Below are 144,179 nucleotides of genomic sequence, written 5' to 3'. Positions count from 1 at the left end.
ATAGTTTCTGAGGACGCTTCCTTGAAATTGACTTTTTTACAACTAATATCGGTTTCGAAAAGTACGAATCGAAACCTTATATTTAATACCGCAGATGACTATCATCATCATTAACGGCGCAACAACCGTTATCCGGACTAGGCCTATCTTAAAAAAGAACCGCAAACATCCCGGTTTTGCGCCGGGTCCATCTCAGGCAGGGTCTGCCTCGTCTTCTTTTTCTACCATAGATATTGCCCTTATAGACTTTCCGGGTGGGATCATCCTCATCTATACGGATTAAGTGACCCGCCCACCGTAACCTATTGAGCCGGATTTTATCCACAACTTGACAGTCATGGTATCGCTCATAGATTTCGTCGTTATGTAGGCTACGGAATCGTCCATCCTCATATAGAGGGCCGAAAATTCTTCGGAGGATTCTTCTGTCGAACACGGCCAAGAGTTCGCAATTTATCTTGCTAAGAACCCAAGTTTCCAAGGAATACATGAGGACTGTCTTGTCATTGTCTTGTACAGTAAGAGCTTTAACCCTACAGTGAGACGTTTCGAGCGGAACAGTTTTTGTAAGTTGAAATTGGCTCGGTTGGCTGACAACAACCGTGCACGGATTTCATCATCGTAGCTGTTATCGGTTGTGATTTCCGACCCTAGATAGGAGAAGTTATCAACGGTCTCAAAGTTGTATTCTCCTATCGTTATTCTTCCCGTTTAACCAGTGCAGTTTGATGTTGTTGGTTGGTTGATTTTCGGTGCTGACGTTGCCCGATCTGGATGAAGGCAGTTTGTATGTCTCGGGTCGTTCTTCCCATAATGTTGATATCGTCAGCTTAGGCCAGTAGTTGGGTGGACTTAAAGAGGATCGTACCTCTTGCATTTACCTCAGCATCACGGATCACCTTCTCGAGGGCCAGGTTAAAGAGGACGCATGATAGGGCATCTCCTTGTCGTAGACCGTTGTTGATGTCGAATGGTCTTGGGGGTGATCCTGCTGCTTTTATCTGGCCTCGCACATTGGTCAGGGTCAGCCTAGTCAGTCTTATCACTTTCGTCGGGATACCGAATTCTCTCATGGCCGTGGACTGTTTTACCCTTGGCTATGCTATCATAGACGGCTTTGAATTCGATGAAGAGATGGTGCATAGACTGATACGCATTCTTCTGGTCCATTTCAACTTTCTCTCCGTTTCAAGATAATATCATATGTTCTACCAAACAAATGTATGGGGATCTGATAGTGGGATGGCATTGCGAAAACTAGATTCAGTTCCCCCAATGACTCTTTCAATGCTCTGTGGCTCCACGTCCCTTGTTTCCCCATAGATATAATCGAATTAGTCTATGAGCTGCTCTCATTGCAGTGCTATGAATAAACAAATCCAAGGTAGTAAGTTGAGTAATGCGTGCAGAGCTGCGGCGAATTTGGTGCTCATGGCATTGGTGATACAACGACAGACAGTTCTTTGCAGTATGGCTAGTTTCCAGCGAAAACTCTTTTGTTTCACCTTAACCCACCACACTAGGGATGCATAAGCGAATATCGGCCTAACGATAATAATGTATATCCACATTACTACCTTAGACCTAAGCCCCCATGTCGAGGCTAACGTCCGCTTATACAGCCCATAAACTGTGAGAGCTCGTTTTATCTTTACCTCTACATGTTTGTTCCAAACAAGTTTCTTGTTTAGAATAACTCCCAAATATTTCACTACTTCCGAGAGCTGAAGGGTTGTACCCCTCATTTCCTCAGTTTCCTCCTTTTGTACATAATATCATTTTGGTTTTATTTGGATTTGCTGAAAGTCCGTTCCTGAGACACCAACTGTCAATCAAATCAACGACGCGTTGTCTATTTCTATACCATTCTGAGATCTCGACCATCAGCTAGCACAGCCACGTCATCCGCATAAGGTTGAACGTGTTTTTGCAGATATTGCAATTTGCATAATAGTGAGTTGACCAACATACGACACAGAAGTGGCGATAGCACACCTCCCTGAGGGCAGCCTTTAATCGCTTGCGTTGTTAGGTAGCGATCAGCACGCACTTCAGCACACAAAAATCTCTGCGTTAACATAGCATTGTTCCACTTTATTAGAGTTTCGTCAACACCATGCTCTCTGGCGGCATCACAGAGCTTCTAGAAGGGCGCATAGTCAAAAGCCGCTTAAATGTCCACGAACACTCCCATCGCGTACTCCCTCTTCAGAGGTGCATCCTCTATCTTTCAAACCAAAGAATGAAGAGCAGACTTACAGGACTGTCCACAATGGTAAGCATGTTGGTATTCATTTAGGGCTGTGACCTTAGCGCCTTCTCGCGAATGTGTCCCCAACCAATCTCTCCAGACATTTCAATGAAAATGATGTTATTCTGATTTTCCTGAAATTCTTTGGATTTGAATAGTCATCTTTCCCAGGTTTTGGTAAGAAGACTACCTTCACCTTCTAGCAAGAGGAAGGCGCGTAACCCAGAGCAAGACATCCTCGAAAAATATTTCTTAGAAGTTGCTCTAAGTGCTCTTTACACTCCTTTAGCATCGCTGGGGAGACGCCATCCATGCCAGGTGCTTTGAAGTGTTCAGAGGTAGTACAGCAGCTCTCGCCTTTTCATTCATTAAGGGGCTTTTCAGCCGAATTCCGAAATTTGGTGATATACTATTAGTAGGTTTATTTGAGCAGATATCCAAATGGGATATATTTTGGGGCCTAGATTTAATCTAAGCGCACCTTTCTGTTTTTAACGGATTTGAGGAAGTTTCCGAAAATGAGTCTTGCCTCACTTTAAGTGTGTACTTTTCGACTCCTTATTCGCGCATTTTACAATTCACGTCAAAACTAATATCAGTTTCGGAAAGTACTAACTGCCACCTTTCATTTAATACCCCACTTGATATTCGATGAAAAAAAATTTCACATCCCTCCACGTAAATTTATGTCACTCACTGTATGCGTGAGATTTCATAGTTCCCATATGTCCACCAAATTTCGTTCGGATCGGTTTAGCCGTTTTGGAGAAAAGTTCGTGTGACAGACAGTGAATCGATTCTAATAAGTTTTAATATTAGGTTGGGGAAAAAATAATGTCATATTTTGTCAATAGATGGCGACACTTAAACATATATTGTGTTGTACTTATCACATCGGGTTATACTATACGGCGATTTGAAGACGATAATCTGGGCTACAGGTGTCTCTCTGACAGTTTTATGATCGTACTTTTCAGTCTCAAGTTATAGCGCGTCAAAAATGGAGTCCACCAAGGAAGAAATTCCTCATATTTTACATTTTTACTACCTGAGAGGAAAAAATGCAAAGAAGGCGGCTGAAAAAAATTGTGAAGTTTATGAATCCGATACTGCAACGATTCGGACAGTACAGCGTTGGTTCGATCGATCTCGTTCTGGTGTAGTGGATGTCGAAGATACACCCCGTACTGGTAGGCCAATCGTCGTAGAAACCGATAAAATCGTCGAAATCATCCAAGTAGACCGGCATGTGAATATTCGCTCGATTGGCCAGAAATTGGGTAAGGATCATAAAACCGTTTGGAACCATTTGCAGAAAATTGGATTCCAAAAAAAGCTGGATCTTTGGATGCCACACGGGTTGACGCAAAAAAATCTCTTGGCCCAAATCAACGCCTGTGATACACTGCTGAAACGGAACTAATTTGACCCATTTTTGAAGCGGATGGCGACTGGAGATGAAAGGTGGACCACGTACGAAAATCTCAAGCGAAAGAGATCGTGGTCGAAGCGCGGCGAGCCGGCCCAAACCATCGCCAAGCCCGGATTCACGGCCAGGAAGGTTTTGCTGTGTGTTTGGTGGGATTGGAAGGGAGTCATCCACTATGAGCTGCTCAACTATGGCCAGACCCTCAATTCGGTCCTCTACTGCGAGCAACTCGACAGTTTGAAGCAGGCGATTGACCAGAAGCGGCCAGGATTGATCAATAGGAATGGTGTTCTATTCGACCAGGACAACGCTCGGCCTCATACAACTTTGATGATCCGCCAGAAGCTACGGGAGCTCAGATGGGATGTCCTATCGCACCTACCGTATAGTCCAAGCCTGGCACCAAGTGATTACCATCTCTTCCGGTTCATGCAAAACGCTCTTAGTGCTACTGAGTTCGCCTCAAAAGAGGCTTGCGAAAACTGGCTGTTTGAGTTTTTTGCAAATAAGGAGGGGGGGGGATTTAAGGGGGGGATAATGCAGTTGCCTTCTAGATGGCAACAAGTAGTATATTCTGACTAGGTCATGAAAATTTCAAAGAATTCCGTTGGATAGATTTTTTGCTATGGTGGCAGCAGATTTTCAATATGAAGTTTCGAGAAGAATGTATTTAAAAAGTAGCACCAGTAAAAAGTGTGATTTATAGCCATAAAACCTTAACTGACCATTAATCTGCTATACCTAGTTCATAAACCTTTGGTTTCTTGAAGAAACACATGTACAGCCTTGGCTTCAATTCTTGTCCTTTTAGCGAAGTCATTCGAAAACTATTCGCACCGATATATACGCACTTTATTACCGCGATCGACATAAATCTGGCATGTGACTTATCACGTGCTTAACACTATAATTTCCGAATGACTCTGAAAATAAAAAAATTACTTTGCCCGTATATTCTACACTATATCTAAATACAATTGATGCCAAAAAAAATCGATCCCGCGGATCGGACACACGCGATGACCCCCTTAAAGGGGAGCCCCCTTTAAAATACATGTAAAGGGGTAATTTAAAAAAAAAATTGTAGTATTAAATGAAAGGCCTCGGTTAGTACTTTCCGCATCTGACATTAGGTTTGACGCGAAGTGCAAAGTGGGCGAGCAGGGAACCAAATGTACACACTGAGACAGGACTCATTTTCGGAAACTATCTAGCCGAAATTAACGAGAATAATTAACATTCACAAACATCCACTGAATTATCAAAATATCATTTATGAAGAATGCACTTCTTCACAGACGTTTTTGTTCCGTTCTTCGCATCGTCCTTGTGCGCATACTTTTCCAAGTAGCGCAGGTTCCAATCTTATTGTTGCAATAAGGCTAATAAATCGTAGACGTATTGTGAGCAAGTAATCGTTCTTGTGTCTTCTGATGCTATACCGTCTGCTTTTGAGCGATAAAGTATGTAATCCCCTCACTGAGCAATTGTGGAAATTCTCCCGCCGACTAATAACCTGATTTATACCATGTTTCAACACTAGTGCCAATCCAGTTCTTCGATGTATTTATGGCTCGTCGAACCTCTTCTTGGCTAACATCCACAAAATTCCGGTATAGCAGCGTATGCCTTTGAGGTAAACCAATCAGCTTGCTTAACATGCTAGGCGGGGAACCCCCAAAGTCCATCCCAATATTGTTCTGTTTTGTGTACTGAAAATTGCTCTGACTGGACGGTCAATATTGATTGGTTCAGTGACCTAAAAAAATTCCGCTGGTTTCAAGTGTAAGTTCCATTCTGAATACATCTAAAGTTAAATTTGCCAGATCACAACCGACTGCATACCGTGGAAAGTTTGTGCTTTCATGTGTCCCGAATTTGAACTACGTGAGCTTCACGGGGATAACATATTTTTCGATAAACCCCTTTTCACTTTATTTTCCACTCGTCAGCGTCCAATGTCCATAATTAATGGGAACTTTTTGACCACTCAAACCAGTAACTCCAACGCGAATCTTCTGACCAGGTGATTGATTTGAGAGATTCTTGGTAATGCTTGAGATATATAGAGCCTGGAAATACCTAATCTATGCAAAGAATTCATTTACGAAAATTCTATACACGCTCTTTGGAATTGGTCCCGAACATCAGCGGACGCTGATCATCAGCTTCGGCGATGACTTCAAATCAAACACGCTCCGTAATGAGGGGGGATTTTGTCCCCGCGAGTAATAAAACGTTACTTGTCTGCAACTCACCACACATTGCAGGAAACACTCGACGGATCTTTTGTGTAACAGCGGGCGGCAATATATTCGACCTGAGAGCGATAAGGCGTTCCTGATTTGCAAGCCGCTGCACATTACGTGGGCATATTGCGGGAAACCCTAGACGACTTTTTCGTGTAGCAACGGCCGGTAAGATTTTGAACTTGCCCAGCGCTTGGTAGTGCTCTGTCGTTTTATTTGTCTAGTCCATTTCAGGAGTTGGGTTCGCAAACCTACTGAAGTGGTCGCAACGGATTGTGGCAAAATATCTGCAACAAGCTGGTCGAAACAACGGTGTCTTGATGCGTTTGGTAGTGATTTGAAAGCCTCACGACTGCAGCCAGATCACGTAAATGGCACAGCAAAATGGAAGAACTGATCACGTCGAGCAAACCCTAGTTGTGAACGGGACGAAGGCTAGAGAAAAAGAAGAAGTACGGCAGACTATTCCCTATAGTGCGATGCCTATAAATTTCCAAGTTTTGAATTGCAGTGAATTTATTCGTAACGGACAAATTTGACCTTGACGAAATGGTTCATTATAATAGCTGGCCTTTTCTAACTTGCCACTTCGCTTTTCCATTTTGATAACTGATACAAAAACTATGGAATATTTTGGAAAGTGCTAGTCGATACCTTTACTGTGATACTCCACTTCACAACATTTGTAAAAGAATATTTTGCACCCCCAATTTATGTGTATTAGGATTGGGATTGCTTAGTGGTAGGGACAATGCACCCAAATCAGTAAAAGATCCAATCATTCTTGCCCAGTTTATCGTTGTTGTCTAGTGCTCCCGGCCGCATAGGCGCCGGGTATAGCAACCTGGATCCCAACATGCCTGTAATAAGCAGCCCTAGTTTTTGCTGCCTGCTCTCGCAAATAGTCCTAATAAGGCTCAGCTTGGACCATTACCCCCAGACATCTACAGATCCCTTTTGAAACAACCGTCTGAGTGACGGTCAAATACACCATCATATATTATGTTCAACATGAAGGGTCTCATCACTAAGCCTTAAGTAACACTCGGTGTCACAGTAAATTCTCTGGATTCGTTATTCCTTACGTGTTAAATAAGTCTCACCAAGAAGCTACTCTCGTAACTGGGGACTCCGAGTTTTGCGAATATATCCTTAATTCAACTGCAATTGCCAGAATTAAATTAATTCCTGAGATCGAGCATCACCACAGCATAGCATTTATGAACTACCGACGCCTGCCGAGTTATATACATGACCACCGCTATCGTATCGAACGAAAGACAGATTCACCAAAACCTAGACTCAGACCGACCACCAACAAATAGGGATATATAGAGGAATCGCCGTAGTGACCTCTGAGGCTTCGATAACAGAACCAAACTCCACCTCCTCCTCGGTCCTCGGAATCGAGAAGATATCCAGTTGCACCGTGGGCTGAGGTCCGTTTTGCGGGAAGGTGTGATCATTTTGAACACCCTACGTTTGTATTTACCTCAAGATACCTTTGGTTTACTTGCCCTTTGCACCGTCACTTAAGATTTGGTATCTATATAAGGAACGCAATCAAGATCTTTATGTTCCCCTCCTATTGGGACAGTTTCAAATGAGCAGGACTGGAACATTTTTGGAATTCCAACTTTTAGATTCATGTCAGTGAACGATGCAACCGCTAAAGAAAAGGAAACCGAATTTTAATGGGCAAATTTGTGACTTTCTTCATCACCGTTCTAAAATGACAATTAAAACAACTATATTAAATCATATACTTGGACAACAATACCGAACTACTAACTGCGGAATAGTTGAATATATCCAGGAAATAACGTTTATTAGTCTGTATCAACATAGTAACGCATTTGAAGAAGACCTTAAAACTTTGAAATCAAATTTTGATAATTTTCAAATGCAGTCGGTCGACAGACGCCAAAATTCCACCACGTGGTAAAAGCTTTTTTGGAATTGGTGTTTTTTCCGATGGTTCAAATCGATAGTTTTTCAACAGCATAGCAAGGCCCACCCGTGATTGCAGCCTACCAAACCTCAAACCGATGCAATTTCTGGGACCATCTCCAAAGCTCAAGAATGTCATTGGATGCCGGGACTTACACACTTCGGGCAGGAAACGATCAGGATCAAACTTCTCGGGGTTTGGATAGTAGCGTTCATCGTGCTGAATCTGATAGGTGGGGACCATTACAGTTGTTCCTTTTTCAATCACCAATTTCGTGTTTGCAACTTTGTAGTCGTCTTGTGCTACACGCTGCAATACAACAACAGGTGGGTGTTTTCGCAAAGTTTCTGGAATAAAGCAGAGAGAGGAATTTGGTGTTTATTAGTTGGCACGAATTTGCTAAAACAAGACAGAAGCAAATGATGGTATTCCAATTGACGAAGTTGTACATAACAACCAATTTGCCAGTGTCTTCAGTAATGACTGATACAGAGTCTCTCATTCGCACTTGATTAAGTTTAAACTTACCATTGACAACTTGACCCAGATACACCATATCATTCATGGCCTCATACGTTAAACGGCCTCCATGCTTCGCACAGACAGTATTTATTTCAGTTCGTAGCTTGTCCTGGATCTCTTGATTCAACGCTAATTCGTACAAGGCAAACATCATCGTCGTAGAAGAAGTTTCGAATCCAGCGACAAAGAAGACGAATGCCTGGGCCGCCACTTGCTCCAAAGTAAGCTTCTCTAATTTGATTTTTTTGTCTTCATCCAAAGTATCGTTGTTTTTCAAGTCAATTAGTAGGTCCATGAAGTCATTACGTTTGACATTATTTTTCTCACGGTGTTCGATGGTTTGACGAACAATACCGATGAAGAAATTAGTGATGTCCTTACCGAAAACCGATAAACGTAATGTGGCGGCCAGTTTTGATGTTCGGGCGAGGACCAATGCTATTGAGCGTAGTTTCGATGGTTTAAGAACCTTGCGACCATATTCGCGGAACACTGCGTTGGGATCTTTTAAACTGTTACACTCTACTCCAAAGGCGCATGTTCCGATAACGTCAGTTGTAAAACAAGAAAGAATTTCCTTCACATCAATGTCACTCTGATCGTGCAATATTTCACCCAAAGTTTGATTGAACTGCTCAGAAACACCAACTATGGAAGGAAACATATATTTCATTTTTCCAGAAGTGAAAGTAGGTGAAAGTTTCATCCGAAGCGATCTCCATTTTGGTCCATCCAAGGCAAACAAATGTGCGGAGAGGGGACTATCTTTCTCATTTATGTGAATACCACGTCCATGAAAATTGTTGAAGTCTTTCACTAACACGTCTTTTATGAAATCCAGGTCAGTTGCTATTGCCACGGGTTTAACAACGAAGTACGCTCCAACAAAGGGACATTTTTCTCTCATATTGTACACTTTCTCGAACACCTCTCTCAAGTTACCGATGTTTTTCCGGGACAGATTCCCCAATGGAAATGTTGGTTCTATGTACGGTACTCCACGGTTTTTCCAATAAGAATACTTTCGCCGGAAATAAAAGTAAACTACACCAAGTAGGATCACTGTCAGCCAAATTACAGAGGTAAAGAACTCCATGTTTTCTACGAAATAAAGCAACCACTTTCAATGCACTGTTGCACGGGTAATAATAGACTGAATCGCATTCCCTTATACTATATATAAAATCTTTGAAACGATGATAAGTGTTATCTGGTACATGTGTTTCGCATGGTCAGCATGAATTCCGAAATTTCTTCTCTTTAGTAACCACCTGAATACTACTTATCGTGTGAGAATATTTCGTTCAAAGGGCATTCAGCTTGAATGTTAATATATTTGATTATACCTTCAATACAATATTGGGTATCCTTGCCATAGTAATTTGTAATTTGTTAACAATAGTACGAATTCCTCCGAAGATTCCAATAATATGCTTTTCGGTATAATTCGTGGACGAAATTTCCGGGGAAATTTTCCAGTAAAATTCCAAAATATGATAATCCGGTTTCACACAGGTACATCTCCACGCATCTTTTTAAGGCTTTGTGTCAAATTAAATCTTATTAAAATCAGTTTTTTGTCTCCCTGTGTGTCTGTTCGTCTGTTTCTCTGCCACACGCGTTTTCCTCGCAAACGGTTATAGCGGTTGGCACGAAATTTGCTGGGAATGTAGGAACTGTTCATTCAGCGTGGCGTAAGATACATCGTTTAGAAGGAAATTAGAGAGGATCCGCATACGTAGCATACGAAAGGGGTGTGTAAAACTCTTTTCACCTAATGTAGTCATTTCGGGTATCGAAAGAAAGCCATCGATTAGTGCTTTTCAAAATTGGTTTTAGTTTTGACATTTAATTTACAAAGCGACAGGGCAGGGAGGAAAAGTTATAATTTCTTTCACGTTCCCGTTTCCCTTAAAAAAAAAATCTGAAAATTCAGTAAGCTGCCTAGGCTTCGAAATACCTTCTATACCGATATCTGTTCAAATTTGTATTAATTGACTGGAAATCCCAATCTATATTCATCCAAGAATCGTTAAATTTTGCAGCAATGTGGAACCAGGGTTGGTGGAAATCGCACTATTGCTAACAAAGTCATAATAGGGCAAAATTGTCGCCTCAGAACAAATTCTAAGACTGGGAATATCGGTAACACACAAAAATGGATATTCTGACATGATATATATATGTGTACATTACGCGCTAGGTACTAATGAATCAAATGTCCTCTCAAATGTTTGTATAAAAGAAATATATAAAATCTTTCATACCTTAAGCGTTCAATTTCCTGTTTCCCGACTTGTTAATGTTTTGTGTAAAACAAAACCTCATTAAAATCGGTTTACTGTCTGTCTGTCTGTTTGTTTCTTTTTGCCAATGGAACGTTGAAAGCTTCAAAAGCTACCGCATGCTCCTCGCCACACGGTTATGTAGGACTCTTACCCACTAAAATCTCCCCGCGGGACCCCTATTTGGTATTATGCCGCGGGGATGGATCAGAATTTATTCTGCGCTCGTGTTAATATTCGTGTTTCTCTCGCGTCATTTTTTCGGCTAACTTCTTCATTCCTAAGCTTCTTACCGATGACTGCAATTATCTTTTCGACTTTTGTCCCTTGGCTTTCATGATATGTTGCATTATATTTTCGGGTGTAAAGTGCTCCCCGGTTGTAGCTTCAAATGCAGCCCTTTGGGCTACGAATCTCGGGCAACGAAAAACAAGTCGGGGAAACCGGAAGCTTTCAGGTATGAAAGGTTTTGTTTGCTTCTTCTGTGAGTATATTTGAGTGGAAAACTAACCCATTTGCACGTAGCTAATTATGTATATGCATTTAGCATGTCAGACTACTCACTTTAGTGTGATATTGATATCTAGTTGCAGTAAATTTACACGATAAGGTAAATTTTGAACTGCTGTAACTTTCTTACTAATAGTATGATCTTGACCAAACTTGGGGATAATATGCTTCATATTCCATTCTATACTTCCACACCTATGACCCTAGGATAGACTTAAGGTGGGCTTTTACTCAATTTTCCCAAAAATATGTTAATGTACTATTATTAACTCAATTTGAGCAGATATCGATATGGAGAGTATTTTGAAGCCTGGAGGCCATATATGGGCAGCTTTTGTTTTGCAAACAAAACCTTAAAACGTGTTCTTTGCCCATTGCAATATTTGGGCATTTTGGGAAATATGGTGAATCATCACGCCCAAATCGATTCAGATATGCTTGATAGCCTCCGTGTCCGCTCAAGAATTGAGTTAGGTCGCAATCTACCTCGCCGTGGGGTTGCTCGATCCATTTCCGGATAAGCCGTATGATTCTGTGAGCCCAGCGGCCTTTTCCTGACTAGTCCCACTTCCCCTGCCATTCCACGACAGTTTCAGTTCATGCGAACTGTCACCGATGAGCAGGAGATTCTCCGGTAAGATCACAAACCTTTATCTTTCTTTCGCCAGAATCTCAATAGGGACCATTCCTGCTATCACGCGAGCTGCTTCATTGGATATTGTTCTGTAAGCCCAACATGTTCGCAGTACACTTATGCGACACGCAGTTCCAACTTTTTTTCTTATTTACTGTATTTTTCAGTGTATGTGCTCATACTGGGGTGCATACAGTTGAATCGAACTGACCACCTTCGAAATAAGGAGTCGACGGGTCGGCCTTGCGCCATCTATATTTGGCTCCGATGTTACATGTCTTGATTACTGCACCCTCCACACGCAAGCTGAAGTTTAACCTCTGCTCAGTCATTACCCCTAAGTACTTAAGCGGAGGCTTGAATTGAATTGTTTGTGTTTCAACTTTGATCTTCATGGAAGTGCACTTTCGCCGCTTGGTAATAATTTCGTCTTATGTTCTGCGAGCTGTAGACCAGCATTCTCCAACCAGGATTTAATCTTATAGACTGCTTCATTTGCATAAAACTCGACTTCTTCGAGAAGGCGTACTACAATCGCCACACCAATATCGTCCGCGAAACCAACAGAGGCCACACCAGTAGGGATGTCTAGCATCAATACCCCGTTATACATAATAATCTACAAGAGTGGTCCTAGCACGGACCCTTGTGGAACTACGGGTGTCGTTCGATATAATTTCATTCCTTCCTCTGATTCGCAGTACAGAACCCTATTGATTAGAAAGTCGACAATGATACGCAGCAGGTACTTCGCCACGCCTTAGTTGATTAGGGATTCAAGTGTCTTGCTCCGTCTAGCGGAATTGAAGGCGTTCCTCACATCGAGTGTGATCACTGCATAACATTTGTCCTTGTCAAGTGCCGCCTTAGCTATGTTAGCTACTAGGACAACTGCATCCGTTATTGACCTCCCCTTTCCATCCTTTTCTGTCTGTACGTCTGTCTATTTGTCACACGCTTGTTCCCCATTTGCGATGGGTAGCATTACATCTACTAACGGAAATCCTGCCATACGAATCAGGGATATTCCGTTAGATGGGGCTGTCGAGTACCATGGGCGCTACGACCTGAGTGGTCAGAAGCTATAGTTGCCCACATACACACAGGCTTATAAAACGAAGGATTAAGTCAAACGTTACCATAGATTCATTGTTTCCTACTTTGATGGCAATAAAACAAATTTGGATCAAAATAAATTTAGAGCGTTTTATTTACAAATTCGGAATGCATACTTCTTTGACAGGATGAGAACACCCAATCGATAACTTCTCAAATAATTTCAATAACAGCACATTACCAAATTTCAAAGATCCTTTTTGGAAAACAGAAAGCATAAATCCTTAATTAATCTTCTCCACCTTCAAATACATTCCGCCTTCTGGTGACAAGACAAAAACCGGGGTGAAACGGTGATTTCTCAGTAACGTGACAAGTCCAATTCTCGCCTGCATTTGGCCGTGCTCCGATACAATTTCTAGGACCGTCACCAAAACCAAGGAAGGACATGGGGTGGCGTCTTTTTAACCTCTTCTGCTTCAAATCTGCTCGGGTCAAAAACTTCCGGGTTAGGATGAATATCCGGATCGTGATTAATGCTGAATACGGGAATGAAAATCTTCTGGCCTTTTTTCAAAATTTTTTCTGTGTCCAGAACATGATAATCTTCGGCAGACTTCCATTAGGGCAATTACTGGTGGACGTTTTCTGAGAGTCTCTGGAAATAAGAGGCGAAATTATATGGCTTATTCCATATAATGGAGCAAAAATAAATTGCAGTGCCACTAAGTCAATCGCAATTAATTACTAAATTGGTCAATATTACAGGAAATTTCAGTTGAAGTGAACCATAGATTGCTGAATATGAATGATATGGGCATAATATATCCTTCAGCGATACAAAAACCTGATTAAAGGCACGTACTAATAGCAACTTAATTCCCAAGTTTAATTACCATTAAGAGGTGGGCAATTTGTTGCATTCAGTAAATTAGATTTCACAGGGAAGTTAATTTAAATACAAACATCCCTTCATTGGGATCGATATATGCATATGTATTGTGACGTGGATACGTAGGGCCCTACGATTTCGAACTCCTCTTTTAAGGATAACCCCGGGATTTCCTTTGGTGGAATTCCTACACTTGCATTCGCATCACTGAATAATGGAGCACACCAATGAAAAGCCACTGCATAACTTCTACATCATCATTTATTCACAGTTAAGTGATTCATGTTTACAATAACTTGAAGTCGATAACTCATATTATGATACTTCGTTGTTCAAACCGGATACCCTTTGAAGCTAGTTCTTCCACTCTTTTATATCTTGTCGAATGCTTCGGTTTAATTTGAGAATTTTTTATTGGTATTTGGGCCAAGTATCCTCGAACCGCATATCGACCGCGCATGTCCTAATTTCAGATGTAATCATGACGTACTACGTGCTAGTCTAACGCACCAACTTCCCCTCTATTACCGGCTGGTTCCGTTCATTGTCTTTTATAGTCAGGCATAGATATTTAATTCGCTCAGTTCTTGGTAAATCGTTGCCACTGACAGTGATACCACCAGTTAAATTGAAGTCGGTCTATTCTATTCAGATTCATGAAGCGATAATTCCAATTCTGGAAAAGTTGCTCGAAATTAGATTTGTTGTGAGACGCCAGGGGAACAGAATCTGAATAGAGAAGTGTGTAGAGCGATGAACGTTGGATGTCTCGTACCAAATTAACAAGGGGACTGTAAATACAAACAAGTCGGGAAACCGGAAACTGGATGCTTAGGTTTTCTATATTTCTTTTATAAAGTCAATTGAGTGTGCATTTGTCCCATTAGAACCTACCACGTAATACATGCATGTTCTATGTGAGAATATCCACTTTCGCGTGATATCGATATTTAAAGACTTAAACTTGCACAGAAGCGGCAACTTTGACCTATTATAATTTTTTTAGTAATACTGCGATTTCTACCAACCAAGACCTTTCATTTAATACACCACATGATTATATTTGGTGAAAAAAAATGTATATGTATGGGGGCTCCCCTTAAATTCTACGTAGAAGGATGTAACTCACTGTATGCGTGAGCGGTTACAGTGCCCACCTTTCCACCAAATGTGGGGTCTAACCGTTTCCGAGAAAAATGTGTGCGACAGGCAGACATACAAACAGACCTGTGAGGAGTGGCCAGATCTCCCATCAGACGCGACCCCAGTTGGCGGATTGGGGCATACCTATTGATGTGCAAATATGTGTTCATACACGTTTCTTTTCTGACTGTGTATGGGCTAGTGTTTGCTCATCTCTGGTGCGTGGACCGAGATGGCTATGGGAAGGATACCCAGATCATAAAACCACTATGAAATACGTGAGAAGAAGAAAACTTACGGTGCAGGGGCTCGGAATCCCAGTACCATCTGGTTTTGGGAGTGAGCAAGCGGGCCCCCGGTCGTCGATATCCCTCGACCGCAGTGCCTCGGTGGTGGACAACGTGGCCGCCATGGCATATATGTAATGCCGCAAGTGTTTTAGATTTGGAAAAGGAAGTGTTTAAGCGAGGTACCACTCTACCAAGAGCACCAGTAAGAAAATCGAAGAAGGATGCATTGAAAGCGGGTCGCTGGACGACAAAAACAACAACAACACCAACCGCAAATATTCAAGAGGACCAAGAGCAGGAGGTACCCCAGGGCCAGAAAAAGGACCCATTCAGAAGAAGTTCGTCAACTTTGAGATCTCCGCCAAAGTCAAACATAAAAAAAAGAAAGCGGAGGGAACTCATGGAGAGCAGAGCCCTGAAGCAGAGAAATTACCCTTTACACAGCTTGGTGCAAAAATAGTTGAGCTGCCTGAGTTCACCAAGGACAAGCACAACGTGGTGAGAGCTATTATAGTGCTCTACAACAAATCGCAGCAGGAGGAATGAAATTCCAAGGGCAAGTCAAAATCTGTTGCCCCAACGGTGTCACAGGCGACCCAAGTGGCACCTAATCGTATTGAAATCAACCTGCCACCAAACAAAAGAGTGCGGGAAAAAGAAGTGGATCCTCTGGGAAATCAACAGGCGCCTGAGGGGAAAAACGCCACACAAATAGTTCCGAAAAAAGGAACTAAAAGCACCGAAGAGAGAAAGCAGGTCTCCAAGTGCGAGCTTCGAGCAATCGAATCGGCAATATCCAAGGGGAATGAAAACGGTGGATGGACCAAGGTAGTTAATAAAAAGTTGAAGAAAAAGGCGAAAGTGCGAAATCGCCCAGAAATAATTGTGATCCCCAGCATTGGAAGTTTATCCTACGCGGAGATAGCGAAAAAGGTCAAAGCTGACCCCGACCTAAAAGATCTAGGCGGAAATATCTGGAAGATTCGGAGGACCCAGAAGGGTGACCTCATATTTGAGCTGAAAAAAACCAGTTTGGGAAAAACTGATGGCTTCCAAACTCAGGTTAAGAACTCACTTAGGGAGAATGTTACAGTACGGACCCAAAACAAGAGGTCTATGTACAGTGCAAGGATCTCGATGAAGTGACATCCAAAGGAGGAATTTGCATTGCCTTGATGGAACAGTTCAAGTTGGGGGAAGTTGCCGAGGAGTGCAGTGCAAGTATCTCGATGAAGTGACATCCAAAGGAGAAATTTGCATTGCCTTGATGAAACAGTTCAAGTTGGGGGAAGTTGCCGAGGAGTCCTTTGTGAGTTTGCGGAAAGCCTGTAGCAATACTGAATTACAGTGGACGCAGCGCAGAAGTTATTGGCGGCCGGGAAGGTTTGAATCGGATGTGTTGTTTGCTGTCTGGGAGAGCAAATTTGCTTCAAGTGCCTCACGCTTGGTTATTTCACGAAGGCATGCACCAGCGGCATTGATTGTCCCGATCGATGTTGAAGGTATGATGAGAAAGGTCATATTGTCAAAGCGTGGAATAACGACCGGAAATGAGTATTGTGCAAAGGAAGTGAGTGCCCGTGCCCGAAATCAGGAACGCGCTGATTTCAATGAAAAAATGAGGTTTATTCAAAGAGAAGCCTCAATCATTGCAGGGTCGCTCAAATGTAGAGAGACAAATGCAAGGGGCCGCAGTTTATTAGACGCTTTTGCACAGTTGGATATAATTCCCGCCAACGAAAGTTATGTAAACACATTTCAGAAAGAAGGGTCTGCCTCAATGTCCTGTTGCGTCAGCAAGGATTACACCCACAGCGATCACCAGGCAATCTTTGGGCTGTGGGTGGAGCCACCGGGCAGAAGACCATCATGCCCAAAACCGAGAAAGATATCAGGCTAGTCTGCTGGAGCTCTGGATGAGCAGACCTTCATAGAGGTGTGGTTAGACCAAGCTAATAAAGCAGGCGCCCCTAGAAGCGGTAGGTCTATTAGACGATAGCTGGAAAATTTTTTAGATTTAAAACAAAAAATAACGATTAGAAGTATAAATCGCCGACAAATGGCCTAGTAATGGGATCAGTTTCTGTAGAGCGTTTGACTCATCAACTGCAAGCGAGGATAAGACCCCTAATATTATCAACGCGATTATCAACATATGCTTTCACGATTTCATTTAAGGTGAAATTTGACGTGCCATTATTACACAAATCGATTCTATTGCTCGACTACTATGACTAGTTAGGTTTTCGGAGGAAGCACATAGCATCGAAGCAGTTTGGGTGTGGGGCTTCATTTGTATCTTAGTTATTCTCACGCTTACCGCGGTTCAATTTACCTCTGAACATTACTTGTACAAAATTATGGGCGCCGATATCTACGTTGAAAGATACGTCGGTCGATGCTCTCGCTCCTCGCAGACGAATAGGACGCTGGTCCGATTCAGGCCGATGCTAATATCTCCAATGATCATCGTTTCCTATAAAGAACTCCGCCGTGTTATTTAATTAATTAATATCTATTGCAACAATTCTTACCGAGTACTAGCAAAATCCAGCAACAATTGCCCAAGAAACAGGTCATCAAACATTTTTTGCTCCACAGCAAAATGTTCATGATAGACACACGACACCCGCACAATGCCCATACTCAAGTCAGCGACCTTCACCTTGCACCACAAAGCGTGCTAACCAGGTAATCGACCCATATCAACTGTGCCTGCAATAATATAGGGAAGAAAACGCTGACGGAAGTTCATCACGGTCAAGGCGACCGAATTTTTGATGAATATGCAATTTAGCTTTTATGAAGAATTATAATTTGTCAATAAAGCATTTTAAACTAAGCAATAATTATGTATATAAATCAGAAAGAAATTAATAAACCAGGCTAGTCATAATCAATCTGTGGTTTTTGATAGTCTCATTACCCATCCCAAGGATCGGTAATCTTTGTTGTGGCCTAAGAGCCTTAAGCAATGATCCTAAGGATTTTTGCTATAGTTCGACCCAACATATAGGGTCCCTGCGGAAAACGCGCATTGATATTTGTGCTCTACAGTAAACTCGACGGTATGGTGACAAAGGCTGCGACATAAAACACTGTTTACTGTTTTACTACGTATGCTCCACAAATAGGTCGACTTGATGCCGAAAAGATGTCTTCTGGAAAATTCTCGATGCAAAGACCTGTAATATGACTGATGATCGCTGTATCGTCATTACAGGCGACGTTAATGGTAATGCGGGCATGTGGGGAGCGAATAGTCAACCACTTAATTATTAATATATGGCTCATCAAACGATCATCTCATCTTCCTATATTTTATAGTGGGAACAGTAAAACCCAAATCAACTAAATTTCCATAAGATGCCGAGGTTTTATCACCATCGCTGCCTGCAAAGCCGTTCCCTATGAGATCATCGCACTTCAATTTGTCGTTGAATCAAGCCACCGAAGGAAAAGCATGGGTAACGCACTGGCCCGGCGCGTATTAAATAGTGGCAATTTCGTGATGAAAAGAAAGAAATGATCTTGCTTACGCAATTACCACCAATTTCGAATATACAAGAATCGTGGAACCAAGTTAAAAAATATTCATGAAGTGGCCTAAGCAACCCCTGATGGTTGCTTACGTTTGCTTCCATATTGCGTCCGTCACTTCTCGTAGGGTTGTGAGCTGCGACCCCCTAAGTTAAACATCGACCGTTTGAACGAGCCAGCTGTTGCTTCATAGTGGGAGAACTATCTTGCTGATCAAACGGTGAGTAACGCGCCTGAGAATATTGATGAGCATTGGGTTGCCATCAAAAATGCGCTTTCCTCAGCTACGTCTCGAAGGGGCCTCATAAGTTCTGGTTGATTGCAGAGTTGTGGAAGTGGGCCAATTGATGGAAGGAGTTAAAGGCTCTACAGATATCGAACGAAATCGCGAGAAGTTCAGCGTAATGTACGCCATAACAAAAGAGAATTTGTTATTGCGCAGATCGCAATGACTTCAGAAGTGTACACCGCTTGCATGTGGTCGCCAATCTTTCGATAGTTATGTGAAAAACGCTGATGCTCTACTTCGCATTAACGATGATGAACAACTAAAGGAGAGAACACTTCCCCATGGATCCTAACCGTGTTACAGACGGTGGGGTTCCTCCTCTTCTGAATAAAATGGCTAGTCACCGTAACATGCGGATGCGGACTGTTCGCCCAAGCAGAGGAGAAACCATTTCGGCCATTAATGTAGAGCTATTTACCTGCACCTACAGTTACTGCAGATCTGCTACTTTCATCACCATCAACGGCGCAACAACCGGTATCCGGTCTAGGCCTGACCTTAATAAGGAACTCCAGACATCCCGGTTTTGCGCCGAGGTCCACCAATTCGGTATCCCTAAAAGCTGTCTGGCGTCCTGACCTACGCCATCGCTCCATCTTAGGGAGGGTCTGCCTCGTCTTCTTATTGCCCTTATAGACTTTCCGGGTGGGATTATCCTCATCCATACGGATTAAGTGACCCGCCCACCGTAACCTATTGAACCGGATTTTATTCACAACCGGACGATCATGGTATCGCTCATAGATTTCGTCATTGTGGAGGCTACGGAATCGTCCGTCCTCATGTAGGTGGCCAACAATTCGTCTGAGGATTCTTCTCTTGAACGCGGCCAAGAGTTCGCAATTTTTCTTGCTAAGAACCCAAGTTTCCGAGGAATACATGAGGACTGGCAAGATCATAGTCTTGTACAGTAAGAGCTTTGACTCTATAGTGAGACGTTTCGAGTGGAACAGTCTTTGTAAGCTGAAATAGGCTCTGTTGGCTGACAACAACCGTGCGGGGATTTCATCATCGTAGCTGTTATCGGTTATGATTTTCGACCCTAGTTAGGAGAAATTGTCAACGGTCTCAAAGTTGTATTCTCCTCTCCTTTTTCTTCCGGTTTGACCAGTGCGGTTTGATGTTGTTGGTTGATTCGTTTTCGGTGCTGACGTTGCCACCAGATATTTTGTCTTGGCTTCATTGATGTGCAGCCCAAGATCTCGCGCCACCTGCTGGATCTGAATGAAGGCAGTTTATACGTCTCGGATAGTTCTTCCCATGATGTCGATATCGTCAGCATAGGCCAGTAGTTGGGCGAACTTAAAGAGGATCGTACCTCTTGCATTTACCTCAGCATCACGGATCATTTTCTTGAGGGCCAGGTTAAAGACGACGCATGACAGGCCATCCCCTTCTCGTAGACCGTTGTTGATGTCGAATGGTCTTGAGAGTGATCCTGCTGCTTTTATCTGGCCTCGCACATTGGTCAGGGTCAGCCTAGTCAGTCTTATAAGTTTCGTCGGGATACCGAATTCTCTCATGGCCGTGTACAGTTTTACCCTGGCTATGCTATCGTAGGCGGCTTTAAAGTCGATGAATAGATGGTGCAACTGTTGTCCATATTCCAAAAGTTTTTCCATCGCTTGCCGCACAGACAAAATCTGATCTGTTGCTGATTTGCCTGGAGTGCAGCCTCTTTGGTATGGGCCAATTATGTTGCGGGCGTATGGGGCTATCCGGCCTAGTAAATTAGCGGAGAATATCTTTTAGATGGTACTCAGCAACGTGATACCTCTATAATTGCTGCACTGTGTGATATCTCCCTTTTTATGTATGAGACAGATAATGCCTCGTTGCCAATCGTCCGGCATTGAGTCGCTCTCCCATACCTTGAGCACAAGTTGATGAACCACTTGGTTTAACTGGTCGCCTTCACATTAACCGATGAATTTCACGGACTGTTTCTCCTAAGCTTGAAGGTGGCAGTATTTGTCCATCGTCTTGAGTTGGCCGGGCCTCCAACTCGCCGATGTTCTGGTTGTTCAGTAGCTCATCAAAGTACTCAACCCATCGCTCCAATATGCCCATTCTGTCGGAAATCGGTTTTCCATCTTTGTCTCGGCAGGATGAGCATCGAGGTGCATAAGGATTCATCCTGTTGACTTATTGTTAAAACCTCCGCGCCTGGTGCGGTTGCTCCCTGTACTTTTCTAGTTCACAGAGTCGTTGGTTTTCCCAGGCTTCCTTTTTCCGTTTGTGAAGTTGCTTCTCCGCTCGACGGAGTTCGTGATAAGTCTCTGCCCGTGCCCGCGTTCTTTGAGAATGCAGCACTACTCGGTATGCGGCATTCTTCCGTTCCGTTCCTAGCTTACATTCATCGCCAACCAGCCGTTCCGATTCCGTTTGCGGCTGGGGCCAAGTATATTTGTGGCCGTATCCATGATAACGTTCTTCAGGTGATTGTGAAGATCATTTGTTGATGCTTCATCCTCAGGTCTTCTGTTGATTGCGATTATTGCGGCATCCATTTCCCTCTTATAGGTGTCGCGAAGGACTGTGTTGTGAATGGCTTCAGTGTTCACTCTCACCTGATTTTCAGAGGGGATTTTAGGCGTTATTGTTATTGGAGCTCGGAGCACCATGCCAACGAGATAGTGATCCGAGTCTATATTGGCCCCCCTATATGTTCTGACATTCATCAATGCTAAGAGGTGGCCGCGTTCGATCAACACGTGGTCAATTTGGTTGAAAGTGGTCCCGTCTGGAGAGGCCCACATATGTTTGTGGACCGCTTTCCGCGCAAACCAGGTACTTCCAACAACCATTTCGTGTGACCCTGCTAATTGAATAATCCGCAGTCCGTTATCATTTGTTTTTTCGTGTAAGCTATGGGAGCCAACGTATCGCCTGAACACGGGCTCCTTCCCTGCTTGGCGGTTAAAATCCCCAAATATGATTTTAATATCATATCTGGGACAGGCTTCGAGGGTTCGTTCTACTGCCTCGTAGAAGGTATCCTTCTCCGACTCTGCAGTCTCTTCTGTAGATGTGTGAACGTTAATGAGGCTTATATTTCTAAACATGCCTCGCAAGCGCAGAGTGCATAGCCGTTTTGCTTATATTTTCAAAGCCGATAACAGCAGGTTTCATTTTTCGGCTGACTAAGAAACCTACTCCGAGCACATGGTTTACTGGATGGCCGCTATACATAATATATGGTGTAGCGGCTCTTCTCCAGGAGACCGGTCCCTGTCCATCGCATCTCTTGTAACGCTGTTATATCAGCCCTATATTGGGGCAGGGTATCGGCTAGCTGCTCAGCAGCATTCGGTCTGTACAGGGAGCCCACGTTCCACGAGAAAACACGCAAACCGTCTGATCCGGTCACTTTCCCAAACAATGAAGATTTTTGAACGTATTCTTGACAACTTTATTCGCACTGACGAAATACACGCTGTGCGGTTAAACATGCAAACACACTTTGGGAAGCATTACCCTCTTTACTTTACATTTTTGTATCTGGAGTAACCGTCTCAGATTGAATCTACATAAAACATGAATTTTTGACGACCGACCCCCATGAAGCAGACACAATCACTGTCAGCAGCAGTGACCTGTCCAGAACTGCGCGATTTAAATATTTTAAAATTGGTGGTCAAAGGGTTGTATAGGTAACAGGGCGAAACGTTGATTGGTACCCACGATGGAGCATAAGACCTGGGAAATACCTGCTGAACCAACACCAACAGCTCTACTACCAAACCCTATCTCCACCTCTACGTGGTGACCGCTGGGAGCTCTTTCTTAACGAAAAGCTGCAGACGAAGAAGGATGAAGGCCAGTCTCCCGCGCCTAAAAACGGGATAAATTGTACCAACTGCTCCTCCAGCTTGGGGATTGGGTAGGGCTGACAACCCTACACGGAAAACAACTTGTTACAAAGCCACAACAGGAGCCTCGGATTGGACGGATTACACAACGAACCCGGCAACGACAAAGGAAGAACGATTTGCGCATTTTCTCATGGAACGTGACCCCCTGCACAGAGATGAAGCTGATGAGCAGCTAGCCGACACCCTGTCCCAATATAGGGCTGATGTAACAGCCTTGCAGGAGATGCGTTGGACAGGGACCGGTTTCCTGGAAAAGAGCCGCTATACAATATATTATAGTGGCCACCCAGTAAACCATGTGCTCGGAGAAGGTTTCTTAGTCAGCTAAAAAATGAAACCTGCTGTTACCGGCTTTGAAAACATAAGCGAAGGGCTGTGCACTCTGCGCTTGCGAGGCAAATTTAGAAATATAAGCCTCATTAACGTTACGCCACTACAGAGGAGACTGCAGTGTCGGAAAAGGATACCTTCTACGAAGCAGTTGAACGAACCCTCGAAGCCTGACCCAATATAGACTCGGATCACTATCTCGTTGGCATGGTGTTTCGAGCTCGAATAACAACACCACCCAGAATTGCCTCTGACAATCAGGTGAGAGTTAACACTGAAGCCATCCACAACATAGCCCTCCGCGACAAGAAGAAAATGGATGCGCCATAACCGCAGTGAACAGAGGACGCGGAGATGAAGCATCAACAAATGATCTTCACAACCACCTGAAGAACGTTATTATTGATACGGCCACAAACATACTTGGCTCCAGCCGCGAAAAGAGTCGGAACGGCTGCTTTGACGATGAATGTAAGCTAGCAACGGAACGGAAGAATGCCGCATACCGAGTAATGTTGCATTCTCAAAGAACGCGGGCACGCGCAGAGACTTATCACGAACTCCGTCGAGCAGAGTAGCGACTTTACAAACGGAAAAGGAAGCCTGAGAGGACCAACAGGCCTGTAAACTCGAAAAGTACAGGGAGCGATCGCACCAGGCGCGCAAGTTTTACCAACAAGTCAACAGGATGAAGCCTTATACACCTCGATGCTCATCCTGTCGAGACAAAGATGGAAATCTGATTTCCGACAGAATGGGCATATTGGAGCGATGGGTTGAGTACTTTCATTAGCTATTGAAAAACCAGAACATCGCCGAGTTGGAAGTCCCGCCAATTCGTCGATTAAAAAATCATAAGTCGCCAGGAGTCGATGGAATTACAGCCGAATTGATCAAATCTGGAGGCGACCAATTACACGAAGTGGATCATCAACTAATGCTCAAGGTATGGGACAGCGAACCAATGCCTGTCGATTGGCAACGAGGCATTATCTGTCTCATACATAGAGGTATCACGTTGCTGAGTACCATCTATAAGATATTCTCCACTATCTGCCTAGGCCGGATAGCCTTATACGCCCACAACATCATTGGCCCATACCAAAGAGGCTTCACTCCAGGCAAATCAGTAACAGATCAGATTTTCTCTCTGCGGCAAGTGATGGAAAAACTGTTGGAATATGGACAACAATTGCACCATCTATTCATCGACTTTAAAGCCGCCTACGATAGCATAGCCAGGATAAAACTGTACACGGCCATGAGAGAATTCGGTATCCCGACGAAACTTATAAGACTGACTAGGCTGACCCTGACCAATGTGCGAGGCCAGATAAAAGCAGCAGGATCACTCTCAAGACCATTCGACATCAACAACGGTCTACGAGAAGGGGATGGCCTGTCATGCGTCGTCGTTAACCTGGCCCTCGAGAAAATGATCCGTGATGCTGAGGTAAATGCAAGAGGTACGATCCTCTTTAAGTCCGCCCAACTACTGGCCTATGCTGACGATATCGACATCATGGGAAGAACTATCCGAGACGTATAAACTGCCTTCATTCAGATCCAGCAGGCGGCGCGAGATCTTGGGCTGCACAGCAATGAAGGCAAGACAAAATATATGGTGACAACGTCAGTACCGAAAACTAACCAATCAACAACATCGAACCGCACTGGTCAAACGGGAACAATAAGGATAGGAGAATACAACTTTGAGACCGTTGATAATTTCTCTTATCTAGGGTCGAAAATCGCAACCGATAACAGCTACGATGGTGAAATCCGCGCACGGTTGTTGTCAGCCAACGGAGCCTATTTCAGCTTACCAAAACTGTTCCACTCGAAACGTCTCATCATAGAGTCAAAGCTCTTACTGTACAAGACAAAGGTCTTGCCAGTCTTCATGTATTCCTCGGAAACTTGGGTTTCTTAGCAAGAAGAATTGCAAACTCTTAGCCGCGTTCGAGAGAAGAATCCTCCGAAGAATTGTTGGCCCCCTACATGAGGGTGGACGATTCCGTAGCCCACATAACGACGAAGTCTATGAGCGATACAATGACCGTGCGGTTGTGGATAAAATCCGGCTCAATAGGTTACGGTGGGCGGGTCACTTAATCCGTATGGATAACGATGATCCCACCCGGAAAGTCTATAAGGACAATATCTATGGTAGAAAAAAATACGAGCCAGACCCTGCCTAAGATGAAGCGATGGCGTAGGTCAGGACGCCAGAGAGCCTTTTAGGGATATTGAATTGGTGGACCTTGGCGCAAAACCGAGATGTCTGGAGTTCCTTATTAAGGTCAGGCCTAGACCGGATACCGGTTGTTGCGCCGTTGATGATGATGACTGCTATCAGCCAATGGATAACTGCGTTAAGAAATTGCTTCACGCTTTAGCGCAGCTTGGATGAACTAGCGCTCCACAACTGATGCTCTTTGTAATTGACGTATCAATGACCGTTTTAAGTCTAAAATTTACCGGAATCTCGGCCGTCCTGTCACCCTCTTTGGTTTTGTACGTTGACCGACTACAAAAGACAATGAACGGCGTCTTGCAGTAGTGCAGACGAAGATGTTTGGTTGGATTTGGCTCTGTCCATTCCAAGCCATCCTCCTGTTGCGCATATGTACACCTTGATAATGCATCTATTGATTGCTTACTTATACGAGTATACATAGAGGGGCTGGAGGTTACAGCGCACATGAAGGAAAAGTCTTTCTGCCGATAATGGAACCGAATTTAATGCCACTCGCCATATCAACAGCATCAAGTCCCGCTATTCCGGGTGAAGTCTACAATTCTAGAACTATTCCGCGGTGATATTTCGTATAGGAGCTTTACATGGAAAGTGACCACCACTCTTACTTGAGAGTTCGAAGCTTTGATTATCACTTGTCTGCGTTCTGGCATTTAGGTACTTTGAGCTGGGACAAAATCACATCAAAAACTTCGTGTGCATGCGGGCTAGATATAGGTGGATGTGTTGATTAGTGAAAGCGGCAAGTCACAAATTGTAAATGGTCAACAATTCCATTTTGGATACGCTACAATAGACCCCACTATCTCAGGACAACTGATGAACTGATTTTCCAAGTGCTACAAGGAATGCATGAAGCACACTGCTAGAAACTCAAATGAGGGCACATACGAGTTAGGGCAACCATACATGAGGGTCTGCTTCATCTTGTTTAAAATGATGTCGGTCGTCATATTTTTGAACGCTTATGTTTCCCAAGCTTTACCGAATTTCATGTCAATGGATACAACCATTTTCGGTTTTCGTATACGGATAAACAGAGAGGTCGATAGTGAACCCATTATGATAAGGTTTTGGCTTATAGGAACCAAGAAAACTAGATGGCGATGAACAAGTGATACAGCATCATACTACTAATTTCTTGTTTTCAGCAATAGTCCACACCAATCTTCTTCCACTTAATCCACAACCTAGCAGTCGGAGCACTCTTAGCGGCCAAGAGTTCGCAATTTTTCTTGCTAAGAACTAAGGTCTCCAAGCAATAAATAGGGACTGGCAAGATAATTATCTTGTGCAGTAAGAGCTTTTACTCTATGATGTGCGTTTTTGTAAGATGAAATAGGCCCTGTTGACAGGCATCAACCGCAGATTTCATCGTCATAGCTATTATCGGCTGCGATTTTTGACGCTAGATAGGAGAAAGTTTCAATGGTCCCAAGGTTGTCATTTAATATTTTTGTTCCTTCTTTGGTTTTTTGGTTTTTGACGCTGACGTTCCCACCAAGTAAATTTCGCCCCGCTTACTCGATCTGAAGGTAGATTGTACTTCTCATTCTCTTCAGGGTCAGGTTGAAGAGGACGCATAATAGGCATCCCCTTCTATTAGACTGTTGTTGATCTTGAAAGGTCTTGAGAGTGATATAATAATAATAATAATTCCAAATATATAAATATTCCAAAAGCTTTTCCATCGCTTGCCGCAGAGAGAAAATCTGATCTGTCTAAAAACGAAAAAGAAGCATAAGATAAGGCAGTCTACACTTTATTTTGATATTCCCGTTTAGCTGAACCCTCATTGCTTTTAACTGCATCATACTTCATTTTTGGGAAACTTTTATGTAATTCCTTTTATTAATCAATCTATATTGCATCCCAACATCTGACAATTCCAGTTTTCTGCAGATTTCCAGACTGGAAATGCTTCACAGAAAAAAGTTCAGTCTACTGATTGTAACTTGTGTTGCGTATCTTTTATTATATTCTTTACCATGTTGAAAGAGTGGCGTTCGATCCAGGATTATCATTAGCCCTTAAGATTTCTGGCTTTCTAATAGCAGATACATTTTAGTGTTTATCTTCTAGTGAGGTATACTAATTCGGACTATCTACTGAATCCAAAATACATCCATAGAACCTAACATCACTGGTTCTAATTATTTGAGGCATCTGATCGGCAATTCTAATCAATAGTTTCTGTTTGATATTTCAAATCAATAGATTTTTATCCTACCGAACCTCAATCGTATACAAGTTCCGGGGCCATTACCGAAGCCTAAAAATCTCGTTGGCTGCTGGGCTTTCCAAACTTCTGGAAGAAAACAATCAGGATCGAACTTCTCTGGGTCTGGATAATTGCGTCCATCATGATGAATCTCATAAGCAGGAATTATTATATTCATCCATTTCTTTATCACAACTTTCGTAATTCCAACTTTGTAGTCGTTTCGAGTTTGACGCTGGATGGCAACCACTGGCAGATATTTTCCTAAGTTTCTAATATGAAAGTGAAAATTGATGTTAATCAATTGCCTCCAGATAATTGACGTAATGTATAAATTCATTCAGAAGAAGAAAGCAACGAGGTATTGATAACATTCCGATCAATAAGTTTAATGTAACTGTGAGTGACTTTCGCCCATACAAAGCTAGCTCCGGGGAATGCCATTGTTTCTTGAATGGCTTGCCGTCCACGTGCCCCTATCGTTGCGTTTCCCGATGAGTCTTTCATCCACGTAGCACTAACGTAATTTCGGTATGGTTCGCATATTACCGTCACGTCCACATGCGACTCATGGTTTGCGAGAGCAAGTCTTGAGCTGCCTCGAATTGTTGAGGTTCATTTGTATCAACCTCATTTAGTCTTACGATTCAACTCCCTCCTATATGCAGATCTCCAATGCAATCTTGGATAAGGTGGCCCTCTTTACCACACTTTCTGCACCTTCTCGACCGGTTGCATTCGCTAGTACATGCTGCTGCAAAGCGACCGAAATCGAGGCATCCGAAGCATTTCTTCAGAGATATTTCCTCCTTAAGTCGACACATGACCCAACCTATTCTTACCTTGCACGCGGTAATCAGTATAATCCCTGATTCCACCGGCAAGCTAATAATAGCGGTCTGTGTACCTCCATATGCCTTCTTCAACCTTTGGATGGTACTGTCTTCTAGGTTGCTAAGGTTGAAATGCCCCCTTAACGCAGCACAGATATCCTCTGGTGATGTGACCTCGTTTAGGTCTTTGTACTCGATCACTGTTTGTTGCTTCCGAGCTTTCACGACTGCTTGCTCAGCTAGCAACCCCTCCACCTGATCGCGAAAGCTATCCATTATCTTCTTGCTAGATTTGTTTAGTTCCAGCAACAGATCCTCTTTTTGCGTACCCCTGATACGGCTCGCAAATGCCACTCAGATCTATCAGTTTCACATCGGCTTTGACTTTCCGAACGATGTCGGCGTAGGACACATCTCCTTTCTTGGAAATGATAACTTCGGGATGAGTCTTCTTTTTCTCACTCACACGCGTTGTCCAAATGAAACAAACGCTGTTCTAGTTTTCTGCCTTCTACGATCACCTTTTGCAGTACCGATAGTTATGTCAATCCGGGGACTCTCCAAGTTTCTTTCTCCCTCGACGAATCTCAACTGCCTAGGGGCAAAGTTGCCTTTAGTGGTGAATTCCCAAGTTTTGAGCTTTTTGGTTTGGTTTCTGGATGTCCTTCATATAGAAAATCGTATCTCAATTTGAGGCTTATGCCCTAATCCTACCGTCAAGCAATTTTTTGATGGGCATTGACTCACTTACTAGCACTTTCGTCTAAGTAAAATTTACTGACATTCTGGAAACACAACGAACAAGGAGCCCGTAGCTATGGCATCTCCGAGGTGTCCGGGCCCACAATTTTGACCCATTAGTTATCATTCTATTTGAGTCCTAGGTAGTAGCCTTTGAAAGGAGGAAATTAGTTGTCATTTTATTTGAGTCCTGGGTAGTAGCCTTGAACAAATTTTTCATTGAAAACTTCTTTGCCGACATCCATGGGGTGATGTGCCAAGGAAGCAATTGTGGTGTATTGCCCCGTGCGAGCGATGATACATCTGTAAGTTGCCGGATTATTGCTGAGGGTGCACCCGTTCCAGGCCATTTTGGTCCATTCTTCCACACACAATACAGTCGTACCATTTTTATGGAGAATTTTAATAGTAAAACAAAGCAGATTGAAGGAAAGGAGAAAGAGTTGGCTGAGAATGAGTTCAGTACGAAATTGCTTCAATCTCCGAAGTGCCTAGTGGAAGATATATTAAGTATACTCACAGCCAAATACAGAGGAAATCGGAGGAAATCGCTGAAACTCTGCAGAACGCCTTGAAAGTAATCGAAGTGGGATCCTAGTTAGCTGGCCTTGTGAGAGCTGATGAAGGAAGTTGATAGAAGTTGCAAAGCGCATGCGAAAAAGAGAAGAGCGGCAGTTCAAGCTAAGAGCACCGTAAGCGCCAAAAAAACGTAGATAGTCAGTTACAGAGTGACCTGGGCAAAAGGAGAACATATTTGAAGGAGACTTCACAAACCCTTCAGAGCTCGAAAGAAAAAGGTGAAAGGAGGCCAAGAGGGCGCAGCATGCCGTACCGTTAGGAAACAGTCTGCTTAAAGCCAAGATGGATACGAGCGGTTGAGCACCTATGGAAAAGACGAGGGAATGAAAGAGGGTTAGGTCATCAGCTCTGCTCATTAAACCAAAGGAGTTCTCGTTGAATTAGGTCCGAAAATAACGAAATTTGGCTTTATGTAGGCGAACACGACAATATTGGTTATGAGTACTAATGAAATAACGTTGATTTTATTATTGGAAAGAGCATACAGAACCATTACAAAAGTAAGTATAGACGCTTCAATGCTACATAGATACAGACGAGGTCAGCCCTACGAAGCTAAACTTTTACAATCTTCAAATGCATATCGTCAACGGATAATACCCGTGAATTACGTGAAAATATTATTGGAATTGGTGTCTTCTCGGATACTTCGAACCGATAATTTTTCAGGAGCATCACAAGACCCATCCGCGACTGCATTCTACCAAATCTCATCCCGATACAATTTCTGGGACCGTCGCCAAAACTTAGGAATGCCATTGGATGCCGGGCTCTCCACACTTCTGGAAGGAAACGATCAGGATCGAACTTTTCAGGGTTTGGATAATAACGTTTATCGTGGTGAATCTCATAAACGGGAACGATTACAGGCGTTCCTTTCTCTATTACCAGTTTGGTATTTGGAACTTGGTAATTCTCTTGGGCTACACGCCGCAACGCAACAGCAGGTGGATATTTTCGTAATGATTCTGAAAGTAGAATTTGATAATTTGCTTTAGAAATCTGTGTCTGTATCTGAAAAAGGCAGGCTGTGAACTGTTTGCTATTGATATCTTTCCAATAAGGATAGAAAAAAATACCGCAAACTGTCACAACACTGCAGCCTGTTTTAGCTTGTTTTATATTTCACCATTGATGACTTCAAACATACCATTGATCACTTGTTCTAAATAGACCATATCCATAATAGCTTCATAGGTCAAACGGCCTTCATGTTTCGCATACACAGTCTGTATTTCGTTCCGTAGCCTTTCTTGTATCTCAGGATTCAGCGCTAGTTCATACAAAGCGTACATCATCACCGTAGACGAGGTTTCGAATCCGGCGATAAAGAAAACGAACGCTTGGGCGGTCACTTGTTCCAAAGTAAGTTTTTCCAATTTCATTTTCTTTTCTTCATCCAGAGTGTCGTTATTTTTCAAATCGATTAACAAATCCATGAAGTCATTGCGTTTAATATTATTTTTCTCACGGTGTTCGATGGTTTGACGAACAATTCCCAAGTAAAAATCGTTCATTTCCTTGGTGAAAACTGTCAGACGTAGTAAGGCAGCTAGTTTTGGAAGTTGCGATATCGTTCGTTTAATTGAGCTGATTCCCGATGTGTCCAATGCTTTACGACCATATTTTCGAAATTCCGTATTAGGGTTTTTTAGGCTGTTGCATTCTAGTCCAAAAGCACATGCCCCGATAACGTCAGTTGTAAAGCGAGCAAGCATTTCCCTGACATCAAACTCGCTTTCTCCTTTCAACATTTCACCCAAAGCTTGATTGAACCGCTCCGAAACATCGAGCATAGTCGGGAACATGTACTTCATCTTTCCAGAAGTGAATGTCGGTGAAAGTTTCATCCGAAGTGATTTCCACTTTGGTCCATCCAAAAACGCTAAATTTGCAGAAATGGGATCATGTTCTTCATTTGAGTATTCACCGCGTGCGTGGAAAATATTAAACTCTTTCACTAACACATCTTTTACAAAATCCAGGTCGGTCGCTATTGCTACCGGTTTGGCAAAGAAATACCCCCCAATAAAAGGGTCTTCATTTTTCCGTTTGTATATTTTTTCGAAAACCTCTTTGAAATTACCACTTCGATTCCAGTCAATATTACCCAACGGAAACGTTGGTTTTACATACGGAACACCACGATCTTTCCAGTAGGAATATTTTCTTTTATAATATAGGTAAACTATAGCAAGGATGCCAACAACCAACCAAATTACAGAAGAAAACGGCTCCATGGCCGCCACACAGCACTGCGTTCAATTGAGTCACTACTAACATTAAAGATAATTATCCATTTTCAATTTCCTTATATAAAAAAGGCTTGCGTTATCTCTGAGAAAGTCACCTTGTCAGCATTGTAAATATTTAGGATGAGTTTCGATATTTTTGGTCTTTATCGCTTCCAAATAGTCTGAGTGATACTAAGCTCATCTTTTCGAGTCATCATATAGATGTAGGTGTTTTTCACGCAAGGCACGATGATTAGAGCACATTTAATAATTACTACTTGTCCGAGACCCAGCGGTAATTACCAGACAAAAAATATAAGGTAAATTCTTTCGATTTCTTAAGCATTTCAAATCGACGCCTTTACACTACTAAAATCATAATAAATAAATAATTAAACTGCGTTAGGCAGAGCATAAGACTAGCCATCAAATCGCAGCTTTAGAAAGTGAAAATGCAGTGTGGGAATAAAAGCTTCCCAAACGGAAAAATTGTGTTTTTCTTCTCGAAATTTTGGTGTTTAGCCAATTTTTCTCCAATTTTAACATACACAATGTGCTGTGGAGCCGCGAACTTATTAACGAAAATTTGTCTAAGTTCCACGCAAGAATTACATAATTTAGCACAAAGTGAAACTCACCCGCTTGAGTGGCACGCCTACCTATTGGTAGCGGTTTGACAGCCACGAGACCGGCAGAGCAATCGTGGAAGATAAATCGAATTGGTTCTGAGCGAAAAAAATTGAATTAATTTTTGAGTTGTAAATAATTAGACAATTGTTTTTGTAGTTGAGAAAGTTGATAAATATACGTATACATTCATCATCATCAACGGCGCAACAACCGGTATCCGGTCTAGGCCTGCCTAAATAAGCAACCCCAGACATCCCGGTTTTGCGCCGAGGTCCACCAATTCGATATCCCTAAAAGCTGTCTGCAGTCCTGACCTATGCCATCGCTCCATCTTAGGCAGGGTCTGCCTCGTCTTCTTTTTCTACCATAGATATTGACTTATAGACTTATAGACTTTCCGGGTGGTAGCATCCTCATGCATATGGATTAAGCGACCCGCGCACCGTAACCTATCCAGCCGGATTTTATCCACAACCGGACGGTCATGGTATCGCTCATTGATTTCGTCATTGTGTAGGCTACGGAATCTTCCATCCTCATGTAATAATAATAATCGTTGCCGCAACAATCCATGTTGGATCAGGGTCTTGAAGTGTGTTAGAGCACTTCATTGAAGACCGTAAGGGTATACTAGGAGGCACTGTAGTCAGCATTGCGCTCGCCCGAGATTATTACCGTGATTTGACTCAGGTACTCATTCACAGCTAAGTCGACTGGTATCCGACGTCAAATCACGATACAAATTCCACCGCCACCAGCGAGATTTGAACCGCGACCTTCCCTAAGACAGCCTTGTGCTCTAATCACTCGGCTATCCTCATGTAGGGGGCCAAAAACTCTTCGGAGGATCCTTCTCTCAAACGGGGCGAAGAGTTCGCAATTTTTCTTGCTAAGAACCCAAGTTTTCGAGGAATACATGAAGACTGGCCAGATCATAATCTTGTACAGTAAGAGCTTTGACCCTATGGTAAGACGTTTCGAGTGGAACAGTTTTTGTAAGCTGAAATAGACTCTGTTGGCTGACAACAACCGTGCGCGGATTTAATCATCGTAGCTGTTATCGGTTGTGATTTTCGACCCTAGATAGAAGAAAATGTCAACGGTCTCGAAGTTCTATTTCCATATCTTTATTCTTCCCATCTGACCAGTGCGGTTTGATGCTGTTGGTTGGTTCGTCTTCGGTGCTGACGTTGCACCATATATTTTGTCTTGCCTTCATTGATGTGCAGCCCAAGATCTCGCGCCACCTGCCCGATCTGGATGAAGGCAGTTTGTACGTCTCGGGTGGTTCTTCCCATGATGTTGATATCTTCAGCATAGGCCAGTAGATGGGTGGACTTAAAGAGGCTCGTACCTCTTGCATTTACCTCAGCATCACGGATCACTTTCTCGAGGGCCAGGTTAACGACGACGCATGATAGGGCGACTTTGGTCAGGGTCAGCCTAGTCAGTCTTATTAATTTCGTCGGGATACCGAATTCTCTCATGGCCGTGTACAGTTTTACCCTGGCTATGCTATCATAGGCGGCTTTAAAGTCGATGCATAGATGGTGCAACTGTTGTCCATATTCCTACAGTTTTTCCATCGCTTGCCGCAGAGCGAAAATCCGATCTGTTGCTGACTTGCTTGGAGTGAAGCCTCTTTGACATGGGCCAATGATGTTCCGGGCGCATGGGGCTATCCGGTCTAGCAAGATAGAAGAGAGTATCTTATAGATGGTACTCAGCAACGTGATACCTCTATAATTGCTGCACTGTGTGATACCTCCCTTTTTATGTATGAGACAGATAATGCCTCGTTGCTAATCGTCAGGCATTGATTCGCTGTCCCACAACTTCAGCATCAGTTGACGAATGCCTTGTTGTAGTTGGTCGCCTTCAGATTTGATCAATTCGGCTGTAATTTTAGCGGCTCCCCATTGCCATTGAATTTCACGGACTGTTTTTTTCTATGCTCGGTGGTGGCAGTATTTGTCCGTCGTTTTCACTTGTCGGGACCTTCAACGCGACAATATTTTCGTTGTTGAGCAGTTCATCAAAATATTCAACCCATCGTTCCAATATACCTATTCTGTTGGAAACCAGATTTCCCCTTTGTACCGGCAGGATGAGCATCGAAGTGTGTAAGGCTTCATCCTGCTGACGTATTGGTAAAACTTGCGCGCCTGGTACGGTTGCTCCCTGTAATTTTGTAGTTCACAGACTTGTTGGTTCTCCCAGGCTTCCTTTTTCCGTCTGTGAAGTCGCTTCTCCGCTCGACGGAGTTCGTGATAAGTCTCTGCGCGTGCCCGCGTTCTTTGAGAATACAACATTGCTCGGTATGCGGCATTCTTCCGTTCCGTTGCTAGCTTACATTCATTGTCAAACCAGCCGTTCCGACTCCTTTTGCGGCTGGGGCCAAGTATGTTTGTGGCCATATCCATGATAACGCTCTTCTGATGGTTGTGAAGATGATTTGTTGATGCCTCGTCTCCAGGTCCTCTGTTCACTGCGGTTATGGTGCATCCATTTCCCTCTTATAGGTGTCGCGGGGGACTGTGTTGTGGATGGCTTCAGTGTTCACTCTCACCTGATTGTCAGCCTTCGCTTATTTTTTCAAAGCCGATAACAGCAGGTTTCATTTTTTGGCTGACTAGGAAACCTATTCCGAGCACATGGTTTACTGGATGGCCACTATAATATATGGTGTAGCGGCTCTTCTCCAGAAAATCGGTCCCTGTCCAACGCGTCTCCTGTAACGCTGTTACATCAGCCCTATATTGGGACAGAGTATCGGCTAGCTGCTTATCAGCTTCATCTCTGTACAGGGAGCGCACGTTATATGAGAAAGTGCGCAAATCGTTATTCCGTTGTCGATGCTGGGTTCGTGGTTGTATAATCCGTCCAGTCCGAGGCCCCTGTTCTGGCTTTGTAACAAGTTGTTTTCCATGTAGGGCTGTCAGCCCTACCTAACCCCCAACCTGGAGGACCAGTCGGTACAATTTGTCCCGTTTCGTCTTCATCCTTCTCCGTCTGCAGCTTGTCGTTAAGTAAGAGCTCCCAGCGGTCACCACGTGGAAATGGAGATAGGGTTTAGCAGTAGAGCTGTTGGTGTTGTTTCACTATATATTATTGTAAATAGCTTGTGCATTAGGTGAGCTTAGTTTTGGAGAATGGGTCCGTTACGATCCCCCGAACCCCCTCCTTTCTAACAAATGTCAAAACTAAGACCGGCTTTGAAAGTACTAACCGGGACCTTTCATTTGATAGCCCACATGACTACATTTGGTGGAAAAAAAGTTTGCACCCTCTTTTTGCAATTCGATGTAAAAGGATGTAACTCATTGAATGCGCGAGCGTTTCCAGTTCCCACCTTCCCACCAAATTTGGTGTCAATTGCTATCACCGTCTCCGAGAAAAATGCGTGTCACGGACAGACAGAAAGGCAGACCGACAGATGGACAGATAGACTGTAAACCGATTTAATAAAGATTTTGCTTTACACAAAACCTTAAAAACGGACATATGTTTGTGATCAGTGTGGCTCGGCATTAGGTAGACATTTCAGTAATGTACATACCGATATTTCGGAGTGTAAGTGCACGTTGTGCGGCAAAACATCTCAGTAGGAAGAATAGCATTTACCAGATGGATTCTGTAAGAACTGACAGGGAAGGTGTAGCGCTATTAACTACTTTATTCATTACGGAATAGATTACTTTTCTATGGGCAAATCCTAGGCTGGTAAGTGCCTACTTTCTTCATGATGAAAGCGTTATCGCTGAAAACAGTATGTACATTATACATACATACATATATCCTATGGTTCAGGTTTCCTATGATTTATAGAAAAGAACTTGTTTTCTAGAAGTATATGAATGATTTATGAATCTCATGTAATCTTTTTATTTCCTAACATAAGAAAAATTCGTTATACAAATAAACAAGTCAAGCTGGACGCTTCAGGTGTCACAGGTTTTGTATCTTCTTCTTTTTCTTCAGCCTTTGTCCCGTTCACAAGCGGGGTCGGCTCGTCGTGATCGCTTCGCCATTTGGCTCTATCGAATGCCTGATCTGGGTGCAATCTCGAGGCTTTCAAATCCCCATCCAGCGTATCAAGCCACCGTTGCTTAGGTCTGCCTTTTGGTCGTTTACCATCGACTTCGATGTTCAGACCAATCTTTGCAAGTGAATTCTCGTTTGCACGAATTGCGTGACCATACCATCGAAGACGCCTCTCTCGTAACTTTTCCACGATCGGTGCAACCGCATAACGATCGCGGATATCCTCATTTCGGATGTGATCTAAACGTGTGACGCCACTAGTCCAACGTAGCATCTTCGTCTCCATTACCGCAAGACGCCGTTCATTGTCTTTTATGGTTGGCCAACACTCCGAACCATAGAGACCGACTGGACGGACGACATTGCGGTAAATTTTAGATTTGAGACGTTCGTTGATACGTCGATCACAAAGGACACCAGTTGTGGAACGCCACTTCATCCAGGTTGCGTTAATGCGTGAAGCAATTTCATAATGCAGCTCTCCATTGGCTGATAGCGTTGACCCGAGGTATTTAAATCGCTCAGTTCTGGGCAGATCATTGCCGCTGACAGTGATTGTGCCTGTTTCATGGGGATCAGTCGTCAAAAATTCAGTTTTGTTTAAATTCAGTCTGAGACCGTGTTGCATGAGGCGATCATTCCATTTTTGAACAAGTTGCTCGAGATCATTTTTGCTACCAGATGCTAGGAAAACATCATCTGCATAAAGCAGTGTGTAGGGCGGTGGACGTTGGATATCCCGTGTGACGGTGTCCATAACAAGGACAAAGAGGAGTGGTGAGAGGGCACTTCCTTGATGAACTCTAACAGAGACACGAAGCGGTTTTGATACACCCGCCATACTTCGAATTTTACTTTTCGAATCGTGGTAGAGCAATTGAATCCAGCGCATGAGTTCTTCTGGCACGAAGTGTTGTCGTAAAGCATACCAGATGAGTTCGTGTGGTACACGGTCAAACGCTCTCTCTAGATCCAGAAAGGCAATGTAAAGAGGGCGATGCTTCTCACGGTGTTTCTCCATGAGTAACCGCGCAGCGTGTATTGCGTCAGTAGTTCCGCAGTTCTTGACAAATCCGGCTTGATTCACGGTTATTTCATCGATTTCGCGAATACGGTTGTCAAGAATGCGTTCAAAGATCTTCATGGGAAAGTAACCGGATCGGACGGTAATTTGAACATTCTGCTGGGCTACCTTTCTTTTTCCATATTGGAACAGTGGTACTTTCTTGCCAGTCAGATGGTGTTCTTCCTTCCTGAATAACCCGGTTAAAGAATTCACTGAGCCACGGTGTTGGGTCCCAGCTCTTCGCTTTCCAGAGCTCAGATGCGATGTCGTCAGGTCCTGTTGCTTTCCCCGATTTCATTTGTTTTATTGCCTCCTCGACTTCAGTTGCGCTGTCTGGTGAAACTGGTCCAAATGTCGGCAATGATTGTGGAAGTGGAGGATGAGCAAATTCTTCAGTTGAAATCTGCTCGAGGTATTCTCGCCATCTATCCGTTGCGGTTCGGCGGTTGGTAAGCAAAGTACCGTTCTTGTCATTAACACAACAGAAGTGTTCGATATCCTGTGTGCGTTCATCACGGCTTTTAGCAAGTCGATACAGATCTCTCTCGCCATCCCGAGTGTCCAGTTTATCGTAAAGATTTTTAAAATGGTTCGCTCGGGTGACAGCGACCGCTTTCTTTGCTTCCCGGTTGGCATTCTTATAAATTTGGCAATTAGCAGGCCTTTTATCGTCGAGAAATTTGTGGTAGAGGCGTTTCTTTTCACGGACCTTCATTTCAACATCATCATTCCAAAGCCAAGTATCTCGGTTGATGTACCGCTTACCCGGCTTGGTGACCCCGAGGGTTGCAGAGGCCGCTTTGTGGATCGTGTCTTTCATTTGGTTCCACAATTCTTCCACATTCGTAATGGTTGGCAATCGTATGAGTGACACCGTTTCTTCTTTCTCCTCACCAAACCACCATCATTTAATGCGGGGCGGGCCAGTGCGTTCCTCACGCTGTTTTATCGGTGGCTTAATTCGCAGGACGGCAATCAACGGCCGATGTTGGGGTGCGATGGTCTCATAAGGAACGACTTTGCAATCAGTGACAGTGGTAAAATGTTGGCGTCTTATGAGAATATAGTCGATTTCCGTTTTATTGTTCCCACTATAAAATGTGGGAAGGTGAGACAATCGTTTGATGAACCATGTATTCATAAGTACAAGGTCATGGGTGTCCGCAAAATCGATTATACGTTCGCCACCTTCATTGCGCGCTCCGAACCCCTTTCCCCCATGGCACCTGTTACCGTCTGCCTTTTCACCCACATGACCATTAAGGTCGCCGGCAATGATTATGTAATCGTCAGCAGGCACGTGACAAGTCTTTTCATCGAGAAGTTGCCAGAAGGCATCTTTCTCGGCATCAGGTCGACCTGTTTGTGGTGCATACGCGGTGAAGAAGTGCATAGTGCGATCAGCTGATATAATGGTGAGCTTCATCAGCCGATCATCAAATCGTTCGACTTCTTTAATGGCATCACGGAAACCCTCTGAGATGGCAATGCCAACACCATATTGAGTGTGTGGGTTACCAAAATAGAGAAGTTTGTAGCCATTTTTACCGCGTTCGCGTTCAATGTCGCAGCTTTTGGAACCAGACCATCGGGTTTCTTGCAGAGCGCAGATGTCAATGCACCTTTTCCGAAGGGCTCTTGCGAGTTCCTCCATCTTTCCAGTTAGGGTACCAATATTTAGCGTGCAGACACGTATTTGTTTTGTTCGTTGTGTGCGGACTAACTTGCTTACGTCCTGACGCCGTCCATGCGTCAAGAACCCTTGCCCATTTCTCGACAGGACCGGGGCCCGTCCTGCCGCGTCGACTGAGGTGGACGCCCTAACATTTCTCCGAGGCTTGTGACTCAATCCGATCATCATGTTTGTAACGACATTCTATGCATTTTCTTGGTCGACCTGTCGCGGGGCCCGTCACCAAGAGAGATCAGGTAGGATTTAGCATAGTAGAATAACTCCAACTATACTCTATTTATCTCTTTCCCTGATCTCAGCATTTTATTTTTGTTTTATATCATTTAAAGTCAAATTTCACTCTAACATAATTACTTCGACGAGCAGAGACGCAAATTCACACACAGAAAAATGAAGCCTGGGAGAAACAACAGGTCAGGTGCAGAACTTTTACTAATAAGCCGACAAGATGAAGGCTTATACACCTCGATGCTCATCCCGCCGAGCCAAAAAGAGCGAAGAACGTACAAACTGCCTTCATCCAGACTGATCTGGCCACGGACGGTGCAGGATCTTGGGCTGAACATCACTGGTCAAATGAGGAGAATAAAGATAGGAGACTACAACTTTGAAACTGTTGATAATTTCTCCTATCTAAGATGGAAAATCACAACCGATAACAGCTACGAGGATTGAATCACACACTGTTTTGGCAGCCAGCAGAGCCTATTTTAGCTTACAGAAACTGTTTCGCTCGAAACGTCTCGCCAAAATTCTTACTGTTCAAGACAATGATTTGCCAGTCTTCATCTATTCTCGGAGACTATTTTTTTGCTTAGAATTCCCTGGTATACAATTTGTCCGGTAATTTTGAAACACCCTGTATACGTGAATGATATAAATGCTAGTTGTCAGGTACTTTTTGATATGCAAATTTCACGTGCTTTTGCAACTTTAAGCCTCTTGACAGCCCTTTCTCTTTCACCTAGCCTTTGTGGGTTCTTGCTGGAAATGTATACAAAGATTCAGCGGTGTAAAAGTCAGTTCTTTTTACGAAAATTGAAAATTGAAATCCAAAAATTTCCGGGTAGAATTTTTCGTGCAACGAGTTATGTAGATTTCATGAAGCCTTTTTTTCGTTTACATGCAAATTAATTATATTAACATAAATAAGCACCTGAAAGTTTGACTTTTTAGTGTGAAGGAATTCCTCCCTGCCATTGGCTTATTGATTAGTAAATTGTTTTTTCGGCGGAAAGTAATTCCAAGGCTTGAATTAATCGAAAATGGAAAGTTCGACGCTTTAAGTATAAAAGGCTTTAAGTATTTCTTGGCTAAGATTTTTGAGTACAGAACCCCTCAGTTTGCAGGTAGTTCATACTGTACACTGGATTTCACTAGGATAGCACACTCTGGTTTCTCATCGTTAATTGCTTATAGACCAATATTCTTATGATTATGTTGAATTTGATGTTCCGGTTTCTTGTTTGCCATCTAATGTGACCCCCAAGGGCAAAATTGTACTCAAGAAATTTACCGTTACCTCTTTTCGCCAATTTCTTTCTAATTTAATTCAAAAGCGAGAACATTTTTAAGGTTCTCTTTGTAAAACAATAAAATTAAATAAACAAATATCAATAAACGAAAATATTTCGAGTAATTGCGGCCCCCAAAATTTATTTTACGGCTACCCCAATCTTCGGCCCAAGCGTTAAAATCCCCAGCTATCTTATATATAACCCTATCTTTCCACCATTAATACGAAGCCACTGAATATGTGAATCCTGCCTAAATTAGCTGGTGTGACGGATCTTCTGGATTATTGCTCGTGTTCTCGATTGCTCGGTTTTCGTAGGTTCAGATTGCTGCTTTGCCGCTTCTATCAGATATAAAAACACCACCATGGAGGTCTTTGTAATATTCAGATATGATGGTCACGTCAATTTTGTTTTCTTGGGACAGCGGGTCCTGCCTGGCAATGGTTTCAATTCAGCTGAAGGAACTTCATTCACGAGAAGCTGAAACCGCCTTCTTAAACGTCAGACATTTGTAACTACCTGTGATATGGCTGATGCTACTTTTCTGTGTTTCTCTGCATAGCAGGCATTTAGGATTTCCATTGTACTCTTGACAAATTGACAAAGCAAATTACCGCGAACAAAGGAAGTGAATTGTTATTAAATATGTGGCTAATTTGTGCGAAGTCACTTAACCGATTTACACCGCCACTGGTCACTGGCACTAAATCACCAATTCGCATGGTTGTTTATAATTTCTTCCCCGTTGTTTTCTTTTATTATATTTATGACATCTGTTAATCCGCGAATCGATACGAAAACCCACCGACCACTATTGATGGTTGACGTCTGTCTGTTTTTTTTTTTTGAGGAGTGTGGAAATCTTCAAAAGATACTGCCCTAGGCAAGCCAGCGTTTCATTTCTACGAAGCGTACGTAACCGCTCTCCTCTGCTTTACGCACTTTGCTCTCGATAGATGGGACACCTCACATGCTAACGTTCTTCGCACCAGATTTTCTGGTACCAGCACCTCTCCCAGAGCCTCTTCCTTTTTTCCACAAATCTTGGACAGTAGAAGAATACGTACTCCGGGTCCTCTGGAACTCAACCGCAGTTTAAACAATTGGAGAAGGTACCCAGTTTAAACCTCTACAGGTGCTGGCGATATCCTCCTTTCCCCGTGAGAAAAGGGGTAAGATTATAATTAATTTCACCGTACCGTCTCCTCAATCAGCGCTTCATGGCAGGGGTGAGCTTGTGTGTCCACCGACCCTTTCCCGAGCGTTCTTCATGCTCTATTTAGAGGTCACTCGCTTTCGGCGTTTTTCGTCTGGAATAAAAGAGAGATAGACTTCACATTATATATGTTCAGCTTATCTGCCAAGATGCCAATGGGCATCATTTCAGACATGAAGAATGGTGCATCATCTGAGGCAGTCCTGAAGGAAGAGCACACCCTTAGAGCAGTTCTTCTGTAGACTGCACTCCATTTGTTAGCATTATAAGTGACCTGAAACGCCTTTCCCCAAACTGGAGCTGCATAGTGCAGGATCCAACTCACTACCCTAGCTAGAAGCAACCTGAAAGCATACTGTGGCTCTCCAACGTTCGCATTATCCTTGCCAGGATGCATTGCATGCTTTATCATTAGCATATTGCACATGCTGCTTATAATTGAGATCCGCGTCTATCATCACGCGAAAGCATTTGATGGCAATTTGAATACGAGCATAATTTCTTTACGGCGCTTAGTGATCAAGATCGCTTCTATTTTTTCCTCCGTCAGTTTTAGACAAGAACTCTCTTGGCAATTCTTAACAGCGCTTACCGCTTCGCATGAGTATAACTCAGCATCATCGAGACCCTTTGCGACTAGAACCAGCGCTAGTGTCGGCGTTACCCACCACCGTGGGGGATTCGTCATCGGTGTCATACCAAAGCCTCCATTCTTGTAAACTGCTGTTGACAATAGCTGCGTGATAGACGGAGATGCAAACCTTCGCCAGAGATTTCCGTATAAGACTCTAATTGTTCGACCTGAATGCATTTATCACTTCTAGGGTCATCCCCACGCAATATTTGCTAGTACTACCCTTTCCGTGCATTGCATCCTCGGCTAAACCAGTAACCATTTTGCTGGCATCAATGGCTTTACGAAACCCATACTGTCATTCTGAAAGGCTTCCCTGGCTTTTTAGAACCGGGAGGAATCTGTTGTAGATTACTCGCTCTAGCATTTTCCTCACAGTGTCTAAAAGACTTACAGGTCCGTAGGTGGTCGGCTAACTGGAGGTTTAGCTGCCTTAGACAGTAGTACTAACTTCTACTGTTTCCATGATGGCGGAAATATCCCTTCGAACGACCCTGCAAACATGTTCGGTCTGAACTTCACGGCAAGCTTAAGCTTTAGCTTCCTCGGTACCCCATCCAGACCCGGAACTTCGTTATCTCGTATTCTACTGCAGGCATCCAGCAGCTCGACTCTAGTGCATGGCGGTAGTTCCGTCATATTCCAAGGTCGCTGGAAACTGTCAGGGCCCTCCTCTTGCCAGGAGAATAACCCCTGAATGATTTTTAACTAGAAAGTAGGGCACGTGATCTGATGAACGGCCTCTGAATCGTCCCATCACAATTCAATCCCCCCATGGGTTTAGTTCCGCTTCCGAACAGACCTCCGTAAAGCATTCAGTTTTGCCGGCTTCCTTATAGGTGCGCTCTTTTTGCCGATTTTGCCTGCAATCCTCTGAGCCCCTCTTCTGGCTAAGTGACAGACTGACCGAAGGCTGCCTAGATAAGTATTCCAACAGTAGTTTGGCCTTCTATTGAAGAATGAGTATCTCTTAGGCATGGACGCGTCACATGCTTTGGCGATGCATTCGGCCAAATGGGCAGCTTATTCTGTAGAAGCCCCTACCTTAGTAGGCTGGTCTAGCCACACCTCTATGAAAGTCTGCTAATCCAAAACTTTTGCAGACCAGCCTAATATCTTTCTCGGTCTCGGGCATGATGGTTATTTTTCCTGTCGTTCCACACATACCTCAAAGAAGATTCCCTGGTGATCGCTGTGGGTGTCCCGTTCGCTAGCTAACCAGAACATACCACGTGCCAGTGCAGGGCTGGCAAAGATCATCTCTACAAAAGAGCCTGACCCTCTTTTCTGAAAAGTGTTTACATAACCTCCGTTGGTGAGAATTATATCTAACTGCCTCTAATAGACTGCGCCTCTTTACATTTGTTACTCTGCCACCTCAATTGGCCAAGCACTACGATCCCTTGCGTTGAGAACAAGACTGACAAGTATTTCCCCGAATTCGGACAGCGTCAGACTTGGTGAGGCGTCACAACTGTACGCTGTATGTCTGACTCCCCGCATGCCCATATCGCCGCTCCATCAGTCGAATCTGTAACCCATATGCCACCATGACGGTTTCCATAGGGTTCGCTAATGATGGCAATTTCCACCTCGGATTCGTAGGTGGTCTCGTCGAGTAAATGTTGAACGACCCTGCAATGATTGATTTTTATTTTAATAAACCTAATTTCCTCATTAAAGTCTCTAGCGCGACGCCTTCCTAAATTCCGGGCATTTGGCACTTAGCAATATGGAGGTTATCCTGTCCCTCCTCTCTTTCGCAAGCTAAGCATTTAGGGTCGCTATTGCACTATTTGAAAATATGATCTTTTTCCCCACATCTTCTGCATCGATCGGACTGACCAATGCTGCTGCATGCCTTTGAGAAATCGCTAAACCTGAGGCGCTTGAAGCACTTGTCTATAGAAATTTGCTCTCTCAGACGGTAGACAACCCATCCGAATCGAGCTTTCCCGGCCGTCAATAACTATAGCGCTGCATTCACTGGTAATCGCAAGGTAGCCGCTTGAGCAAGTTTTTCCAACTTAAACTGTTCCTTCATGGCAGTGTAAATTCCTCCTTTGAATGTCACTTCATCGAGATCCTTACACTGTATATAGGCCTCATGTTTTGGGTCCGTATTGTACTATAGCTCCCCAAGTGAATTCTTAACTTGAGTTCGAAAGCCATCTGTTTTTCCCAAGCTGGGTTTTTTCGGCTCCAACATGAGGTTACCCTTCTGGGTCTTTCAAATCTCACGGACAAGTCTGCCTAGGATGGGGCCGTCTTTGACCTTTTGCAATATCTTCGCGTCGAACAAATTGTTCTTCCCGGAGATCACAAGTATTTTTGCACTGAGCTGTGTGAAGGGTGATGTCTCCGAATCAGGCAGAATTTGGGTGATGCATTCAGAATTTGAACAAAGTAGCTCAAGGCCGCCGCTAGACGTTTTCCAGAGCGGTCTTCATCCATGACAATATTCCGAAGCATATGCCAGTAAAGGGATAACGAATATATTCAGTGCGCTTATTTGATCTTTCCACGAGAGATACGATTTCAGCGTCAACTTCACACGTCGCACCCGAAGAGCACTGGCTTAAATAAAAACGCAAACATTCCGCCTTATTTTTTTCTTTATATAAAAAGTTTGGAATATTTCATTGGGATTGGTGTGTCACTGCATTTGGTAAAACGGTAACTTTTCAGCAAGGTGACAAGACCAATTCTCGTTTGCATTTGCCCAAATCGCGCACCAATACAATTTCTAGGTCCATCACCGAAACCCAAGAAGGACATGGGGTGCCGCTTTTTAACTTCCTCTGCTTCAAATCTGCGTGGATCAAAAACTTCTGGCTCATGATAAATATCCGGGTCGTGATGAATACTATATGCGGGTATGAAAATCCTTTGGCCCTTCTCCACAACTTTGTCTGTTCCCGGAACAGAATAATCTTCGGCGGCAACTCGCATTAACACAGTAACTGGTGGATGTTTTCTGAGAGTTTCTGAAAAAAAAGAAAAGAAAATATTTTTAGATTTAAGCGGTTTGTAGGGAATGCAACACAAAGTTAATTCCTTTGAAAAAGTCGTGTTGACTTCCTGTAAATATTTTCCTGCAAGAGTGATTATCCTATACAATGATTGTATATGGATATTGTATATGCCATTCTACATTATCTTAACCCAGAGCAGAAGCAACTTATTAGCTGCCGCCTCACCTGGATGAGACCAGGCGCGTGTTATGGGTTCCGGATGGTGACATGACCCACCAGGAAATAAGTAGCCGCAGATTAGTAGGACATTTCCATTTGTGTTTGTTTTTTTAAGCTATCTTCCTTCTTTTCTGGAGGGAAACACCTCCACCAAAAATTTGTAATCCGGGGTGGAGCAATAGTGGCGCCGATCGGATCATTTGCAGCGACGTTACACTATATTTCAGCAGCTCCTCGCCAAATACGTTCCCTACCTTTGGAGAAAGTCACTCCCTCGACGATTACCTACCTTGTCGTGGGGGGGGGGGAGCTGAGTAGGGAGGATCCACCGGGAAACCAGAGGTGACACCTGAAACTAAGCGGTGACAAAAACCCCAAACCAAGGTGTGACTATCATCCCTTGAACGACGAAGCAGGGTTCCAAGCGAGCTCCAGTTTCAACTAACCTTACCTCGACAAAAAGGAACTCTGTCGAGATCAACTCATTTTCCCCCTGTAAAACAAAGACCATGGCAGTCAAGTATGAGGTAACTAAAAATCTAAAACACAAAAGAAAAGAAAACAGAAGAAATCAACAGCGCTTTGATCATGACGATCCAAACCTGAGTGAAGGGGGAACCATTGTCTGGGATATCTGCCGCTGAGGGCAAACCAAACCGACAGAGGCTTTCTGACGATCTGGCAACGGCTAAATCTTTATTTGCAACCAAGGCTATCGAAGCCGATGGATGGATCTTGTATGACGACAGCAATCCTGCCAGTTAGGATACAAAGCAGTGCGCCTAGCTTAGGAGGAAACTGCATCCTTGCAAGGGATTATACTACGCTTTGAGTTGGAAGGTGTATAACGCACAATGTTAGGGCAATACCTCCTTCAACGATGTGTGGGAGGATGCGCGACTGATCCTGAAGGGGGTTTCCGAGCTATCATCGTTTAGAAAGTGCTTTTCCTGGCTTCTAGAAAAGGAGCGTAAGGGTGCTAAGGCCGTGGAACAGCAGTTCAAAATAATCCCAGTACCTCTACTGGGATTCTAGTGGATAGCAGAGCAAGGGAAATAGCCGGCAGGCCGGAGAACTCTCCACACTATCGGCTTTCCTGAAGCGGATATTAAGAGGGTTCGGGAACAAGGGAGCTATTGGCTTTGCTACGGGCTTGGAACGGTCACATTAAAAGTGTCGGCTCCTAAAACCATCAAAGGGGACGTGCAGCTCCCGGCATCTTCATCTGAACCATAGATGAGGATGCGTGCCCTTATCAGTCGTCGGATCAATGACTGCAAGACATGTATATACCTTATATACGAACCATAGGTTGTTGGTGGGAAAATTAGGGGTATAGACATCCAACATGCTGATTTGTTGCATGTCAATGGAAGTTATAGACCCCGCTCCTGCATAGTGGTTTCAAAAGACCTCCAACTTATCTTGGTAAACGACCTATGTGCTAGCGATACCACAACGATCAAATTGACCATAATAGACCAATAGGGAGATATGGAGATTTGCAACATGCCAGAAATACAGGCATGGAAATAATACAATGGTGCGACGTTAACGCCCACCATATATGCTGGAAAAGTTCCAACTTCAACGCGAGAGGATTGAGACTACTAGAGTATCTGGTGGGAACCGAATCGCAGGTCCTCAATTCGGGTAATGAACCCACTTCCTGCAACGTGGTCAGGCAACAGGTCATCGACATCACGGCGGCATCGCCTGATATTGTGACTCTTGTCGGAGAGTATCAAACGATATCACGCTCTTGGAACACAGGTGCATTAATTTCGTAATGCGCGTGGATCCACCGCCACCCACTCCATTTCGGAATCCGCATAGGACAGATTGGGCAATTATATTTCAAACAACTGGCATGATGTGAAGGTAATATATATATTCTCAAACCAGGAAAATCCACCTACTTAGAAGCAACAAGCTTCCAATCCATCAGTATAACTTCCTTTCTTTTAAATAGACTGGAACGACTAGTAGATCGGTTCATAAGGGATACACATATCTCTAAGTGGCCAGTCCACTGTATGCAACATGCTTACCGGAAAGGCAAATTCACGTAGCCAGCGCTCCATGAGCTAACGGTAAAAATTGAGAAGCCACATGCAAGAGTGGAGAAAGATTATTGGGCGGACAAAAGTCTATTGAGGCAGAGTGCCTTGGGAGTTGCCCACAGGGCCCCTTCCTCCCTCTCCTCTTTTCTGTTATGGCTCCTGACAATGGAGACCTCGCCATGTCTCCTGGAGGTCATAAAGGTCTTCGTACAAGCATTTACGGACGATTAAGCCGTAATAATTATCGGCAAATTTGCGGGCACAGCATGTTACCGCTTGAATGCAGTTGGTACCTTAATAATCGATTCACGGTGAACGCTAGGAAGACTGGGCCAATTATGTTCATCCAGTTGGTACAAATAGTCAAATATTTAGCAGTACATCTCGACTCCAAGTTAACGTGGAAGCACCATATCCAGGAACAATACCAAAAATCCTGCTTGCTCTGGGGATGCTTACATGCATAATAAGACCCATTTTAACGAATGCATGCATCGTCTGAACTTTTTCAGAGAGTATTTGACCGTGCTACTCGAATCAACTCTCAATGTACCCCCAATGCATTTGAAGGTACAACGGAAAGCAGCTAACGATGCATATCGGCTTGAAACTTGTGGCGCGTGGAAAGACGGTCAATCATACGGTCATGCGTCCATCTGAAAATTTCTTGGCGAACATCAGGTGGCTCTGATGCCCGTCAATCATATGATTTCCAGATTGGCCTTCGAAAAGACATACTCCGTTGTGATCACCAAAAGAGAAGAATAGTTTATAAATGACCACGGATCTTTTGGGATTACAGACTTAATCTTCACCCACGGGTTAGTGGTGGAAAACCGATCGTACGCAGGGGTGTTGTCAAGAAACCCGATTATGAAACTGGCTCTCTCTCTCAGAAAAATGAGGACTGTATTCCAGGCGAAGATGTATGCCCTGTTATTAGCAGTAGAAGAATATTTGCGCCAAAAATGGAGGGATCGCATCGTTCGACTCTGTTCTGACAGTTGGGCGGCATTATTAGCATCAAACAAGCCATATCAAGCCAGTCGGTGTGGAGATGTCATCACGTGCTGGTGAAATTCGGCCGATTAAACGAAACATTCCTGATGTGGGTGCCAGGGCACTCAAACATTGCGTGCAATGAGGAACTTGACAGACTGATTCGCCAAGGCTCTGAATCCATAACGTGGGGCCAGAACCTTTTGGCATCCGGCCATATACTGTCAAGCCTTCTCTAAAGGGGGAAATGGCAAGGATTCGCGCAGCCAAATGGAGAAATTTGAACTTCTGCCGGCAGACGAAAATTTTTGTGGAGGGTCTCGGGGCCACTGGGGTAGCATTTTTGTTGTCTCTTAAGAAGTGGGACATGAACACCCTAGTAGGCCTGGATGGCATAGGGCATTGCAACATTGGGGTTCTGTTTCGAGGTTGATTGCTTCCTCAGCACTCTTGGTAAAAAATGGAGAATACGTTAAGTGCGATTAATACTAACGAAGACAGTACCCAACATGGTTGAGTGTCGTTTATCCTCCTTGCCTCGCACGGTTTGGTAGTTTTGAGGCAAACCATAAGGAATTTATTTATTTATTTAGGCCTAGGCCTCGCAAATTTGAATAAATCAACTAAGCGAATGTATGGGCCACGCCTATAACTATCTCACAAATTTTGAACGGAATCCAACGAGGTGCAGACATTGACTCAATAATACATTCATAACCCGCTTTCCGGCACTAAGCCGCATCTTCCCATATGACATATTCTCGAAATGTACATTGAGTCATTTAACATATACTGACTACATAAAATTGTGTGCCAAAAACGAAAAGCAGCCTGGCTCCTTGCTGGACATCACGATCTAGTTCAGTAGGATTATTGGTATGTCGTTGGGTTTGGAGAAATGGCGCATGAAAATAATTGTCTGTGAAAAACACACCGATAATGAAGGATACAACTAAAGTAGCATCCAAACTGATTATAAACTCGAAGTTGCTGAGGGAATATGAATGGCGTCTGGATATTATGCTCAAAATGGCACTGTTCAAGACTAATAAAATCATGGCAATCAGAACCTGCCATTCCCGTCCGTCTATATACATTCGGTGTGATAGAGTGGAGTAACACATCTGTCAATTGACGGGTGAGGGTGCAAATAACAACATGGACAATAGAGGTGCTGAAAAATTGAGGATCACTATTCCACTTCATCAGCGGGTACTCCATTTAAAAACTTCGCATTACAACCAACTGCAGTCTCTTTGTGAGTTTTCCTTTGAAAAATAATTCTCTAGTCAATTGCATCACTCTACCGTCATGGCAATAATAAATTGTCTCTTTTGAACTTGAGAAGAAGAGAATGGGATTCCATGTCGAATGTCATTTCAGTCCAACAGAAGATTGACACATGGAAAGCAAGCAAAACTCATTCACGGAAGACACTTAAAGAATACGATTCTTATTAAAAGTAAAATAATAATTATGATATAATCGTTAGCGCGGCAATCCAACTGGATGAAGGTCTTGAAATGTGTTAGAGCACGGTACACTACAGTACAATGTAGGAGGCAATGTGGCCAGCATTGCGGTCGCCCGAGATTAATATCTAATTTGATTCAGGTGCTCATTCCCAGCTGAGTCGGCTGGTATCCGACTTTCAGTCCTCTGCCACCAGAGAGATTTGAACCGCGATTTTTCACTACGACAGTCCACTCCGTGCTCCACAGAAAATATTGGAAACTAAACTACTGTGGAATTACGCTATTGCCAGCGGCCGCAGTGCTGATCACAATAGGCCCAATCTAGCACTTCTACTCAAAAAAGAACGAGCGTGCTTCAAAATCGATGTAGCCGTACCGTTGGATGGGAACATTGTTGAAAACTAACAAGAAAAAATTGACGACTACGGCCTTTTCGCGGAAGCTCGACCTAAGGGACGGACTATACATAGAGATGCAAAACGCTGTCATCTTTGCAACCTGTGCTTTAGTCCAAAGAGCCCTGGCCAGCAATAGTTTAGCCTAGTGGATTCTACTCTAGATTTACACTATGTTCTACTTAGCATCGATATATCTCCGCGGTTGAGAACTACCGCATCACTGCGCCTTTAAACAGATCATCGCTGTGATGCAGCCTCTTGATCAGATGCCCGTGTTTCTAGGGTGACCCACTCATCTGTAGGTCATAGCTTATAATGAAGTCGTTATGATCTGTACTCAGCCGCTTCCGCCTTCTTGTCAGCACATCCAGTACCTGGTCTGTCACGTGAACGGACTGTTAAAGAATGTGTCGCGCCAGGGTACCCTGATACCACGCTTGGAGTAGTAAGTAACAATCGTGATCAATTTCCTAAAACACCAAGGGAACCGATGTTTCAACAGGAGCACGGCGGTTGAACTAAGGTTGGACCAAAGAAGCCTAACGAGAAGAAGGAGAGAACGAGGATCCGTCTTGAGACAATCATTATTTCAAGTACGGGTAGTATATCCTCAGCAGACATACTATGAAGAGTAAAAGCTGACCTCAATGTCAAAGAATGTAAGCAGGATCCGAAGGAACCAAAAGCCATAGGTTTCCGCAACGAAGTTAAAAATTTACTTGGGGAAAGTGTTGCCGTGCGTGCTCAAAAGCATGAGATCACTATACAGTGCAAAGACTTAGATGAGGTTACTTTTAAGGCGAAAATCTGCACTGCCTTAGCGGAGCAGTTCAAGCTGCACAACGTATGGAGATACATGGACGGCAACCGTCCGGCTGCCAGTAGAAGCAGCGCGTAAGCTGCTGAATGTCTGGAAGGTCTGTATTGGATTGGCAGTTTGTCGCCTTAGAGAACAAAGCTTATTGAAGAGATGCTTCAAGTGTCTCTCGTACGGACATCTAGCGAGAGTGTGCACAAATGAGGTTGATCGGTATAGCCAGCCGTTGCAGAGGTTGTGGTGAAGTAGGTCAAATTGCTCAGGATTGTAACAAGGATCCTAAATGCATATTTTCTGATGGAAAGGAGGGCATATTGCTGGAAGCGGCAAGTGTTCCGAGTCCATAAGGCGCTAAGTGCAGCGAAAAAATGAGGTTAATCGAAATCAATCACTGTAGGGTCGCACAAGATCTGCTCTCGTAGACCATCCATGATTGAGAGGTGCAAGTGGCTATAATAAGGGAACCTTACAGAAACCCTAACAATAACGGGTAGCCGATCTAACAGACGGGACGGCCTTGTGGGCATACTGGGACCACGCTATACAGGAATGCCTACATGTGCTATGCTCCTCCAAGTCTGACGTTGGCCGAATTCGAGGACATGCTGGACAGATTGGTTGTGGATGCAAAAGGACGGAAACCAAAAGTCGTCGCTGGTGATTTCAATGCATGGGCCACAGAATGTGGAAGTTTACTGACGAATGCAGGAGGGCGTTGTCTTCCAGAAGTTTTCGAACAGTTAGATATCATATTGGCCAACGATAATCAGGTTAATACTTATCAGAAAGAGGGGTCCGTTTCGATTGTGGATTTGACTTTTGTTAGTCCGTCACTAGCTCGCAATATGTTCCGGAAAGTACACCTATAGTGATCACCAGGCAATAGTCATCATCATAGAACATCTGGTTGATCTACGAAAGCAATTGACGAGCAAACATTCATAGATGTATGGTTCGACCGGGACCCTATACTAGGTGCACTATCGGAAAGAGCCCTCCATATCACGGGATGTATTGCGAAGTCATGCGACTCATCAATGCCGAGACGTTATACTTTCCCCCGTAGAAGGCCCAACTGTTGGTGGAATAGTGTTGGTGTGCCATCGGACCAGACGAGCGGCTCAAAGAGCAATGGGTAAGATTGACCAGAAGGTGAAACAGCGAGCTTGCAAGGAGGCCCGAAGAAACCTGAAGCTGGCTATATAGAGAACAAGAAGGACAGCTTTAAACAATTCGCGGCTATAGACTCATGGAGAAGCGCCTACAGGGTTGTGATGGGGAGATTTAGAGGTCAGGCAGCCCCGCAAATTACATGTCCCGAACTCCTACTGAAAATCGTTTAGAGTTTGTTCTCTCAGGAGTACACAAGGGGTTACAGACATATTTAGATGTGGCCACAATACCCCCATACAAAACCTTAAAAGGGCTGATGAGAAGTAGATTCTTCATGAATGGAATTTTAATATTTCATTCGAGTGTCATCTATTCGCATTAATGATGAGGTCGCCACCTTATTTGCCCCCTTTAAATGCCATCCAAATTTATGTCACTCACTGTATGCGTGGGATTTCACAGTTTCCATATGTCCACCAAATTTCGTCCGGATCTGTTTAGCTGCTTTGGAGAAAAGTGCGTGTGTCAGACAGACAGTGAATCGATTTTAATAAGGTTTTGTTTTACACAAAGCCTTAAAAATGACAACTAAACACTTGTCACATGAAACTTCCTCAGGAGTGTTCGCAAAGAATGTGTGAACATTCCAATTGTTTAATCAACACAATTAATGCAATAAATTGAAGATTAGATACGACTTGTCGCTCAGTCCGAACACATTAGTTTGTTATCGTCATTATACTCCAGATGGTAGCAAATGCAGTTTTAATAGTATTTAGTTTCTCCGTAAAAGTGTCTTTTAATTTCGAGAAGTTTACATGCGGAAAGTTTATTTTATTTTTTTTTAAGATAGGAGATCGGCATCTATCTAAGTAGCTCGGCTCCGCTATGTAACACCTAAAGGTGGTTGGACGGTGTAGAGGAGAGCCAGGTGGTTTTCATGGGTGATAAGTCTAAACATTGGCACGTACAAGCCAGTGTCTTTTGAAGATTAGTAAGGTTTTGTTTCATGCAAACCTTGAAAAAGGATAGTTACTCTACGTACGAAATGAGAGCATTACTGTCCCCGAAATGAATGATTGCAATAAGCTGTGAAGCAAGTTTATGTAACAGAATTGTTTCCATCCTTCTAGCTAGTCTAGGAAGGAATATGTTGTTGTTTTTTTCAAATTATATTTATTAACCTGTCTGCATTTAAATTATCTTGAAATTTTATTTAGTTCCGAAGTTACGATCGGTCGAAATAAGCTGTGAACCACTAAATGCATATAATAGATAAATTCTTACCGTTTATAATACAATCCAAATATTTCATATCCATCATAGCTTCATATGTAAACTCTCCGTTGTGTTTTTCCAAAACCTCACTAATTTCATTGCGAGCTTTATCTTGAATCTCAGTATTAAGCGCCAATTCATAAAGAGCAAATGTCATTGTCGTTGAAGAAGTCTCGAATCCAGCCAGGAAGAACAAAAACGCCTGTACAGCCACATCTTCCACTGAAAATTCATTACCGGGAGTACTGGACTTTTTCAGTTGAATTAGCAAGTGCATGAAGTCATCCCGACGAATATTAAATTACCAATTTGAGGTTCAGAAAAGAATTTTCGTCCCATATTTCTGAACTGGGCGTTTGGATCCTTCAAGCTGTTGCACTCAATGCCAAAGACACAGGTCCTATAACATCAGTCGTGAACCTCGCTAAGAGCTCCTTGATTTCAATAACGCTACCCATTCTCACCGCGTCGTTCAACGTCTGATCAAACCTGGTTGCAGCTTCCACTATCGTTGGGTACATGAATTTCATTTTTCCGGATGTGAATGTTGGGGTAAGCTTTGCTCGCAGATGTTTCCATTTTTTCCCCTCCACCATGAACAAGTTAACGGAGAGTGGATCATATTTTGGATTATAGAAGACACCGCGGTCATGAAATAATCTGAAATGTTTCACCAAGACATGCTGTATGAAGTCCAGGTCAATGGCAACAGGAATAGCTTGCATAAAAAAATAGGCTCCGGCAAAAGGAGCCTTTCCTTTGAAAGCTTCATAAATTTCTGCCAAATTTTCGGACATATGTTGCTTCTTGTTTCCGGTGCGGAAAAGGGTTCCATATGGTATTCGAGGTTCAAAATGGGGAATTCCTCTTTTTTTCCAGTATCGAAACTTTACTTTAAATAACGAGTACACTCCTATCAATATCAGAGCTAAGAGATAACATAGTCCGGCAATAAAACCCATTTCAAGAGTAAATTTCACCAACGAACCTAAGCACACGAATGAAAATATCTAACTGAATGAATGACCACCAAATTTTCATGATGTTGAGAAAAATATTATCTGCGACTGATACGCGCTATCGACCCCACGCGCGGCCAACCGCTTTTTGATTTTAATATGCAACCGCGTATATTTGTATGCCCTACACCGCGATAAAATTTCACCCGTGGCGGTTCTAACCCGCGACTATCTAATGGTGACTCGGAATTAAGTCGCGATTGATGCTATCTAAGAATAGCCTTAGCCCACAGTATATCAAATAGTATCTACCTGTGCCTTAGGCCGCACGTAGACTAAAGGCGTAGCATAAACGGGCGTTTTTTTGTCAAAACCATTGCTCCGTTGATATTGCCCAGCGAAAAGTAGCGCAGCATAGATAGGTGTAATTTAAACCGCCGCGCAGAGGAATACTTCGCTTCAAATGTTGCTCAAAATTATTTTTTGGCCTTTATCCGTTTTGAGTATTTCCATTCGCTTCATTAATACCTGGCACGTAATGTATATGCATATATTATATCAGAATATTCACTTTCGGATGCTACTGACATTCAAAGTCTTAGAATTTGCACTGAAGCGACAATTTTGACCCACTAACTTACCAATAGTGCGATTTCCACCAAACTTCGTGTGACCATGCTCTATATTATACCTCATATTACTGTAAAATTTCATGACTGTAGGATGAACTTATGGAAGATTATGCCGTCAAGTACTAGAAATTATTAACTATTAACTAAATTACTATTATTAACTTTGTTTGAGCAGATATCGTCGTGGACGGTATTTCGGAGCCTAGGCACCCTATAGTGGCAGCTACGAAATTTTTTTCAGATTTTTCAGTTGGGTAAATTCTGAGAATGGAACCGTGTAAGTACCGTAAGAACCGCTCTCCACTAGTGTACACTGAATGTTAGAACTGAAAACTACTAATCGACACCTTTCATTTGATATCCCACATAGCTATATTCGGTGAAAAAAAATGTACACCCCTCTCTTACATGTGTGGTGACCCCCGCCCCGCCTTAAATTCACGATAGAACGATGTAATCCACTGTATGCGTGGGTATTCCCACTTCTCCCCTAGATTTGGTGTTAGTCGGTAAAATCGCTTCTGCGAAAAATGCGTGTGATAGACATACTGACGCTTTTAATAAGATTTTGCAAAAAACACGAAAGGGCTAAGGAAAAGTAGATTCTACATGAATGGAATTTTAATATTTCCCTCGAATGTCAATTATTTTCATTAATCATGACGTCAGCGGCGCTAACAGCTGTATTTCCATCAAATTTGGCATGCGTATGCGAGACATTGTTCTCTCTGTTGGTGCAGGTTTGGTCTAGTACTCCTGGGACATGTAGTTTATCCCAAAGGGATTTTTAGTCAACTTTTAAGGTTTTGTGTGAAACAAAACCCTATTAGAATCGAGTCGATGTCTTCCTGTCCGTCTGGCTGTCTTTTTTTTCTGAGGAGGTGGAAATCTTCAAAAGATACTGGTTTGGACACACCAGCGTGTGAGATTTTTACCCACTAAAACCACCTGCGACTCTGTCTCTAGTCCGCGGAACTACCATAAAGTATTAAACACGGGGCCCAATCAGCTCACCCCAGCTTATTCACCTTTTTTCTATACGCGGCGCACGTGACTGCGCTTTTCTCGTCTCCTTCGCCTTTCGCAGTTTGTTTTAGATAGATGTGATCATAGAGTTGGTCGGATCCCAACTCTTTTGATGCGCTACCATTTTCGGCATCAGATTTCCTGGTAGCAGCACCTTTCCTAGAGTCTCCTCTAGATTCTTCCTTCCTCCCAGAAATCTTGGACAGTGGAAGAATACATGCTCTGGGTCCGCTGGGACTCCATCGCAATTTGGGCAGTCGGGTGAGGTCTCCAATTTAAACTTGTGCAGGTATTGGGGATATCCTCGGTGCTCCGTGAGAAACTAGGTGAGATTATATTTAATCTGACCGTGTCGTCTTTCCAACCAGTCCTTCATAGCAGGAATGAGCCTCCACCGTCCACCGACCTTTTCCCGAGCGTTCCCACCGTTCTTGCCATTTATGAATTTCTCCCCCTCAGCCTTCTTCGTCCGCGATGAGGGAGAGATTGGCTTCGCATTGTATATATTCGCCATCTCATCTGCCAAGATGTCAATCGGCATCACTCCAGAGATGACGAATGCTGCATCATCTGAGACAGTCCTAAATGAATGTGAGTGGATGTGATGCCGCAATTGGAGAACATCGGCACCAAAAATCTGATGCGTCCATAGGCGGGACATTCACATAGGAAATGCTCCGTGGATTCCGCTTCCCCATTACAGGAGGGACATGTATCATCTTGAGTAATTCCCATTCTGAACATATCTTTTTCCCAGTCCTCTCTACGCTTCAGAGTAACTCCATATCTTCTACCAAACAGATGTATAGGGACACGAGAATCGGAAGGCATTGTAAGAACTGGGTTCAGTCCTCTCAGTAGCTCTTCCAAAGCTCTGTGCCCACCACATCCATTGTTTCCCCATAGATCTAATGGAATTAGTCTATGAGCTGCTCTCATTGCAATGCTTTGAATAAATATATCCAGGGGCTGCAAATTGAGTAGTGCATTCACAGCTGCGTCGGATGTCGTGCTCATGGCACCAGTGATACCCAGACACACAGTTCTTTGCAGTGCGGCTAGTTTACGGTGAAAACCTTTTTGTCTCACCTTAACCCACCACACTACGCATGCATATACGAACATCGGCCTAATGATGGCAACGTATTATATATCCACATTACCACATGAGGCCTGAGTCACCATGTCGAGGCAAAGGTCCGTCTGCACAGCCAATAAGCTGTGAGAACTCGTTTCATCTTTACATCTACATGTTTGTTCCAAAGAAGTTTTTTATCTAGAGTGACTCCCAGATATTTCACTTCTTCGGAGAGTTGAAGGTAGCACCCCTAATTTCAGGGAGGCAAAGTCCATCCAGTCTTCTCCTTTTTGTGAATAAAACCATTGTGGTTTTATTTGGATTAACTGACAGACCATGTCTGAGGTACCAGCTGTCTATCACATCAAGGGCACGTTGTATATTCCTACACACTGTTCCAAGATCCCGATCAACAGCAAGCACAGTCACGTCATCAGCATAAGCTTGAGCGTGTATTGGCAAATTTTGCGGCTCGCATAGTAGTGAATCGATCCGCAAACTCCACAGAAGTGGCGGAAGCACACCTCCTTGGGGCAGCCCTTCGTTGCTTTGACGACACCCACATCAGCCCACAGTAATCTCTGCGGTAGCGTAGCGTGGATCCACTTAATTAAAGCATCATCAACATCATGCGCTCTGGCGGCATCACAAAGTTTTTGAAAAGGCGCACAGTCAAAAGCCCCTTCAATGTCCACGAACACCCCCACCGCGTACTCACCATTCAAAGTTGCGTCCTCTATCTTTGTGACCAAAGAATAAAGAGCAGACTCATAGGACTTTCCACGTTGGTAAACATATTGGTTTTCACCAGCACACCTAAGTGAGTTTCCACGAATGTGAGGCTCCACCAGTCTCTCCAAACCTTTCAGCAAGAGTTAAGTCAAGCTGATTTATCTGAAGTTCTTTGGATTAGAATAGTCATCTTTCCCAGGTTTCGGTATGAAGACTACTTTAACCTGTTGCCAAGAGGAAGGCACGTAGCCCAGAGCAAAACATCCTCGAAAAATTTCTTAGAGGTCGCAAATTGAGTAAAACCCCCCTTAAGTTGATCTCAGAGTTATAAAAGTAAGTAAGGTAGTAGTATAAAATATAATATGAAGCATATTATCTCCAAGTTTGATCGAAATCATACTATTAGTAACAAAGTACAGTAGCGTAAAGTTGTTTTAACCGTGTAAATTTATAATCCGAAGTACAAAATCCGACATGTTAAATGCATATTCTTAACGGGCTACGTACAACTGGGATAGTTCTACACTCAAATATACTCACACAAGAAGCAAACAAAACCTTTCATACCTGAAGCGCCCAGCTTCCGGTTTCCCGACTTGTTTTACCTTGGGCGCCTGCTGATTATTTTGAGGATCCCCCTCTTTTCCACGTACTCGTTCATTTCGCCGTGATTCGATGGTAGTACGGTTAGACGTCACTTGGGTTACTTCTGGTACTGTTGGTACAGCGAGGTTCGGCGTAGTAGTTTTTTCCTTCATCCGGAATCTATTAGAAAGGACTCTAATAACCGTCACCATATTCTTTATGGCTTAGTGCACGTTGTGCTTATCTCCGATAAACTCGGACAGCTCAACTATTTTTGTCCCAAACCTGTCCTCCAGATCAGGACTCTGCTCTTTATAAGCCCCGACAGGGTTACTCCTTTTATACGCTCCTTCACTTTTTGGCGTTTATTGATCTTACCTGTACTTTATTCTTCATCGTCTTTGGCATTGGTGCCGATCTCAAAGTTGGCGAGCTTCTTTTATATGGATCCCTCCCTTGTTCCTGGAGCACTTCCTGCTGTCGCTGGTTCAGATGCAATTTGCTGCCATCGAGGAGGGCTGTGAGGCAGAGCCTCGCTCGGGGGGGGTTTGCAGCCATCCCAGCCGAGCGAGACTATCATAGACTGGGTTATAAAAAGCTTCTCTTCATATAATTCCAGTCATGCTAGAGAAGTAGCGGACAGTGTTGTGGCTTTCTACCAATCAACCCAGAACGCATCCTGGACATCCAGTTAAGAGCGATATGGGGAGAACGCCTTTCTCTAAGTTCTAGTTTGCCTACCTCAAAGTTAAATTCATTGAAACTGATCTCCACGGGGAAATTGGCGCGGTTGAGGAGTCAGTGCAGTACAGGCAATATTCCTTAGCTGCCTTCTTGGATATAGCGGTAACAACATTAGTATTCACGTCATCAAGGAAGACTTGGCCAGTATTGGATTGGAGATGTGTCTTACGCATTGGATTATATTCATGCTAAGAACTGGAATCCAGTCGATTTTGGGAGGCAACCAGGTGACCAAAGCTAAGAACAGGGACACGCCCTAGGGTGGCGCTATATAATTATGGAGGGAATTCTGCAAATATTGGGCAACAGCGGAGTGATGGTGGTAGCGTGTATCGACGACTTGGAGATATTAGTGCTCCATTATGAGCAGTACCACGGAAGGAACGTTGTGAAAGGTGTGCCTGTGGGCCGCAAGATGTGGAATCGGCATAAAGCCAACTAAACGGAACTGTTAAAGATTTCCCTGATAACTTCCTGAGGCTGGACAGACCTTCTTTCCACCACGGTGGCAGTATCTTCTTGCTGTATTTAGGAGGCTTTAAAGGCGGTAACGAATGCCTCCAGTTCGTCAATAAGCAAATCTTGCTCATTTGCGCACCGGAATGTTCCTAGGCTCCCTGAATGTTTTGGAGATCCCTGCGGCGAGATTTAGACTAAAAGGTATCCAGCTATGGTCTGAGAAGGATTTCTGATCAGACATTCTCCAATTCTCTACCCTAAGAGTCCCTTTGTCGGTTAGTAGGGTGATACCATGGACCCACTCCCGACCGTCGAGCTGGAAAAATGTAAAGTTGGTGTACTGCCATTGGTACACCCTAATAGATTTGTGTTAACAATAAAATCAAAGAATGACTCCCTTCCCTCGTTGATTTCCGAGCTGCCCCAAAGCGTATGACTTGCATTGTCATCGCAGCTTATCAACAGAGTTTTGAGGGCCCCTGCGCCCTGCGGACGAGCTTTTCCTTACCCATCCGGAAGCCATCAGGCTTTACGCCCACCCAGGCGCCACTGATCTGGGTGACGCGCGAACCGAGAAAGTCCCTGGAAATTGGCTCTCACAAGCTGTCACATGGAACCCAAGGACGACCTGAGAGAAACCGTCCCGGAGATGCTCGATGACCATTTCTGACAGCCTGGCACCAGTTTGTCTGGCTTCTGGCCACATCGCTGAACAGTTTCCCAGTTTCTAGCTAGTCGATTGGCTGTCACTACTTACCTTTCTACAGAGGTTGCTTAGCGTACGAACTCGTGTCACTTTGCACCGTTTGTGCTTTTGTTCGATTTCGCCTTGAGATCGATTGCGTTTGAGCGTGGTCGGCTTCGTCTTCTGCTCGTTTATCAGGCGTGTCTGTATATTCCCCAACAATTGCCCGGTGTTTAGCGAAGTCCATCTCATCCCAATCGTCGACAGTAACGGCCTTTTTATTCTTAGCAATCTTGCTGAGTATATGCATGGCCTTCTTCAGCAGGACTCCAGTGGGGCTTCGTTCTTAGCTGGTATTATGTCACCAGCATTCTTGCGAATATCGGTAAAACCGTGGTAACTCGTCTTCAGACCGTTACGCTAGTGGAATGGTGACCTTGTTGGGCTCGCTACATTTCCCTTTTCGCTTCGTAAAAACTTCAAGCGTATATACTTTCGTTTTGTTTATTAACGTCTTTTTCGATTGTGAAGATTTTCTCGTCGGTAAAAGGGATATCCCGATGTTTTTCCGGCGAAAATGTTTTAAGAATGCAGCACATCGAGCTAACAGTATTTTCTCCAGTGAAGGAGTTGATGATTTTTAAGGTTTTGTTTGTAAAACAAAACCTTATTAAAATCGGTTTAATGTCTGTCTGTCTGTCTGTCTGTCAGTCTTTTTTGTTTTTTTTGTTTGGCGTTGGAAGGTGGAAAGGTTCAAAACCTACTGCTGGCTCCTGCCACGCAGTTATGTGAGACTTCTATTCACTAAAACCACCTCCTTCTCATTCCACTCTCCCCACGGAATTCCTATAAAGTATTGCGTCGCGGGGCTGGATCAGCTTTTAACTGCGGCTCATTATGGTTCTCTCCCTTCCCTGTTTTCGTCGTAGTTCTTCCTGCCTAAGCTGTTGGTGAATAGCTTGCAGTTCCCTTACAACCTGGTTCTAGGCATCCGTTGACTCCAGCATAAACTCCACAATGTTTTCGGGTGTTAAACACCTGTCTGCGACCGCTTCCATTTTTGTTCGGTGCGCGGTGAACCTGGGGCAATCAAATATGACATGCTCTATTCTCAGCCACGTTATCACATCTTGGGCAGCATGGTGATTCGTCGTGACCAAATCGATGTAAATAAGCACGATAACCTCCATGTCCACTTAAGAATTGGACTCTGTTCCCGTAACCGACAGACCACCCATCCAATACGTACTTTGCCCACTGCAATCGCCTTTTTTGCTGCTTCAATAGGAAGACTTATCGACGCTATCTGCGTGTCACCGTACGCTTTTCTAAGGCGTCTGTCTGTCTGTCTGTCACAGGCACTTTTCTCACAAACGGCTATACCGATTGACACGAGATTTGGTGAGAAGGTGGGACCTGTGGACCCCCAGGTATGCAAAGAGTGATATCCTCCTACGTTCAGATTTAGGGAGGCTTCTCATACATGTAAAAGGGGGGTGTAAAATTTTTTTTCACCAGATATAGTCATGTGGGATATCAAATGAAAGATCTTGATTAGTGCTTTTCGAAGCCGGTCTTAGTTTTAAGATTTGTTGAAAAGACGGGGAGTGGGAGGGGTCAAAAATGATGATTTCTTTAACGGACCCAATCTCAGAAACTACACAACCGAAAAATCTGAAAAAAATCATGAAGCTGTCTCTATACAGTGCCCAGGCTTCAAAATACTCTCCATATCGATATCTATTCAAATTAAGTTAATAATAGTATATTACCATATTTTTGGGAGAATTTAGTAAAACCCCCCTTAAGTTTATTTCAGAGTTATAAAGGTCGGTAGTATTATAAAATATAATATGAAGCACATTATCTCCAAGTTTGATAAAAATCATACTATTGGTAACAAAGTTACAGTAGCTCAAAATTGTCTTTACCGTCTAAATTTGTCACCCAAAGTACTAAATCTGATATGCTAAATGCATATTCTTAACGGGCTACGTACAAATGGGATAGTTCTACACTCAAATATGCTCTTCTTGTCTGAGCAAACAAAACCTTTCATACCTGAAGCGCCCAGCTTCCGGTTTCCCGACTTGTTCATACTTCATACTACTTTATGGAAATAGGATAAAACAACCGTGCAAAGGAAATTGGTTTTTTGAACTCTATGAAAATTATTAGCTGTTTTAACAAATCTGGAATAAAAAAATATTCAAGTTTCATAGGCGCACTACGAAATAGAATACTTTCACTAATCTACACTTACAAAGAGAAACCTGTTTATGGGAAAAAAGTCATCAAAATTGTTTAAGTTCCAGCTCAGCTTCAATCGAAACAACAACAGAACAGATCTAAAAACCTGAGAGTGAGATCATTGTAAGAAATGAAGTACGCACAAAGCCGAATCTAAATATTGTCTCTTTTAGTAATCTTATCAGGTTTGAGTCAATATGTGCCTTGGTCAATGCACTCAACTGATGAATAAATTAAGTTCCCCAGAATTTGCTTTTTTTTCGATTCGATAAAGTTAGTCTGAAAAGAAATTGCCAAGAGAACACTTCAGAAATGGTGTGCCTTCTCATTGTAACCTGCTTATTGATAAGCGTAATATCCGTGATATATTTATATTTCCTGCGAAAGTTTTCCTACTGGAAAGATCGTGAAGTGAAGTACATCGAGCCGTCTATCCCTTTGGGAAACTTACCTTTCCAGCGCAGAGGGCAATTCAAAGAACTTTTCCAAAAATTTTATGATGCAGGACGCGGAATCCCTTTCGTCGGGGGTTATTTTTCAACCCAACCAATAATAGTGGCAACAAGTTTGGAATTTGTGAAAGATGTGCTAGTGAAAGATTTTAACAGTTTCCATGGTCGCGGAATTTATACGAATGAGAAAGATGACCCCTTATCTGCGCATTTGTTTTCCTTGGATGGATCGAAGTGGAGATCGCTTCGGATAAAACTTTCACCGACTTTTACTTCGGGAAAAATGAGGTTCATGTTCCCGACGATTGTTGAAGTGTCGAATCGGTTTAATCAAGCTCTGAAGGAAATTGTTGAAAAAGATAATGTGATTGATGTAAAAGATATCCTTGCTCGGTTCACGACAGACGTCATAGGGACTTGTGCATTTGGATTAGAGTGCAATAGCCTCAAGGACCCGAACGCTGAGTTCCGAAAATATGGACGCCTGGTTTTTGAAGATCCCTTGAATAGTATATTTCGCAGAGTCATCATGCTGTTCCCAAAACTGGCCCACAAGCTTCATGTAATTATGACTAGGAAAGATGTCAGTGAGTTTTTCTTAGGAATAGTCAAAGAAACAATAGAGCACAGAGAACAAAATGATGTTAAACGCAACGATTTCATGGATATGCTGATTGAATTGAAGAACAATGACACATTGGATGAGGATAATAATGTGAAATTAGAGAAACTCACTTTTGAGCAAGTCGCTGCGCAGGCATTTGTATTTTTCATAGCTGGATTTGAGACTTCTTCAACACTGATGATGTTCAGCCTGTATGAAATGGCGTTGAACCCTGATATTCAGGAGAAAGCCCGGCATCAGATTAACACTGTTCTTGCCAGGCATAATGAAAAGTTATCATATGAGGCTGTCAAGGAGATGGTTTACATTGACCAAATAGTCACAGGTTACTACTTTCATGTCATGTCTTATCATAAATAAAACATCCTAAATAATTTTCAGAAACGCTGCGAAAATATCCACCATTGGTCGCTCTTAGGCGAACTGCGCAGAATAACTATGAAGTACCTGATTCAAAAATTATCATTGAAAAGGGAACTCCAGTGATAATACCAGTCTACTCAATTCATCATGATCCAGAATACTATCCAAATCCTGATAAATTTGACCCAGATCGTTTTATAGCAGAGCAGCTAAAAGCTCGCCATCCATTGTCATTTTTGGGTTTTGGTGACGGACCCAGAAATTGCATTGGTCTACGGTTTGGAAGAATGCAGTCGCATGTAGGCCTCATAACGCTTTTGAAGAATTATCGCTTTGAAATCTCGGCGAGAACACCCATACCCATGGTGTTTTCAATCCATAACCCAGTACTGTCACCTGCAGATCCAATGTATTTGAGGATTGAAAGACTGAAGCTTTAGTAGCTTGAATGTAATCCAAAATTCAATTATATAAAAACAACAATTGGTTTCCATCTGTCATTGGTTTTTTCAATCGGTCCAAAACAATCTTTGATCATATTTACCAGGTACTGTATATTGAAGAGTCGTTCCAGAGGAGCTTAGATCTATTATCAATGCAATGGAGAAAAACAAAGCAGTACTTACCGAAACGACATTTCTCCTACTGTAATCGGGATCTAGCGGCAAAATATATTAGTTCCTTTCCCTTTCATAAAAGTTTACCAGTAATTTTAAGCCAGATATGTCCCACGCAAAGGGTAAGTTATGTTTCATAGGACTAAGTGCTTTACCATCACCATGTTATGCTTTCTTTTGCGAATCCTGGCCAAACGGTTGGAATGCATGAATTAGGCAAGTTTAACCAATGTCGACTTTTCTTCGCAGTCCCATCTCAACTGATTAGCCTGTTCGCCATTCTATTCGTACATGCCATTGGCAAATCCAATACTAATATTCAATGTTTGCAGATTTATTAAACCTCCTGTATTCTGCTTGCACTTAGGCTTTACGTTTATCTTTGATATGGTTTCGATTACCAAAGCTACGTACGTGCCATAATTATCAGTCTCTCGCAATCGGCGAACATTTTGTCATAACACAACATACCCTGCAAGTCAAATATCGTCCGTTAGTAATATATTATTGTAGGTATTCATAAACTCCGCTTTCGTGGCATGCCACGGGATACCAAATTCAGAGAACTAGCTTGGGTCCGTTTGACATATCACTTTGGGCTAGACCTCCCGCTCACTCGGGTTAGGGAGCCTTCAGCTCAGGGAATTCCTTCCACCAACGCGGAGGAGAAAGGGAATTGTTAGCTCAAGGAACTCCTTACCTGTTCAAACTTAATCTTCTTCACAACAAGAAAACACCGAACGTAATGCGTAACACGACTTCATCTGCCCGCGATCCTCAGCACCTCTCTCATAACCTTGCTTGGAGAGAGCTCCTCGGTGTCTGCATAAAGTTACTGCCGAAGCCCATCCCACCCTTCCCATAAGGAAATGTGCATTCGACGTCGTCGCCACTCCACAATCAGAAGATCGTGCCTTCCCAATTTGGTGCAGATAAGACTGAAAATCTCCATGCCCACTTAGAAGTTGAGTAATGAAATAGTCAATTTCACTATGCTTTCGGTTCGGTAGTGGCCTTAAGAAAGCCCGCTCGGTGAAGAGCGAACCGCGAATGACTGGTACATGTCCTGAATTAGGACACACTGAGAGATCCCTGAGCAGTTGACAGCTCTCTGCGGACGTCGATGGGGGGATATGAGCTTAGCTCTGCCAAGGAGATAGTTGCACCCGAAAATGCGTCGCTGATCGCAACAATCAAGAAAAGAGGCAGCGACGGCTGAATCCTACAAAGTGGCGTCTCTGACGGTGCAGGAGCGGCAAATCCAATATGCTGCAGTATCCCTGTTTCGGAAAAAAGCAGTCAGAATCGCGATCCTCGAGCAGGTAGATTCGTGCATGAACCTAGTGGAAGTGCAGTCGACCGTCCTAGTTAATCCGACGAGGAAAGACTCATCAGCAAACGCACGACAATGGTGAAGCATATGTGGCCGGCAACGTTCCTCCAGCAGAACCGCAGCAAAGCCATCAAAAACGGGCTGATGAAGCTAAAAGAACTTCTGGACCTCATTTCCTTCTACAAGCGATCGTGGGCAGCAGCAGAAAATGCGCGGAAAGCAGAAACAACCGCACTTCCCGCTGACAACGCTATTTGCGCCAAATGGATCGCATGTAGCCCACTGCAAAACGAATTGGGGAAAAAGCGGAAAGAGGAAAACATGCCTGAAGGAGACTTTATCCAAGCAGTCCCCAGGGCCCAAAAAAGAAGACAAAGAAGGATAAAAAGAAAGAAATCGCTACGCCCACAGGGACCCGTCTATCCAAAGACAAGGAGGCTTCATACCAAAAGCCAGTAAGAGAAAGTCGAGGAAATGAAGGAGGGCTAGACCGTCGGCTCATTATGCCAATATAAAGCAAGAAGTTGGAAGTCTTTAGTGAAATCCGCTCAATGACAATGGAGCTGAAGTGGAAAACGAAGGGTAGCGGAGTTCTTGTCGAACTAGGTCCAATGACGACTAACAAGAGTACGTTCTGTGAAGTGGTCAAGGCGCTAATGAGGGAGAAGGCTCTCGTTTCTAGTATAGAGCCTATGTGCACTCTAGAAGTCCAAGTTCTTGGCTGCTTTAAAGAAGAGAGGTGGGGAAGGCCATAGAGCGTGAATGTCCAGAGATAACCAGTGCTTGTATGGGCATCACTTCTGGTGGAAGTGCGCGAACTTTATGCGAGGAAATTCTTTAATAGCGGGAAAATCACCAAGTGCTGCAGATCTCTAGATTATGGACACGTCAGCAACTTGCAAAGGACCCGACAGGAGCACAGCATGCCGCAGATGCCGTCAGATTGGTCACCATGCGAAGACCTGTAATGAAAGCGAAAATTGTTTTCTCTGCAAGGATCATGGCGCAACTAGTGGAAGCGATGCACATATTGCGGGTTCGTGTCGATGTCCAATCTTCAGGGTGGAGCCAGAAAAGGCGAGGACGCAACTAGGATGATTCGCATCCTACAAATTAACATTCACCGGAGTGCAAATGCTCACCAGTTACTAGCGTAGTTCGCTATGGAGGTAAAACCTGACCTAGTGCTCATCAGCGAGTAATACCGAAACAGGCACCCGCCTTCATGTCATCTCGACTTATAGGGTACTGTTATCATTTGGGTTCGGCACGGTGTTCGACTTCATGTTCTTGCCTTAGTTCGACAGAATGGCTTTGTCTAAATTCAGTGTTTAGGGATAACATTTTTTATTGTTTAGCGGACGCCGAATGAAACGATGTCGGAGTTTTGTCGGCTTGATGCTCTGCCGGATGCCGTTTCGGGCACGGAGGGACAAATACTGGTAGATGGTGACTTTAGTGCTAAGGTCCTTAAATGGGGCATGTCTTAGCCAGACTCCAGAGGGAAACCGATCCTGGAAATGGCGTCGATAACCGTGCTCGTAGTTTCAATCACCATATCTACGCCAACGTTCCGGCGCCCAGGGTGCGAAGGAAGCATCGACGATATAATGGACTAATTTACTTCTCGACAGGACGGGGACCCGCCCTGCAGTGTCGAATGAGGTGGACGCCTTAGCATTTCTGCCAGGCTAAGGATCTCTTGACATGATCATTTTGTTTTTAACGACATTGGATGCATTTTCTTAGTCGGCCGATCACAGGACCTACCACCAGGAAAGATGAGGTGAGATTTAGTACAGTGGAATGATTTGTCTCACTCCTTGATCTCGGCGTTTTATTTTTATTTTACTGAGAATAGTACAAAGTACGTTGCCCCAAAACATCTTGGTTTATCGAGGCTTGAGACCAGCATGTTATGTAAATAGCATGGTGCAGTTTTTCAATTTAATCTTTGTGTTGAGGTAACTGCATTTCTAGATTTAAGACAGGGCAGCGAAAGCGATTAACTGCTGGTAATGTGTCAGGCAACATCCAGCTTGGTGCCACCGTCGGGTCGGTAGGAACTGCACTTGCTAGATGTATTAAATCGAAATACCGGAAGCTGGACGCTTCAAGTATAAAGGTTTTTTGTTTATCTTGTGTAAGAAATTTTCTATTCACATCTTTTCATTAGCATGTGGCTGAAAATTCAAAATACATCTTAATATGTTCAACTTACCTGTTCATACGAGTTCACTTTACAGTGCTGGGCAAAAAAAGCCGATCAGTTAAGTGCGCCCTACTTACGACAAATTCGATTCCGCGGATCCAACACACGGGATGACCCCCTTAAGGTGTTGATATGGTCAGCGCAGAAGGATCCGAAGCGAAAAGCAACCTGCTCCCTGTCGATCAAGGTTTCGAAATGTTTTTTGATGCGTTGCAGGATTATTTTAGTTTTTATCTTTGCGATGGTAGGCTGCTCCAATTGCCACACTTAAAACAGTACTCCTTCTTTGGAATCTTAGTGATCACCCTCTTGTTTCACTCTCTGGGAAAGGTTTCGGATTCTCAAGATATTCGCACGAGTGGAAGTAGCTGATTTCCAGCAACTGCAGGTGCAGCAATAAATAACTCTGCGGGAAGACCGTCAAACCCAGCCGTTTTATTCCATTTTAGTGTACTGGTACCCAAAATGATCTCTCTTCTGCTTGTACTTTCATGGTACGATATAAACGTATGTTGCCAAAGTTATCCTTGCTTTTCTGCTATTTTTATTTACCTTGAGTGTGTGCACCATTAATGAGGTCGGTTTCGGGCTTAGCTTGGAAACTCCTGCCTTATGGCCTTAAATTGCTGGTGTGCGGGGCGAGTCAGTAAGCCGGATGTCTGGTCTGATTGGTTTCGTATACGGCGCAGAAAGTCTTTTCCTTGCAATTGCATTTAGACTGCGGGCATTCCACTGCAGCGTGGTCATTCCCACAATTTACGCAGTGTAAAATCGAAAGTACGGAAGAATTCCGCAGCACAGATTTCATGGGGCTGAATCTCGACACAAATACGAGCTTAGTCTCTGGAAATTTCGCTCAAAGCAATCCAAGCCAACTTTTGGTGTAAACTTGAAATACTGAGGCCCCAATTTATTTAGGACTTACCGGGCTTTGCGGTACTCCTTCACTTTTTCGATTTTTCGAGGCTACCTCGGTCCAAATTTATTTTGACGTAAACCCGGAAAGAACGGGTTTCTCGTTTAACAAATTAGTAAGTTACGACAGCTACCCCGAAAGAATTTATGGGGGACACCTTTTCCCCTTTTATTTCATAAAGGTACTACTTCGGCCCAGTCAAATCATTTGTATCGCGACTGGAAGTCCAATACTGGTCGTTTCAGCTATGAATAAGTATTGGGGCCAAATTAGGGTGACTCGAAGATCAGCTTCAGGTCATCAGGTGGAGTCGCGGCCTTGAGTCGGCTTATGGTGAATGTCGTGGGCCCTATATCAACTGGGAGACTTCTCTCCATGGGAGCAATGCAGTCGGTTCTTGTCTTGTAGTCTTGCGGAGGTATGGGCTGATGCCCTTGACAAAGAGGTGCATCGTAAACGCCCCGCTCAAGTGCAAAAACGAGGAGCTTTGCAAGTAGCGTCTGCTTATCGCACTGTCTCCGAACCGGCTGTGATGGTGATCGTGAGAGCGATCCCCGTTGCCCTCCTTACCAAGGAGCGCCAAGCTATCTACCGCCGTAAGGGCGAAAACTTAAGAGAGGTGGTTACCCGTGAAGAACGTGTACGCACCCTTACCGAGTGGCAACTCTTCGCAAAATGAGGCAAGGGGCAGAGGGACTGCGCGGCTCATCGACAAATTAGACCCGTGGTTGAACAGAACGCACGGTGAGATTGATTACTTCCTTACCCAACTTCTAAGTGGGTATGGAGGTTTTAAGTCTTACCTGCACAGGATTGGGAAGGCGCGATCTCCTGATTGTGTGTTCTGCAATGGAGTGGCGGATGACGGGGAACATACCTTTTTCTTTTGCGAGAGGTGGGACGGCTTTCGTCAGCAGCTTTAGGCATACACAGGGGAGCTCTCTCCAGACAACTTTGTCAGAGAGATGCTGAAGAGCGCTGGCAGCTGGAATTGGATGGCGCATTATGTTCGGGCTCTTCTTATTGCGAAGAAGATTGAACTCGACCGGTGGAGGGATTGGACGGTAAGGGTCAGCATTGCGCTCGCCCGAGATTATTACCCTGATTTGACTCAGGTACTCATTCACAGCTGAGTCGGCTGATATCCGATGTCAAATCACGATACAAATTCCACTGCCAGCGGCGAGATTTGAACCGCGACCTTCCGTACAACAGCAAAAACAAAATACCCATAACGAAACACAGGAAATACTTTAAGCTAGCTAGCCAGCGGCGTAAAAGGGAATGTTTTAAGCGATTCTTCTCCGAGGCAAATGTAAAGCCGTTGGGAAGCGCCCATAAAATCGTCATAAGGCCCTTCATCCCTACAGATCATGTGGCTTACTCTCTTATTGAAAATCATCCAAGGGTGCAATGACCAAAGGCGAACTGTTGGAAACCTGCTGAAAAATAGGCAGCAATGCAACCCCACTTTCGCGAATAGCGCTGCATGTTTTGTGAAACGCACATAAACTCAGTATGACCTACAAGGGAACAGCCCAAAGGGTGTGTTCTGCCTTCTACACCGTTTCAAAGGATACGGCAGTCGTTTACTTAGGAACGATTGCGATTTGCATTTTGGGAGATTTGACGAATATAAGTAACGTTAACTTCATCTACCTTTTATCACAGACGAAGTCGAAAAAGGGGAGATTTACAAGTAGATGACAATATCGACGGGACAGCTCAAAAGCCTTCGGACATTGACTGGAGAGAAAACACTAAGAGATCAATTATATTCTCATCCACTTTCTCACGACCCATGGGCAATGCTATCAATAAACATACTGGCTTAAATTGGATCACTTGATTATCCAAACTGAAATGGGCCCACGAAGGACGTATTCTGAGTTGGGGTCTAAAAAGACGCTAAAGGAATAGAAATCTGTTGGCTAGCAAACTGCAAATGTGAAAATTCATTGCTGTCGAAACGTCAACAACGCCTTGGATAACGACTGACGTCACGATGAACACCCTTGGCTATTGAAAACGGATAATCATTAGTTTTTGGAATGTGCGTACACTCCTTGACAATGGTATCGAGTAGCAATGTGCTTTTGTACTCTGGAAAGCCACGTGGTGGTAGATGTTAATCCGGTTCCGGATTGCTCCTGACGCCTGCTGAAAAGCGCACTCTCATGACCTTGGAGCCGGGTGCTGATAACATTCTGGCTGCAAGATTCTGGTCCAGATTAAGAAGCACCACAATTGTACGGGGCTATGTGCCAATGCAGGCCTCCGATATAGTAGGGAAGGATGTTTCCCACGAACAATTACCACCCGTTCAAAGGACACTTCTTAAAGGTGAAATTGGAAACGTGATGGGTGATCTAAGTACTAAAAGGCTGTGACAACACCTTGCTCGGAAATGTGATGGGAAAACACGGTCCTATCTACTGTAACGATAATGTTGGGAGGTTTGTGGATTTCTGCGTCTTCGACCGCTTCGTTATTGGTGGCATAGTAGAGGAGTCTTCTGGATGTGTTTAATAGGAGAGGCGTTGATATCAGTCTCGAGAGGAATTACCATCTGATGGTCGGTCACCTTCACTTGCGTGTTGCGTACACCACTTTTATCAGCGTTGGAGAGCTCCAACCTGCCCCCGATAGTGGAAGAGCTATTTTGTTATTTGGACGGCAGATATACTGAGTAAGTCGCCTGAAAATCGATGAGCATTGGGCTGCCATAAAAAATCCCACATCTTGAAAGGGCATCATAAAATCGGTTGACTGCGGAATCGCGCGTTGTGCAGGGAAACGAAAGATACCGCAGAACGGAATGATTTCAGAAGTGTATGCCCCCATCACAAAAGAACTTGCATGTAATCACAAACTTTTCGATAGCTAAAGTGATTGAAGGAACATTTCACAACGGCCGCTTTCTGTGGATCAAATGGCTAGTCACCCTAGCCTGTGAATATGGACTGTTCCTTCAGATAGAAAGTAAATTATCTTGACCATCAATGCACTCAAACACAGTAAAGCCGCTGGGTTTGACGGTCTCCCCGCAGAGTTATTTATAGCTGCACCTACAGTCTTTGCACATTTGCTACTTCTACTGATATGGAAATCGTGGGAATCCGAAACCTTTTACAGAGAGTGGAAGAAGGAAGTGATCGTTAAGATTCCAAAGAGGGCAGCTCTTTTGAAGCGTGGTGATCGTAAGGATATATCATGCTTCCTATCGTCGCAAGGATAATGCCGTATCAAGGAGCATCTCGAAAGGCGCATCTTGTATTCCAGGCACCCGTACCCATGATGATGGGGTGCCGGAAGTGATGGTGGATAGGTCACACATTAGGAGAGACGACAATTGCCCTACTGGCTACGTCATGCAGTGGAATCCATTGTTAAAATGGCCGACGGGTGGGTCACCCCATGGGCAATAGGCACAAAATAGTAGACGAGAAGTGGCGGGGAACTGAAGCGCATTTCAGAGAGCAACAACCGATATCGTGAATAACAACAATATATATGTATGATATATGGAGAAATATTGTAGAGACCCCAAAGACGTGCCTTATTAATATCTGAGACAGGAGGAAATTAGGCTACACACATGGGTTTTTTCCGTTTTTTTCAGCTATGCATCCGTTTCTGTTTCACGCGATATTCCTATTCCATATTTGAAATTTTGGAGCGGTCCACTGCATCAGGTAATCACACGTCATTTTTGATAATAATGAAGGTGCCGAATACATTCCCGGGTCCGGCTAGCAGAGAAGCAGCCAAGCTCGTGTCTACGGGATGCTTTAGTAAAGCTACATTTAAATGCTGATGAACTGGCACCGCCAACTTCCCCCATTATCTATAGGTATGTCCATGTGTATGATCGTGGTCTACTCGGATGTTGGCTATAACTATCCCCCCACATTGGGAATCATTATGAAAAGAAGAAGAAGAAGGAAGAGAAAGAAGAAGAAAATAATAGCAACCTCGGTTAGCAATGAATAATAATACTTTATTTAGCATCTCAAATATTTGCACAATAAAATTTGGGCGATAAGAATGTTACTCGGCGATACTCAAAATTCGAATTTAATAGAAAAATGATACCATAATAGCCATAATCCTAAGTTTTACTTAGAAAGATAGAACGTTATGAAACTTGTTCGAAAATTTAATAGAATCCAATGTAAAGGTCTCCCAAACGAATGTAGTAGGCAGTAACGTAGCAGAGCAGCAATAGATAAGTTCATTACGGGGGAACGGTCTTACTTGCGGCAGTATACTGCTCTGGTGCTTCGGTACTACGGCAAAGTTGACGGTTGGGTACTGCGTCCTATGAGCAAGAATGTTCTTATTTTTTTTCAAATTTCCTTTATATAAGGTAGTAAATTCTTATCAAAATTTGAAATTTCCAAAGTCAAAATTCCAGGTATTCTGCTCCATTTACAATCATTGATGTGAATCATTGATAAAATTGATTAATTCTGTCCACACCTGAAATGTCACATTAAGTTTTCTGTCCGTATAATTCCTTAGAGAAGTTAGCGCTACAATCTACAGCTATGTGGTTGAAATAGTTCAAAGCCACTGCCTCAGAATTTTCTGTTCATTTTTTGGAAAATATTGGACAGGGCACACTCTCATTTTCTCTTTGGTTAACTCTCACTCACTTTGTTTGTATGAATTTTTTCTTACCCTTTAGAAGCGCCCAACAGCGGAAAGAGCGGCGCCAAAATTCCGTCCCCATTTTAGGGCCAAACTCTCTTCATTACCATGAAATAAAGAGTACGTAGTTGTGAATTTGAAAGGATTTTCGACCATTTCCTGGTATGCGAGTAGTTCTGTTTTTAGTGCACCTTGGCTTATTGCTTTGCAAGAAAAGGCGAAGTTCCAGGACAGCTGCCCGGCCCATTCTAATCAATCTTCTTTGCGCAGCAAAGTTAATAGTAGTTACGGGTTTTCATTCCAGCAGTGCATCTTCAAAAAATTGCTAACTTTCTTGAACAACTCGGAGTTCACCCTGTTGATAATGCCACAGTTGTCCGAAAGTACACACGGGAAACCGCCACCGCTAATAACCGCGCATCATAAACGTACTGGCAACCGCATTAGTTTGAACAAACCTTAATCATTGAACTCAAATTTTTGTAATTTTCAAATGCATTCCGTCCAATGGTGACAAGATCCCACCAGATTTTGAAAACTTCATTGGGATTGGTGTTTTCTTTGATACTTCAAACCGATAGTTCTTCAGTAGCATAGCGAGACCCACCCGTGATTGCATCCTACCAAACCTCAGACCGATGCAATTTCTGGGACCGTCACCAAAGCTCAAGAATGTCATCGGATGTCGTGCTTTCCATAGTTCCGGCAGGAAACGATCCGGATCGAACTTCTCTGGGTTTGGATAATAGCGATGATCGTGTTGAATCTGATAAGCGGGTATCATTACCGTTGTTCCCTTTTCAATCACCAATTTCGTATTAGTAACTTTGTAATCGGCTTGAGCTATACGCTGTAATGCCGGAACAGGTGGATATTTTCGTAAAGTTTCTGTAACAAAAGGGAAAAGTGATTTGAGACTCTCAGACTGCATTTCATTCCACAAGAAACCAATTACGAATTATTGATTCCAATAGATCGTCTCTAGTAACGACAATTGCAATCTTTTATTTAAGGGGCTAAAGACCATCTTCATCAAATTGAAACTTACCATTAATCACTTGATCTAAATACACCATATCCTTTATAGCTTCATATGTCAAGCGACCTTCGTGTTTGGTGTAAACTGTGTTTATTTCAGTTCGTAGCCTCTCCTGGATGTCTAAGCTCAATGCAAGTTCATACAAGGCAAACATCATCGTTGTTGAAGAGGTTTCAAAACCAGCGGCAAAGAAAACGAATGCCTGGGCGGTCATCTCTTCCAAAGTAAGCTCTTCCAATTTAGTTTTCTTTTCTTCGTCCAGGGAACCACTATTTTTCAAGTTAATCAATAAATCCATGAAGTCGTTTCGCCTTACATTATTTTTCTCACGGTGTGTGATGGTTTGACGCACAATACCCATGAAGAAATTGTTGATCTCCTTACTAAAAACCGATAGGCGCAATATGGCAGCCAATTTTGGGAGTAGAAAAATAACCCGTTTTATAGAGCGTGTTTTGGATCGTTCGAAAATCATGCGACCATATTTACGGAACACGGTGTCCGGGTCTTTTAGGCTGTTGCATTCTAATCCAAAGGCACATGACCCGATGACGTCAGTTGTAAAACAAGCAAGTATTTCTTTCACATCAATTTCCTTCACCTTGTGTAGCGTTTCACCCAAAGTTTGATTGAACTGCTCCGATACATCAACTATGGTCGGGAACATGTACTTCATCTTTCCAGAAGTGAAAGTCGGTGAAAGCTTCATCCGAAGTGATTTCCATTTTGGTCCATCCAAAGAAAATAAATGTCCTGAGACGGGGTCATCTTTCTCATTCACGTACATACCACGTCCATGGAAGTTGCTGAAATCTTTCACTAACACATCTTTCACAAAATCCAAGTCAGTTGCTACTACAACTGGTTTGATGGAAATGTACCCGCCGACAAAAGGAGTTTCTCCCCCCGCGTTGTATAATTTATCAAACAACTTTCTCAAATTTCCAGTGTGTTTCCAATTAAGATTTCCCAATGGAAAATTTGGCTCAATGTAAGGGACACCGCGATCCTTCCAATAGGAAAACTTTCGATGGAAGTAATAATAAACTATAGCAAGCAAGGCCACGATCAACCAAATTCCAGAAGAAGCGAACTCCATTATTTCCGGGAGAGAAATGAACTATGTTAGTTGTCTAAAATTCGCATCGCCTTTTATATGAAATGGAGATACGTAACCATTATCAGTGAACACGCAATCTGCCCCTATTAGGTGGACGTACATGCTCAGCATGAGTTTTATATTTGCTGGCCACAGCAATCATAGCAGAGCTAGTCACCGTGATTATTAATCTATTTTCGAGTCATCACCTACAGAAGCAAAGAAATATATAAAGATTAAAAAGACACATCTAACTGAACACAAGCTAATAAAATCTTCAGCCGTTGACCGAAATATATTACAAACGAAATAACTGGGGATTTTTCAACGATTGTAATGGCTTTATTGCAACCAGAAAGTTGACTATAATCAATATATGTACTTATATACAGCTACGATTACCATCCAAATGGCTCAGCCGACACGGCTGTGATGAGTACCTGAGGGCGAGCGCAATGCTAACCACGTTGCCTTCTACAAAGGGCCGTAGTTCTGTAGTGTGTCGCTGCTGTCTTTAATTCCGCCCCTCCAATTATTATTATTATACTAATCAGGCATAACTTATCAGCACCTATGCGCCTTCATTGTCGGTTCGCCAAAATGTGCTTTATCTCTCTTGAGGTCTTCCAGAGAAACCTATGCTCCTCCTCCTCTGTTCTGGGCCTCGTGCTTCTAGGGCGGCCCACCGGCTGGGCAACCTAGAATTATGGATTCCATCACATAGCATAGCCAACAGTAAAGCCGTCGCCTTTCCTTGAATTGTGACATACCCATTGCCACTTTTGTCTTCCAATCAACATGTCTATAGGTACCTAGCCAGTAAGCTTGGGTAATTCTCCTCTCGAGATTTTATCGGACCAGGGCACCGCAATGATACCGCGAAAATATTTTTAGACTGTTTGCCTGGAAAAATCTGAATTTGAAGTTTGTGTTAAAATATCCGTATTTCCAGATTTTGGACAAAACAGCGGAGGCGAGAAAGAGAGAATTGTAGGGGTCCTTGATACAGTTTCAAAAACAAATCCGTGAAAGTACGATGATTGAAGCTCGCAAGTGACAAGCAAAATACTTGGTTTGAAGCGGGTGCTACTAAAACGGAACAAATCGGGAAACCAGAAGCCTAACGCTTCAGGTACAAAAGGTTTTCCCTTTCCTTATGTGAGAATCGATGAGTGCATGACAGTTCCGCGTAAATTCCATTGCCCTCTATTTTGAAGGTTTTGTGTGAAACAAAACCCATACATGCGAAAGGGGGGTGTAAATTTTTTTTCCACATAATATCGTCATGTTGGGTATCAAATAAAAGGCCTTGGTTTGTACTTTTCCGATCTTAGTTTTGAGATTTGTTAGAAAGGCGGAGAATGGGAGGGGTGGAAAGTGATGATTTCTTTAACGGACCCATTCTTAGAAACTGTGTGTCCGGATGGCTGAGTGGTTAGAGCACAAGGCTATCGTACGGAAGGTCGCGGTACAAATCTCACTGGTGGCAGTGGGATTTGTATCGTGATTTGACGCCGGATACCAGTCGACGCTGTGAATGAGTATCTGAGTCAAATGAGGATAATAATTTCGGGCGAGCCCAATGCGGACCACATTGCCTCCTACAGTATACTGTAGTGTACAGTTTCGGTGTTGAATGAAGTGCTCTAACACACTTGAAGACCTGATCCAATACGGATTGTTGCGCCAACGATTATTATTATTATTCTCAGAAACTACCCAACCGAAAAATCTGAAAAGAAATCATGAAGCTGCCTCTATGCGGTGCCCAGCCCTCAAAATACTCTCCATATCGATATCTTCTCAAATTAAGTTAATAATAGTATATTTTCATATTTTTTGGGAAATTGAGTAAAAACCCCGCTTTAAGTTTATCCCAGAGTTATAAAAGTTAGTAGCAGTATAGAATATGACATAAAGTTTGATCAAAACCATACTATTACTAAGTAACAGTAGCTCAAAGTTGACTTTACCTGTAAATTTACTGCAACTAAATATCAATATTACCCTAAAGCGAGCAGTATGCCATGCTAAATGCGTATACATAACAGGCTACGTACAAATGGGATAGTTCTGCTTCCAAATATGTTCATAGAAGAAGCAAACAAAACCTTTCATACCTGAAGCACCGAGCTTCCGGTTTCCCGACTTGTTTTTTTTTTTTTTTGAGGAGGTGAAAATCTTCAAAAACACTGGTCCACACCAAAGTGTGGGATTTTTACCCACTAAAACTACCCCCGACTCCCTCCCTTCCCCGCGAAACCACCATAAAGTATTACATCACGGGGCGGAGTCAGCTCACTCTAGTTTAGTCGCCTTTCTTCTCTACGCGGTGCACGTGACCGCGCTCTTCACATCTCCTCTGCATTTGACAGTTTATTTTGGATAGATGCCATCGTGGAGTTGATCGCATTCCAATTCTCTTGATGTGGTAGCATTTTCGGTACCAGATTTTCTGGTATCAGCACCTCTCCTAGAGTCTCCTCTAGATTCCTCCTTTCTTCCACAAATTTCGGACAGTGGAAGAATATCTGTCCGTCTGTCTGTCACACCCGATTTATTTGGAAACGGCTAAACCGATTGTCACAAAAATCGGTAAGAGTGTGTGATCAGTTGTACCCTTTACATGCAGTAAGTGGCGCCATTTTGTGTTAAGTTTAAATGGGGCTCCCCATACATGTGAATGTAGGGCGCACAATTTTTTTTTTCATAAACTGTGGCCATGTGGGTTATCAACTAAAAGATCTCAGTGAGTGTATCTAGAGTGGTCTACTAAAAAGGGCATTCCGGAGAAACGAACAGCCATTATCAGGGCGCAATATGATGACACAAAATGCCGCCTGCAACACCGAGGTAAAATCTCCGAAAATTCTGAGGTCCAAAGCAATCTGCCAATGTTGCATTCTGTGACCGATATTATTTCTTCTTGTTATCTTCTTCATACTCCCTTGTCAGGAGAACGTGGAGGAATTCATACCTCAAAAAATTCGACTACGCTGATGACATCTGCTTACTTTCTCCCCGAGCCATCTTCGGATTCGAAAAGAAAGGCAAGTAGAGTTCGACTGAAAATAAACATCAACAAAACCAAGAATCTCAGTCTGAAAAGTCATGGCCCTCTCTCTATATGCATCAATGGGCAACGCATTGACGGCTTCGATCAATTTGTATACCTAGGAAGCATGGTTTCTGACTAAAATGCCCAGACTAAAATCCAGAAATCCAGGTATCTCAACACCAAGATCAAGGTGAGACTATTCTGAGCTAATGTTCTTTCTATGTTGCTATATGGAAGTAGCACATGGAAAGTGGGCTTCACTGTTATCTAAAAGCTCCAAGCCTTCGTCAATACCTGTCTGCGTCTTGTCACCAAAGTACGCTGGCCTGACACTATCTCAAACGACGAACTTGGTCGGCGCGCAGGCCTACCACTGTGATCGGAGCACACTGTAAGAAAATCACAATCTAGCGGGATTTAATTCTTTTTGGTAAGGGTAAAACCGTACACAGCCATGGGGGATTTGGTATCACGACCAAGTTGATAAGACTGACTGGGCTGACCCTGACCAAATGTGAGGCCATATAAAAACCGCAGGATCACTCTCTAGACTATTCAACCTCAATAACATCTAACAGACCGGCAAGTGATCCGTGATGCTGAGGTTAATGCGAGAGGCACCATCTTCTCCAAACCCACCCAACTACTGGCCTATGCTGATGATATCGACATCACGTAAAAGCTGCCTTCATCCAGATTGAGCATGCGTCGCGGTGGCAGCGTCAGCACCAGGAAGAACAAAAATTGGAGACTGTAATTTTAAGAGCGTTGATAATTTCTCCTATATAGGGTCGAAAATCACAAACGATAACAACTACGACGAAATCCGCGCACAGTCGTTGGCAGAGCCTATTTCTACTTACAAAACCTGTTTCACTCGAGACTTCTCACTATGATCTTGCTAGTCCTTATGTATTCCTCGAAGACTTGGGTTCTTAGCAAGAAAAATTGCGAACTCTTGGCCGCGTTGAAGAGAATAATCCTCCGTAGAATTTTTAGCCTCCTATGTGAGAACGGACGATTCCGTAGCCTGCGTAACGATGAAATCTATGAGCGATACCATTACTGTCAAGTTGTGGATAAAATCCGGTGGGTCACTTAATACGTATGGATAAGGATGATCCAGCCTAAAAAGTCTAAAGGGGCAGTATCTATGGTAGAAAGAGAAGATGAGGCTGACCCTGCCTGTGAAGGAGCGATGGCGTAGGTCAGCACACCAGACAGCTTTTAAGGATATCGAATTGGTGGACCTCGGCGCAAAACCGGGATGTCTGACGGTAGCCCTAGCTTGACTTGAGTTGATTTGATGATGATGATGGTGACCATTTAGGTTATGAATGGAAAGTGCATTGTTCAGAAATCGAACGACTTATTAACGTGGTTGGACAACCGCCAGTCACTCGCGGCTAGCTCTGGCACCGAACCGCGTCGAACTGGTTAGTGGCGGAGATTAACGGACTAGGTGGTTAACCGTAAGTGCGTACGATCCCTTAGACTTTATGGCAGATTCGGATTATGGCGGAGTAGCGTAGCTAGAGAATCTGCAATGGAGCTTTTGGAGGTAGTATATATGTGTGAGCGAACGGGAGAGAATTCCTCTCCCAGGTTACAGATATGTATATTCGGTGCGTCGATTATAGCGCACGGAATCAAGGCCTGTTCTATTCTTATATGCAGTTATTTGGTAAATTAACAAACTAGATTATATCCAACGTTAAGTACTATTTGAAATAAAACACATACGTTTTTAGTGGTAGTTAGTGACAAAATCCCAATCGATAAGCGATGCGGTGGCAAATTTAAAGCTGAATATAATAACGACCACTTTCAAATTCAACATTATTTCATTCACATTTCATTAAGTTGAAACTTACCATCAATCACTGGATCTAGATACACCATATCCTTTATAGCTTCGTATGTCAGACAACCTTCATGTTTCGCGTAAACAGTATTTATTTAATTTCGCAGCTTTTCCTGAATGTCTGGATTGCGTGCTAGTTCGTATAAGGCAAACAGCATTGCCGTGGATGATGTTTTGAATCCAGCAATAAAGAAAACGAATGCCTGGGCAGTTACTTGTTCCAAAGTCAGCCTTTCCAGTTTAACTTTCTTTTCTTCATCCATAGTGTCGTTATTTTTCAAATCAATGAGCAGATCCATGAAGTCGTTTCGTCTAATATTATTTTTCTTCCGATGCTCGATGGTTTGACGAACAATCCCCAAAAAGAAATCATTCATTTCCCTTCCGAAAGTAGATAAACGCAGTTTGGCGGCAAGTTTTGGAAATCGCAAGATAATTTGCCTTACAGAGCGTTACATTCTAATCCAAAGGCATATGTTCCGATAACGTCAGTTGTAAAGCGTGCGAGCATTTCTTTCACATCGAAATCACTACCGCTCTCTAATATTGGACCCAAGGTTTGGTTGAACCTTTCTGATACATCCACTATGGTTGGAAACATGAACTTCATCTTTCCAAAAGTGAACGTCGGTGAAAGTTTCATCCGAAATGATTTCCACTTTGGTCCATCCAAAGAGAACAAATGTGCTGAGATGGGATCATCTTTCTCATTTGTGTAAACACCGCGTCCATGGAAATGGTTGAAGTTTTTTATTAAGACGTCTTTCACAAAGTCTAAGCCGGTTGCTACTACCACCGGATTAACTCAAAAGTACCCTCCAACGAAGGGACTCTCCCCTCTCGCCTTGTATAAATTCTTGAATACCTTGATGAGGTTACCGCTATGTTTCCAATAATTGACCATTGGAAACGATGGCTCATCATATGGAACACCACGATCCTTCCAATAGGAAAATTTTCGATGAAAGTAATAATAAATTATAGCAAGCAGGGTCGCAATCAACCAAATTACAGACGAAACGATCTCCATAGTTTCCGCAAATGAAATCAGCACCGTCATGCGCTACTAACACGGGTGTTAGTTATCGAATGAGGTGAGTGCCATTCTCATCCCCTTATATACGTTGAGATAATTGGAATCTATGGTAGAAGCGCGCATTCAGCATGAGTTTAAAAATTCGTGGGCCTAGCGACCGCTCCAACTCAGACGCTCTTACTCACCGTGAATATTCATCTATTTTTAAGTCTCTCACCTACGGTGAGCGAAGAAAAGATAGCACATTTAATCTAATCAATAAACGGAAAAGAAGTAAAAGATATCGAAATATAGGTTTTATACTTTCATTCATATTTAGCCAAACCTCCATTGCTTTAAGTACACCATACTTTTTTTGGGTGGCTTGTATCTAAATATTTTCGTGAAACATCAGAAGATTGATATTTCTGGGAGCCTTACAGATTCATATTGCATTATCAAAAAACCTTGCAGTATTGCTATTCGTTTTTGTGAGTACAAAATTTAACATTGAAATTACAATGTTAAAAGAGTGGAGATCCACCTGCGACTGTCATTAGTCTATTTTTTCAGCAGCTGCACCCATGAGTGCGTACTTTCGGGTATCCATTTGATCAATGAGAAAGGCTAGTTTGCAAAGCATTCCATATAATTACAGATCCTTTATCATGAAGCTCTTGCGTATTCCAGAAAGCTGACTTTGAAATGAAAACTATTGTCGTCACAGGTAAGGCTGACTCCAGTTAATATATTTGAGGCATCAAACTGGCGGTCCTTATCAAAGTTATTTGCTTTACTAGTGTAAAAAGCCAAAGGCAACGTAAATCGCCTCAAAGGTCCAAAATGGTAACTTTGGTGCTAATAGTACCATTTAAAGCGAAACTGGTACATACAATTTAGTAAACTCTGAATAAAAATAGATATGATACTATCTGAATCAAATAAATAGTAAAACACTAAATACATGACATTAAAATTTACTTAGAAAATCAGTCTATTATAAAGCTTAGCTTATTAAGTTATAAATAACAGAAAATGTAACCCCATGAGCTCAAATTTTTACAACCTTCAAATGCATTCCATCCACAGGAGACAAGACCGCAGTGATTGGTGAGAATTCCATTGGAATTGGTGTTTTGGTTGATACTTCAAATCGATAGTTCTTCAAAAGCATAACTAGACCCACTCGTGATTGCATTCTGCCAAACCTCAACCCAATACAATTTCTGGGCCCATCACCAAAGCCCAAGAATGCCATTGGATGTCGGGCTTTCCAAACTTCCGGAAGGAAACGATCAGGATCAAATTTCTCTGGGTTTGGATAATAGCGTTCATCGTGATGAATCTCATAAGCTGGAATTATTACAGTTGTTCCCTTTTCTATCACCAGTTTGGTATTCGCAACCTTATAATCATTTTGAGTTTTACGCTGAAGGGCAACAACTGGTGGATATTTTCGCAAAGTTTCTGAAAAATAAATGGAAATAAATATTGGTCAATTACCTCCAGATTTATTTCGTTAAAATAAAATATGAGTTATTGATAACGTTCCAAATGATAAGGCTGTATGCAATTGCAAACTTCCCAACATCAGCTATTTCCATCTTCTCGCGATTAACTGGTTCATTATCAACAAATATAGGCATATCTGTCCTCACCCCAACTGCTTGAAAACGGGAGGGGCTTCGATTTACAGTCAACAAATGTAAGTGGGCAGAGAATGTTAAGAAATTAAGATGATTTGTTAACATTTACTGTCAGTCTCCAATCAGCTGGCTGCGCTACAGAGCTCCTCCCTTCAGCATCATAACTCTTCCAACTTAAGTTAAAACTTACCATTAATCACTTGATCTAGATACACCATATCCTTTATAGCTTCATAAGACAAGCGACCTTCGTGTTTTGCATACACAGTATTTATTTCAGTTCGTAATTTCTCCTGGATCTCTGGATTAACTGCCAATTCGTACAGGGCAAACATCATCGTCGTAGATGACGTTTCGAATCCAGCGATAAAGAAAACGAATGCCTGGGCGGTCACTTCTTCCAAAGTCAGCTTTTCTAATTTGACTTTCTTTTCGTCATCCATAGTCTCGTTATTTTTTAAATCAATCAGTAGATCCATGAAGTCGTTTCGTCTAATGTTATTTTTCTCACGGTGCTCGATGGTTTGACGTACAACACCCAAGAAAAAGTCATTCAACTCCTTTCCGAATGTCTTCAAATGTATTTTGGCGGCAAGTTTTGGAAAACGCGAAATGGCTCTCCTTATTGAACGAACTTTTGATGCCTCGAAAACCATACGACCGTATTTACGGAACTCCGTGTCCGGATCTTTCAGACTGTTGCATTCTAACCCAAAGGCACATGTTCCAATGACGTCAGTTGTAAAACGAGCAAGTATCTCTTTCAAATCAAAATCACTACCGCCTTTCAGCATTTTTCCCAAAGCAAGATTAAATCGCTCTGACACATCAACTATGGTTGGGAACATGAACTTCATTTTTCCAGAAGTGAATGTTGGTGAAAGTTTCATCCGAAGTGATTTCCACTTTGGTCCATCCAAAGAGAACAAATGTGCTGAGATGGGATCATCTTTCTCATTAGTGTAAATACCGCGCCCATGGAAGTTGTTGAAGTCTTTCACTAACACGTCTTTTACAAAATCCAAATCAGTGGCTACAACCAACGGACTCATAGAAAAGTAGGCTCCAACGAAAGGACTTTCTCCTTTGGCTTTATATAACTCGTTAAATACTTCTCTGAAGTTACCGCTAGGTTTCCAAGAGAGATTTCCCATGGGAAACGCTGGCTCGATGTACGGGACACCACGACTTTTCCAGTATGAGAACTTTCTTTGGAAATAATAATAAACAACAGCAAGCAAGGTCACGACCAGCCAAACTGCCGTAGAAATAAGCTCCATGTTTCCTGCGAAATAGATAGACTATCTTTAAAGCGCTGCTAACACGGGTACTAACGATCTAATGAATTGCTTATGGTTCGCATCCCTTATATATGAAGTGGAGAGAGTTGTTATCTCTGGTAAACGCGCTCTGCGTGTTGTAGATGATCAGCATGAGTTTTAAAATTTGCGGGCAAAAATAATCGCTACCAAGCTACTCACCGTGATTACTCAAGCATTTTGGTGTTATCTCCTACAGCTTACGAAAAATTAGATAATACCCCAAGCTACCGCGTACATTAACCGAAATTAATTCTACGTGAGTGGTGAGATTTTTACACTCGTATTTCTAGAACTTGCACACACACTGTTAGCATGGATTTCTTCAGTAGATTGAATAGGAACTAATTAATTAATTATTTAAATTATATTTAAATAATTGTCCTCAGGGGGTAACTATAACCTGAATCGATTGTTTAAACTGGATTGCCCATGAGGTTGGAATGGATGGATAGATAACTCATGTAGAATCTGATTTTATCAGCCCAGACTGCAGCCTATTCACTGATTGTACGTAAAAGCGGAGTTATTTAAACAAATAATCCCGCTGTACTTTCTAGGCGCTGGAGATATTCGATTAGTCGCCTCTGGTGAAACCCCTCTTCTGGATTGGTTATTCTCCAAATTATATACCTCCATAATGCAAACGGGGTGTAGCCTAGTACACTGTGAGAGACCGTTTCGCTTTCCTAATTGCGAAGTCTGCATGATGAGTCTCTGATATAGGCACCCGTCATACGCAGATGTACCCTTAAAGGACAGTAATCGGTTAGTAGACCTATCTCTATTTTGACTTTATTCAGTTACAGGATTTGGCCAATTTTGATACGCACTTATCCTTAGCATAAATTTGCTGTGCTTGTGTCAGCGGCCGCTCCAAAAAGCCCAATTAGTGCTGTGGTACGGCTTTTTGATGCTACTAACTTCTAAGGCTACTGTAGGGAGAGCAAGTAGAGCAGAGCCTATACGGCTCAGATCTCCAAAGCATTCACGAAATATAATATATCAGATCACTTTGAATTACTGGAAGAATTGTTCGAAGTTGGGCAATAAAGTGAAAGTGGCCGAGCATTTCTTCTTCCTGTCAACAGCTTCGGCAATGTTAAATCTGACGGCTTAGCAAACTACAAGTCAGTGCCCCGTGTAGACCGCCGCAATCCTATACGCATTTGGAAGGGACTTGCTTAAAAGTGTTTCCGAACGGATCTTGTAATAGGCAGGCCAAATCCTCTTTGATGTAGCGCAGGTAGTCGGCGGCTGCTAACTAATGCGGGTAAATTCAACCCCTAACGCTCGCTGGCAGGATGCCGGCTACCAAGAACTGAGCCCCGCTTGGCTACTTACGTTCTTATGCCTGGGAACCGCCCCGCGTAGCATGTTCCGAGGTTGTTAAGCGTGTCGCTGCATTGCCTTACCCGTGTCTGAGTCCCTAGCGTTAATGGCCACGTGGGATATGACACTCGGAAGAAAGGATGAGGATCCTAAAATTTTGATTTGCAGATTTTGACAGTTTTCATACCTACAAGACTTCCTCTTTCAACAAAGTTGTAGTGAATTGTATAAAAAATACGAACTTACCTTACAAAATCAATAGGAATAAACAATTATTAGGTTTTTCGGCACATTTGGATTTTTGTTGTGGAAACGCAGTCTTTGGTTCCTTGAGGAATGCATCCCTCTTTTCTGGATTGGCACAGAGTGCTCCGATTTTTTTTAAATAAACCGTTGAAAGTACAATACTTCTCCGCAAATTTCTTGTGGAAGAAGTGGTACTGTTTGTAAAATATTGAACACCTGCTCTGTAGAATCTGCGAATTCTTTGCAGTAAACCCTGGTGTCCTCATTCGTCCATGAAAAATGATGGAACCTCGTCAACAGTTTTAGCGGTTTAAAATATTGACCCAAAAACTTGTCCAGGAGGAACCATTTCACAAAACTTGCTTCTGTTAATGGGTCTGATGTGGGCATTGTTAAGCTGAAGTAACTTGGTGATGCGTTAATGAGGCATGTGACTGAATCTTGGAAGGTGTCTACGTTCGTCTTCGCATACTTTTGCTTGATCAGGCCATAAGTTGTGTCCGGAGCGAATATAGTGTGTTCTACTAAATCAAGGTTTAAGGAAATCTTTTCTACAGTACAAGCCATGCTAGGCACTGTATGACTGCATTGTTCTTGTTCAGTATTGTCACAAAAGAAGGCTAATTCGTTGACTGGAGGTGCCCTCGGTAAAAAGACAATGTATGTCGTGTAACAGTCTCAACCAACTTCAGAGGCGATAAGTACTTACTAGGCATGATGTCTCCTTCTTCCCAGCCGGTCACATATCAACATCAATATATACATAGATTCGCTGACACCATTTGTTCATGAAAAACATATCAAATGCTCGGTAATGTTTTACTGATTTCAAAAAAGAATAGAAAACTTTTAGAGCACACGAAACCTTCACAGCACCTACCTATATGACCGAAAACAGGATCAATACACATACATTTGTAAAAGTCATTTAGTAAAAATGATAATGTGTCCTAATTGTCAAATATGAGTAGTTGTGCTGGGTGCAGGGGGTCAAAAGTGATCATTTCTGTAACAATCCTCAGAAACTACCCAACCGAAATATCTGAACTAAATCGAGAAGCTGCCACTGTATGGTGCTTAGGCTCCGAAATACGCTCCATTTCTGTTCAGATAAAGTTAATTTTAGTATACTACTATAATTTTTAGTGATTGGCTGCAAGTCCCGCCCTTAAGTTCATTCTAGCACCAAGAAATTGCAACAATGTGGGGTGTAATGTAGAGCATGACTCTACCAAGTTTGGTAGAAATGCCATTGTTACTAACAAAGTTGTAAAAGGTCAAAATTCTCTCTTCTTTGCAAATTCAAGACTTTATATGTCAATATCACCTGAATGTGGATATTCTCACATAATATATGCATATGTTACGTGCTAGGTACTAATGGACCGAATGCACACTCAAATGTCCTTATAAAAGAAATACACAAAACCTTTCATACTTGAAGCTCCTGGTTTCTCGGCTTGTTAAGGTTTTGTGTAAAACAAAACCTTATGAAAAACAATTCACTGTCTGTTTGTTTGTCACACGCACTTTTCTCCAAAACGGGTAAGCACTAAACCTTATTAAAATCGGTTTAATGTCTGTCTATCTGTCTGTCCGTCACACGCATTTTTCTCGGTGACGGATATAGCGATTGGTACCAAATTTGGAACAAAGATGGGAACTGTGAACGCTCACATATACAGTGAGTTACATCCTTTTACGGTTAATATAGTTATGTGGGGTACCAAATTAAAGCACTCGGTTAGTACTTTTCGAAGCCGGTCTTCGTTTTAACATTCGTTGGAAGGGTGGGGAGTGCGGGGGGTTGAAAGGGACCATTTCTTTAAGGAGGCCATTCTCAGAAACTACCCAACGGAAAAATCAGAAAAAAATCAGAGGGCTGCCACTATATGTATATCTGTTCAAATAAAGTTAATAATAGTATTATTCACCCTAGCACCACGAAATTTTGCAGTGATATAGGCTATAATGTAGAGCAGAATCAAGTTTGGTGGAAATCGCACTATTACTAACAAAATTATAATACGTCAAAGTTGTTGCTTCTTTGAAAATTGGATACTCTCACATAATGTATACGTGCTACGTATTAAGAAATATGCAAAACCTTTCGTACCTGAAGCGTCCAGCTTCCGGTTTCCCGACTTGTTTCTATCTGCTATAGGTTAAATTCATCTCATTTGATAATAATAGTAAACTCAGAGTCTGAAGCGGATGAGGTTGACTATTATCAATACAGGGCTTTCCATCAAATGATTTATTTAAATCGCTTTCTAAAAACTAGAGGGCAATGGAATTTTTAATTATGGAACACGGAGCTGTCATGCACTCGTCGCTCCTCACATCTTCTTCTTCTTCTTCAGCCTTTGTCCTATTCACAAGCTGGGTTGGTTTGTCGTGATCGGTTTGGCCATTTTATTTTACCAAACGCCAGATCTGGATGTAATTGCCAAGCTTTTAAATCCCCATCCAGCGTATCAAGTCACCGTTGTTTCGGCCGGCCTTTTGGTCACTTATCGTTGACTTCAGTATTCAGACCAATATTGGGAAGTGAATTCTCGTTAGCGCGAATCACGCGACCATACCATCGAAAAGCCTCACAGGCAGTTTTTCCACGATCGGTGCAACCCCATATCGATCGGATATATCCTCATTTTGGACGTTATCAAAACGTGTCAAGTCACCATTGCAATGCAACATCTTCGTTTCCATAACCGCAAGACGCCTTTCATTGGCTGAGTGTAAGTATGCGGTGTTTCCAGCGATTAATTATTTGAAATAATAAAAATTCTGGGTAAAGAGGGGTTTGGCATCCGCAGCCGGGCTAGGTTATCAGCCACTAGCGAGCATTCTTTTAGGGTCTTCTCTACTCGTTTTATGGATCCTGGTCATTCCTCAATTCAAAGTAGTTTCCTCCAGTCGACTTTTCCATTACTAGGTTTTCGTAATGTTGCTTATCCATAATTACAATCGCATTATCTTTGTCCGCTTTTTGGAAGTATATCAGTTTCTTCTGCAGTTCTCGTACGATACTGGTTTCCCACTCGTTACCAGACTTTTGAATCTTAGTTTGGCAAGCGATGGCTTTTGATAGTTTGTGCAGGATTTCCTTCTTCGCTTCGTTAACCATGAATTTTATGGCTCCTTCCGCATCTACAACAAGATGTTCAACTGGCCGGTCAATTACGGCTTAGTTCCAGCCCTTGTTTAGGAAATCCATTTCATCATTTCTGAAACTAATAGATGATTTATTAATAACTTGATAAGGAATAGTACTTACCGTTGGTTTTTCCTGTCTAGTGCGCGGTGATTTTTTTACCAATAGATTGAGCTTCTTCCTTAGCAATGTCCGTTTGCGTTGCTTTTCACATTCGCAACCCCGTTGAATTTTGAAGAAGGTAGATTCCGCGTAGTTGTCCGTTCCTTCTAATTGCAAGTGCGCATTATATGCCTTCAGTGTGATAGATGCTAATTTTGCATGCAGCTTTTTCACAATAGACCTAATTAAGGTTTCTTCGACTGATCTAGTAAGATTAGTGGGTAAACCTAAACCTGACTTAATAGTAACCACATGGGACTTGGGCGTGACACCATACTTCAAGCATAATTTGAGAAATTTGATGTCTTCACCAAGTGCAGCCATAATTTGAGCAGACCCTTCAAGCTTGGCGGCCATGTCTATCTGAGCGTTATTATGCGGTGTTTCCAGCGATTAATTATTTGAAATAATAAAAAACTTGTTTTGTCTTATTCGCTGGTGTTGATGCTCTATTTTTGCAAATACCGATTTCCCATTATTTAACAAAAACCTAATAAAATATATAGAGGTATCACGTTGCTGAGTACCATCCATAAGATATTCTCCGCTATTTTGCTAGGTCGGATAGCCCCATATGCCCACAACATCATTGGCCCATACCAAAGAGGCTTCACTCCAGGCAAATCAGCACCAGATCAGATTTTCTCTGTGCGGTAAGCGATGGAAAAACTGTTGGAATATGGACAACAGTTGCACCATATATTCATCGACTTCAAAGCCGCCTATAATAGCATAGCCAGGTTAAAACTGTACACGGCTATGAGAGAATTCGGTATCCCGACGAAATTCATAAGAATGACTAGGCTGACCCTGACCAATGTGCGAGGCCAGATAAAAGCAGCAGGATAACTCTCAAGACCATTCGACATCAACAACGGTCTACGATAAGGGGATGCCCTATCATCCGTCCTCTTTAACGTGGCCATCGAGAAAGTGATCCGTGATGCCGAGGTAAATGCAAGAGGTACGATCCTCTTTAAGTCCACCCAACTACTGGCCTATACTGACTTTATCGACATCATGGAAAGAACGACCCGAGACGTACAAACTGCCTTCATCCAGATCGAACAGGCGGCAATAAGTGCGAGACCTTGGGCTTCACATCAATGAAGGTAAGACAAAGTATATGGTGGCAACGTCAGCACCAAAAACCAACCAACCAACAACATCAAACCGCACTGGTCAGATGGGAAGAATAAAGATAGGAGAATACAACTTTCAGACCGTTGATAACTTCTCCTATCTAGGGTCGAAAATCGCAATCCTTGACAGCTAGATGAAGAAATCCGCCCACGTTTGTCAGCCAACAGAGCATTTTTCAGCTTACAAAACTATTCCGCTCGAAACGTCTCACCATAGGGTCAAAGCTATTCCTGTACAAGACAATGATCTTGCCAGTCCTCATGTATTCCTCGGAGACTTGGGTTCTTAGCAAGAAAAATTGCGAACTCTTGGGCGTTCGAGAGAAGAATCCTGTGAAAAATTTTTGGCCCCCTACATGAGGATGGACGATTCCGTAGCCTACATAACGACGAAATCTATGAGCGATACCATGACCGTCAGGTTATGGAAAAAATCCGGCTGAATAGGTTACGGTGGGCGGGTCACTTAATCCGTATGGATGAGAATGATCCAGCCCAGCGTATAAGGGTAATATCTATGGTATAAAAAGAAGACGAGGCAGACCCTGCCCAAGATGGAACGATGGCGCAGGCCAGGACGCCAGACAGCTGTAAGGGATATCGAATTGGTGGACCTCGGCGCAAAACCGGGATGTCTGGAGTTCCTTATTAAGGCAGGCCTAGACCGGATACCGGTTGTTGCGCAGTTGATGATGATGAATAAAATACACCTCTTCTTCTTTCAGGATAGACAAATAAGTCATTAAAATGCCTTTAAATATTTATTAGTTTACAGGATCTAGATATAAGTCTTTAAGAACTAATTTAGCCATAATTAGACTAGTATAGTATATAGTATAAATTTAGATTAGTATAGATACAACTAGTAAACCTACTGAGAAGGAGACTTGTAAGCACTGATGAAGGGAACAAGTGGTTCCCGAAATATCGGTATTTGCAAAAATAAAACATCACATTTTTGATAGTCTAGTCACGTAATTCACACTAATGAGAATTCACTTAACAATATAGGTGTGAACATCGAAGTCAAGCAACCAAAAAGCCGACCGAAACAACGATGTCTTGATATGCTGGATGGGATGGGATGTCTTGATACGCTGGATATTGTGAACGAGACAAAGGCTGAAGGAAAAGAAAAATATGTGAAGAGCGACGAGTGCATGACAGCTGCACGTCCATTGCCCTCTATTTTTAGAAAGCGATTTAGATAAATTATTTCATGTATTATTATTTCATGTATTGATAATAGTCAACCTAATACGCTTCACAGTCTGGGTTTACTATTATTAGCAAATGCGAAGAATGTAAACTACATCAAATATAAACAAGTCGGAAAACCAGAAACTGGACGCTTCAGACACGAAAGGTTTTGTGTATTTCTTAGTACGTAGCACGTAATATATGCATACATTTATTATGGCAGAATATCTACTTTCGGATGATATTGACATTCACAGTCTTGAATTTGCAAAGAAGCGACAATTTTGACGTATTAGAACTTTGATAGTAATAGTGCGATTTCCACCAAACTTGGAAAGACTCTATGTTATACCCTATTTTGTTGCCAAATTTTGTGACGCTAGCATGAACTTAAAGGAGGTCTTGCAGCCAATTACTAAAAATTATAGTAATATACTATTATTAGCTTTATTTATATAGATAGTGGGAGCCTCCTGATTTTTTTCAAATTTTTCGGTTGGATAGTTTCTGCTTGTGACGGACAGACAGATGAACAAACAGACAGTAAACCGATTTTAATAAGGTTTTGTGTTTAAAAAAGGCTAGGGAGAATTAGATTCTTCTTGAATGGAATTTTCATATTTCACACCAATGTCAATTATTCTCGTTAATTATGACGTCAGCATCTTATTTGTATGGTTTACTACGCTGTTAATTCGCACGAAATTGATAAGTTTGGACTGCTATAACTAATAATGGGATTTTCGTGAAATCCTATCTCGGTGCAAAATTTAGTACACCTAGGAAGTACTTAAGGCAAGTTTTTTAGCCAATTTCTAAAAGTTGATAATATACTATTAGTAAATTTATTTGAGCAGATACCGGAATGGGACATCTCTCGAACATTAGATTTCACATAAGTGTTTTACACAAAACCTTAAAAGGGCTGGAAGGAAGTAGATTCTTCATAAATGTGACTTTAATATTTCAGACGAATGACAATTATTCCCGCTAATTATGACGTCAGCATGTTATTTGTATGGCTTCAGAAGCAGTTAATTCGCGCGAAGTTTTAACTACTATACCTTTGGCGTTAATAACCAGATTTCCATGAAATTTGGAACATGTATACGAAATATTGCCCTCTCCTAGGATGAATTTAAGGGGGGTTTTTCAGTAAATTTCTAAGAGTTGGTAATATACTGTTAGTAAGTTTATTTGAGCAAATATCGGAGGGTGACATATTTTGAGGCCTAGATTTCATCTAAGCGCACCACCCTGGTTTTTTTCGGATTTTTAGGTTGGGTAGTTTCCGAAAATGAGCCCTGTCTCACTTTATGTGCGTACATTTTGACTCCTCACTTGCGCACTTTGCAATTTACGACAAAACTCAGTTGGGAAAAGTACAAATCGAGACCTTTCAGTTGATACCCTACACGACTATATCCGGTGATAAATATTTTAAAGCCCTCCGTTGCATGTATGGAGAGCTTCCTTTAAACTCCACCTAAACTTATGTCACTCGCTGTTTGCATGGAATTTCCTAGTTTTCATCTGTTCACCAAATTTCGTTTTGTTCGGATCGGTTTAGCCGCTTTGGAGAAAAGTGTGTGTGACCGACAGACAGACATACTAAATTGAATCGATTTTAATAAGGTTTTGTTTTACCCAACAACAGGTTAGCCTTTCATTATCTTTTATAGTCGGCCGACACTCAGAACTATAAAGAGCGGCAGATGCACGATATTGCGGTAATTTTTAAATTTGAGGCGTTTCCTGATCACAAAAACACCAGTTGTGGAATGCCACTTCATGCAGATTGCATTAATGCTTGAAGCATTTCCAAAACGCAGTTCTCCATTGGCTGATAACATTGACCCAAGATATTTAATTCGATCAGTTCTGGGCAAGTTATTGAAGCTGACAGCACGGAGCAATTTAAATATCTCCAGGCAATGCTGTCAGCCCATGGAGTACTGCGTTATGCTTCTCATATAGGGAAACATAAAACCTTTTATACCTGAAGCGTAAAGCTTCTGATTTCCCAGCTTGTTAAGGTTTTGTGTAAACACTAAAACCTTATTAAAATCGGTTTACTGTCTGTCTATCTGTCTGTCACACGCATTTTTCTCGGAGACGATTGTATCGATTAACACCAAATTTGGTAGAAAGGTGGGAACTGTGAACGCTCACGCATATAGTGAGTTACATCCTTTTACGTCTATTTTAAGGGGGGGCAGGGCCCATACATGCAGAAGGTGGTGTACATTTTTTTTTCATGTGGGGTACCAAATTAAAGGTCTCGGTGAGTACTTTTCGAAGCCGGTCTTAGTTTTCACTTTTGTTGAAAAAGTGGGGAGTGCGGGGGTTGAAAGTAGTCATTTCTTTAACGAACCCATTCTCAGAAACTACCAAACCGAAAAATTTGAAAAGAAATCAGAGGGCTGCCACTATATTGTGCCTAGGCTCCTAAATACCCTCTATATCGATACCTGTTCAAATAAAGCTAATAATAGTACATTACTATCATTTTTAGTAATTGACAGGAAAACCCCCCTTAAGTTCACCCTAGAATCACAAAATTTTGCAGCAATATAGGCAGTATAGAGCTTGCTCCTGCCAAATTTGGTGAAAATCGCACTATTACTAATAAAGTTATACTAGGTCAAAACTGTCGCTCCTCTGCAAATTCAAGACTATGAATGTCAATATCACTTGAAAGTGGCTATTTTCCCATAATATATGCATATTTTACGTGTTACATGCTAATGGAACAAATGCATACTCAAATCTCTTTATAAAAGAAATACATAAAACCTTTCATACCTGAAGCGTCTAGTTTCCGGTGTCCCGGCTTGTTTTTTGTATGCAGACGCTTTGAAAAGAATAGTCTCACTTACAGAACTCAATTACCTGCAATCAAATCTCAATAAGCAGGCACTTAAATGTAAATGTATCAAGTTAGTGTTTTTCTTGAAATCTCCAGTCCCTACACTTGTTTATGGCTTCAATGGTCAATCACTTTCAGTTATTTCCCCTTACAAGGATCTTGGCGTAACATTCGACAGCAAGCTTCGATTTAATTGTCATTACATTGATATTCTCAGTCGAGCTTACAGGTTTCGTTCTTCGCGCCTCTTGCCAGTTTAAGGATGTAAATTTTTCAGTCATTCTTTATAACTCCTTCGTCCACAATAATCTAGAGTATGCTTTAGTTGTATGGCGCCCTTACCATTTTTGTGCCAGTTACGCTATAGTTTCTGCTTAGAAGAATTAACTCGCTCCCTGCTTTTTAAAAAGAACCTTCCCTCTTCATGTTACATTGATCGACTTGTATTTCCCGTGTCTTCTACAGCGCCGAATTCTGACTGATGCATGTGTCCTTTATAAATTATGTCATTGTCTAATGGAAAGCTCTCTGAATTTCAGTTCCGAGACTTTTCACATAGCATCCGTAGTGTTAACGTTTTTGAAGTGCCTTTAGCGGAGCTCTGCTGCTGCTATTACTCTCCGGTGCCAAGAATGCTTAGTGAATACTACCAAGCTACACTTAGTCCTTTTTCCTTAACATTTGGTTTATTTAAGAATTGAATAATTTTTTTTTTGTAGTTTTTGTTTTTTCTCAATAATGGTCTTTCCATTACACATGTGCATATTCTACGGGGAATTTTCTGTTTATTATAAATTTTGAGTTAAATAAATAAATCTCCCGCCTCAGCTGCTCAAACCACAACCGATCACAAATTTTTTAATTTTTATGAACTCATATTTTCCAGTTAATAAAAAGTAACTTTAGATAAGAAAGTTTACTAGTGGGAATAGTTAACAACTTTCTTACTATTTGAATTTTTACAAGAAAAATTGTTTTACATTTAAAAATCAAATGGCAAGATTGCATTGAAGTGAACCTTTTAATATACGAAAAAATATACAATATCAGTTCGACGCAGGTCTCGACCCTCTTCAGCTTCTGATCTAAGAATAAGATAACTTCACCATTCATTATTACTATTATACTATTATTATATTGACACAAAAATGTGAATACACAGAGTTTACCACTTAATCAGATTTTATCGTAGATATTTCAAGCTAAATATTATTAATTTATACTTTAACAATCTTCAAATTCATTCCATCGGAAGGAGACAATACCAAAGATTTTCGTGAATATTCAATTGGAATTGGTGTTTTATCGGATACTTCAAATCGGTAGTTCTTCAGGAGCATTACAAGGCCCACTCGTGACTGCATCCTACCAAATCTCATCCCTATACAATTTCTAGGACCATCGCCAAAGCCCAAAAATGACATTGGATGCCGGACTTTCCACACTTCGGGAAGGAAGCGATCAGGATCGAACTTTTCCGGATTTGGATAATAGCGTGCATCATTATGAATCTCATAAACGGGAATTAACACAGTTGTCCCTTTTTCTATTACCAGTTTTGTATTCGCGACTCTGTAATCTTCCTGAGCGGTACGCTGCAACGCAACAGCAGGTGAATATTTTCGTAAAGATTCTAAAAGCAAAATAGAAAATGTTTTGATTATTTGCCGCCAAATAGTTTACTTGATATCTAGATTCAACAAAAGCAAACTAGGAGTTGCTTGATAACGATATCATTGGAACAAATACGACTGTATATTACAATGATATTGACACCGTTTTCAGATAACCACTATAGATGACACTGATCTACGACTTACCATTGATTACTTGATCCAAATATACCATATCTTTTATGGTTTCATAAGTCAAATGACCTTCGTGTTTTGCATAAACAGTATTTATTTCATTGCGCAACTTTTCCTGTATGTCTGGGTTCAGTGCTAGTTCGTATAAAGCAAACATCATCACCGTAGATGAGGTTTCGAATCCGGCGATAAAGAAAACGAATGCTTGTGCCGCAGCTTCCTCCAAAGTCAGCTTTTCCAATTTGATTTTCTTTTCTTCGTCAAAAGTGTCATTATTTTTCAAGTCAATCAGCAGGTCCATGAAGTCGTTTCGCTTTATATTATTTTTTTCACGGTGTTCGATAGTTTGACGTACAATACCCAAGAAAAAATTGCGGATTCCCTTGTCGAAAACCGTCAAACCGAGTGTTTCGGCCAGTTTGGGAACTTGCATGATCGTTCGCTTGATTGAATCGAATCTTGCTCCTTCAAAGACCATACGGCCATATTTACGAAAATCAGTATCGGAGTCATTTAGGGTATTACACTCTAATCCAAAAGCACATGTCCCGATAACATCCGTTGTAAAACGAGCAAGTAATTCCTTCACATCGAAATCACTACCCTCATCTAACATTTTACCCAAAGTTTGATTAAATCTTTCTGAAACATCGACTATGGTCGGGAACATGAATTTCATTTTTCCTGAAGTGAATGTCGGTGAAAGTTTCATCCGCAGCGATTTCCACTTTGGTCCATCCAAAGAGAACAAATGTGCTGAAATGGGATCATCCTTTTCATTAGAGTAAACACCTCGGCCGTGGAAACTGTTGAAGTCTTTCACCAACACATCTTTCACAAAATCTAAATCAGTTGCTATCACCACCGGCTGGCTGAAAAAATATCCTCCAACTAGAGGACTTCCATGTCTCACTTTGTATAATTTTTCGAAAACCTCTTTCAAATTGTCGCTGTGCTTCCACGGAAGATTCCCCAAGGGGAACAATGGCTCTACGTATGGAACATCACGATTTTTCCAATAGGAAAATTTCCGTTGGAAATAAAAGTAAACTATTGCAAGTAAAGACACAATTAACCAAATTGCAGAAGGAAGCCACTCCATGGTTTTTCCGCAGCAGTTAAGCCACCTTCACTACTATCACTGCGGAAAATATGATAAACTACACGTGGCTGATATTTCTTTATATACAGAAGGTGAACATTATCTCTGCCAAATTCATTTTGTGAGCCTTCTGCATGTTCAGCGTGAGTTCCAACATTTGGGGTCTCAATCACTCCGAAGCTTGTAGTGGTAGACATATTTTCGAGTAATTATCATTTTGTTGGCTTTTCAATTTTTCATGCGACCCATGATGACTAAAGAACATTTCAAAACTGGTACCTGGAGTCTATTAGCTGTTGCTGCCTTACGCATTTGCAAACATACCTCTATTTGACTGTTTTTTTTGGTTAGTGTTATTTGATTTGTCATTGATAAGGCTTTAGTGTGATCACGCTAATTTTTCAAATCATTGTGCTGTGAACAATAAACTTATTGTATCGTAAAGGAGAACGATAACGATTAGACCCAAGTTATCATAATAATCATGTAATATCATAAAGCAGTCTGTAGGCTGAGTTACCGAGGAACATATAATCATTTGTGGAAGTGAATGTTAAATTATTACTGGCGACCCTACCGGGGTCAAGTAATGAGCTGCAGGGTAGATTGATGCGAAATATAGCTTTCTGTGCGCCAAAACCTCTCGTTTACCGGCATCAACAAAACGCTACGGATCTAGAGTGCGGAGTGCCAAAGTGTCTCTGCCAATTCAGAATATCAGGCGAAGAATGCACTTTGTACAATTTAAAATCGTAGGTAATGTGCTAAATCCGAACGTGACTTCATTGACACCTGTTCGCGACAGTGACGACGCTGATGACTGTAAGGTGGCGTAAATTTTAACCTCTATCCTTGTGGGAAGCACATGACTTCACCAAACAAAAGATTATAAAAGCAATAAACAAACCACATTCTATACCATAGAGGTCCTCTTCTAGCAATAGGTGCCATGGAGAAAAGGATTTTGACGAGGGTGGCAAGGATATATTCAAGTTTGCGGACACCCATGACCTTGTACTTAAGAATACATGATTCACGCCTCCAGGTCGGACGACACCATCACCTCGTCCTCACCCATCCTCTCAATACGTTGCAACCTTTGTATTAGTTCCTGGGAGTTATCAATTGAACACTTATTATTCGTCGTCCTAAGAGTCTGGCAGTCATTTAACAACATCAGGAATTGGATAAAAAAGTTTCAACTAGAAGTCGTCCACCTTGCAGAATTTACTGAGAGACATCAAGGATCCTTTGCCAGCGGAGGAAAAAAGTGGGATCTACCGAATAACGTACAGCGGCTAAATTGATAGACCAAACTACAATTTTATTTTATTGTATATTATATATATATATTTCGGGAGCAACTTACTCCGTCCATCAGTATAAAGCCTCAACTTACTCCCTTCATCAGTATAAAGCTTTATACTGATAAAGGGAGTAAGTTGCTTCCGAAATATTTATTTACATTCATTACGTACCAATCTGTACAAACGTCCATGACATCATAATTATCAACTGCGCAACAACTGGTATCCGGTCTAGGCCTGCCTTAATAAGGAACTCCAGACATTCCGGTTTTGCCTCGAGGTCCACCAGTTCGATATTCCTAAAAGCTGTCTGGCGTCCTGACCTACGCCATCGCTCCATCTCAGGGAGGCTCTGACTTATCTTCTTTTTCTACCATAAATATTGCCCTTATAGACTTTCCAGGCTGGATCAGCCTCAACCATAAGGATTAAGTGACCCGCCCACCGCAACCTATTGACCCGGATTTTATCCACAACCTGACGGTCATGATATCGCTCATAGATTTCTTCGTTGATAGGTTACGGAATCGTCCATCCTCATGTAGGTGGCCAAAAATTCTTCGGAGGATTCTTCTCTCCAACGCGACCAAGAGTTCGCAATTTTTGTTGCTAAGAACCCAAGTCTCCGAGGAATACATGAGGACTGGCAAAATCATTGTCTTGTACAGTAATAACTTTGACCCTATGGTGAGACGTTTCGGAGGAGAACAGTTTTTGTAAGCTGAAATAGGCTCAGTTGGATGTTGGATGTTGCCACCATATATTTTGTCTTGGCTTCACTGATGTGCGCAAGATCTTGTGCCGCCTGCTCGATCTGGATGAGGGCAGTTTGTACGTCTCGCATCGTTCTTTCCACGATGTCGATATCGTTAATATAGGCCACTAGTTCGGTGGACTTAAAGAGGATCGTACCTCTTACATTTACCTCAGCATCACTGATCACTTCTTCCAAAACGAGGTAATGATAGGGCAGCCCCTTGTCTTAGACCGTTGTTGATTTCAAATAGTCTTGAGAGTGATCATGCTACTTTTATCTGGTCTCGCACATTGGTCAAGGTCAGCCAAGTCAGTCTTCTTAATTTCGTCTGGTACTCTGGCTACTATCATAGGCAGCTTTAAAGTCGTTGAAAAGATGGTGCAACTGATGTTCATATTTCAACAGTTTTTCCATCGTTTGCCGCAAAGAGAAAATCTGATCTGTTGCTGATTTGCCTGGAGTGAAGCCTCTTTGGTATGGGCCAATGATGTTCTGGGCGTATGGGGCTATCCGGCCTAGCAAGAGAGCGGAGAATATCTTACAGATGGTACTAAGCAACGTGATACTTCTATAATTGATGCACTGCGTCATATCTCCTCTTTTGTGTATGAGACAGATAATACCTCGTTGCCAGTAATCAGGCATTGATTCGCTGTCCCATACCTTGAGCACAAGTTGATGAACCATTTGGTGTAATTGGCCGCCTTCATATTAACTTACACTTTCCTCTGTTTCCTCTATACTCAGTGGTATAGTATTTGTCCGTCGTCTTCAGTTGGCGGGACCTCCAACTCGCCAATGTTCTGGTTGTTTAGTTGTTAAGTAGTTCATCAAGTACTCAACCTAACGCTCCAATATGCCTCTTTGTCTCGCAGCACCGGAGCACCGGAGGTGTGAACCAGTGTTGAGACCAGGCTGTTGGAGGTGGGCATTGAGCATCTCCTGGACACCGCCGAAGGCAAACACACGTTATTCATCCCCTGCTTTAATTTCTCTCAGGTGGTCTGGGGGTTCCACGTCATAGCTTGCGAGGATCAATTCTCTATTGACTCGGCTCTCGGCTCGTGCGTCGCTAAGACCAACAACGCCGGGGGGGGGGGGGGTCGTAAAGCTTAATGTCATCCCTTACGATGAGATTCCTAGGAGGCCAATCGCTCACATCTGGTTGCCGAAGATTCGCATGGATAAGGACAAGCTCGTCGAATTCCAGCGTCTTCAAAACCGCAGGATTCGCATGGACGACTGGGTTATTATCAAGAAGGAGGAACCCCAGACAAACAGCCAAACTTGTCTACTCCGTATAAACGAAGAGTGCCTCAAGGCACTGGAAAACGTCAACTGTAAAGGACGGTTCGGGGTCAGGAACGCAAAGGTCTTAGAGCCAATCGACGCCGCCAACGAACTGTTGGAAGAGATGACGATCGACGGTCCGATGGGGACTGACGAATCTCTCACGCAAGCAGATCATGCTGAGGTTAACGCAGATAAATCCGCAGCACTCGAAGTGCGCCTCGACTAATCTGCTTGTCTACCTCCTAGAGAAAGACATCGACATCGCACTAATATAGGAGCCCTGGATCGGAGATAACCGAACCAGGGCAGACCAAGAGCATGTATTCTAGCAAGGAAGAGTCTGCACGCTGTCCTGTGTCCGGACCTGAGTTTCAGCGATCTAGTCGTGGTCAAGTTGGAGCAGGCGGGGCAGACAACGTGTATACTTCCTCGGCTTACATGGCTCACGACCGATCAGCTCCGCCAGGAGGACTACAACATCTGACGACCACCATAGCAACAAAGAAGGCCAACCTGTTGATAAGCTGCGACGCCAATGCAAGGTATACGCTCGAAAATCAGCGAGAGAGCTGAGTCATGCTCTGATTTTATCATTACTTTAAACCTATCGGTGTGTAACAGGGGCAGTACACCAACCTTTCATTTCCCTTATTCGTAGAACTGTGACGGTTGGGAGGAGGTCCTTGATATCATCCTAATAACTGACAATGGGATTGTTAGGTGGAGGACTGGAGAGTGTCTGACCAGAGTCTCTTTTTGGATCACAGTTGGATATTTTTCAGTCTAGATCTCGCCGCAGAGGTCTCCAAACCCTTCAGGGACCGCAGGAGGATCGACTTGAGAAAGTTCGGTCATGTAATTAAGAACAAACTCTCTGGTGCGCAAATTGGTAAGATTAGCACGACAGACGAACTGGAGTCAAAGAACGGGGCTCTGGAAAAGACATTCCATACCGCTTTTAAAGTCTCGTGCCCTACTAATTACAGCAAAAATACACTGCCACCGTGGTGGAATGAAGATCTCTCCAGTCTCAGGAAGCTAACCAGAGAAATCTTCAACATCTGCTACAGGCAAAAATATTGGCAGCCATACAAGGATTGTCTGAAGAAGTACAAGTCGGCCATCAGGACCGCCAGGAGGTGGTCCTGGTTGGACTATTATCAGAACATCGAAAGCACCAGTGAATCCGCGAGACTCAGTAAGATTCTGTCCAAGGATCATAAGACCCCATCCTTCCTTAAAAAGTCGGAAGGCTCCTGGACGGAATCTTCTAGTGAAACCTTGGAGCTGCTGCTTCAAACGCACTTTCTCGCCAGCGATGAGGACTATGAGTCAGAGCCTTGCTTGGAGGGTTTGCTGCCATCCCAGCTGTGCGAGGCTATCATATTGGTAATTACCGTGGATAAGATCGGCTGGGCTATAAACAGCTTCTCCGCATATAAATTCCCAGGCCCAGATGGCATAATATTAGTCATGCTTCAGAAGCAGCAGGAAAGGATTGTGCCGTGGTTTGTTGCGATTCAACCAATGAGCCTGACCTCTTTCGTGCTGAGAGCGCATCCTGGACATACACTTAAGGACGATTATGGAGAGAACGCCTTTCTCTTAGTCCCAGCATGCCACAGAAACCGCCCTCCACGACATAATTGGCACGGTTGAGCGGTCGCTGCAGTACAAGCAGTACACCCTAGCGGCCTTCTTGGATATAGAGGAAGCTTTCAACAACGTTAGTACCAACGCCATCAAGGAAGCCTGCACGTATTGGATAGAAGGCGTGTCTTACGCATTGGATTATATCCCTGCTAAGTACCAGGATAACCATCTATTATGAGCAACATCATGGAAGGAGCGTTGCGAAAGGCCTGTGGGCGGCAAGATGCGGACTCAGCATAAACCCAACCAAAACGCAACTCATGCTATTCACCACCAAGGCAAGGATACCTGAATTCCACCCAGCACGGCTGAATGAACAAAGATTGGTTCTTTCCTTTAATGTAAAATACCCGGGTGTAATCCTGGATCCAAAGCTAAATTGGAGATTGAACATAGAACTGAGGGTTAAGAAGGCCTGTATAGCCTTTTATGCCCGAAACTTTGCAAAGAAATGGGGTCTCCGACCGAGGATGGTTCTCTGGATGTACACCACTGTAGGGCGTCCAATCCTAACGTACGGCTCTATTGTATGGTGGCAGGCTCTGAAGAAAAAATACAATAGGATGAAGCTTAATGAGATTCAATGAACCGCGAGTGTAGGTGCTACTGGGGCTCTGCAGTCCTGCCCGGGGAACGCTTTCAATATATTCCTACATCTCCTCCTCCTCCTCCTAGACCTCCACATTAAATACGTTGCAGCGTGCAGTGCCGTCAGACTACGTAAGTCCGAATACTGGACAGCGAAGTCCTGCGGCCACAGTAACATCCTAGATGAAGTACCTCGGGAAATCTTGGCATTCCCCGCGGACTATGCCACACGCAAGCTGAACTTCACGAAAAACTTTGCTGTGGTATTTCCAACCAGAGCAAAGTGGAAGACCGGCAGCGTGTTGCAAAGTTATGACTCAGTATTCTTTACAGATGGACCAAAGATAGCCTGTGGAGTCGGCGCGGGGGTTTTCTCGAATACACACAGTGTATCCAAGTCATATGGCCTATGTATTGCAAGCGGAAATACTGGCGATATTGGGAGTCTGTCGATGGCTACAGCGAGATTCGAGCCCCAAGCACAACATAGCCATTCTGACTAATAGCCAAGCGGCAATCAAGGCCTTGTACTTAGTAACGAAATCTTCCAGGCTCGTGGGATAGTGCAGAGACGCGCTCAGGTCAAGATCACCCTCCTCTGGGTTCCTGGGCATAGGCACAAAGAGGGGAATGAGCGGATTGACGGATTGGCTAGGCGATGTTCTGCTCTTGCCAGCCCTTCGGTCAATACAGTCAGTGTTTCGTTGGCGGCTGCCAAGGGCGGAGTCTACTCGCACTACCTGGCAGCCGCGGGCGTTATTTGGCGAAGACTTACGAGCTGTGGCAAGTCAAGGAGAATTTGACCCGCTTATAATGTGCCAGACGCGTGCAACTGCATTCAAGATTACGTCGGTCTACACGGGGCACTGGCCCATAGGGAACCATGCCGCCAGGCTCGGCATACCCTATAATTCGCATTACCAAAACAGAGGAGAAGGAAGGGAAACCCTCTCTGCAATTGCCCAGCTCTAGCTAAAGTCAGGCTACGGACACTGGGCAAACCATTCTTTGGGCACCCCAGAGAGATTTCAGGCTGCAGGGTGGGAGAACTACTTTTCTTCGTGAATGCTACGGGCTAGCTTTGAAGATCCGAGCCGACTAGACTCTGCCTCTCTGCTCTCATAACAGCAGTCACGGTCTTAGGAGTTTGTGGCACCAAAACGGCGCATCACGGCACTAATTGGGCTCCTTGGAGCGGCTGCTGATACCTAGCTGCCTAGCCTAGTTACATAAAATCACTCTCTGGGGTCCCTTCACGACCTCGCTTGGTATGTTGAGGGTTAAGGAGGGGTGACAATTGCATAGCTGGCTACACCATATAGTGGAATCCACTTTCCCAAGATGGGCGACGGATGGGTCGCTCCAAGAGCTCTTGCCGTGTAGCAGTATAGTGGGAGAAGTGCCGAGGAAGTTGAACCGCATTTCAGCGGAGCTTGTACGATCGCACGTACATAGCTGTGGTTGATGCGCTATACACCATCAAGCTGTAAATGGCAACCATATGTATATATATTGCAGGTTAAAGCCGTGCTTCTTGTGTGAATTGAGTAGTAAAGTCAGAAAAAACAAAAAGGTAGATAGGTTTGTATACATATATTTAAAATTTCATGTTTAATCATAATGATAAATTTTGCTAATTCGCGCAGAATTCTGAGATTTGTCTGTTTTTAGTGTCGTGAACGCTACAATATCCCAGGAATTACAACCGTCGGACGCCTTTCGTCGTAGTCGGTGCCATGGGGTTTTTCATATACCAAAGAGTATACAATATTATTTACGCATACGGATTGATCTGAGTTGCTTCTTCAAAATTTGGCTACAGTGACAAATCACAAAACTTCTTTTACATAAAGCACTCAATTTTTCAGCTTGGCTCTCCTTAGCTTCTGGTGCAATAAGACGAAAACTACACAATTCGTTATCACTTCTAACGAAAATGAACGTAGAATTTATTAGTCAAATTGGCATACTACAAATCGTCGTAAAGATCGTTACAGAACTGAATGTACAGATTAAAAGCCGATCCGGACACTATCAAAGATACTTTTAGTTCAGTCCTAAGAACTTAAAGTTTCACAATCTTCAAGAACATTCCTTCGTCAGGAGATAATACCGGAGTTTCTCGAGAATATACGATTGGAATTGGTGTTTTCTCAGACACTTCGAACCGGTAGTTCTTCAGGAGCATTGCAAGTCCAACCCGTGCCTGCATTCTACCAAACCTCAAACCTATACAATTTCTGGGACCATCGCCAAAGCTCAAGAATGTCATTGGATGCCGGGCTTTCCATACCTCAGGAAGGAAGCGATCAGGATCGAATTTCTCTGGATTTGGATAATAGCGATGATCATGATGAATCTCGTAAGCGGGAATTAACACAGTCGTTCCTTTTTCTATTACCAGTTTCGTGTTTGGCACTTTATAATCCTCTTGGGCTGTGCGTCGCAATGAAACTGCAGGTGGATATTTTCGTAAAGATTCTATAAATTTAATTAAAATAAATTGAATCAATATACATTCGACATAATAAATTACTTGTGTGTAAGATTGATAACATTTCGAGAGGCAAAATTATATCACAAGACTCTTTTCTTGTTCATCACTTTTCAACTTACCGTTTATCACTTGTTCCAAATACACCATCTCCTTCATTGCTTCATAACTCAAGCGACCTTCATATTTCGCATAAACAGTGTTTATTTCATTACGCAACTTCTCCTGCATATCTGGATTTAGTGCTAGTTCGTACAAGGCAAACATCATTGCTGTAGACGAGGTTTCGAATCCAGCGGCAAAGAAAACGAATGCCTGGGCGGTCACTTCTTTCATAGTAAGCTTTTCCAATTTGATTTTCTTTTCTTCATCCAAAGCATCGTTATTTTTCAAGCCAATCAGTAGATCCATGAAGTCGTTTCGCTTTATATTATTTTTTTCACGGTGTTCGATAGTTTGACGTACAATACCCAAGAAAAAGTTGTTTATCTCCTTGTTGAATTGCGCCAAACGCAGCATTCCAGCTACTTTGGGGACTTGCATAATAGTTCGCTTGATAGAGTTAATTCCCGATGCGTCAAAGACCATTCGACCATATTTACGAAATTCAGTATTTGGGTCCTTTAGGCTGTTACATTCCAATCCAAAAGCGCATGTCCCGATAACGTCAGTCGTAAAACGAGCAAGCATTTCCTTCACATCAAAGTCACTACCCCCTACCAACGTTTCATTCAAGGCTTCATTGAATCTCTCTGATACATCAACTATGGTCGGGAACATGAATTTCATCTTCCCGGAAGTGAATGTGGGTGAAAGTTTCATCCTAAGTGATTTCCACTGTGGTCCATCCAAAGAAAACAAATGTGCCGAGATGGGATCATCCTTTACATTTGTATAAACGCCGCGTCCGTGGAAATTGTTGAAGTCTTTCACCAACACGTCTTTCACAAATTCCAAATCAGTTGCGACTACAACTGGCTGGAAGAAAAAGTACCCTCCAACAAACGGGACACCATGTCTGAGTTTGATCCCAGGTAAGATTGCCCAAGGGAAACGATGGCTCTAAATACGGAACACCACGTTTTTTCCAATAGGAATACTTTTTTCGAAAGTATAAGTAAACTATAGCAAGAAGGCCCGCGAACAGCCAAACTGAAGAAGGAAACCACTCCATAGTTTCCACGGAGCACTTAACTATGTTCAATACAATCACTGCTAACACGGAGGATAATTTTATAATGAGCTAAGCATGGCTCTCTTTCCTTATATACAAACGGAAAGTGTTATCATTGACAAACTCACTTCACCAGCATGAGTTTCCATATTTGTTGTGATAGTCACTACGAAGTTAGCACTATGAGTGGTCTCAATCTATTTTTGAGTCATCACCTAGATGTGGACGCGTCTCTGAATAAGGCTTTCATGCAAGCCACGATGATTAGAGCACATTTGCTAGCTGTTGGCTGGATTCTCGTGGTCGCTTTGTTACGCATATGTATATAGACTTGACTTCTTTGGGAATTACTTTGTGGTAATATTAATATTTGTTTCGCATTTGTTATAAGATAAGATTTAATTTGAATTTAGTTATTTTCCTAAAATCAATATGGCGTGCTGTTCATGATGATTCCTCTGCAGAGTCAACTGATCAGTAAACGAAAATGATAATCGTCGGACTTAATTAAATAGGGCGAAACGTGAATTAGTACCCACAGCTGTACTACCAAATCCTATCTCTCCACCACGTGGTAAACGCTAGGAGCTCTTTCTCAACGAAAAGCTGCAGATGGAGAAGGATGAAGGCAAGTCCCCGCCCCTAAAAACGGGGCAAATTGTATCAACTGGTTGGTTCTCCATATTGCGGGTTAGGTAGAACTGACAACCCTACACGGAAAACCTGTAATGTCACGAAGCCACAACAAGACCCTGGGACTGGATGGATAACACCACGACGAACCCGGCAACGACAAAGGAATAACGATATCCGCATTACAGAGATGAAGCTGCCAAGCAGCTGTTCCAATATAGATCTGAAGTAACAACGTTGTAGGAAATGCGTTCGACAGGGACCGGTTTCCCGGAGAAGAGCCCCTACACCATATATTATAGTGGCCATCCAGTAAACCATGTGCTCGGAGTAGGTCCCTTAGTCACCCAAAAACCTGCAGTTATTGGCTTTGAAAATATACGCAAAAGGCTATGCACTCTGCGTTTGCGAGACAAATTTATAAATGTAACCTTCATTAACGTTCATGCCCCTATATAGGAGACTGCAGAGTCGGAGAAGGATACCTTCTACGAGGCAGTAGAACGAACCCTCAAAGCCTGTCTCAAGTCACCATCATCATCAACGGCGCAAAAATCGGTATCCGGTCTAGCCCCGCCTTAATAAGGAACTCCAGACATCCCAGTTTTGCGCCGAAGTCCACCAATTCGATATCCCTAAAAGCTATCTGGCGTCCTGACCTACGCCATCGCTCTATCTTAGGCAGAGTCTGCCCCGTCTTCTTTTTCTACCATAGATATTGCTCTTATAGACTTTCCGGGCTGGATCATCCTCATCCTCCATCTTAGGCAGAGTCTGCCTCGTCTTCTTTTTCTACCATAGATATTGCCCTTATAGACTTTTCGGGTGGGATCATCCTCCTCCATACGGATTAAGTGACCCGCCCACCGTAACCTATTGAGCCGGATTTCATCCACAACCGGATGGTCATGGTATCGTTCATAAATTTCGGAATCGGAATCGTCCATCCTCATGTAGGGGGTCAAAAATTCTTCGGAAGATTCTTCTTCCGGAAGCGGCCAATAGTTTGCAATTCTTCTAGCTAAGAACCCAGATCTCCGAGGAATACATGGCAAGATCATTGTCTTGTACAGTAAGAACTTTTTCCTGTCTGTCCCAAGTGTGATACCAAAATCATACGTGGGGATTTTAACAGCCAAGTAGGAACGGAGCCGATGTTCAGGCAATACGTTGGCTTCCATAACTTACATAGGGATACCAATGATAACGGACTGCGCATTATTCAGTTAACAGTATCGCACGAAATGGTTGTTGAAGTACCGGGTTTGCTAATTGAATGCCGCCATTTCTCAGTCTAATGAATGTCAGATCATACAGAGACTCGGATCACCATCTCTTTGGCATGGTGCTCCGGGCTCGAATTACAACAATACCTACGATCCCCTCTGACAATCAAGTGAAAGTGAATACTGAAGCCATTCACAACACAGCCCTCGGCAACACTTGGACTTAGATGCCGCAATAACCGCAGCTAACAGATGTCCTGGAGACGAAGTATCAACAAATGATCTTCACAACAACCTGAAGGGGGTTATCCTTGATGCGGCCACAGACATACTTGGCCCCAGTCGCAAGAAAAGTCGCAACGGCTGGTTTGCCGATGAATGTAAGCTAGCGGAACGGAAGAACGCTGCATACCGAGTAATGCTGCATTCTCAAAGAAGGCGGGCCCGCGCAGAGACCTACCAAGAACTCCGACGAGCGTAGAAATGACTCCACAGATCGAACAAGCAAGCCTGCTCCGCACCAGGCGCGGAAGTTTTATCAAGAAGTCAGCAGGATGAATCCTTATACACCTCGACGCTCATCCAGCCGAGATAAAGTGGCAAATCTGATTTCCGACAGAATGGACATATTGGGGCGTTGGGTTGAGTATTTTGATGAACTACTCAACAGCCAAAATATCTGAGAGTTGGAGGCTCCGCTAACTGAAGATGACGGACAAATGCTGCCACCACCAAGCACCATAAATTACCAAGAGCCGAATTGGTTAAATATGAAGGCGACCAACAACACCAAATGGTTCATCAACTGATGCTTAAGGTATAGGACAACGAATCAATGACAGACAACTGGAAAAGAGGCATTATCTGTCCCATACATAAAAAGGGGGATAATATGCAGTGCAGCAATTATATATCACGTTGATAAGTACCATCTATAAGATATTCCCTTCTATCTTGCTAGGCCGGATGGCCCCATACGCCCAGAACATCGTTGGCCCATACCAAAGAGGCTTCACTGCAGGGAAATCAGCAACAGATCAGATTTTCTCTCTGCGGCGAACGATGAAAAAACTGTTGGAATATGGCCATCGGTTGCACTATTTTTTCATCGACTTTTAAGCCGCTTATGACAGCAAAGCCAGGGTAAAACTGTACACGGTCATGAGAGAATTCGGTATCCCGATGAAATTAATAAGACTGATTAGGCTGATCCTGACCAAAGTGCAAGGCCAGATAAAAGCAGCATGATCACTCTCATTCAACATCAATAACGGTCTACGACAAGGGGATGCCCTATCATGCGTCCTCTTCAACCTGGCCCTGGAGAAAGTAATTCGCGATGCAGACGTAAATACGGGAGGCACCATCCTCTTCTTCACCCAACTACTGGATTACGTTGACGATATCATCATAATGGGAAGAACAGCACGAGATGTACAAACTACCTTCATCCAGATCGAGCAGGCAGAAATCGGCGGGAGATCTGGGGCTGCACGTTAATGAACGGAAAACCCAGTACATGGTTACAACGTCAGTGCCAGAAACCAAAGAGCGAACAACATCAAATCGCACTGGTCAAACGAAAACAATAAAGATAGGAGACTACAACTTTGAGACAGCTGAAAATTTCTCCTATCCAAGGTCGAAAATCATAACCGATAACAGCCATGACAATGGCAGCCAACAGAGCCTATTTCAGCTTACAAAAACTGTTTCGCTCGAAATGTCTCACCATAGGGTCAAAGCTCTTACTGTACAAGACTATGATCTTACCAGTCCTCATGTATTATGAAACCTGGGTTCTTAGCAAAGAAAAATGCGAACCCTTGGCCGTGTTCGAGAGAAGAAGTTTCCGAAGAATTGTTGACCCCCTACATGAGGATGGACGATCCCGTAGCCTACACAATGACGACATCTATGAGCGATACCATGACCGTCCGGTTGTCGATAAAATCCGGCTCACTAGGTTACGGTGGGCGGGTCGCTTAATCCGTATGGAAGAGGATGATCCCACCCGGAAAGTCTATAAGGGCAATATATATGGTAGAAAAAGAAGACGAGGCAGACCCTGCCTAAGATGGAGCGATGGCGTAGGTCAGGACGCCAGACAGCTTTTAGGGATATCGAATTGGTGGACCTCGGCGCAAAACCGGGATGTCTGGAGTTCCTTATTAAGGCAGGCCTAGACCGGATACCGGTTGCTGCGCCGTTGATGAAATTTAATGTAATGTTAGTTATCGCCTCAAGCACAATGGCAGCGCTTCACCCTGCAACGGGAAGAGGTAAAAAATCATAATTGGATGTTCTGGATTTTATTATTACTACGTTATTGAATTTAATAGTGCGTGAGCATAATGCTTTTACGCTGTAGGTGTCGCTACCTTGGACAGCTAGCCAGTTGCGACTGCGGCGTGATGACGCTAGTTATGGTTAATGAAACTCAGCAGCATTAAGGCAGTCACCAGGGAGGTCACCGTAGATGTATGTGTTTGGTTGTGGGCTGGGGGATACATGCCCTCTTTGACACGAGTAACTCTGCAGTACGTTTGTTCAGTTCTGTTTGGAAAAGTTTGATATTTCTAATTGCACTTAGTCTTTGCCACTTGTCCTAATAACAAGCATGTTCCCAGCTTTTGACGCCAGCACTTACCCACGTTACTAAACTTCCAATTGCTGGTTAGAAATTAAACCGTGGTTTGTTAAGAAATTTATAATCTCATTTCGCTCAACGCTACAGTGGTCGGGTACCATACGCAGTTGCACTATATTGAACGCAAATGCAGAAATCAAACAAACTCCACATTTCTTATTTTTTTTTGTGCTGATCTACGCCCTTGAGGCTACTTAGTAATCACTGCAGATTGCGATACACCCTTTTTTTAATTGTCCATCAACACGAGGTTTTGTCACTGTTGTAATTGCATATACTTTAGACTATTTTACCACCGCTAGTCGTTATGTATTCCCCTCGGACTTAAGTTTTAAGTAAGCAAAATCGCGAATTGTTAGTGGTGGCCGAGAGGAGAATCTTCTGAAGAAATGTAGCACTCTAGACAAGGATAGATTATTCTGTTGCGGAGTAAGCAATTTACATTACGAGCGCACTCAGATTTGAAAGGGCTGGAAAGAGTCAGTTGGTTATGACTCCAAAAAAAATGTTCCTTAACAGTCGGTCGTTAATAGCGGAGAAGCAATTGGAGGAAATACGAAAGGAGATAACGGAAGTCTTCTGAAGTAAGTTCCTTTCAAAACTTGTGCTCACAGGTTCGACTACGGTTTGGAATAAATTATCTTTTATTATTTCTTTTAAAAACGATAATGAAAACGAAGACGTCTCAAGAGATACAGTCGAACTCTTTTGCCCTGATTTTTCCAGCCCTCAAAGCCTGCCAGTGAGTGAAACGGCTAATCTGAATCCATTACTGATTGGCCTAACTCTAGTTGACTGTACGCCAAGCCTGCTGCAAAAGATGAAGCAGTTGGGTAGTGACAAATTTAACATCCAGCTGCTACAGTCTTTGTGACAGCAGAGAATTCCGGAGACCACCACACCATCCTGACAAGTGCGGATTGGGGATCCTGCACACGTTGGCCACCACCGCAAACATATCCGTGAGGTCCAGCTGTAACTCTTGGTTGGTGAGGTGTCGCTTGATACGACAATCAAAGAGGACCAACTGCAGCAGATGGTGGAAGCGCAATCAGTTACTGTTTCGTTTTGCATTTGGAAAGCTGGGCTACATCACGGTGTCACCACCAAAGGTACACGGAAAGACCACAAAATGTACCAGCCCCTGAATTTTTTCACCAAAAGCTAGACTTGGAGAGAGCTCTGATGACGGCAACCTCAAATGCAGTACCACGTCGTCAACTGATGTTCCTTTGAGAAGACGTCACTACCCAATAGATTCAGGCGCAGGTGTATCATCGGCTAACACCATAAACATCAAAACTCGCGGCTGAAAGTTCCTCCTTGATCCGCATGTACGGCTAAAGGCAGGTAGACGTGAGTCCAAGTCTTCATCGAGGGTTTTCTTGGTGGTTCATAATCGCGGACACTAGCACTCTTATCTTAGGCGCAGATATCCTGCAACAATGGCGACTTGAGATCTTGTAGCGATTACACGATTCAAAATACTCCATTCAACTCTATTTTGCGCACTCTACCCCAAACTTCAGTTTACAGGACCTTCGACCTAGTGAAAACATATCACTCAAACCCTGTAATTCCAGGAGGCTTTCCGAAAACGGCAATATGGTTACTCTTCGCACTCTTCGAGCTCACTAGAATTCCTTTTGTATACGATGAGTCGCAAACCTTTCAGAAATCTATCCGCTGTGTACTACGAAACCTACACTTTTCCGTTTATTTGGATGAAGTTTTAGTGCAAACTTCATCTGGGTCTGCATATTTAGAGCATCTCAAATACATTTTTCAACATCTGCTTCAGGCGGGCTAGTACTTAACGTTGAGATTCTCGGCCACCTGATAATCTTTGAAGACATCTGACCGGACCCAGTAAAAGTGCAATTTAGAATCTAAGAAGGATTTCGCGTCTGTAAAATATCTACCATTGTTTTTTTTGCTAAGGCACCTATCAATTGACCCTTAACGATTACCTAGTCGTGACGAAGACCATAGCCTGATTATGTGCTTCCCAAAGGTTGTCCAGGCGATTGGGGCCACCACTTACGAACGTGAGTTATTAGTCGCGCATCAATCAATAAAATATTTCCGAGAGTCCCCTGAAGGTAGACGCCCTCTCGGTACTTGTGCTTTATCAGTCAGTACACTTCCGAAATGCAACACGTGTCTAGAAAGAATCATGTAGTTGCAAACACTTTATCATATTGTATCGGTCAAGCTCATCCCCACCGTCGATTTTGTGGCTGACTATCGTGGAGGTGTAGAAGAGTGACGCGCGTCTTCAGAGCTTCAAGACCAAATACACAAATAAAGAATTGGCTCAACGTCCAGTATATATGGCAGGACCCCAGAAATGAAGAAAGTATTTCGCACCGTTTATGATCTAGCGCACTCAGGCACACACAGAGCGAATCTGTTAGTGACCGCAAAATATTTATGGCCGTTCATGAACAATTAATTCTTTAATGTCCAAGGAGGAGCATGGCCGAAGTGGTTCCTCGGTGTTGTTTGCCTACTCATATATAATTGATATGAAGCCAAATTATACCAACTGGTCCTCCAGGTTGGTGGCTGGGTAGAACTGACAACCCTACATGGAATACAACTTGTTAGGAAGCCACAGAGAGAAGGAGTTGCCAATCAACCAGTCAATACCCTGTACGAGGCAGTAGAGCGAACCTTCGAAGCCTGGCCCAGGAATGATATCAAAATCATACTTGGGGATTTCAACAGCCAAGTAGAGACGGAGCACATATTCAGGCGATACGTTGGCTCCCATAGCTTACACCAAAATACAAATGATAACGGACTGCGGATTATTCATGTAGCAGTGTGACGGGAAATGGTTCTTGGGAATACCTGGTTTGCGAGGTTAGCCGTCCACAAACAAACGTGGGCCTCTGAAGGCGGGACGACTTTTAAGAATATTGACCACGTGTTGATCGAACGCCGAATACATGAGGACTAGCAAGATCATAGTAATATACAGTAAGAGCTTTGACTCTGTGGCGAGACGTTTCGAGCGAAACAGTTTTTAAAAGCTGAAATGGGCTCTGTTGGCAGCCAATTTAATGGTCTCAAATTTGTAGTCTCCTATCTTTATCGTTTTCGTTTGACCAGTGCGATTTGATGTTGTTCGTTATTTGGTTTTTGGCGCTGACGTTGCCACCACGTACTTCGTCTTGCCTTCATTAATATGCAGTCCAATATCTCGCGCCGCCTGCTCGATCTGGATGTAGGTAGACTGTACATCTCGGGTTGTTCTTCCCATGATGTCAATATCGTCAGCAAAGGCCAGTAGTTGAATGGACTTGAAGAGGATGGTGCCTCCCGCATTTACGTCTGCCTCACGAATCACTTTCTCGAGGGCCAAGTTGAAGGGGACGCATGATAGGGCATTCCCTTGTCTTAGACCGTTGTTGATGTTGAATGGTCTCGAGAGTGATCCTGCTACTTTTATCTGGCCTCGTACATTGGTCAGGGTCAGCTTAGTCAATCTTATTAATTTCGTCGGTATACCGAATTCTCTCATGACCGTGTACAGTTTTACCCTGGCTATGCTGTCATAGGCGGCCTTAAAGTCGATGAAAAGGTGGTGCAACTGATGTCCATGTTCTCACAGTTTTTCCATCGTTTGATGCAGAAAGAAAATCTGATGTGTTGCTGATTTGTATGGAGTGAAGTCTCTTTGGTATGGGTCAATAATGTTCTGGGCGTGTGGGGTTATCCGGCCTAGGAAGATAGAAGAGAATATCTTATAGATGGTATTCAGCAACGTGATACCTCTATAATTGCTGCACTGTGTGGTATCTATTTTATGTATGGAACAGATAATGCGCCGTTGCTAGTCGCCAGGCATAGATTCGCTGTCCCATACCTTGAACATCAGTCGATGAACCACTTAAGATTCACTAAATTTAAAATATAAATTATGAACTAAGAATTTTTAATGCCAGTTAAAAAAATTCCAACAAATATCCACGCTAAACCCCATCAAAAATATAACCGACCTTGAAAATTGTCAACTAGAAATCACAAAAGCAAGAAGGCAAATAATAGAAGTGAATTAAAAACACAATCAAAATATGATAACAAGGAGCTCCACCCCCGCAATTTTCATCGTAGTAATAATCGTTATTATCATAGCATACAAAACCAAATAAATTATTTGTTTTTCTTTAAGTAAGTAAATATAAAGAAAGGCGTGGAGCCCTAAATGTGAATAAGTCGGAAATCTGAAGCTGGGTGCTTGTGAAAATACTCGTATTTCGTAGCGCCACGATTTGATTGGCACTTAGCCAGTGAAAATAGGGTAAGGAGGGTTTTCCGGTAAAATTTAGAAATACGGTAATTTTATTATTACGGTAACCGCTCGGAAAATAGAACTTACAGAAATTAAGCAAGCTTGAAAATTAGAGCAAAAAATTTGTTCACATGTGCCGCTTTGAAATTAGAATAAGGGGTTCTAATTTCCGTTTTCTACTTACATAGTATTTGTTTTTTCTTATGTTTTATTTTCCATTTTTCCCACATGTGACCATATTCTTGTTTCTCATGAATAAGCCTAGGCACTGAATGTTGGACTCCCGCAACGGTAGGCTGTTCGACTACCAGCTAAATACGCCCCGTCATCAGAACTAGCCTGGAAACACATTACTTTAGGTTAGCCCTTTCGCTTTTCCGCCTAACTGAGATTTCATATCAGGGAATTTCGTTCACCAAAAATAGGGAAGAGGAGAAAGGGGATCGTTAATTCAAAGTACCCCCTGTTTTCCGAACATTCTACTGGCCGAGCTCAATCTTCTTCGTAAGAATAAGAACCCGAATGTAGTGTACAGCACGACTCTTCGGCGTCCATCTGATAATGGTCGGATCGGCTACTTAATTTTCCGATGTGCCATGCAATCACTGCCTCTTGATTCGTTTCCCCAAGAAGGTTATCACTCATTCAATATATGTTACGCGTGACGTACAGAAGTGTTTTACATCAGTGGCTCAAAAGGAGGACAGAGTTCTGAAGCAGAAGTCTACATTTCGAGTCAAAATGAGAAGTATGCTTCTGAAACAGAATGCTACCTCTCGAGAAGTGGGCTTTTCCTTTGGGACAATATCCAACGGTCTGTCAGGCTGAAGTGTATAAGTAATTGACGAGCGGCCAGCGAATCTAAATCCACAGCGATAGTCAAACTGCATTACGGACGCTGAGCAGTTCTTTGATCACTTCGAAAATAATTTGGGAATTAGAAACCCATTGAATTCCAATCCTAGATTCAATATGGTGGAACTAGCCTGAATACCTGGTCAGTAGTGTGAAGGAAAATGAAACCTAGGATGCCTTCGCAAAAGAGGGTTCATTTCGCCCCATGCTGAGACCGGAACCAGCAACTGAAGTGTCAGTAGCAGTGGTTAATGCTGCTATCATAATCTTGGGACCAGCTTGATATTTTGGCAGGTGGCAGAGCCTTAATACTGCTAGATAGACAACATTTTCACTGTCAGAACGTAGCAAATATACTGCAAAGTTTATCCCGTCGAAAAGTGAGAAGCCTTGCAGAAAGATTGTGGGCATTCTGAGTGGCCATAATCCATTGGCTGGACATAAATATATTCTGAATAGGGATTCTTCAAGATGATACGTGTCCATCTTGTAATAAGGAAGCGGGATCCGCGAACAGTTTTTATGTGAGTGCCTCGACTATGGATGCATCAGAAATCAGATTTTTGGCGCTGATATGCTCAAGCTGCAACGGGTAGCATCACATCCGCCAAAGGGAATTCCTGCAATACGTAATCGAATCCGGGATATTTCGTTAGACCAGGGAATCGGGTGTAATGAACCACCGAGGTCTGATGCTCAAAAGCTTTGCCCATTACCCACCTCATACATCATTTATTTCATTCCGTAATTTATTCATTTTCAAAACAAAAACCGCTAAGACGTAAGATGGGGCATTGTTTTGGTGGAACAGGAACACAATCCGAGATAAGTTGATGACACCACGGGTACAGAAGACTGGAAGTGAATGCACATGCACAATGGAACTGCTCAGAATTGAGCCTTCAATTTTCTAACTCTTGGCAAACTCTTTCAACTCATGTTGTTTTTTTTCATTCTTTTCTGTGAGCCCTCTGGATAGGAGGCAACTAGATTACAGGACATCTAGTGCATTTTGCATGACGAGAATCTATCGTCCACCCCCATCCCCCCCTATCGCCCCCTTAGCGCCCGCCATCATCCACGAATTTATTACCAAATATCCAACAGTCACTAAATTTTTGTGAGTTGTCGCACCCCCATTTTTAAGGTTTTGTGTGAAACAAAACCTTATTAGAATCGAGACGGTGTCTGTCTGTCCGTCTGTCTGTCTGTCTGTCTGTCTGTCTGTCTGTCACACCCGATTTATTCGGAAACGACTAAACCGATTGTCACGAAAATTGGTGAGAGTATGTAATCTGGTGATCCCTTTACATGCAGTAAGTGGCGCCATCTTGTGTTAAGTTTAAGAGGGGGCTCCCCATACATGTGAATGGAGGGTGCAAATTTTTTTTTCACAGAATGTAGCCATGTAGGGTATCAAATGAAAGGTCTCAATTAGTACTTTTCGAATCTGGTTCAATATTTGATATTAGACGAAACATAGGGGAGTGAGGGTTCAAAATATGACCCACAAAAAGTGTAACAGGTCTCGTTTTCAGAACCTATCCAGCCGAAAAATCTGAAAAAAATCACGGTGGTGCATCTCTACGAAATCTAGGCCTCAAAATATATCCGGTTCCGATATCTGCACAAATAAAGTGAATAATAGTATATTTCTACATTTTAGAAATTTACCCGGCACCCCCCCTTATGTTCATCACAGAAGTACAAAATTTGGCATGCGTGTAATGAAGAACTTAATGCATAGTTTGGTCAAGTTTGAAGAAAATCCAACAATTATTAACAAAGTTATAGGGGGTGAAACTTTACAATTTTTTGTGAATTTCGTGCACTCTACAACCTGCATGACGTCATCATCACATATCCAATAGCACAACGAAATGAGTTCTTATGAATTGGGTCGCAGAGAATTATTTTGTTTTAGTTTTTTAGTTATTTGTAAACCAGACATGTGTGTATGTAGGTATATAATAGATGCGTGCTAATGAACTTTGCGGGTAGTGCCTAATTCAAATAGATATAAAAAGTAAATCGGAAATATGGGTACGATCAATTTATATACGTGCATATATGTGTACAGTATTCGGTAATAGGCAATTTGTTTGTTTAGGGTGAGCGTGATATCTATGGCTGTAATAAGTACGTATGTCTCGTAGTTTGGAAAAATATGAAGGATTATGTTAGATTTGTAGCTATATACGGACAGAAAAATGTGCGTTGAAGTTTCTCACATAAGATGAACACAAAACCTTTATACCCGAAGCGCGAGCTTCCGGTATTCCGACTTGTTTTCTATTCAACCTAGTCAAAATTCATTACAAGGAAATCGAAAATGGCTCTAATGAATATACAAAATTCCGAGAATACAAGTTATCTGGGGGTCGGAGAGAGAGAACCTTACTGCTTGGTTGTCTGCCTGTCTGTCCGTCTATATCTTTGTCTTTCTGCCGCACGCGTTTTTTGCAGAAACGGTTACACCCAATCATACGAAATTCAGTAGAAAGGTGGAACTGTGAACCCCCAAGCATGTAGTGAACTACATTGCTGCACGTTGAACTTAAGGGGGTCACCATACATGTAAAAGAAGAATACAACATGTTTTTTTTACAGAATATAGTCATGTTTAAGTGGGTACATATATTCCAGATACATATGCACTACGAGCTATATAAAAATGGAACCGTAGTGTACCCAAATATTCTTACATAAAAATCAACAAAACGGTTCATACCTGAAGCGCCGAAGTTCCGGTTTCCTCCTTGTTTATTTTATATTCTCCTGTAGCAACATAAATCGATGGATAAAGGCTGTGGCAAGCGCGTAAGAAAAGGTTACCACTTCATATTTGCTTTGGCATACAGACCAGTGGAAGTAGCGGAATAGCTACATTGGTAGCTATTTCTGGAATTCACTATTAGATGATCGTCGGCGAGTGAATTCCGCTGGAGCTACAAGGTGCAGAATAGTGGGGAAATGATGCGCTTTTCTTGAAAGTCGTGCAAACAAACTCCGGAATACCAAATTAAGGCACAATGACTCATAATTCCTTTGAAATGAATAAACAAATATCCAGGAATAAATTTGTTTAAATAAATTGAACATGTATTTTTTTTGATGTTATATATAATACGAAGCAGACATTTCTTAATTATGCTCAATACACCTATGTTATTTATATTAAAGTACATGACTGACTTAGAAAATAACGAGATTTTCCTCATCCAATTATTACATTATGAGCTTTTAACCTATGATCCATGGAGAGTTTTGAGAGTAAAGTAAAGCATATCTTACGGATGACGCAAGCAAATATAACGTCAAGATCCACTATACAGAAAACAGGCTCTCTCATGGCCAAGGCAATCCCGAAGGCCACCTTTTCCAGGCTTAACAAAATCCAAACCATTATTTTAAATGCCCTGCATCCACTAACCCGTGCCTATCCTAGCTAACGAAATGACTGCTTGCTGAGGCATTCATTCCCCCATGAACTGAAAGTGTACCCAAATAACACTCGTCCCAAAAAAGAATAAGAATACTTTCCCTTCCGATTGCTCGAAGCCTGTCTCTCGAACGAAGCAACAATTAAACGATTGTTCAATGCTCGACAGTAACAGTGCTACTCTGGGTTTCCAATTCGTTATCAAATCAGACCAGGCAAGTGAATTTTCAGCATCAGTTTCCGTCAGCATCTATTCTTCTCCTCTTGATATTCCACAAAATTTCGCACTCCCCCGCAATCCCTTCTCGGTCTTTCAATCTTCACCACAAATATCCCAAAAATTCGCATCAGATCTTACAATATGCCGACGACCTCATCAAATACAGCTTTGCGAGGGATATGAAAGTCGTCAGTCACATCCTCGGAGAAGAATTTCCGCAGTTCAAAACAATTCCTGATCGAAATTTTCCTAACCACGACTGGTTAGCATTTTGCTGGTCATATCGCATTTGCGTTGCCACGTCAAAGAATGCCCTTTTTGGTAAGCTCCATTTAAGCCAAATTCATTTTTCAGCACACCGGCGGCATGGTCAAGAATATAAACTCCAGTTACATATGTAATACCCTAGAAACTAAGCTTACAAAGTTTTACTCCAGAAATAAATCACAAAATATTTTGTACGTGAAGTTCCTGCGGAAGAATATCACAATCTTCGCTACCGCTACAAACTAAAATACAATCAGATTTTATTAGAGAAATGAACCCACGCCACCGTTACAAAAGCTAGTGTATAGACTAAAATAGCGAATATTATCAAAGATACTTCCAGCTCAGTCCAAAGAATTTAAATTTTCACAATCTTCAAATGCATATCGTCAACGGATAATACCCGGGAATGTCGTGAAAATTCAATTGGAATTGGTGTTTTCTTTGATACTTCGAATCGATAGTTTTTCACCAGCATCGCAAGGCCTACCCGTGACTGCATCCTACCGAATCTCAGTCCTATACAATTTCTGGGACCATCGCCAAAACTCAAAAATGTCATAGCATGTCGGGCTTTCCATACTTCGGGACGGAAGCGATCGGGATCGAACTTTTCTGGGTTTGGATAATAACGTTCATCGTGATGAATCTCATAATTGGGAATCATTACTGGGGTTCCTTTTTCTATTACCAGGTTCGTGTTAGGCACTTTATAATCTTCCTGCGCTATACGTCGCAACGCAAGAGAAGGTGAATATTTCCGCAAAGATTCTGAAAACAAAAATCAATGAAATGGATGAACATATATTCAGCAAAAAGAAACTCCGACCTGATACTGATTTGTACAATGAATCTGGAATCATGTTCGATAACAAATATTGCAAATGTTCACACCAGACAACAGGTATCGCTTCTTTCATATTTGATCAATTTAAAACTTACCGTTGACAACTTGGTCCAAATATACCATATCCTTTATAGCTTCGTAAGTCAAGCGGCCTTCATGCTTCTCCTGTACAGTGTTTATTTCATTGCGTAATTTCTCCTGGATTTCTGGATTCCGTGCTAGTTCGTACAAGGCATACATCATCACCGTGGATGAAGTTTCGAATCCGGCAATAAAGAAAACAAACGCCTGGGCGCCCGTTTGTTCCATTGTAAGCCTCTCCAATTTCACTTTATTTTCTTCATCCAAAGTGTCGTTATTTTTCAAATCGATCAGTAGATCCACGAAGTCATTCCGTCTGATATTATTTTTCTCACGGTATTCGATGGTTTGACGTACAATACCCAAGTAAAAGTCGTTCATTTCCTTGCTGAAAACCCTCAGACCTAGTAGGGCGGCCAGTTTTGGGATTCGCATTATTGTTCGTTTGATAGAATTGATTCCCGATGTGTCCAAGGCCAGACGACCATGTTTACGGAATTCATTATTTGGGTTTTTCAGGCTGTTGCACTCTAATCCAAACGCACATGTCCCGATAACGTCAGTTGTAAAACGAGCCAGCATTTCCTTCACATCAATCTCACTGTCTTCTTTCAACGTTTCACGCAAAGCTTGATTAAAACGCTCTGAAACCTCAACTATGGTCGGGAACATGAACTTCATCTTTCCGGAAGTGAATGTTGGTGAAAGTTTCATACGAAGTAATTTCCACTTTGGTCCATCCAAAGAAACCAAATTTACTGAAATGGGATCATGTTTCTCGTTTGAGTATTCACCGCGCGCGTGAAAAGTACTGAAGTCTTTCACTAGCACATTTTTTATCAAATCCAAGTCAGTCGCTATTACCACAGGTTGGGAGAAGAAGTACCCTCCAACAAAAGGACTTTCATTTCTGACTTTGTATAATTTTTCGAAAACCTCTTTGAAATTGCCGCTTCGATTCCAGGGAATATTTCCCAGTGGGATGCTTGGTTCAATGTACGGGACACCACGGTCTTTCCAATAGGAATACTTTCTTTTATAGTAGAAATAAACTGCAGCAAGGAGGCCCACGACCAACCAAATTAGGGAAGGAAACCACTCCATTGGTACTACGCAGCAGGTTAACCACGTTCAACTCAATCACTGCTAACACTGGGGCTAATTTTTCATTTCGCATTTCCTTTATATATAAAAGACGCGTGTTATCTCTCAGAAACACTTTTTATCAGCACTATCCATGTTCAGCATGAGTTTTAACATTTGTGTTCATAATCACTCTAAAGCTAGGAGCGAGTGGCATGAATCTTCGAGTCACCGTCTAGATGTAGGTGAGTCTTGAAATTTACTCTTCATGCAAGCAATGATGATTAAAGCACATTTGGTCGCTGCTGCTTCAAATCTGGTCGCTGTTGCTCGGTTACGCAGACAATGGTAAGCCTATCAGAGATAAGGTTTAAATTTTTGGCATAACTTTGTGGCACCTATTGACACGACGACTCGGGGACATGTGGAAACTATGAAGCGAGTGCGAGTTACAAGCGGGGCAGGCTGTATATTTTTTAAAAAAGTTGCTTTGTGGAGATTCGGTAAATTTAATTTAAGGCGCCCTATTGCGCTTGTGGTACGTTTCGCTGTGGAAGTACCTGATAATAAGCGGTTGAATACTTAGAATTGGCTCTCACTGATAAACGAGAACATGGAGGCATGGTTCTCAATGGACTCAAAAGAAGTAAGGGTTCTACCTACCTTAGTATTCTCCAATTACGTTTCAAGGCTCTCCTGGTTGAGCGGTTTTACAAATGATGGTACATTTTGAACGTACTGAGTTCTTAGTTTTTTTTAAAGAGCACAACTAGTGTGAAATTTTAAAAAAATCTATTTTTCTTTCATTTGCATTTTTAATAGCTTATAGCCTTAAAAATAACATAAAAAATTTTCAACATTGTATCTGTATTTGTTTTACACAAAACCTTAAAAACCGCCTTCAAAAAGGATGACCACTTTAACTTATTGCTCGGGATAGAGCGCGTCGTAAATAGTCATCAAAAGTATTAGAGATACACAGATATGATATAGGCAATAATGCAAGGAATTTTTCATATGTAGGTATACCTCAACTTTTCGCACGTCGACTTATGTCATTTTTGACTTATAACACTTCAGAATTGAGGAACATGCTTCGAGTTAACATGATTTTGCTTCGACTGATCATAAAATTTCTAGTAGTATGTGCATACATTCTACACGCTTTCATTATCGGAGTTCGACCCTTTAGATAAAACTGGATTGGAGGCAATGTGAATAATATGTTCAAGCTAAAATAATAATAATAATCGTTGGCGCAACAAATCATATTAGATCAGGGCCTTGGAGTGTAGGAAGCAATGTGGCCAGTATTGCGCTCGCCCGAGATTATTACCCTGATTTGACTGAGGTCCTCATTCACAGCTGAGTCGACTGGTATCCGACGTTAAATTTGAAATCTGAAACGATCGGATATTGCAAATATTGAAATCCATCCAACTATGTATATGAATATCTGACAAATAAATAAAAGAAGCCTCGTTAGTTTTAATTCAATGTTGGTAGTAGAACTCAACACTAAAGAACACCTAATACGATACTGATTTGATTTCGAGTAAGAAATTAACGACTAAAATTTGGTAAGAAACTTTCTTTTTAAACAGACCATCATATTCTAAGCGACCAAAGTGTTTCAACAGGAAAAGGATCAAAAACTTACGTAGCAGTATGGATAAAGGATACAGATACTATAAAAAGAAGAGCAGAGGCAAGTTATTAATTTAAAAACAAAAATGGAAATAATTAAACGTTTGGACGAAGGAGAGAAGGCCGCGCAAATTGATGTTCCCTTAGGATTGAAGTCATGTGCTGTCAGACAGATAAAAAGGGATGCCGAAAAAAATCACGAGCGTATTAAGGAGGGTATTTCTTCACCAGGAAGTATTATAACAACAAAACACCGATCCTTTGTATTAGAGAAGACGGAAAAGTTGATGTATGCCTGGATTCTCAACGTGAACCTGAGAGGTATACCAATTTCAACTGCAATCATCCAAGAAAAGAAGAAGAAGAATTACCATCAGAACTGAAAACGAAGCCTTCGAATTTAATGCAAGTCGAGGATGGTTTGGCAAGTTCTAATCAAGATTTGGTCTTTCAAATTGACAGGAGAAGCTGATCATGGTGGTTACAGCCTGAGACAAGTTTTTAATATCGATGAGACAGGACTTTACTTTTTAAGCGTTTACCATCACGTACATTTATCTCCAAAGAAGAAGTTACAACACCAGGCTTCAAAGTCTCCAAAGTCAGGCTTACAGTTGCTTTCGATGGAAATGCCATTCGAAAAATCCAAGCACCTTAAAAAATATTCCGAAAACCACGCTGACAGTTATTTGGAGACATAACAAAAACTTCGGCGTTATTCACTGAATGGTTTACAAAATAATTTTTTCCAGGAATCGTAGAATACTGTAGGAAGAGTAACTTATCGCACAAGTCGATAATGCTCCAGGACATCCTGCAACTCTTAATCAAAGCGATGAAAACGTGAAAGCGGTCTTCCTACCGCCGCCTGCTGCAACCCATAGACCAAGGTGTAATTGCTACGTCAAACTTTCAGGCAGTTGATTGAACGCTTAGACATATTGTCGTAGCATTAGATAGAGATGGTCAATTATCAATTAAAGAAATCTGGAAAAAATTTGATATGCTCAAGGCTGTTGAAAATATCGGAGTTTCTTGGAAAGAAGTAACTAGTGGCTCAATGAACAAAGCCTGGCGCAAAATCTGGCCAGAAGTGGTTGAGTCTCTTTTGGCATTGATATCGAGAATGATTCAGAAATCAACAGAGAAATTCTTGAGATCGCGAAAACTATAGGGCTTGACGAAATTTACAACCAAAAAAAATCCAAATTGTTGGAACACATTGAGAAGGCGTTAGAGTATTTGCAGGATGATCGAGATAATGAAAGAAGGCAGACGCAAACAAACAAGTTTTAATCCCTGCAATTGTCACCTTCAAAACGGGTGCCTATCTTTGGAATCTTTTCGAACACTTGGGGAGACCGTCAAGACCAGCGGCTTTATACATTTTGAATGCATTGATGGCCGAAATTATTTCTCTTCTGCTTGGAGGGGCAGTCCGTATCCGCAGGCTATGGTGACTAGCCATTTCATCCACAAGAGGAGGAATCTCAACGGATGTGATACGGTTAAAACCGAAGTGTTTTTTTCACCTCTTTAGCTGCTCAACCGTTGACGTTCCTCATGGGACCGTTGAAAGCTTGTGATACCGTTAAAACCGAAGTGTTTTTTTCACCTTTTCAGCTGCTCAATTGTTGACGTCCCTCATAGGACCGTTGAAAGCTCTGCGGTAGAATCTTCTACTTTCCGGACAAGCGCAATAGCCAATTCATTCACAATTTCGCTCGGTATCGCAGTTCGAGCGCGGTACGTCTGCACTCATTGGCAGTGGTTAATCATCGATCCGCTTCCACGATTCCACAGTTGACTAGATTTTACGCAGAGAGCATTCTTGATGGCAGCTTAATACCCATCGGTATTCTTAAGCGATTTATTGAGTATATCCGTCGCCCGAATAGCAAGATAGCTCCCTCTGCTGTCGAGCTACAGGGGAATCATATAATCGGTCGATATTGGATTTAGGGGTCGCAGCCCCTGTGAAAAGTGGCGGACACAACTCACAAACGAACTTAAGTGGCCATCAAATGGTGATCCCTTTCAAGGCCTATGTCAGCGTCTCTTTTGCTACGCACATCCAGAAAACAACTTCTAAATCTACTGCTGATCGCGGAGTGGACGAACTGATTGCTCGTTTGGTGTCGGTCACCAACCAAACTGACAATAATGTCCCACCAATTACGAGACGAGAAGTTGCAGAAATCCACGAACATCCCACCATTATCGTTCGATCTCCAAGATCGTGTTTCCCCATCACATGTCCGAGCAACGTGTTGCCAGAGCTCACCTTGGCGTTCAAATCACCCACCACGATCACAATGTCACCTCTAGGAAGCTTCCCAGAGCTGTGTAATCGATCGTAGAAAGCACCCTTCTCCACTGTATTGGAAGTGTGGATAGAGGGAGAGGGTCCAGGGTCCCACAATTTTACTTCGCTTTGGCCCAGAATAATTACCTTATATCTTTAGAATTCTCGCTCGAGTTGGAGGAAGTAAGGAAGTATTCTGAGCACCGTCGCGTTGCTACCATTGTCGAGGAGTGTGCGCACATGCCAGAAACCAATCATAGTCCATTTTTGATAATCAAGGTCTGCGGGGTAAGGTCGGTCCCTATCCGGGGCGTTGTTGGCTTTTTGGTAGTAATAAAGTTTTAAAATGTGCAGGCTACTAACCCACAAATTTCTATCCCTTTTAGTCGCTTCCTACGACAAGCAGTTTTTGATGTTGCTGTCACAGGAGTTAATCGTGTTGGATATTATTAAATCCATTTATAAGGCTTGTTTCGGTACGCTAATGCAAATGCAGGGATACATCCGGGTTGCTATTCAATGCCGGTTCAATGAAGGACGGCTGAGTCGATGCTTTGTTGGAGGTTTTAAGTTGATTTGATTTCCTAATTCCGTCGAAAAGAGTCAACCGGCAAGCCTAGTTTTTGTTCCTCTTTTTACCCGTATTTTCGAAGAGCTCCTGCTCGACAAGAAGTGTTGGTACAAGGGTGCAGTTGTTCATGCGGTCCGCATTCCTTTGAATTTAGTGTTTCAGTGTGGCAGGTGACGATGAATAGTGAGTTGATTACGAATAGCAGCTGTGCATATGAATTGATATATCCTTTTCCGATAATTATATCTGACTTTCAGTGGATTTTCTATCAAATGAAAAGGTTTAAACAAAGCACGGAGGTACGGTCAATCAAGCGTTGTTCATTGCAATTGTGAAATCGTGGAAGCCTACACTGGTGGCAGTGGGGTCTCAACCGTAAATACCAGAATAATGAATGATCAGCAAACACTGCAATTAATATTATGTAATTTGCGTTGTCCTTTCTAGATTGGTATTATCAGAAGCTCTATAAGTGTGAAAAAGTTTAGACTAGGCGCATCTAGGGCAAATTAAGCCTTAGTTGAAGATGTGATTTATCTTCTCTTCTCCCTCGATTGCAACATCTAGGTTAGCGAGATATTTTACCCAGCTCCAAAGTCTTGGCGCGTATGAGATTCAGTCCCACCGAAGTTAGAATTGATTTCGGCTTTTTTTTTTAAATTTTTATATTTATTATAATAATCTCTTCCCACACAAAATTTTATATAAAATGAAGACGTGGTATCAGCGGATTGTTTTTCTTTTTTAATCTTATAGGCCACAATTTTGGCGTGGGGTGTAGTCACTCCTAAGCTAGCAAAATGAGTTATTCATCTATTTTCGAGTCGCCGTCTAGATGTGGCCTTTAAATTTACTTCTTTTGCAAGTCACAAAGATTACAGCAAATTTGATAGTTGCCTCCGTATATATGCGGAGATATTCATTTGATTCGGGTTGGGGTAGTGATTGATAAGACTAAATTATACAAGTGATAAGCCTCCTTGAGTTTAATGGTCTATAAATAGAAACAATATCAGCTTGACGCTTCAGGTATAAAAGTTTTGTGTTTCCCTATGTGAGGAGCATAACGTAGTTCTCCATTGGCTTATAGCATTGACCCGAGATATTTAAATCGCTCAGTTCTGGGCAGGTGCCAGAACTCAGCGATTTAAATATCTGGAGGGGCAGATTACTGCCATTGAAAGAACTGAGCGATTTAAATATCTCGAGTCAATGCTACCAGCCAATGGAGAACTGCGTAATGAAATGTTTCAAGCATTAACGCCACCTGGATGAAGTGACATTCCGCAACTGGTGTTCTTTGTGATCGATGTATCAGCGCACGTCTCAAATCTAAAATTTACTGCAATGTCGTCCGTCTGTCGCTCTCTATAGTTTGAGTGTTGACTATAAAAGACAATGAACGGCGTCTTGTGGTAATGGGGACGAAGATGTTGCATTGCACTGATGGCGTGATACGTTTTGATTACGTCTGAAATGAGAATATCCGCGATCGATATGGGTTTGCACCGATCGTGGAAAAACTGCAAGAGAGGCGTTTTCGATGGTGTGGTCACGTAATTCACGCTAACGAGAATTCAATAACCAGTATTGGTGAGAACATCGAAGTCAATGGTAAGCAACCAAAAGGCCGACCAAAACAATGGTCGCATGATACACAGGATGGAGATTTGAAGGTCTCGCGATTACATCCTGATCAGGCATTTGATAAAATAAAATGATGAAACCGATCACGACGAGCCGACCCCGCTTGTGAACTGAAGGCTGAAGAAAATGAAGAAGATGTGGGGAGCGGTGAGACTGACAGTTCCGTGTCACATAGTTAAAAATTCTATTGGCATCTATTTTTTAGAAAGTAATTTAAATAAATCATTTGATGGAAAGCCCTGTATTGAAATAGTCAACCTCATACGCTTTACACTCTGAGTTTAATATTATTAGCAAATGCTAACAATTTAACCAACATCAAATATAAAAAAGGGCTAGGGAGAATTAGATTCTTCTTGAATGGAATTTTAATATTTCACTCGAATTTCTATTATTCCCGTTAATTATGACGTCAGCATCTGATTTGCATGGGTTTGGAAGCGGTAAATTCGCGCGAAATTGCTAAGTTTGAAGTGCTATAACTTTGGCGTTAATTTGCCAGATTTCTACGAAATTTTGCAAGTATACACAAAATATTGTCCTCTATGCTGGTACAAAATTCGGAAGTCCTAGGATGAATTTAAGGGGGGTTTTCAGTAAATTTCTAAAAAGTAGTAATATACTATTAGTAAGTTTATTTGAGCGGATATCGGAATGGCACATATTTTGAGGCCTAGATTTCATCTAGGCGCACCAATCCGATTTTTTCGGATTTTTAGGTTGGGTAGTTTCCGAAAATGAGTCCTGTCTCATTTCAAGTGCGTACATTTAGACTCATTACTCACGCACTTTGCAATTTATGCCAAAACTAACATCAGTTTCGGAAAGTACAAATCGAGACCTTTCATTTCATATCCTACACAACTTTATACGGTGAAAAAAATTTTTGAATCCCCCCTTTGCATGTATGGGGAGCCCCCCTTTAAACTCCACCTAAATTTATGCCACTCACTGTATGCGTGGGATTTCATAGTTCCCATCTGTCCACCAAATTTCGTTGGGATCGGTTCAGCCGTTTTGGAGAAAAATGCGTGTGACAGACAGACAGACAGACAGACATTGAATCGATTTTAATAAGGTTTTGTTTTACACAAAACCTTAAAAAAGATTAAAAATTGTAAAAATGAAGAATAAGCCAAGATTATAATAGAATGATAATAACCTGTCGTAGCCGGTGCCAAGCCCGGTTGAGAAAGGCGAAGTGATCGATAGCTTCAGTCCGAATGACTGCATCACACAGGGTACGTGAGGAAAGTGCAAAAACTTTCTAGTCTTGCAGAGTAACCGCTGAGATAGCTATCATCAGTTGTCCAGCACCGACAACAAGCGGGAGACATCTGATTTGTTAACTAGGCTTGGCTTCCGCACGGCATCGAAATTGCCAATCCAGATGCGGTTGGAAGTCTATACGCCACAATGGCCTGGAGAATGGCTCCACGTGGGCAGCGGATGAAGTGCACTGAGGAATTGAACCTCTTTATTATCCTATTATAAGGTAACAACGGCAGGTACAACGTCTTACCGTCCCCTGTTACAGCACACATTCGTCGAGCGCTTTCCGCAATACGGACCTGACTATGCAGCGGATCGCAGACCAATACTATCTCGGCCGTGATCAGGGCTTGACTTGAAGTCATAGCGGAAACTTGTGATGAAGAGGCAACAGTTTCAGTACTCATCAAAGGATTCTTCTGCATCATTTGGCCGAAGTCTTACCTAAGATTAGGAATTAATTTCAAAGAGCTAGAATTTGCAGATACTTTGCGTACATTAGACATTCATCAAATGATGCCGGTTGCGAAGATGTGGTGAAAGTCACTCCCGACAAGTTCCAATTCCAACGTACGCGAGGAATCAGACAGTACAGTTTTCGGTAATGGAAGCAGAAAAATAGTTGGGATGGACTGTGGGAATTACTCACCCAGCATGCCGTGTTGAAGGCGCCCATAGGCAGCCGGCACCGAAGAGAAAGTTCGATGAGCCATAAACAGCTGGATGAACTGGAGCCATGTTGGGATCGGGTGCAGAATTGATGGTACAAAAGTTTACCAGTATACACGGTCGGTTGACACATAGCATAAACCATCACTTTAAGGATTATTTTTATCCATAAAAGATCAGGGTCGCACAGACACAACGCCGATTATTTGTTTATCAATATTCTATAAATTCGTAAAGTCCAATATTAGTGGAATGGTCAACACACACCCAGAAACCAACAACATTTTGTACGAGAAACAGAAGGGCAGCCAAGTGGGGTCAAGGGGTTGCAAAAAGGCAACTCATTAACTTTCTCTTTAGTTGCTTCATCGGTTACACCTAGGCTTTGAACAGGGTCCCGCATATCTGGTTAGTCGACGCCCAATATCTTTATCTGATTTATCTTTAACTAATAAGGTTTTTGGCGACCGCTATTATATTAACAGGAGGAATATCACTTTGGCAGCTCACTTGAGGATCCCAACATCTCGGAGCCCATTCGCATATGGAGAGGCATCTCCAAGGAATTAATTGGGCCCTTTTTGGTTTTGTATGGCAATGAACCCCATTTCATGGTTCCATAATGATGCATAGGGCATCGTTTCACAATAAAATATGTCCTACGTACTAAATGCAGGTTGACTCATTTGTACTTAGATGGAATCAAGTCGTATTCTGGTACTGGTACCCTAGAATCTTGCTGCACATAGTTGACATGTTCATCCGTGATATCCGTGATCCGGGAAACTTTGTATATACATTAACTTGCTGATCGTGATGCAGTGGACAAATGCTCCGAGGCCTTGAACGATCATATCTGTGTCTGAACGTGAACTCACTTAGAGTGGCCTCTGGCACAAAGCTTCGTTAGAAGTTATCTGGTACTATGGGAACCGGGATAGCCCCCGGAGTTAACATGTCTCCAAAGAATGCCTGGGTCATGAGAAGCATCATCTTCTTTACATTGCATTTCTGGATCTAGAGAAGGATAGGCTAGGAACTCGGATCAACGCTATCAGCCAATGGTAAACTGCTTTATGGAATCGCTCCACGCATCAGCGCAACATGAATAAGGTGGTATTCCACGACTGGCATTTTTTGTGGTCGATGTATCAACGAACGGCCCAAATCTAAAATTTATAGCAGTGTCGGTCACACTGGCGCCTTCTATGATTCTACGAGCCAGGACTGGCTGACTATAAAAGACAATTAGCGGTAACTCGTGGAAGTGGAGACAATGATGTTGCGTTGGACCACATCCGAAATGAGAATATCTACGAGCGATATTGAATGGCACCAATAAAATTGCGAGAGAGGCGTCTTTGATGATATGGGCACAGTTAGATACTAGACAGCTACCTCACTCCCCCTTGCCCCTCAAGGGGGGAAATCAGTACGAGTACACACGATTTCAAATTGTTTTGCCCTTGAGCATGAGCGAGATGTACCGAAAACCCGATCAGCTGTGTTTGACATACCGCCCGGACTTGCCAATGTATTGGTGAGATTGGCAAGTTTTTGCTTATGTATAAGTGAATACGTGAAAAAACTTTTTGCTATATGGGTGAGCACGCCGTAGTACCAGAATAGCAAAAGCTCACCGATCTCTCTCTTACAAATACGATTTGACGAAGATTATACCTTTTCCTTGTTTAGCGTCTCTGATGTGTACAGATAAGCTTCTGCAAGCACATTTGCAAGTGGGGTCATTTTTGTAAGGGTACTGCCTATAGTAGATCTACTGTGGATATGGGTATGTAATTCGTGCTGATGAGAACTCACTTGCCACGTTTGGTGAGAGCTTGAAAATCAATGGAAAACGACAAAAGGCCGGCCGAAACAATGACAATTCAGTACGTTAAATGAAAATTTGGAAGTTGGAGGCAATACTCGGCAAAGAAGTGAAGCATCTTCGGCTAATCATGGGAACATGTCAGGTTTACCGATATGAACCGCAGCCAGGATTTTGTATTTTTTGGGAATGGCAAAATTCCACTGATCACACACACATTCGCACAGTAAGCCTAACATGCTATTATTGATGTTGCATTCTATCATAAGACCAACATTGAACGAAAATACATGAAAAAGGAAGAATATTAGCCACTGTTGTCTCAAGAGAGAGGTTTTAGTTCCTGCTTGAAGGCATTAATGGCTTATTTTAATTTTGTGTAAAGGAGTAGTCCGTGTCCGAAAGTTAAGTTGACTAGCGGCTGGGAATTGATCGGATGTTACACGGTTGGAAACCATGGTGAAATGTTCCCTTCTCATGTGAAGCTGCTTATCGTCATTGACGACAGGTCTACCATTATCATCCCTCACAAGACCGTTGAAAAAATTGCGACCAAAGTAGCGATTTGGTTATCATGTACCGCGATTGCAAAATCTTTATTATTTCCGGCAGCTTCTGTCTCCCTGACTAGCACAATAATGAGTTCCCTTTTGTCATGATACGCTATTTAGCACTTCCTAAGATTTTCTGCCGAGCTCAAACACCTCAATCGCAGCACTAAGAGTTTTCAGTTCACTGTCAGACAACCCAACACGAATGCATGGACTGCATGGAAAACTTTGAATGAATTCTGAACTGTCTGCACACAGGGAACTTGGCTCTCCCCTAAGATTTCATACTTCATTCAGACTGTAATAATTTTTCCCTGCTTCTTTCTCAATCACAATTAGAAATCTATATGGCAAATTATATTTTGGGAACTATACTTTCTGAAACAAGTGCCCCGCAAGAGCCGCTTTGCCCATTCGCCGCTCCTATCGGATGCTTCTCCTCCATGATCATAATTGCCCATGATATTTCATCCGTACCTCCACCTAAGCTACCAAAAAGGATAAAAAACAAGTCGGGGAACCGGAAGTTAGATGCTTAAGGTATGAAAGGTTTTGTGTGTTTTTTTTATAAAGAGATTTGAGTGTGCATTTGTCCCAGTAGTATTTAGCACGTAATATATGCATATATTATGTGAAAATATCCACTTTCAAGTGATATTGACATTCATAGTCTTGAATTTGCACAGAAGCGACAGTTTTGACCTAGTATAACTTTGTTAGTAATAGTGCGATTTTTAGCAAATTTGGCGGGATCGTGTTCTATGCTATAGCCTACATTATTGCAAAATTTCATGACTCTAGGGTTTTCCTGTCAATTACTAAAAATTATAGTAATGTACTATTATTAACTTTATTTGAACAGGTATCGACATGGAGGGTATTTCGGAGCCTAAGCACTATATAGTGGCAGCCCCTTGATTTTTTTCAGGTTTTTCGGTTGAGTGGTTTCTGAAAATGGGTTTGTTAAAAAATGATCATTTCAACCCCCCGCACTCTCCCTTTCCAGCAAATTTCAAAAGTAAGACCGGCTTCGATAAGTACTAACCGAGACCTTCAATTTGATATCCCACATGACTATATTTGATGAAAAAAAATGTACCACCCTCTTTTGCATGTATGGGGATCCTCCCTTAAATTCGACGTAAAAGGATGGAACTCACTATACGCGTGAGCGTTCACAGTTCCCACCTTTCTACCAAAACGTGACGGACAGACAGAGAGACAGTAAACCGATTGTGTAAACACAAAACCTTAATTACTCGTAGCAAATGAAGGCTGCAACGGTTTTGATGATAATGAAACCAAACAACGAGCACTGTAGCATCAGATTGTGTCCTGGATCCGGTTGCTGATCAGTCTTCTTACCAATGGAACCGCAAGCATCGATTTACTCCATGCCAAAAACGGAATCATTTTCTCTTTAGCGTCGTTATCTCCAGATTTAATTACCCCATTATCTATTTCACCACCAACGCCAATAGCGCAACAGCCGGTATCCGGTCTAGCCCTGCCTTAGTAAGGAGCTCCTCAAACCCCGGTTTTGCGCCAAAGTCCACCAATTCGATATCCCTGAAAGCTGTCTGGCATCCTGACATGCGCCATCGCCCTGAGATGGGGGGAGGGTCTGCCACGTGTTCTTTTTCTACAATAGATATTGCCCTTATAGAATCTATGATCTTGTACAGATTTGGGAAAATATGTTAACCACTCTTTCAGGGTGAAGTCCAATACTATAAGGAGATACTATAAGTTACTTTATTCCTTACTAATAATCTGAAATTAATACTCACTTCTAATAAATAATGAAAAGCACGAAGCGTAATCAAGAATCTATTCTGTATTTCAACCAAATTACAACTTCTCTATTTGCAAATGTACTCCCAACTTTGGTGATAAAATTGGTTTCCCTTCAGCGAAAACCATTGGAATCGGGGTTTTTGCACATGGTTTTAATCGATAGTTTTTCAAAAGTGTAATTAACCCGATTCTCGATTGCATTCGTCCAAATCGCAATCCTATACAGTTTCGTGGGCCCTCACCGAACCCCAAAAATGACATGGGGTGCCGAGATTTAATCTGTTCTGGTGTAAATCGATCCGGATCAAAAACATCAGGATTAGGGAAGATTTCCGGATCATGATGAATACTATAAACTGGAATAAAAACGGATGTGCCTTTTTCAAGAATTATTTTCGTACCAGGAACGCGATAGTCCTTAAATGGTTGGCGTATTAGATTAACGACGGGCGGATATTTCCGGAGGGATTCTGAAAATAAAAAAAGTTAGTTTAATAAAAGATGCTTATAAACTGTTCTTAGAAGTTCAGATTTTCCTCAAATCAGGAACATGAGCCTTGATTAATGTGTAGGTAATGTCAAAGCCAAGCAAACTTTTGAATACTCGTTCATACATATATGGTTGTCATTTACCGCTGGGTGGTGGGGTGGGTGGGGTTTATCGCGTCCATCATGCCTACGCACCATTACTTGCGGTTACCTGAAAGGGGCTTTCGTTTCCCCCCTTCCCCCACCGATTTCCCAAGGTACCGCACTCCTTCGCCACCGTTCTGCGCTAAGTGCCCTTGGAGCGACCCACTCATCGACCATCTTGGGCTCGTAGCCAGCACTGAAGTTGTCGCCCTTCCTTAGCATGTGATCTATCTGCAGCCACTTCCGCCTTCTGATCGTATGCTAGATCTGTGCGAGGACCAAATTCTTCGTTTATAATAATGTCAGGCCAGCGTACTACGATCATACGTCACAGACAGGTGTTGACCAAGAACACTGGCACAGAAAAGTCTCAACTTGATCTTGGTGTAGAGATAATGCATTTCTAGATCTTAGACAAGGCAGTGAACGCGGATCTAACGCTGTAATTCGTCGGGTGCCATGTAGTTCTGTGCCACATATCAACTGCCCATTAATGTAAATATGGTCATTGCGATGACCTGTCACACTGAGAACCTTGGTTGTTTTGGTGTTAATCTTCAATCCAACTCTACCTGACTCTCTTTATAAATCGTACAAATAACTGAAACTGTAGTATTAGTACCAATAATTCACCGGAGAGACTGCCAAGCTCAACGACTCTACTTAGTTTTTGAGTATTAACAGCTGAAATGATTTCTCATCTGTTTAGAGGAGCAGTCTGTATCCTTTTCCATAACGACGACGCCTCTTGTCCTCTTGTCTCAAAGCTGTAACGCATTGAGAGGAAGGATGGGTGAGGACGAGGTGATAGTGACGCTCGATGTGAAAGCATTGTTTCCCAACACGCCAGTTTCAGAGTCAATTTTCGAACTCGAGATATGGCTGAGCTAGTTTGGATCTGGCCCGGAATGGAGAAGAAAAGTTCGTATCTGTGCAAACCTTGCCAGTTCGGGATAGATTCTACAAAACTACTTCGAGAGTAGATGAGGGGGGGGGGGGGGAGATGGGGAACCTCCTCCCATTGAAAGGTTCATGTCATCAATCGAAGAAAAACTTAAATCGAGGAGAATAATGCCTATGGTTTAGGTGTAGGTTTAGATATGTAGACGGCGTTTTTGCGATTGTTAGAAGAGATGATATCGACATGCTCATTTCCTCTATAAACAAGATTAATCATAAAATCGAGTTTACACTAGAGGTAGAAAAGGATGGGGCTCTGCTCTTCCTGGGTCTAGATATTGTCAACTCTAGCGGGAAGCTTTAAGTGCGAGATATATCGTAAACCTACAGAGAACGATACCAGCAACTTCACATCATATATTTTTCCAAAAAATCGCTGCCTATAATTGCATGATTCACCGACTGATTACATACCCTCTTTCGAAATATGGTTTCAATAAGGAGCGACAGCATATTATTGACACCGCTATTAAGAAAGGGTATAATCCTATTGAGAAACTGATCGAAAGGGAAATCAAGCAACTCAATAGGCATGCCTATCCAACACTATTTTCGCAGCAGAAGGAGGCAACCACCAGACAGTTAAGTATCCCGTATTCCTAACTATTTAACAACATCAGGAATTGGATAAAAAAGTTTCAACTGGAAGTCGTACGTTCCAGTCGATCGTCCACCTTGCGGAATTTACTGGGAAACGTCAAGGATCCTTTGACAACCGAGGAAAAAGCGAGATTTTCCGAGTAACGTGCAGCGACTGTAATAAAATATACATAGGACAGATAAAACGCTTAATAATGACTATATTTAATGAACACATCAAGGCAGCGGTAAGTAGTGTTCGGAAACAAAGGTCGTGCGTAAGATCATCAGTGGCAGCGCACATAGTCGAAGAAACCCATACCATTGAACGGGAAAATCTTGAGCTCCTGCGTCATATAAATCAAACGACAACCTTGGACCCTTGGGAACGTCTAGAAATTTTGAGCGAAGACGCGGCGCTGTTATTAAATACAAATTCAGGTAGTTGCCCTTCAAAATTAATAAGAGTGGCCGCGGTAATTAACAGGTTATTAGGTTAATATTTTAAAATGTTTATTAAAAGTAATTTAAGCATCGAGCAAGAAAAGAAAGTAGCAAAAGTTACTTATACCCATAGGGCTCAAGTAAGAGAACAATTGAGGAAATTATACTGCCTAAGAAATTGTGTTAAAATAACCAAGAAGTCTCCTAGGACAGGGTTTTTCTTATGGGTGGAGGTGGTAATCTCAATAAGACATTGCCGCACAAGATTGCACAAGTCTGCAAAATTCGTACTCTTTGAAATCACTCCTTGTCTTCCACCCAATGTCCCGCGATCTACACCATCAGGTTAAGGTTGAGTGTTTGATATCTTCTCGGACTCGTTTTAATTTTAGAGTTTCTTTCGAACGCTGCCTATTGGGTGCCGACGCCCGTACCTCCTCTGCTAGATTTTAGTGTCCGATGCCTGTATTGAGAGTTTCCTTCAGCCATTTTCCCCCCTCCTGGAATCTTTAACAATGGAATATGATGTGCTCGGGTCCTCGGACGGTGCGGCACATTCGCGACACTCGGACAGTCCGAAGCAATGAAAATACCTTATATCATGTAACTACGGTGTCGCATAAGTAACTTTTCCTTTTCTGGTAAGGAGAGTGCGTCATATTGGCCAGAAGATCCAAGGGGATCATTTCCACTAAACAAATGCGACCTCATCTGATGGTATCCTATATACACTGCACAAACTCATTGCAATTGGCCAATCGTCCAATGCTCCTCCTCAGATAAGAACCGTGTGCAGCAGGACATGTCAGTACTATCTCTACGATAAAAAGCTGGTGTCTATATTTTGGCCGGAAGATAAGGCATTATCCTTCTTATCCTCTTCGCGTATAATCTAAATACTTCTTGAAAGACGACCCCGTGATCACCAACCCTGACGTTAACAGTGTTGTATTTCTTGCGAATACTAATGAGGACCAGCTCCGTCTTTTCATTCGCCAGTTCCTTATATCTTATTCATTGCAACCCTGTGGGCAGATTTCCACAGCTTTGTATTGACATTGAGGCACAGTTTCGGCTGCTTCTCCGTACAGCTTTCTCGAGGTTACTTCGAACATAATGGTATTCCTCCTCCAGCCCTGATTTTTTTTCCTCTTGCCCTTGGCCAAATCTACTTACTTCCAAATACGATAACCTCAACAACGAGATTACCTGATTTCAACAGAAGTTGGATTTGCTATTGCAGTGCGGAGCCTCGTTATACAGTGGAAAATCTTTTTTATTTCATTTTCATCGTGACTTCAAATATCGAGATGACATGATAAACGCCGTGAATATAGTGCTCACTGGCCTGCCAACCCATCCCCCTTACTACTAAGATACTAATAGAGTAAAATTAATCCTCTACCTCGGAAGTTTGATCATCATCATCATCAACGGCGTACCAACCGGCATCCGGTCTAGGCCTGCCTTAATAAGGAACTCCAGACATCCCGGTTTCAAGCCGAGGTCCACCAATTCGATATCCCTAAAAGCTGTCTGGCATCCTGACCAACGCCATTGCTCCATCTTAGGCAGGGTCTGCCTCGCCTTCTTTTTCTACCATAGATATTGCCCTTATAGGCTTTCCGAGCTGCATCATCCTCATCCATACGGATTAAGTGACCCGCCCACCGGAACCTATTGCGCCGGATTTGATCCACAACCGGACGGTCATGGTATCGTTCATAGATTTCGACATTGTGTAGGCTACGGAATCGTCCATCCTCATGTAGGGGGCCAAAAATTCTTCGGAGGATTCTTCTCTCGAACGCGGCCAAGAGTTCGCAATTTTTCTTGCTAAGAACCCAAGTTTCCGAGGAATACATGAGGACTGGCAAGATCATAGTCTTGTGCAGTAAGAGCTTTGACTCTATGGTGAGACGTTTCGAGCGGAACAGTCTTTGTAAGCTGAAGTAGGCTCTGTTGGCTGACAACAACCGTGCGCGGATTTCATCATCGTAGTTGTTATCGGTTGTGATTTTCGACCCCAGATAGGAGATATTGTCAACGGTCTCAAAGTTGTATTCTCCTATCCTTATTCTTGTTCGTGTTTGTGTTTGACCAGTGCGGTTTGATGTTGCTGGTTGATTCGTCTTCGGTGCTGACGTTGCCACTATATATTTTGTCTTGCCTTCATTGATGTGCAGCCCAAGATCTCGCGCCAATCGTCGCCTGCTCGATCTGGATGAAGGCACCTTGCACGTCTCGGGTGGTTCTTCCCATGATGTCGATATCGTCAGCATAGGCCAGTAGTTGGGTGGACTTGAAGAGGATCGTACCTCCTGTATTCACCTCAGCATCACGGATCACTTTCTCGAGGGCCAGGTTAAAGAGGAGGCATGATAGCGCATCCCCTTGTCGTAGACCGTTGTTGATGTCGAATGGTCTTGAGAGTGATCCTGCTGCTTTTATCTGGCCTCGCACATTGGTCAGGGTCAGCCTAGTCAGTCTTATTAATTTCGTCGGGATACCGAATTCTCTCATGGCCGTGTACAGTTTTGCCCTGGCTATCCTATCATAGGCGGCTTTAAAGTCGATGAACAGATGGTGCAACTGTTGTCCATATTCCAACAGTTTTTCCATCGCTTGCCGCAGAGAGAAAATCTAATCTGTCGCTGATTTGCCTGGAGTGAAGCCTCTTTGGTATGGGCCAATGATGTTGTGGGCGTATGGGGCTATCCGGCGTAGCAAGATAGTGGAGAATATCTTATAGATGGTACTCAGCAACGTGATACCTCTATAATTGCTGCACTGTGTGATATCTCCCTTTTTATGTATGAGACAGATTATGCCTCGTTGCCAATCGTCAGGCATTGATTCGCTGTCCCATACCTTGAGCACAAGTTGATGAACCACTTGGTGTAACTGGTCGCCTCCATATTTAACCAATTCGGCTGTAATTCCATCGGCTCCTGGCGACTTATGATTTTTTAGCCGATGAATTGCACGGACTGTTTCTCCCAAACTTGGTGGTGGCAGTATTTGTCCGTCGTCTTCAGTTGGCGGGACCTCCAACTCGCCGATGTTCTGGTTGTTCAGTAGCTAATTAAAGTACTCAACCCATCGCTCTAATATGCCCATTCTGTCGGAAATCAGATTTCCCTCTTTGTCTCGGCAGGATGAGCATCGAGGTGTATAAGGCTTCATCCTGCTGACTTGTTGGTAAAACTTGCGCGCCTGGTGCGGTTGCTCCCTGTACTTTTCTAGTTCACAGACTTGTTGGTTCTCCCAGGCTTCCTTTTTCCGTCTGTGAAGTCGCTTCTCCGCTCGACGGAGTTCGTGATAAATCTCTGCGCGTGCCCGCGTTCTTTGAGAATGCAACATTACTCGGTATGCGGCATTCTTCCGTTCCGTTGCTAGCTTACATTCATCGCCAAACCAGCCGTTCCGACTCCTTTTGCGGTTGGGGCCAAGTATATTTGTGGCCGTATCCATGATAACGTTCTTCAGGTGGTTATGAAGATCATTAGTTGATGCTTCATCTCCAGGTCCTCTGTTGACTGCGATTATTGCGGCATCCATTTCCCTCTTATAGGTGTCGCGGAGGGTTGTGTTGTGGATGGCTTCAGTGTTCACTCTCACCTGATTGTCAGAGGGGATACTAGGTGGTATTGTTATTCGAGCTCGGAGCGCCATGCCAACGAGATAGTGATCCGAGTCTATATTGGCCCCCCTATATGTTCTGACATTAATCAAGGCTGAGAATTGGCGGCGTTCGATCAACACGTGGTCAATTTGGTTGAAAGTGGTCCCGTCTGGAGAGGCCCACGTATGTTTATGGACCGCTTTCCGCGCAAACCAGGTACTTCCAACAACCATCTCGTGTGACCCTGCTAATTGAATAGTCCGCAGTCCGTTATCATTTGTTTTTTCGTGTAAGCTATGGGAGCCAACGTATCGCCTGAATACGGGCTCCTTCCCTACTTGGCTGTTAAAATCCCCAAGTATGATTTTGATATCATATCTGGGACAGGCTTCGAGGGTTCTTTCTACTGCCTCGTAGAAGGTATCCTTCTCCGACTCTGCAGTCTCCTCTGTAGGGGCGTGAGCGTTTATGAGGCTTATATTTCTAAACTTGCCTCGCAAGCGCAGAGTGCATAGCCGTTCGCTTATGCTTTCAAAGCCGATAACAGCAGGTTTCATTTTTTGGCTGACTAAGAAACCTACTCCGAGCACATGGTTTACTGGATGACCGCTATAATATATGGTGTAGTGGCTCTTCTCCAGGAAACTGGTCCCTGTCCATCGCATCTCTTGCAACGCTGTTACATCAGCCCTATATTGGGACAGGGTATCGGCTAGCTGCTTATCAGCTTCATCTCTGTACAGGGAGCGCACGTTCCATGAGAAAATGCCCAAATCGTTGTTCCTTTTTCGTTGCCGGGTCCGTCGTTGTAAAATCCGTCCTATCCGAGGCTCCTGTTGTGGCTTCGTAACAAGTTGTTTTCCGTGTAGGGTTGTCAGCCCTCCCCAACCCCCAACCTGGAGGACCAGTTGGTACAATTTGTCCCGTTTTTAGGCGCGGGAGTCTCGCCTTCATCCTCCATCTGCAGCTTCTCGTTAAGAAAAAGCTCCCAGCGGTCACCACGTGGAGGTGGAGATAGGATTTGGTAGTAGAGCTGTTGGTGTTGGTTCAGCAGGCATTTCCCAGGTTTTATGCTCCATCGTGGATACCAATCCACGTTTCGCCCCGGGACCTATACTACCCTTTGACCACCAGAAGTTTGATGCACATCCAATATTGGCTTCAACGACGTCCGAAACCGCAAAGCTTCCAAACAGAATCAACATATCTGAAAGGTCCTATTTGAAAATCTTGCTCCCAGAATCTGCACATGACACATATATTTTATATTGCTAAAATTAAAGTGTTTTTCACAATGCCTGCCTTTCTGCCCCTCATCCACCAAGACCGTGGTGATAGCCACACCGTGTACGAGGTGATTCTGCTAGCAATGAAACGCTACGGATCTGGACTGGGGAGTCAAACAACGCCCCCTCCAATCCAGGATGTCATGCGCAACTGACTGTATTCGAACGAAGCCTTGCCAACACCTGGTCGCCTCAGTGAGTAACCTCCCCGGGCCCGTACCGCACACAAAGTGGTCAATCAGGTGGAGGCACATCACCGAAATACTAAGAAACAGCTGATTACACCCAAGAAGGAAGAAGTTGGGGCGTCAAGTAGTAGATCCAAGGTCAATATTGGTATACTGTGAGGACAATAACTAACAAAGGCCACTGCTCAAAAAGCAGGGACAAACAAAACCACTTCTGAGATCAATATATCAGACGTCAGGAAGGCGACAGACATCAGTGGTGCAGGTACTAAATGGTACTTAGGTTATTTGAAGCAAAGCCTGAAACCGTAAAAAGTCCCCAAGTAGGCTCAGGACAGATTTAAGCCATCTTTATCGGAGCCAAGAAAGCGCGGAGCAACAGAGATTAGCCCACATGAGGGGAACTCAAACCTGAACCCAAGAGGGAAGAAAACATGGGTAAGCCGAAATCAGGAAGCCCGCTATTAGCTGTGCTAGTGCGGTCAAGGGCATTCAACTGGCCATACTGCCAAAAACGAGCAAATACGTGAGGAGTAGGAAATTATCGAAGACCTTGTCGTCAGGTAGATGTGTAAGGGATGGACTGCGAAACTTGTGTTCACTGGAATACGCTTGCAGCCAGGCCACATACTGGTGGACTGCATGAGGAAGGGTACCGTAGAGTGACTTAGGAC

At 42.8% G+C, this 144,179-nt stretch overlaps 7 protein-coding genes across 7 annotated transcripts in view; 1 reads left to right on the top strand and 6 right to left on the bottom strand.

Annotated features, from left to right (window-relative positions):
* Positions 1-7,744: 7,744 nt before the first annotated feature.
* On the bottom strand, positions 7,745-9,529 carry LOC119661103 (probable cytochrome P450 6a20). The gene is made up of 2 exons (XM_038070293.1): positions 8,409-9,529; positions 7,745-8,227 (listed from the first exon to the last, which is right to left on the bottom strand). Exons 1-2 carry the CDS (start codon positions 9,496-9,498, stop codon positions 7,812-7,814), a joined length of 1,506 nt encoding a protein of 501 aa, XP_037926221.1. The 5' UTR covers positions 9,499-9,529; the 3' UTR covers positions 7,745-7,811.
* Positions 9,530-30,315: 20,786 nt separating this feature from the next.
* On the bottom strand, positions 30,316-85,622 carry LOC119646773. The gene is made up of 8 exons (XM_038047359.1): positions 84,484-85,622; positions 83,711-84,114; positions 75,621-76,620; positions 75,197-75,460; positions 54,261-54,473; positions 45,656-45,901; positions 31,031-32,140; positions 30,316-30,848 (listed from the first exon to the last, which is right to left on the bottom strand). Exons 1-8 carry the CDS (start codon positions 85,571-85,573, stop codon positions 30,436-30,438), a joined length of 4,740 nt encoding a protein of 1,579 aa, XP_037903287.1. The 5' UTR covers positions 85,574-85,622; the 3' UTR covers positions 30,316-30,435.
* On the top strand, positions 63,662-65,341 carry LOC119648928 (probable cytochrome P450 6a13). The gene is made up of 2 exons (XM_038050842.1): positions 63,662-64,803; positions 64,860-65,341. The coding sequence occupies exons 1-2, from the start codon at positions 63,714-63,716 to the stop codon at positions 65,279-65,281; spliced, it is 1,512 nt and encodes a 503-aa protein (XP_037906770.1). The 5' UTR covers positions 63,662-63,713; the 3' UTR covers positions 65,282-65,341.
* Positions 73,903-76,724, bottom strand: LOC119648936 (probable cytochrome P450 6a20). The gene is made up of 2 exons (XM_038050853.1): positions 75,621-76,724; positions 73,903-75,460 (listed from the first exon to the last, which is right to left on the bottom strand). Exons 1-2 carry the CDS (start codon positions 76,708-76,710, stop codon positions 75,045-75,047), a joined length of 1,506 nt encoding a protein of 501 aa, XP_037906781.1. The 5' UTR covers positions 76,711-76,724; the 3' UTR covers positions 73,903-75,044.
* An 11,265-nt stretch (positions 85,623-96,887) lies between the features above and the next one.
* On the bottom strand, positions 96,888-98,815 carry LOC119657588 (cytochrome P450 6a2-like). The gene is made up of 2 exons (XM_038064571.1): positions 97,541-98,815; positions 96,888-97,353 (listed from the first exon to the last, which is right to left on the bottom strand). The coding sequence occupies exons 1-2, from the start codon at positions 98,628-98,630 to the stop codon at positions 96,938-96,940; spliced, it is 1,506 nt and encodes a 501-aa protein (XP_037920499.1). The 5' UTR covers positions 98,631-98,815; the 3' UTR covers positions 96,888-96,937.
* A 7,066-nt stretch (positions 98,816-105,881) lies between these two features.
* Positions 105,882-123,751, bottom strand: LOC119646764 (probable cytochrome P450 6a20). Its single transcript, XM_038047347.1, has 4 exons — positions 122,432-123,751; positions 121,851-122,260; positions 106,845-107,784; positions 105,882-106,709 (listed from the first exon to the last, which is right to left on the bottom strand). Exons 1-4 carry the CDS (start codon positions 123,519-123,521, stop codon positions 106,294-106,296), a joined length of 2,856 nt encoding a protein of 951 aa, XP_037903275.1. The 5' UTR covers positions 123,522-123,751; the 3' UTR covers positions 105,882-106,293.
* A 12,059-nt stretch (positions 123,752-135,810) lies between these two features.
* LOC119646442 (probable cytochrome P450 6a14) overlaps positions 135,811-144,179 on the bottom strand; it is a 12,449-nt gene continuing 4,080 nt past the window's right edge. Inside the window, exon 2 of the mRNA XM_038046892.1 lies at positions 135,811-136,260. Coding sequence (XP_037902820.1) covers positions 135,845-136,260 — 416 coding nt within the window. The 3' untranslated portion in view covers positions 135,811-135,844. The remainder of the gene's footprint in view (positions 136,261-144,179) is intronic.

Source organism: Hermetia illucens, chromosome 1 (genome assembly GCF_905115235.1).
Source record: "Hermetia illucens chromosome 1, iHerIll2.2.curated.20191125, whole genome shotgun sequence".
Lineage (NCBI taxonomy): Eukaryota > Metazoa > Arthropoda > Insecta > Diptera > Stratiomyidae > Hermetia > Hermetia illucens.
The sequence above is the reverse complement of the archived record's forward strand: the minus strand, read 5'-3'. Positions and strand labels throughout refer to the sequence as shown.

Coding starts and splice junctions, on each gene's coding strand:
- LOC119661103 (XM_038070293.1), bottom strand. CDS start 9,498: ATGGAGTTCTTTACCTCTGTAATTTGGCTGACAGTGATCCTACTTGGT. Junction 8,228..8,408: donor TCTGGGTCAAGTTGTCAATG/GTAAGTTTAAAC, acceptor GCTTTATTCCAG/AAACTTTGCGAAAACACCCA.
- LOC119648928 (XM_038050842.1), top strand. CDS start 63,714: ATGGTGTGCCTTCTCATTGTAACCTGCTTATTGATAAGCGTAATATCC. Junction 64,804..64,859: donor CATTGACCAAATAGTCACAG/GTTACTACTTTC, acceptor AATAATTTTCAG/AAACGCTGCGAAAATATCCA.
- LOC119648936 (XM_038050853.1), bottom strand. CDS start 76,710: ATGGAGTTCGCTTCTTCTGGAATTTGGTTGATCGTGGCCTTGCTTGCT. Junction 75,461..75,620: donor TTTAGATCAAGTGATTAATG/GTAAGTTTCAAT, acceptor CTTTTGTTACAG/AAACTTTACGAAAATATCCA.
- LOC119646773 (XM_038047359.1), bottom strand. CDS start 85,573: ATGGAGCTTATTTCTACGGCAGTTTGGCTGGTCGTGACCTTGCTTGCT. Junction 76,621..83,710: donor ATGGAATGCATTTGAAGGTT/GTAAAAATTTGA, acceptor TCCTATTGGAAG/GATCGCGGTGTCCCTTACAT. Junction 54,474..75,196: donor TTGCATCGGTCTGAGGTTTG/GTAGGATGCAAT, acceptor ATGAATTTTCAG/TGGAAGATGTGGCTGTACAG.
- LOC119657588 (XM_038064571.1), bottom strand. CDS start 98,630: ATGGAGTGGCTTCCTTCTGCAATTTGGTTAATTGTGTCTTTACTTGCA. Junction 97,354..97,540: donor TTTGGATCAAGTAATCAATG/GTAAGTCGTAGA, acceptor TTTTGCTTTTAG/AATCTTTACGAAAATATTCA.
- LOC119646764 (XM_038047347.1), bottom strand. CDS start 123,521: ATGGAGTGGTTTCCTTCCCTAATTTGGTTGGTCGTGGGCCTCCTTGCT. Junction 122,261..122,431: donor TTTGGACCAAGTTGTCAACG/GTAAGTTTTAAA, acceptor TTTTGTTTTCAG/AATCTTTGCGGAAATATTCA. Junction 107,785..121,850: donor ATTTGAAGATTGTGAAAATT/TAAATTCTTTGG, acceptor TTCCGTATTTAG/AGCCATCGTTTCCCTTGGGC.